The sequence below is a fragment of the Colossoma macropomum genome, unplaced genomic scaffold, assembly GCF_904425465.1.
Source record: "Colossoma macropomum unplaced genomic scaffold, Colossoma_macropomum, whole genome shotgun sequence".
Classification (NCBI taxonomy): Eukaryota; Metazoa; Chordata; class Actinopteri; order Characiformes; family Serrasalmidae; genus Colossoma; species Colossoma macropomum.
The window spans coordinates 9196141-9340319 of record NW_023494797.1 but is presented as its reverse complement, the minus strand read 5'-3'; the positions used below and the strand labels follow the sequence as shown (position 1 = coordinate 9340319).

At 39.3% G+C, this 144179-nt stretch overlaps 2 protein-coding genes across 6 annotated transcripts; both read right to left on the bottom strand.

Moving 5' to 3' along the window:
- Nucleotides 1-36190: 36190 nt before the first annotated feature.
- On the bottom strand, nt 36191-51630 carry paqr5b (progestin and adipoQ receptor family member Vb). 3 transcript variants are annotated; one of them, XM_036584510.1, is made up of 10 exons: nt 51354-51630; nt 49240-49275; nt 48746-48834; nt 47787-47914; nt 42321-42526; nt 41677-41803; nt 40693-40737; nt 38888-38984; nt 37671-37815; nt 36191-37056 (listed from the first exon to the last, which is right to left on the bottom strand). In XM_036584510.1, the coding sequence occupies exons 3-10, from the start codon at nt 48797-48799 to the stop codon at nt 36797-36799; spliced, it is 1062 nt and encodes a 353-aa protein (XP_036440403.1). In that variant the 5' UTR covers nt 48800-48834; nt 49240-49275; nt 51354-51630; the 3' UTR covers nt 36191-36796. The 3 variants fall into 3 exon arrangements, with proteins under 3 accessions (XP_036440403.1, XP_036440401.1, XP_036440404.1); XM_036584508.1 differs by lacking the exon at nt 49240-49275; XM_036584511.1 differs by lacking the exons at nt 40693-40737; nt 49240-49275.
- Nucleotides 51631-66244: 14614 nt separating this feature from the next.
- Nucleotides 66245-142068, bottom strand: glceb (glucuronic acid epimerase b). Of its 3 annotated transcripts, XM_036584227.1 has the most exons (6): nt 141890-142068; nt 114921-114990; nt 99930-100040; nt 87875-88380; nt 72567-72806; nt 66245-70812 (listed from the first exon to the last, which is right to left on the bottom strand). In XM_036584227.1, exons 4-6 carry the CDS (start codon nt 88365-88367, stop codon nt 69788-69790), a joined length of 1758 nt encoding a protein of 585 aa, XP_036440120.1. In that variant the 5' UTR covers nt 88368-88380; nt 99930-100040; nt 114921-114990; nt 141890-142068; the 3' UTR covers nt 66245-69787. The 3 variants fall into 3 exon arrangements, with proteins under 3 accessions (XP_036440120.1, XP_036440119.1, XP_036440121.1); XM_036584226.1 differs by lacking the exon at nt 114921-114990; XM_036584228.1 differs by lacking the exons at nt 99930-100040; nt 114921-114990.
- Between the last annotated feature and the right edge of the window lie 2111 nt (nt 142069-144179).

Genomic DNA, 144179 nt, shown 5'->3' with positions numbered 1-144179 from the left:
GGACAAATAACTTATGAAATACTTGTTTAGACCCTTTAAACTAACCCTAACCTTCACTTCATAAAACCAGAATTTTGCATTTTTCTTCATGGCGAGCAGACAGTGTCCATGTCTTTTTGAGCATCTGGGGAACATTTGGTCCCCACAAAAAGCTAAATATAGCAACATACAGATCACACAACCCTCCATCCATGCACACTCCTTTGTATTAGAGCAGGGGCTCAATACCACAATAATACAAAAGCCACTTTTGTTTCACATTGTACCATGTTATCTGTCCCCTTTAACTTGCTTTTCATGTGTACTTCATCCGAGGGTCCTCCAGGAGAGCACATATCCACAGATTTCTCAGCACAGCGACTCCCATTGGCCTCAGCCCTTGAAGCATTGCTTTTAGTTTTTCTCTGAGCTGCGGAGGCCGGCTGAGTGGAGGCTGAAATTACTGCTTTCATTTCCAGCTGTATTAAGAGAAGAGAGAAACAAAGGGCTCTCTGTCTCTGAACACTGTGTTCAGCCGAGGTTGAGGGGCTTGAGCTCTGAGAGCTCTCCAAGAACTCTGAGACCTCTGGATGTCAGAGGTTTGCTAATGCATTCTAATCCCTCAGCCTTACCTTATTGTGCGTATGCACGTGTGTATCCTGGCAATTGTGGACAATGACTCTTTTTCTGGACTCATTAAGCTGGGTGGCTTTGAGATGTAGGCCTGTTCGGTGTTTTATTTCGTATGTGTGCATGTGTGTGTTTGTATACGTAGTGGCAAAGCCAGAGGGGTGACCATGGTGGCACTAGCTGCCCTTGAAATCCGGTTGGCCACCCTGGGTGCCATCCCAAATGCTTCTGGGAGAAGGCAGTCAGACACTAGCAGAGCAAAGCAAGAGTACGTTTTGCAAAACTGCAACTTAGTTAGCTAGTAATGTTTTCTCCAGGTCCTCTCTATACCAGCTCTTTCGTGTGCATTCATCTCTAGGAATCCTGACATGAATGCAGCTAAGTAAATGAGAGTGAGTATATTGTTTTTCTCCCAGTAACGTTATTCAAATTTCTCTCGCTATTATCAACTGCTCTATTCACACTCAGAGACTGTGCTGAGGCTGAATCTGGTTTCTTATATGATGAATGATTTGCGCTACAATTTTTCTGACCTATACTGTGACTGCAATTTAAATAGTTATTTTCTATAAAATGAGGCCTGTTTTTGGCCAAGACGATTAGCATATTGTAACTGTCCAAAGAAAACCATGTATTTCCATTTTTGTCAATTTTTATTTTTCTACATTTCAACACACCAACTGTCCTTTATGTTGTGTAAAATTTCATGATGAATGGACCAATAGAAATGCTCTAAAATCACTTGGAGCAAAATCTCTTCACATTAACTTACACTGAAAGCTAAGAGTGTGTTTGCCTTCTCCTGTAAAGTTACTATTTTGGAGATGCTACTCCTTGTGCTCCCCTTGTGCCACCCTTTGCCCCCCATGCCACCCCCTGTGTCCCTGTGCCCCCTTCATATCATTCATAATAATAATTATTTAATAATAATATTTTTTACTATTTCTTATTTAAATTTTCAGTTACACCTTAAATAGTGGAACACTTACATTGCTTCTTATTGGTATTACTGTGCTGGCATCACAACGTAACCGCTACACCATTTAAAGTGGAACTGAAATTTGAACAAAATGTAAAAGAATTTTCAGCTTTATAGTCATCAAAATTCATCAAAACAATGCCCTCCAATATTTTCACTACACATATTATTTGTGGAAAAAATATGTTTCTGTTGAACGGGCTTAAAATTACCATGGCCACCCAATGGCTACCCCATTTGTATGATCCTACAATCACCACTGTTTGTATGTGTGTGGCTGTGTATTTACATATGCTTGCATTGTTTTATTGGTTGTTCACTAGACCTTGCCTCTTGAACTGATATGTTACTCAGGGTCATAGTAGATGTTTCTTGTACAAGCTGACAATTCCTCTGTAATCAAATGGCTATTAACGTTATCACGTCTGCACTAAAGATTACCAGCAGCCAAGGGCTTTACCTTGAGTAAATTATGTGTTGCTTGCTTGAGGGCCATGGTGATAGTCTCTCTCTCTCTCTCTCTGCCCTCTGACACATACTCTTATCACCCGCTCACACGCTCTATCTCAAACACAAGCAGGTTGTAAATCAGCCTTTAAAGCAGCCCCACTCTTAAAACCGGCTCAAGTTGCTTTGTGTGCGAGAGCTTTTTTTATCAGCCACTCAGGCCACAATAACAGATGAAATGTGATGATTTCCTCTTTTCACACGATAAATGAGTCACTTATTCACTGATTATGGTGCGCACAGCTCTGAGCATTCAGTGGGGGATTTCTCAACACTCCTTAATCCATACACTAAAGAGCCTCCTGGATCAGCACTCGGTGCCTGTGCCAACATTCGTTCCCCGAACGCTCTAGGAGCTCTCGAGGTACGCCGCTGCCCGAACGTTCGGCTACAGCCTCAGAAACGTCGGCCAAACTTCGGGGGGAAGCGTCAGATCCAGGGTTTAAAGCAGTAAAGCTGGAGATGGCGCAGCCAGGCTTCTCCCTGTCAGAACAATTAGCATGGCAGCAGCTGGAGGAGCTTCAAAGCAGCGGCGGCCGTAAATCGCATTAGGTGTTTCGCTCGCAAGCAGCCAGGGCCACTGCAGAGCTCTACGCCTGCTTAAATGCTCCAGCGAAGCGCCCTGCCACAGCCAGGCCCAAACACGCCGCTCAATCAGGCCTTAAATGGGCCGAGAAACAGAAGAGGGCCCTGACGGTGGCATTTGTTAACCATTCTCTGTTTATCCTTCCTGTGATTGTTATGATTATTGTTAGCATTTTTTTTTGTATGTGCTATGAATAATGGAGACACTGTTTTGACGTTGTTCATGATAGAGGAGACATTGTCTTCAGTAATTATTCTTGTTTTGGAAAGAGGGAGGGAGAGAAAAAGACAATAAGAAGAGAGAGGGAGGCAAAGAGAGAGAGGTAATTAATACAAGGTAATAACTTGTAGTACTGTGCAAAAGTCAGAGACCCTTCATTTATTACAATTTTCAGTCACAATGGCCATTAAGTTTGATCGTGAGAAGCAGAAGATGCAACCAACTTCTAAGACTGAACTTGGGGTGTAGATGAATATCCCTGAAGATTTCTTTGAAAACCTGAAAGCAAGTCTCCTGAAAAGAATGGAAGACATAATAAGGACAAACATTTTGATATTATGCTTATTCCTTGAAAATTATATGTTAATTTGTTATTTCTGATTTATTTACTGGCACTAAAAATGAAGACCTTTTACTTAATAACTGTTTTGGCTGGAAATTAAAGAAATAGGGGGTGGTCCCTGGCTTTGTTTATGTATATTTATTGGCATTTGTGTGACTCTTAGTCTACAATATATGCACACACATGTACATGTTTTATTTTTTACAAAAACAATAATTTTGTTCATTCTTTATCAGTATTATCAATATTAAAATAAATCGTTCAGTTCCACTGGCTTAAAATTACAATGGTCAAAAAAGCTATTTAAATTTTAATTTGAGTGAGAGAAAAACAGAAGGAGAGAAAGAAAAAAACAGAGATTGAGAGAGAAAAAGGGATAGAAAGAGAGAAAGAAAGAGAGGTAGAAAAGGACCCCATATCTGTTCATGGTGTCATCGCAGAAGGATCACTGCCAGTAAAAGCGGGGCAGAGAGAGAGAGAGAGATAGAGAGAGAGACCGAGTGAGAGAACCCGTAGGCCCACTTTGGCTGTAATGATTATCCCCTAACAATGCCTTCCTTCACTTGCTGAAAACATCTCATAGCTTTCATTGTTTTTGGCACCATTGCCCCAAGTAATCCTAGTCTCGGCCTTGACGACGGGGGAGCTAGCTTAACAACAATCACCATAATTGTCTTTGTCTTTTATGGTGGCGGCGGCTGAAACCGTCTCGCGCCAGAGCTGGTGTCCCGATCAGCGAGCGTGAAGCCATTAGTCCGCAGCACAGGGAATTACTACAAGCCTCTGAACACAGAGTTGTTTGCCAGTGCGTATAAGTGAAGGCGTGATGCCAGCCCAGGCACAATAGTTTGTTTCATGGCTCTCTGTGTTGATGGTGAGACAGCTCAGGAAACAAGGACAGATGAACGTGTTTTAGGGCCGTAGAGGAAACTGGGCCTGTAGCTAATCTCTCCACAGTCAGGGGTTTAGCTGAGGCTGCTTCTGCTCAAAACAAGACCACATCAATCTCAGCACCCTCTTACAGCCAGCCTTGTGTCTGCTCAGAGGTAAAGGCTGATCCTGTATATGAAGAAGAACATAATAGTTGCCATCTAAAATGGCTGTTGTTCCTACAGTGTAAAATGTTTTTCTGTTGGCATAATTTCCACACTGGTATTTAGCTCGGAGTTTAAATACGAGGAAAGAGAGGAAACACTAAATAAAACCTGAGCTACATAACTAGCTATCAAACTGATCATTTAGCTAGGCACAATCATTTATGCTAGCTGTTGTCTGTGCTAGCTGCTTTTTAAAGTAATAGCTTAGAAAAAAATAAACTATGCACAGTTTCTCCCATATCTATTTAATCAGCCAGAACATGTTTGGTGTCTGAAGTTGGCTTCTTTATTCCTTTGTGATGGAGCTATGAGGCCAGTGTAGCTAACAAATAAGGGAAACTTACACTGGACCAGTTAGCATTGTGCAATGTTCATAAATCATCATGCATTTGCCTCAAACCATCTGAAGGTGTTTAGTAATCTCAAATAGAATTGTTTATATGGTTTCTGACACTGTATAGCAATGTTGTTTATAAAAGTAGACAAAAGGACTGACAAAATTCAAGCTTTAAGGTGGCACTACTACTGTTTTAGCTACAGTCTGAGGCAATGTGTAAAGGCTTACAATTAGCACAATGCTACTTGGGGGACATTTACACTTACTTGTTTTTTGACATTTTATTCCAAGCAATTTTAGAGCATTTCTGTTGATCCCTTCATTGTGGAATCTTCACCAAAAAAACTAAGAAACTAGAAAACTAAAATAGCAAAAAAATTGAGATTCTTGGGTTTTTTTAGACAGCAATAATGAATGATGTTTTGGATGCTGGCATGCTGGTCAACCAGTACGATCATGGTGGGTGACTAGCTAAACCAGCACCAGACTAGCATAAACCAGCTTAGACCTGAATGGATTCTATGATAGTCTGTGCTGTTTTTTCTGCAGGGTCATCCCTCCAAACAATTAAAAAAATTATTTCAGGCAGGTTTTAAACAAGTATCCTTCTGGGGTGTGTATAATCCAATCTTTATGGCTTCAGTGTACTCACAGTCCAGTTGAGGACTGTTAACCACGTCCAGTATTTACAACTCAACATCCTGTAGTGAATGTTGACTGTCTTGTATGTAACACTATGTTGATGTTGCGTGAAAGACCCATAACCAATGAGAGCCAAGCTAAACAGAGAGCATAGCCAACATTTACAGTGCTTTGAAAAAAGTATTTGCCCCCTTCCCAGTTTGTTCTATTTTTGCATATTTGTCACGTCTGAATGTTTCAGATCATCAAACTACTTTTAATATTAGACAAAGATAACCCAAGTGAACACAAAATGTTGTTTTTAGATGATAATTTTGTTTATTAAAGAAAAAATGCTGTTCAGCCCTACTTGGTCCTTTGTGAAAAAGTAATTACCCCCTTAGCTACTAAATCAACCAATGAACCAAATTCAATTTACTATTGAGTTCAGTTCCACTAGCCCCACCCAGGCATGATTACTGCCAGACCTGTTGAATCTAAACATCACTTAAATAGAACCTGTCTGGCAATGTGAAGCAGCTAGAAGGTCTCAAAAAGCAGTACATCATGCCACGTTCTAAAGAGATTCAAATACAGATGCGAAACAAAGTGATTGAAATCTACCAGTGTGGAAAGGGTTACAGAGCCATTGCTAAGGCTCTGAGACTCCAGCGAACCACAATAAGAGCCATTATCCCTAAATGGAGAAAACTTGAAACATTGGTTAACCTCCCCAGCAGTGGCTGGCTGACCAAAATTTCACCAACACATCAATGACTCATCAAGGAGGTCTCAAAAAAACCCAGATAAACATTTAAGTGCAGGCCTCTTTTACCTCAGTTAAGGTCAGTGTACACAATTCCACAATAAGAAAGACACTGAGCAAAAATGGCATCTATGGAAGAGTTGAAAGGCACAAACCACTGTTGACCAGAAAGAACACAAAGCTCGACTTGCATTTGCCAAAAAACATCTAGTTGACCCCCAAGACTTTTGGGACCATATTTGGTGAACTGATGAGTCAAAGGTGGAACATTCTGGAAGACATGGGTCCCATTACATCTGGTGTAAAGCTGACACCATAAGAACATCATACCAACAGTAAAACATGGTGGTGGTAGTGTGATGGTCTGGGGCTGCTTTGCTTGTGCAGGACTTGGACAAATTAGCAAAAATAGAAGAAAGCCGGTGAGGGGGTAAATACTTTGTCACAGTATTGTACATTTTCACACCTTATTAAAAATTAGGATAAAATTAAGGATGTACAATGATATTGGAATCATATCAGTATCAGCAGATAATTGCTTTTAAAAGCTGTGGGCATCAGAGATGTTTAGATTTGACTGATATTTCAAAAAGCATCAGCCTACAATTCCCATATCAGGGAATCCCTAAATATTTTTAAAATTCTTATCAGCTTTGTGAAAACAAAAACAAACAAACAAAAAACGAAAAAAGAATATTTTCTTTTGCTTTTCAGTTGCAAAATGCACAAATAGGCACTAATCTGTGCAACAGTGCTGTTCACCTTTTTTGTTTTGATTACATTTGTTCATGAGAAATCCTGAGAGATCTCAGTTGGTCAGGAGTATGGTTATGAGCATGATATGGAATTGTGGTATTTATTCTGGGCAAATCTAGCCACATGGGGACTGTGATGACTAAAGGATGACTAAGGATCAAAAACTGTAATATAACCTGTAGTGTGGGCCAGACATTAGCTGCATTAGTCTTGTAGGTCCAGTGCAAAGCTACAGCATGCTTTGGCTGATTGCATTAGAAGAAGGATGTAAAAATGACTTTTCCCAACCTATTTCTGTAATAAATGTCCTTCACTTTTAATAGGATATACACTTCTTTGATGCTACACCAGATGGTAGAGGTGATGGGCAGTGTTTCACCTGAAAAAGTTCAAGCGAAACAGTGCACCCACAGAGGAACTCGATGTAGACAGCACTTAACACCTAGGACACATAGAGCCCTCCTCTGCTGTATTGTGTTGCCTTTAAACTTGCCCTCTGCTCAGTAAATGAATCCTATAGTGGTGTAATGTAGTCCAGTAGATGCGTGCTTAGACTGCTGCACGCATAAGATTACAGCGATAGGAACCTGAGCCTGGGGTGAGAAAAGGCAGCGAGCTAATGATCCGTTAGCATGCACCTGGACAGAGAGAGAGAGAGAGACATCACCTCACTGAATGACAATTACTTAATGGAGAGAGCTCATCTGTATTGCTCTCTCTCTCTCTCTCTCTCTCTCTCTCTCTCTCTCTCTCTCCCTCTCTCTCTCTTTCTCTCTCTGGGGATTGGCACCTCTCTCTTTCTTCCTCACGCACATGGACAGAGACAGAAATGAAGTGACATCACCTCACATCACCGCACTGAATGACAATTCCTTAATAAAGAAAGCTCATCTGTATTTCATCTCTCTTTCTCTCTCTCTCTCTCTCTCTCTCTCTCTCTCTTCTTTCACTTTCTCTCTCCTTCTCAGTCTGTCTCTCATCTCCTTTTTCACCCTCTTTCTCTCTCTCTCTCTCTATTCTTTCACTTTCTCTCTCCTTTTCAGTCTTTCTCTCTTATGTGCTTTTTCATTCTCTCTCTCTCTCTCTCTCTCTCTCTCTTTCTTATTCCTGCTTCTTTCTTCTTCCCTCCCCCTCTCTCTACTTCTCTCTATCTCATTCTTTCTTTCACACACACTACTTCTCTCTCTCTCTAACTCACTCTCTCTATTTCATTCTCTCTCTTTCACTTTTCTCAATCTCTTTCTTTCATTCTTTTTCCCCTCCCCTCCCTTTCTCTCTCTCATTTACGTTCTTTCTCTTCCTGCCTCGCCCTTCTCTCTCCTCTCTGCCTCATCTCTTATTCAGTTTCTCTCCTTCTCATTCTCTCTTTCCATCTCACTCACACTCATTCCCTCTATTCTCTCTCTCTCTCTGCGCCCCCCTCTCTCGCTGTCTCTCTGTCTCTCTCGCTGTCTCTCTCCCCCTCTCTCTCTCTCTTTCTCTCCTCTCTCTTTCTCTCTGTCTCTGTCTCTCTCTCTCTCTCTCTCTCTCTCTCTCTCTCTCTCTCTCTCTCCCCGGTGCAGTTGTAGCTCCTGACATATTGAGATGTAGTGCAGTAGTCAGGCTGTGGGCGCGGGCTGTGTGGGTAATGCACTTTCCTGCTGTATTATTTAGAGAGTGGGCTGCTAATTGAGTTTTAATGTCAGTGACTGCTCTCCTGCGAGTGTTTGAGCACGGAGAGAAAGTTAAGATCTTGATAGATGATAGCTGGCTGTTTGCGGCCGCTGGAAAGGTCAACTCTGACAGCGGGCGACCTGCCGTGAACCCACGAGACATGCATGCACCCACGCGTGTGTGCACATGCCACTGCATACACACTCACACTCACTCACGCATGTTGCTCACTCACACACATACTTTGCTCTTCAAGGAATTGCTCAGGCATGCTAATGTTGCTGACAGTGAATGGAAGTTAGTAGCCGCGGCGAGGATGATGTCATTTTCATAATGCTAATTGGCAGCTATTTATTTTCAGTCATTGTTAGGAGCATTAGCAGTATTGATCAAACCATTTCTTCAAAGCCAATCACCAGTTTGCCAGCATGTTCTCTGTGCATATGTCAGCAGCCGTGCCACAAAATGCACTTAAATGACTCAAAGTATTTTTTTTTGTCATCCACAACAAAGGGATATATGGAGATATAATGGGATATTGGCAATGATGGATATGTAAGCTAAATAATATTAACTAATATATGATGTAATGTTTCATTTCCTTGTACTGTTAAAACAATGGATTATTATGGGGTTTTAAGCTAAGTAGCATACATTTCCACTGTCTTTGCTGCAGGTTTCCCAGAACACCATCTGAAGAATATTGTAAGTATTTTCTTCGCAGCTTAATTGCCCTAGTGGTTCAGATGAGCTGTAAAATTTGGAAAATATAATAATTTGTGATTTCTATAAGTATCTATCGCTATACATATTTCATTCTTATTATTAAGCTAATCATTTTTCATTGATATTTTATGACAAAGTGCCATTGATGGCTCACAGACCTCTTCAATATTGGCCCGAGGACCCAGTTGTGGTCTTTGGCTCAGTAGTTGAGAAAACCTGATATAAAAAGAGGAGAAGCAGTGATGAACCCACACCAGCAGGATCGCAAATGAGTGTTCAGAGCAGCAACTTTCAAAATGAGAGGTGAGTTGTTATTATGAAAAAGTGTTGAGCTACTCAGAATTATATGGTTTAATATAGGATTTTTATCAAAAGTTTTCATTAAATCAGTTACAATTGGTTAAAAATGCATATAAGCGAAACACAACAAAGGGTCAAAGCTGCATCATGTGTATGTGCGTATATGGAGGGAGGTGCAATATAATTGAATGCTGATTATTTTTAGATATCACCCAGGTATACAACAGATATGTTGTTTTCTAGTTAATATGCTATTATTTAAAGTCAGTCTGATGTGTGCTCTCTGGTTCTTTCTTCCAACAGCTTAACAAAGCTACCTCATTTTCAATTTAAATGGCTGGGTATTACTGTGTGAAGCCCATTAGTATCATGCTAACTCTGTTATCATTCACCAAGTCCATGCTTTCCTTTGCATGAATCACACACAGCTTAGGCCCAGCTCCCATCCCATAATACTCACTCAGCCACAGTACTGATAAGGCATAGCAATAATTCATTTTTAAAAACCCAGACACTGGCTAATTAACACTGTGAATTCAAGCAGAAAGGTGGTGTTTCCCCAGGAAGTTTAATTGCGTTGTGCACATAGCAATTTAATGGCTCAAATTGAGAAGCGTTTGAACTCCAATAACAGTCTGAATACATCTGGTCTCTAAGACTTTTGACCATGTCTGTTTTTCCCTCTCTCCAGCCTAATCAAGTTTAGTTTTACCTGAGTTCTTTTAATCACTTACATAATGGACTTCAGTAGGTTTTTCTCCCAAGGTTAATTATGTGGCACAAAATTCAATTTTGTCACGCGCTGATTGGGAATACTTGGAAGTGTCTGTGCATTTATGCAACGGCTGGCTATCCTATCAGGGTTTTCACTAAACACAACCTAGGGGCCAAGCTAACATTCAGTTTAGTGAGAGAATGTGATGCCATGTAGCTCCAGTTGAGGCTGCCATCTAAGCATATAGATCATATAGCTGAACTTAAATTCACAAATTGCCAGCTGTGGAAAAGATACAATAAATGTGTGCATGGATCACGTATTTACGGCTAAGTGTGTTTACTTCAAAAGTGTACTTTGCAGTGGTATCAGGTGAGCTGCTAATTCATCAGACTTTACTAAGCTGGACAGGTTACTATTGTGCTAAAGTTAATTATCAGTAACTCTCCAGAAAAGGTATTCACTACAATAGATATTTTCCAAAATACAGCATTATAGTTCAGTGGTGATCCCTGCCTGAACCAAGGTTTTCAGATTGGGACATAAAAGTCAAAACTTCGTCAAAAAAGGGGGAAAAATTTACACCTTTACCTCTAATGCTAATTTCTGCTATCATCCCTATTGGATTCCAGTGGTATGTTTAGCGCTAAACTAATGTCATTGACATTTTTTGTCAGTTCTAGATTAAATGTTAGACATTTGAAGCTTGACATTCCATGTTTTATTTTAATCTTGTAACATACATTAACATTTATTTCACCTTGTAGCAGTTTTATAGTGACTCCTTCAGTAAAGAGCTCTGACAAGGATCTGCTTACTGCAACATCAGACTTCATCGCATTGGACAGGCTACCACTCATATTTACGGTCAGTGATGTATCTAGGACTGCTAGAAGTTTTAGATTGACTTTTTTTCATAAAATAGGCCCCAGTCACTGGAAATCCAAACATGATTGGTTGATTCCATTGTCAGCTCTTAATTATACAGGGAGATTCACTCAAAAGAGGCCCCAAATATTCTGTTGTAACTCCCGTTAAGATGAAGCAACCTGAACCAAAAAAAATACGCTACATACCTTGACGTATGTGTAATTGTTTGCATTACATGCGATGCTGGAAGTGATCTCCATTTTCTGCCAGACACATGAAGGGGTACGGGGGTATGCACCCTGGAAGTTGCAAGCAGAGGTTAAATGTCGTGATGGCTATCTGGCGCCTACCTCATCGCTCCGACACAGGGGCATCCCAGCTTGTTCAAAGCTCTATATACTGAGGAGCACATTGCACATTGTTTCGTTCAGATTGCTTCGTCCTAGCGAGAGTTATTACAGAATATTCAGGGCCTCTTTTGAGTGAATCTCCCTGTATTAGTGGTTAGTCTAACAAGTTATGCCTTCAGTTCAGCTCCTGAAGTCCTTACCCATTGGAGAGCTTGCTTGGCTGTATCTACATAGATACCACAGAGAAAAAATTGATTTGATCAATGTATTCCTTTTGTTTCTAACCAAAACTTAACAATAAAATAGCTTTATAAATAGCTTTATAAATAAATTTACTAGAGTAATTGCAAAGTTTGAACACAACAAGCATAATGATTGTATTAAATGAACTACAAATTCTCAACATGTATTTCTCTTTCAAAGAAATGATTGAGCTTTCTCCAAGCTCTGAATAGCTTGGCTACAAAAGAGATCTGGAGTCTTAAGTAGATTTTTATAAACACAGAGCTAAATAGCTTTGTTACTGTGTCAATACTAATTTGCCCATTAGTAGCTGGGAAGCAATAATTGGCAGAATTATATTATAAGCCTTTCAATAAGACATAAGAAGTTCCACCCAGGGTCAATAATTGCTAGTGAGATTACACAGAACAATGATTGTCCTAACAAAAGGACTACAACGTATTAACCTTTTAAAATACAGGCTTATTATTTGGTAATACATCTTAAGACTCTATTCAGTAGCTTGTGATTCATTTGATGACTACTAAGATTTTAATATGCAATTTATTTAGTTAGGTGAGTCATGATTTGAAGTGTGGGCCTACATACAGATGCTTCTAGCTTTATGGCTTAAACCAAAGGTTCATTTTCATCCTGATGTGAGCTTTGAAGAAATTTTAAAGAATAGTTGTAATCTGCATCTGTTTTTAAAGCAAGTATTGTGTGTATATATATATATAAAGGGCCCATGTTAAACTTTAAAAATGTACCATTATCCCTCAGTCCATGCATCAGAATATGGAAATGGTATATGGAATTCTCAATTTATTGCCACAAAAAACATCATATTTACCTGTTTCTCCCTTTAAGCCCCACCCACTCATATTAAAGTGGTTTGTGAACAAGGATCTGGACCCCCTTGTAATGTAACACAAACTTTTAGTCGGTCTTCTTCTAAAGTCAAATGAGAGACTAACAGGGCAAAGAAACACTTAAGCCCACCTATCCACACTACATTTTTAGGGGTGAGTGGTTGATTGAAGGTTTGGCTGGTTGATTAAAATGTTCATTAACAGCCATAATCACAAGGACAGACCAACCTCTATCACCCCCTACCACCCCGGCCCCCCAAACACACAGATATTACACATCCTGAACTTCTGTAGATGGCCATTAGTGTAATTGACTGTGCTAGGCCCTTTAACATCACCTTCTCTCTGTGTTCGGATTAATTCCTGTGATGGGGAAAGTGTTTAGCCTTTCATCACTCTCTCTGTTGTGTGTTCACAGGTGAGGAGAAATCCTGAATGTGTAATCATCGCATTTTTAGGTGATAGTTATTCATTTTACAGCATCAGGAAAAAAGCAGAAATCATTTAACAGAAAATTACACAGATGCGTCAACCACTAATTATAACTTCAGTTTCAATTTTTTTCAGTATTTAGTGTGTCTGTGTTACTGCTTTCATCTTTTTTGGAGGACTTGCTTTCAGCTTTTCAAAGAAATCTTTAGGGGTACTTTTCCACACCTCCAAAGTTCAGTCTTAGAAGTTGCATTTTCTGCTTCTTATTCTCTTCAAGTAATCCCAAATACATTCAGTGTAGTTGAGGTCTGGACTCCGGGATGACCAGTCTATTGTTCTGAGAACACCAGCAGCTTCTGCAAATAGATTATCTTATGTCTGTATGTCTAATCTAATCAGAAACATCTCCTAAAAAATGAACAGCTTGTACTTAATGATTGTCTTGACTGGGAATTCAATAAATGAAGAGTGGTCTCTGACTTTTGCACAGTACCGTGCACATTGTATTCATCATTTATATTCATTTATGCCAAATAATAATATGTATTATAATAATAACAGTTCAGCTTGGGGTAATTGCATACATAGCCTGCAGTTAAGTTAGCATTTCAATGCAAATTCTACTTTACAGTTGGATAGTTCTGAAAAAAGGAAGGGGACATTAGGGATTAGGGATGTTCACAAAGAGTCTGCTTATTAGCAAAGCATTTCCCCCAAAACCACATGTATTTACAATACCCATTTAATAGCCTGTTTAATGATCTGCTATAAGAGATGTTTGCCCTTTTGTACCTCATGCTGTAACAGTGTCTATCTGTGTCCATTCCCACCAGTCTGCTCAGCTGCCGGGACTGTGGTGGGTCTCTGGGGTCATGTGAGTCGAGTGTGTGGTCCTCTTGTACTCCAGCCCAAAGATCATGCCATGAATAACTGGGGTCTTAGACATGCTGGACTGATGTGTTTCACATCCTTACAGAGCCTGTATAAAAGCTCACCTCACAAACACCATGTTAACCACAGAGGTTACATGGGTTGGTATGTGTACATTTACAATCACTTCAATTCCTCACTCCCATAGCTTATAGTGCTTAGTACATTCATAGTAGTTACTGAATAATTTATATTGTATGCTGAATGATAAGAAGTTGCCAAAGTGACTGCAAATGTTAAAGTATCTCAGTGATGCTAAATAAATATTGTTAATTCACGATGTACTACTGTGCAAAAGTATTTGACCATCTTTCTTTTTCTAAACAAGGCATTAACCTTCAGTGTCCATTGATCAAATGATTTGGAGTGGAGTTTCTGACCCTTAGCCATGCCAACTCGATGAAATGTAAACAGTCCCTAACTTTGCAGAATGTGTGGCATGTCTGATGTTTTCATCTTGATGTTTAGATCTAAAGCTCTGTTCTTTTGTATTCTGGATTCTTCTAATGTACAGATTCATAACTCAAATATTCATTTGTATTTTGTCTAATGTTTTTTTGTGTTTTGCAGGCTCTGCCTGATGAGGACTTTGTGGGCTTTGTGAACCTTATGGTGATTTGACAGAGGTGTAGTCATGACAACAAAAACAATCAACAAGTCATGCAATAACTATTAGTGTTTGCTAAATTATAGAACCATAGGTTATGTCTTTAACAGGGGACAAATCATTCAGTGTTAGCAGTTGTTGGCTAAATTAGATTAAAAGAAATGGAATGCCTTCATCGTTTTCAGTGCTAGATGTACATCCAGGAGCACCACAAGAAAGGTGACAGTATGCTGAAATGAAAAATAAAGGAAAGATGTAATTAAAAAATCTAATGAATTCTCAACCATATCAAGCCTAATCTACCACTCAAAGGCCAGATAACCAAATTGAAGCTCTCCTACTTTGGACTTATTATAAAAAAAACAATGAATTAGAAGACAATTATGCTTGAAAGTAATGATCAGCAACAAGCTAGATGGCAATGTTTTTTGGCTATTAAGTCATTAAGTCATTAAGAAGCTAGCTAGCTTGCTTATTAGTACAGGGGGTCAGCCTATAGCAGATGAAATATCTTACCCTAAAGATAGATACTGTTTCTTCCAATATAATTTTCCTCACTTTTTTTAAATAAAAGAGTTAGAGCCGTATGGACTGGGGAGTGAATGGTATGTTTTGAAACTTTAGCAGTGCTTTCATGTTAAAGCAAACTCTTTTATTTAAAAAAGTGAGGAAAATTCAGTTTTCCGTGATGTGGACCCTTTAATTTGACACTCAGCAGTAAATTCAGTAAAGTGCAGGACCCTACAGCTAATAGCTAAAACATGGATTAAGGAAATAAGATGACAGCCCTTTAAAGATTAGTAACTCAATAAACAGCCTGTAGTTTAAAGGCTAGCTTAGATTCAGTGGTAATTCTATTGGCTCTGTAAAAACAAAACAACTTTCATGGTGTCTCTTAAAATCAAACCCAAATGCTCTGGATCTCAATCATTGGTTATTACATGGCAGAATAATGTATCATAGCTCTTAGAGCTAGTTTTTAATGAACAGTGATAGTACATGGAGCTCTTGCTCTATAAAAACCCCAGAAAGGATCACAGAGAGTCTTTAAAACATTCTTCAGATATTAGTGTAGTATTGCATTTTTCAGATATCAGCGCTGTGTTAAATCTCCTCACTTTTGTTTGCCTCAGAAGTGAAATACAGCTTTCAGTCCCGTCTGATCCTGAGAGGAATGTCATGGATTCCTTCCCTTATTACGGCCGGCTAAGGCAGGTCCCAGATCAGCCTGGGCCCTGACTCAGGAAAGGAGCGTCATTCTGACGAGTGCACTCACCAGCCTGTTTGGATTAAAAACAAATATGGTAGTATATTATTACTTGGCTCAGACCAGCCTGAAGCTTTGGAAGAGGTTGTATTGGACTGCAGAGCCTCCTGGGCACTTAGTATATGTATTTTTCATGCGGTATTACACCGGGTTTATTAGAAGCATGCAATACCTGCTGGGCGAAAACAAGTCTGAATCGTCTGTGCCATTACCAGGCAAACAAACAGGCACTCGGCCTGTACAGCCCAGCCAGAGCCTCGCAGGAATCCACTGTTTGTTTTCCATGTGGTATTAGAGGTCAGCTTCTCAATCCTCAGGTAAATTTTACTTGGCAGCGAGGAAAAGATGGATAAATATTTTCACGGAAGCTGGCTCTAGTTGAAAAAAAAAAGTATGTTCGCCCTCTTTCTCCTTTTCCCTTGCCAGACGTGGAGTGCTTGGACGGATCTCTCTTTTTTCTTCCTTTTCACTTTTCAGAGAAGTGCCGGTCCCTGGTTTGCAGGACTGACCGACACGCTTGTTTATTTTTCCCATGCCTACTGCAAATTCCAACATTTCCCCTCGCTGAAAGGATCCATGTGTGCCCGGGCCAGCATGGCCCAAGGAGAGAGTGAGGGAGGGGGAAGAAAAGAGGAAAAGAGAGCGGGTAGGAAAAATATCAACAAGTCGTCATTTACATCAGAACAAAAACAAATAAGCCCTGGAGAAAGGAGCTGCTAAGGTTTTTTTTTTTTCATTTTAACATAAGGAATCTATCTCATGTGGCTTCGGGCCGGCCGCCAGCCAAATCTAATATGGATTTATATACAAAGAAAGTGCCTAGTTTAACATAATGAATATTCAATCATGCGTGGACCCTGTAAAGCAATTTCACAGGAGTAATTGAAAGCAGACTTTGTTTATAACAAGATAGGGGAGCGGGAAAAAAAATGAAAATAAAGAGCTAAACTGTTGACCCAAAGGGGCCCGAAAAATCTCACGCTGGATTAAGTGTTTACATTGCTGGCATGGATTCCACTAAATGAGGCTGAATTCCAGCAGTGGATCAGTGCATTCTAACCCCAGTGATCCAGTTACTGAGCGATGTCAGAGCGCACGGCCCCTACGTTCTCTGGGGGCCTGCAGCCCTCAATACTGCGCTTATGGGGGCGAGGTGTGAGAGCCAGGCCATGCACAGGTCCTTCATTCATCAGTCTGAGGCTTTGATTAAGCTCAGAGGTCCCACCTCATATCACTGTGCTTATGTTCTGTATGTGCTAATGCACCGAAACGTTCCTCTGACAGTACAACTTTTGTTTAATGTGTCAGAGAAAACAGCGCAAGTACATATTAGAAGCATGAGATTGCACTACAGTATATGGATCATTCTACCAAATTGGTGCAAAGTCAGAGAAAACACTTTGGACTTTTAACTGACTTGGACTTTAGACTAAAATCATTTTTATTTGATTTACTCTATAACTTAACTATGTTTTATTTTATTAAAACAAATAATTGAATATTCAACTTTGTCACTAACAAAACAATCACAACACTACAAAACTTTACCAAATGTCTCAGCAGTGACTCTTTCATTTCTCAAAAATGCTTGCCAGTGAATGACTAGCAAACACAGCTTTGAACAGCTGTGCACATGTAAAAGCACACCATCTTTCATTAAAACACAAAAAAGTTTACTTAATTGCAGAAAATGTGTTTCGGGACACATTTACTTCAAAACAATGGGCTCTAATTGCTCACCATGTGGCCATGAGGGACAGGGATGCAGTGTCACTTCCTGCTCTAAAATACAGGGGTGTGTCTAAAATAAGGCTCCGCCTATGGACTAAAACGCTTTGAGTTTTGACAGTGACGTAAAAAAGTTTGGAAAGCATTTTAAATAAAGTTTTTTGTTCATTTAAAAGTGCAACTCATGATCAATCTAAATCTTTCAACTTTTTTAAACATTTTAAAAGAAATCAAAACAATCTTTTAAAAACAATATTGAACATTTTTTTTTTTTTAATTTAAGTATTTATTTTTTATTAAATTTAAGTATATATTTTCACAAGTTGAAATTCAGGGGATAGGGTTTGGGACAGCCACCTCCTAATAGAAAGTACCCTATTAATGATGATTTTGCACTTGGTATGACCCTTAGGATGTACATGCATGTTTTTTCTGCCTTGCCCTCTGATTCTGATTGGCTGCAGCAGGGGGCGCTCCAGCTATAAAAGGGCCTGGAAAAGCAAAATGGTGGTTGGCTGCTTTGGTTGTTACGTCTGTGCCATCTGCTCTCCCACCAACCAGATCAAACCCAGCACCTTGGTTCAGCTTGTTTTATTCAGCTTTGATGTTTCTTGTAATGAATCATGTAACTCTTGTGCTCTTAAGTAGGGTGTGAGTGCCCTGTTTTGTTTGCTACTGTATTCTCCTGGTTTGGTTCAGGGTAGTTGTTTGTATTGTTCTTTTCATCTTAGCTAAGTTTGATTTAGTTTCTAGCTTGTTTTGGGCATTGGTTCAACCCTGAAGTCATTTATCTCCTTTTACTATATCTTACTATATTGCATCTAGTAGATGGCTAGCTTAATATGTTGCCTTTAAAGAATGGCAATTCAGGTCTGATTGACAAAAGAAATAAATGTTAACATTTTGCCATCTCATCTGGATTCATGGGGTTTTGGTCTGGCAGTTGGGTCAGCGTTTGGCCTTTTTATTTATGTACAACCTCTCTTAAAATCCCCTAGACCTGTGAGGTCATAACAGCACTAAATAAATAAAAGGTTCTTTAGGGAACCAAAAGGGGTTCTTCAATAGCTTATTTTATCACCTTTATTTTTAAGGGTGTACACTACTCTTAAAATGTTGGGGACCTATTTCCTGTGACTTGTTAGCATAAACAGATACAGTATGTATTAATACTTTAGTATATTTTGCTAAGTGTCATGATCTTCAAAGTGTCCTGAAAGAGGGATTGATTTTACCTAAATAATGATTAGATTGTTGCTTTTCTTTTCTAAATCTTTGATGAAAACAAGTGGATGCATTCAAGTGATCTTGTTTTCCTTGAAATAAACCTGGTTAGGTTTCACTTTATTAGGCTTCTGCAAACCAACAAAGAAAACATGCTCATTTGTAGTTGAAAAGACTGGTGTCTCCAAACTTTTGATGGACAGCATATCAATGGATAGTAATGGGTGAGAGAATTAGGCTAAAAGTGAAAGGGAGTGATATTGAGGAATGACCTCAATCACATGAATATTTCACATCAGCGGCTTTCCACTCTGAAGATAACACACCAGTTAGCATACAAGGCTTGCTCTTTCCGCCCATGAATAAATAATTCTTGCTGAATGTTATCTAGATAGAGCAATGACCATTCAACAAAGACTTTACAATTCGTAATGACGGCAAGCTTTTTGAGTCCGCTGAATGAGATGGAAATTGACTTGGATCAACTGCCCTCTTTCTCTAATTTGTTCCACAATTTTTGTGCAAAGGAGAAAAAAAAAGGTTATACACTGTCAAAAGCTGACAAAAAAGGGTAGATTCTAAGCAGCTTTCACAAGCAGCAAGTGTTCACTTTAATTCTGCAAAATAAAACAGGTTATCAGGTTTATTTTGCGATTCCAGGCAACCTTAATAAATCGGCTTAGCCACAGCCTAACAGCTTCATTCGCCGCAAATCTGTCCTCGGCAATAACATGCACCACTAAGCACAGATTAATTTAATAACTCTTTAATATTCTCGGCAGACTGGGGTACCATGCAGTCCATAGCATATGGGTCTCTTCGCAGAATAGAATATTGCTGTGGCTGCAGATTGAAAATTACGTAATCATGTCATTTATATTCTATTCACTCACTTCAAAGCTGCACTAAAAAGTCCAAAGCGCTCACCCACCGCTGGGAAGATTGTAAAATCTCCTTGAGGTATCAAGTTGGAATAGATTAAGCAGTCGGTCACTTCTCGCAGTATTCATAGGTTTAGTTTATGAATTTCATAATTGATGACACAGTTCCTAAAAAACTCTTCATAGTGGTTCATGTCGTGGATCATATTAATTCTATACACTCTCAGAAAAAAAAGGCACAAAACTGTCACTGGGGCAGTACCTCTCTTGTCACTGGGGTGGTACCCTCAAGGGTACATCTCAGTACCTTTAGTCAGGGAACATAATTGTACCATAATCCATTGAAATGATATTTTGAAAGTTGTATTGACTACACACCCCGTCTCGTCTCCAGGCTTTTAATTTTTTTGTTCTGTTTTAAAACATTAGATTATGAAAAGATACAAATACATACTTTTCACCTGGGAAAAACTTATTTAAGGTACACAATTGGACCATAAAATCACTGTTGTACCTTTGACAGTACATTTACATTGTTTGTACCTTGATGAACGCAAAATGTACCTACACAGAACCTTTATTTCCTAACCATGACAACTCAAAAAACATGTCAGTGCTTAAATTGTCTTTTGCAGTTCAGAAAATGCTTCTTATGTTCTAATTATTCTGTTTCCTACACAAGATCATGATGCAACACTTATGTGTATATACAGATGGGTGACAAATTAAAGGGAAAACTCGAACAAATGAGCGGAGAAACATGATAAGTGCAGATATGTCCAGACAGGTCAATTACGTAATTAACATCCCTCTTTATATATGCTTTGTGGCATGTATAAAAATGCTGAAAAGGCCCTGTTGACTTCAGTCTGAACAGTGACATGTGCATTTGAAATACAGTTGAAAACTGTATTCGAAAGTGCACATTTACCATGATGCTCATGCATTAGTGCAGTATGTAAAAAACAGAAGCACAACTGTTCCTCACATGGCTAAGAACTCGATGCAGGACGTGATCAGACCATTTCAGCAAGCACAGTCCGTCCACAGCTGCATACAGAGAGAGATTATAGAAGGGTAGCAGTGCATGAACTCCTCATTACAATGACCAATGCACATTTCAGAGTTCAGTGGTGCAAAAAAACGTCTACAGAAATGTGAATGTTCAGATGGAGCATCCTTCACTGTATTCTCACTAGTGGGCAAGTGGCCAATGCACACCAATAAAACAGTAAAGGGCAGAACATTTGACACCTACAATGAGGATGTTTGGAGGCTCTGTTGTGTTGTGGGGGGTTGAGGGTTGGGGCGGGGGGGGGGTACTCCCCTTAGAAGGAAGGGTCAATGCAAAGCTATTCTGACTGATCACCACTCCTATGATGTGTGCAGTACTTTTTATTAAGGTTTTAAAAAGGTTACATATGGCACCAAGAATGATTCATACAACATTTTTTTTCATAATTTCTGCTTCTAGACTTCCCAAACATGTTTTTCACCTGACACTGATTTCCATGTGAAAAGGCTTACTGCTGTTTTTCTCTGTACTGTCAGTTTTTCTAGTTTCTTAGAACTTCTCCCCAATCCCAGTCTTCACTGACAGTAGCATGACTGCTTAATTGACTTACTTGGTGGTTTGCCCTGTTTTGGTTTCCCTCTAAAACCCCAAAGTTTTCAAGCTTCTCCCTCTTGTTTAAAACAAGTCTTTCAAAGGCAGTAAAAAAGAGTTGTGGCTGGCCTTGCTAGAGAGAGAAGGAGAGAGAGAGAAGGAGAGAGAGAGAGAGAGAGAGAGAGAGAGACGCTATTACTTTGGTGATATCCTATCCAGCAATCAGCATAGATGACGGAGCATAACAACTTATCATAGCCTACTCTTACTGGGCAAGCTACTGTTGGCTGGCGTTATTAAAACAGTAAATAAATAAACCAAGTGAAGTAGTAGTTGGAGATGGAAAATGATCTGAATTGGGTGTTTCCTGCCCACAGGAAAACAGCCTGGCCGTGTGTGATTCATGGTAGGATAAACAGGAGCGTACAGAGTGCTCAGATTGCTCTGGAGCAAAGCATGGATTACAGGAGAGTCATTGTGTACTGCCCTCCCTGCACTTAAGATCAGAGTGAACTCTGAGCGAATCTCTCAGTGTGCTGTGTTGTAGTGAAGGAGAGGTTAAAGTGATAATTGGGTGAAAAATCTAATGTACACAGTTTCCCCCCTCACCCCAAATGTAGTCAAGTAGTTTGCTCCTTTAGTTTGGCGATGAAGCCAGGAGTCTAATGTAGCTAAATAATAATAGAAATGTATACCCAATTAGCACTGTGTAAACTACATGCCTAAATGGTCACATGCTTCAAACTGCAGTGAGTTTTTAAATAATCTAAAATAGACTAGTAGAATAGTGGTTTCTGACACTGAATCACTGCTGTTATCTATAAAAATGGACAAAAGTAGAGACAAAGTTTAGGCTTTGGTATGACTGCTACTAGTGTCATTAATTGTGTATGTATTTTTCTCTATTTATGTAGATAACAGAAATCACATATGCAAGACTACTTGAGGACACGTAACTTGACAAGGTTTGAGGCATCTAAAAAAAAGCACGTATTGGTTGATAGGCTGTATTTGGAGCAAGGGAAATTGTATACAGTAGATTTTCAAGAGAAGATATTCAAACTCCTATATTAGAAGAAAGCAGCACTGCACAGTTAGTGCTTTCCATCCTCTGGATACAGCCCCTTTCAGTTTAACCCAAGTGGGAGAGCAGGGAAAACACTGCTGCTCTCCTCCTGAATTCCTGAATCCTTTACTGAGTGCTTAGCAGTAAGGGCACTTACTGTTTAACACTGTTTAACACACCTCATTAAAGACAGATAATGAATGGTCTGACTAAGTGAATCCACAGAGTTAGAAGAGAGACTGTAAACTCAGTAACACTTTATTTGAAGGGTGTCTATATAACACATTCATATCACCTTACATAAACGCTTCATAAAATGTTCATGAATGCTTAAATCAACATTCGTAAACTATACATGTTTTACATGATATTAATATGGACTACAGTGTCATTTTACCAAAAGATGTTTTTCAAAATAAAAGTCCTCATTTTTTATTTTCAGTGAAACTCCTTATTTATGGACTGCCAGCATAAAAATGACCTGGCTTTATCCCTTTGGACAGAAAGTGCTTTTTTTCTAAAGCATTTGTATTTTGCACTATGCTATTCTTTCTCCTTTTTACCCTAATTCTTCTTTAAAAATGTACTATTAATTCAACAGTCTATAAATAGTTGTGAAAATGTTATTTAAACTAAGTTTAACTTTCTTGGGGTAAATGCTAACACTGTTATCCCAATTACCTTGGAAGTTTTTTTTAGTGATGTTCTTCCTCACTTACAGTTTTGGAGAAGGCACCAGTATAACTGTGCATTGGTTATCCTGTGTAACTGACACTTTGAGGTTAAATGTGACATGCACTGACATCCCAAGGAATGGTTCCTTTTTTGCATTACTTCAAAGTACAATCAAGTGGTGACTCTTTGACTTTCCTCACTCAGGGTGCTGATAATTTTGTAAGAAATTTTTTTGTAATTCCTTTATAAATTTGCCTTGTTTTGCCTTTACCACAAAAGTGATGGAAGCCACGTTATCCTGACTAAAGTGCATGTTACATGCATGGATAGATATTGAATGGAATGGATATGCATTATGGACCTGTCCCACCACCACACAAAGTTTGAGACTTTAAGTTGATCGACTGTTCATAGCATATTTATGAGTAACTCACTGTCCATATAGTAAAGTGACATGCAAGACAACATTTATAAGCGATTCATAGCATTTTAAGGAGCTGTTAATATACCATATAGTAAAGTGACATGCAAAGCAGCATTCATAAGTAATTCATAGCATTTTTAAGAGTGTATAAATAGTGATAGTGATTTACAATTAAACATCTACGAGTATTTTCCCTACCTTGGCAGCAAGACCCAATGACTGTGAAAAGGAGTCAATAAACACCACAAGTAGTAGGTAGGTCCTTTTTTATTGGCAAGACCACTGTTCAGAACAGGCACTTAAACATGCTGCTCAAATTCAAATCAGGAAACTACAAACTCTTCTGAACATGGAACTGCAAAATACAGATGTGTTTGCTAAAATCTTCAATTCTTTTCTAAAACAAAAATATAAACACACCACGTGGCCATTACTTAAAGGGTATTGCCTTCACTTTGTCCCTTTTCTTCTTAGACTGAAATTGTTTTAAATTCTCTGAAAAGCAAAACAAAAATATGAAAAAATAAACAAAATGGCACAAGTCACTGCAACTTCTTGAGGAGCATAACAGTATCAATCTGAGTCTGAAGATATCATGATACTGGCACTGCTGCTGGATGTCTGTCCTCTTGGTATATATATGGTATATTAACAGCTCCTAAAAATACTATGAATCACCTACGAATGTTGCTTTGCATGTCACTTTACTATATGGTATATTAACAGCTCCTAAAAATGCTATGAATCACCTATGAATGTTGCTTTGCATGTCACTTTACTATATGGTATATTAACAGCTCCTTAAAATGCCGTGAATCACTTATAAATGTTGTCTTGCATGTCACTTTACTATATGGACAGTGAGTTACTCATAAATATGCTATGAACAGTCAATCAACTTAAAGTCTCAAACTTTGTGTGGTGGTGGGACAGGTCCATAATGCATATCCATTCCATTCAATATCTATCCATGCATGTAACATGCACTTTAGTCAGGATAACGTGGCTTCCATCACTTTTGTGGTAAAGACAAAGCAAGGCAAATTTATAAAGGAATTACAAAAAAAATTCTTACAAAATTATCAGCACCCTGAGTGAGGAAAGTCAAAGAGTCACCACTTGATTGTACTTTGAAGTAATGCAAAAAAGGAACCATTCCTTGGGATGTCAGTGCATGTCACATTTAACCTCAAAGTGTCAGTTACACAGGATAACCAATGCACAGTTATACTGGTGCCTTTTCCAAAACTGTAAGTGAGGAAGAACATCACTAAAAAAAAAACTTCCAAGGTAATTGGGATAACAGTGTTAGCATTTACCCCCAGTTAAACTTAGCTTAAATAACATTTTTACAACTATGTATAGCCTTTTGAATTAACAGTACATTTTTAAAGAAGAATTAGAGTAAAAAGGAGAAAGAATAGCATAGTGCAAAATACAAATGCTTTAGAAAAAAAAATAATTAAAAAAAGTTGAAAATCTAGGCAAAAAGTGTCAAAGCACTTTCTGTCCAAAGGGATAAAGCCAGGTCATTTTTATGCTGGCAGTCCAGAAATGATGAGTTTCACTGAAAATAATAAAGTTACTCAAAATAAAAAATGAGGACTTTTATTTTGAAAAACATCTTTCGGTAAAATGACACTGTAGTAATATCATGTAAAACATGTATAGTTTACGAATGTTGATTTAAGCATTCATGAACATTTTATGAAGCGTTTATGTAAGGTGATATAAATGTATGTAGATACCCTTCAAATAAAGTGTTACCAAACTCATTGTCTGTCATGAACTTTGTTATAAGAAGTTTTTTCAAGGGGTCCTGTAGCTTTTCTACAAATGCTGAAATTGTTACCTATCTGGTGAAACTTGTTTCATTATCAACAGCATTAGGGTCAGGGTTTAGGTTTAGGTTGTGGGTTGAGGTTAGAGTAGTTCATAGCCACCAGTGTAGCATCATGCATGTGGAGTCATGCTAATTGTCTGTTAATTGCTACTAGCTTTCATTCATTTTGAGCCATATTAGCTTGTTTGGTCAACCTGTTCCTTTAAGGTCAGGGTTATGAGTGTTAGGTGTGAGGTTGGGGAAAATTAAGTTGAAACATATTTAAGAAAACATTTGTCAGCTAATCCATTAAACTCTTTGGGCCTGTACGTGGGCCCACATTTCTCTCTGCTCTTCGCTACTAGAGATGTAAAAATCCTGTATTTTGATATTCAGTTTAACAAACAGTGCACACCAAAAAAGCATGGCAAATTGTTTTTGTGGTGTTTGACATTTCATGATGGATTCAGTCATTTCCTAGAGAACTATAATTAAAGAGATTGAGATTTACACCTGTAATAACTTCATAGCTTACATATCAGTTTCATAGTAGTCAATAAATCATTTAAAGTAGTGAGAGAATAACAGGTCTCATGATTAACAGTGGAACAATAAGCTTGCAGTTTAAAGTCAAAGTGAATCAGAAATCATAACATATTGTTCTTCTTCACTGAGATGCAGTTCTTATTGAAACATGGTAGGGAGGGTCTCTGAACTAGCTGTTTTCACTTGATTGATAGGGGCGGTGGGAAGGAGAGATGATATTGTCAGTGATGTAATCAAAACAAGACATTGCCAAGTCAGGCACAATCCTATTAATATTAGCACATTTCACCATGAACTGCACTACAGTTCCCATCATGCACTGCAACGTAATATATATGCTCCCACCTCCTCCCTAACAACAGTCTATGGGACCACAAAACAAAACAAAAAAAAAGATGCCAGGTGTCCAGTTCAAGCAAATGGGTAGTCTTAAAAAACCTATGTACACTGGGGACATTTGTAGAGGTTTAACAGTGATTTGCAGCTAATGTGGTCTATTGTTTTGTATGGAAATAATTTATTTTATATAAAATGTTTTTCGAATCGTTTAAGTATTCAGTGCCTATTTTTTGCTGTTGTACTTTTGGCATATTTTGAACAAACAATGGCCAGTTGGGGTCATGGCAAAATGTTAAGTAAAAATAAAATAAAAAACACAGCTGGCCCACAGGTTTGTTGAGAATTTTTTATATGGCAGTTGAATTTGACACCCCTGTCCTAAACAAAACACATGGAATGATAAATCTTGCTTAACATGACCGGGAAGATAATCCAACAAGGTAAATAAATAATAAATAAATCATCAAAGGGTTAAAGACAACATGCATCTGTGTATAGAAGATATACAGTGGACCATCAAAATACACTGCTACCATTCATGATAATGTAAAATATCCAAAATTGATGTTTACTCAGCTGCTCATATACAGTGATAGACCAGCACCTATGTAGAAGAGAATCACCAGGTATTAAAATTGGAAAAATTAATAATTAAATCCAAGGTATCCATGGTCCTCCTCTAGGTGGAATCTCATTGTATATCTCAACTTTCTCTTTCATTTTTCACCTCTTTCCACAAGCACCCAACATTAAGCTGTGTTTGCAATGTATTATTTACCTCTGTGAAGTGTCTGTGTGGGTTTTACCTCCACTAAATACTCTCTCAAAATCCTGCGAGATTGATTGTTTTTGGAATAAGCTGCATTGTAATTTTCATAATCAGTGTTTTTCACTCTCTCTCTCTCTCTCTCTCTCTCTCTCTCTCTCTCTCTCTCTCTCTCTCTCTCTGAGCTGAGGGAGTAAATCATTGCTGCTGTCGCTTGTGGGATGCGTTGGATTTAACAGGTGAATGCCATGTCTGAATGAAGGCGCAGGAAACGAGGGAGGCCAACAAAAGCCTCAGAACCTGTTTGTGTGCTTTGAACACACACGGCGCCGGCTGTCTAAACACACTGTGTTTAATTAGAGGAGATAGAGGTGGGAATGGAGAGAGGGAAGGAGCGAGAGGGAGCGAGGGAGGGAGGACAGGAGGCCCTCATGTATTTTCCATTAATGCTGAGGATAGCACATGAGGAGTGGGCTGAGGGTTAGGCAAACACAGCCTGTTTGAATCTATCACACTGTGTGCGCACACGCAGGCGTACACTAGGCAGGTTTAAAAGGCTAGCGTGCTGGAACAGTGTCAGCAGGCGTACAGTGGAATGCAATTACACTAACTTACCATACAAATCTGCCAGGAGCAAAGCAAGGCATTTTTTGGGTTATTGTTGGGCACAGAGTTAAGTAATATGGTTCAATTCTTTTATAATCTGCAGGTCAACTAAAAGTCATTACTTTTAGAGAATTGTGACAAATAAATACATATTGAATGATAAGCACTGATGCAGTGATAAAACAAACTTTGGTCTAGTTTAAAAATAACTTGAAAAATTCAGGATCCCTCAGAGTCTTTTAGGCCTTCAGAAAAAGCCTAATGATTTCTGTGAAATTGAAGCATGTTAGTTTTAATTCATTTTTATCTAATACTTTCATTATACTCCTTGCATATACACTTTACATGTGCTGCAATAATACTCTTATTTCATTGTTAAATTTTGATTGGAAACAAAAGGGTTAAGATCTCAAAATACTTAAACAGGAAACTGCCCAATCAGAATCATTTTCTCCATAGTATCTAGGTAGATACAGCCAGGATTGCTATCCTATTGGTTAGGACTTCAGGAGCCAAGGAGAAGGCCTAATGTGTCAGATTAACCATGAAAATAATTAGGAATTGTTTGGATAAACAGTGATCAGGACCAATTTGAAAAAATTATTTAAGGTTTTCTAAAGACCTTTTTAGATGTCCTAGAGATGTCTAGAGATGTCCTAGATATGTCTCTGACTGCAAATTTGAGTGGTAGCCTGCCCAATGCATTTCAGTCAGTTGTTATAAATAGAAAAAAAAATTATCTGAAGGAGTCACTGTAAAACTGCTACAAGGTAAAATATGTTAATATGTTTGTTACAAGCTTCAAAGAAATCATGGAATGTCTATTACAAGCTGCAAACATCATTTAATCTGCAACACCCAAGAAATGTGATTTACTGTTACCTTAGTGCTAGTATACTACTAGCATCCCATAGGAGTGCTTGCAGAAATTTGTATTATCATAGAAGTGTTTTTTTGATCAACTTTGGACATGTATGGCCCAAACTGAAGGCTTAGCTCTAACCGTGATAGTTTTCCACTGGAAAAATGCCACACTTTTCTAGAGGTCATGCAAGAGTTAATGGTTACATTTATCAGAATGCCTCAGTGCATGTTTAATTGCCCAAACATTTGTGTGCCATGTTCCAACACTAACAGGCAGGACAGAGAGATAACAGGGTATTTAGGCAGTAATTAGTGTGTGTGTGTGTGTGCGTGTGTGTATGTGTGAGGGTGTGTGTGTGTGTTTGAAACAGCGCTGTGAAGAGCAGCAGGCCTGGCTGATATTTGCTGGAGCTCTGTTTAAAGGCACTGCTGGGTAAACAGACTGGGGAAGGTCAATATTATCATAGGCTGCTCTGAGAACAGTCGGCCGGTGGGGCTCGCGGTGGAACTGACAGCTGTTTCCTCCCTTTTCACTTGCACTACAAAACTGATCAAACATGACAGAACTACAAAGTCCCCTCACGTTTTACATATAGCATATACACTACTCGTAGGGTGGTAATTACTTGGGATGTCAAACAAGGCATTGTTGATTTTTCTATACCTGGACATGTCAGACACGATAACACTTTTTTTGATAGAGCTTGAGCACACATAAATATTTTGGCTGAATATTTAGTAGTCTGTAGACACTTCTGCATATTTATACTTTCACTGATCCACATTCAAGACTCACTGCATTGTAGAGTAACCTGAAATCTTCCAGATCTGACTGAATTTGAACTTCAAGAGCAGCTGCATACAATATTAATGCAGTCTTGTGCTGCTATCTGCTGGTCAGGATTTGTACTACAGCAGGTTCTCAGATCAGCAATACTTTGTATTATTATTATTGTTTATTTGTTTTTTTTAATTTTATTATGTTTAAATCTTGACAGTTGCATATCAAGGACAGGTAAGCAGGCATAAAATAGTACAATTGCGCAGATACAAATAGATGAATATTATTCAGATCATGGTCCTTGAATAACAATGCATTGCACAGAAAAGTGTTCCCCCTGCTCTAACATGGCAGTGAACCAAATTAAATGTAGGGTTTATTTAGGCTGATAGTTCAACATCAGAAACTGCTGTTGGCCCATCAACACAAATATTTTCAGTTTGTTTATAATAACAGCTAAATACAGCCATAAAATTATAAACATATGCAAGTCCATACAAGAAAGTCTGTTCACTTGCCTGCCATCTTGGCATCACCCCCAGTTATTTCCACTCATACTTGCTTTCTAAGACCAGGTTTCTATCTTTCTGAATGGAGAGAGACCTACAAACCTCAAATTGAAAACCACATTCATGTTTGAAAGACATATTTGAAATCATGAGTAAAATCTGGCCAAAATTATGTACATAGTTTGTAGCATTTGGCTCAAATAATGTAAAAAAATGACATTTTTAGGTTGCACATATCCACAAGAGGGGAGAGCTTTTCCCGCTTGTGGCTTAGGCTTTTTGACAACACTGCTCTCCAGTGGGTCTGAACAGAATATGAAGGCCAACCTTGATGATATACTTAAATGCACTGTGGTTGATGTTCCACAGTAAAAATGTTTCTTTGTGACTTGTTCAAATATTATGCTGTTTTGATCCAAGACACCCACTTTCCATTTACTGCGACTTCCAGGTTGCAGGTTTCAGACCCCAGTTATTCTTACAAACAGGTCAAAGTTTTTCATTTATACCACACAGCAATTAAATTACTGAACCTAAGTATGTATGAGGTACCCTCACCTTTTTCCCCTTGTTATATACAGTTTTTGTGTTGAGTGTCAGGTATATTAGAGCAAAGAAAACACTAAAATGTCCACAGCACAGTGACACAAAGATTAGGACGGTTGATATAATTTTCCTTTACCTTAGCCTTCTTCTGTTAATGTTACCATAGCTTATTGTACTCATATATTGATTCTTTTATGAAAAGAAAACACCCATTTCATACATGATCGGGGAAGCAATCAGTTTCTGTGTTTGCCTTTCCATCAAGAGCTTATTCCGTCAAAATAGGCAGCATGATTCAAAGACAAGGACATAATTCTGCTTTTGATCTCAGAATGTTTATGTTCATCTGACTGTACAGTTTGGATCTATAGCCCTCTCTGTGTTTAAATAAAGTGACAGGCACAAACATTGTCTTAAATGGATCCACCGCCACTTTTTCATGTGTCACAGTGGACAGGAAAGAGCAGTTAATCTAAGCCAATAAGACTTTCTCAGCAGGCCGTTAAAACACACAGACATGCTAGCTGTGTGCGCCTGTGTTTGAGCGTCTCCGCTTGCCACGACATTTCTCATCATCTGTCAACAGAGGACAGAATACTGAGCAAACAGCATCAGCCAGCGTGTGTGCACAGAGAGAGAGAGAGAGAGAGAGAGAGAGAGAGAGAGAGAGAGAATATCACTGGCCATTATTCTTCTCCGGCCTACATTTGCATTTCAGCATACAGTAGCTGGGAAAGATTTTGATAACCAGGGGCTGGATTCACAAAAGTGTCTTAAGAAAGAAAATCTTCCTAAATGTGTGTTTTTTCTTAACCTCATGCTTAAGAAAAAAGGTATGAGAAAGTGTTATTCTTAAATAACTTCTTAAGAATCATCTCATTTTCTTTTTACTATTTTTACTATCTAACTATTTTTTCTTAAGAATAATTCTAAGAACAAGTGGTGTTCTCGAAAATGTTTTCTTCACCTTACAATAAGCTCACACTTTTCTTAGGCAGTAAGAGTTGACAAGGTCAGCGTCTAAGTTCGTCACGAACACTGACTGTCCTCGTCCGTCACCCCACAGTTATCATATTTTCCAGTCACCTCTAGTTTGTGTTTGCTAATTTTTTTAACACTTGGTTACAATTAATAGTTACAGTTAATAAAAAAATTCAAAACGTATCTCGCATCATTTATGGTACGGGGTAAAATGCAACGTAGCCTACATAATAAAACAATGATTTTTTAAAGAAAATATTTATAATTCTCTTAAATTCTTAAATATTCTCTTAAGTTTTTTTCAAGAATTATATTTAAGAACATTGGGCCTCATTTACCAACCGTTCCTAATAAGAAATTTCTTCTTAAAACCCACTTACGCAGTTTTGACGAAGATTCTGACATTCACCAATGTTTTCTTATTTGGGATTCATTCTTAGGCAAGAACAGAATTTACACACACTCAAGAGCACAAAGGTGAGAACAGTTCTGCAGCTTAAGAACACGTCATGAATCTGACGTAGACTTTTTCTTAGGATCTTTTTTAAGAACACATTTAAGAACAAACAAAGAAGATAATGAGGACCATTCTTATTAACTTCTTAGTATTTGTCTTAACAACCTTCAACAAGTTTTTTCTTAAGAAAGCTTTTGTGAATCAGACCCCTGATCCAAGACACTCTAATATGATAAAGAAGGGGTGTCATTAAAATATCAAAATCAAATAAAACTGTATAAAATTTTTCTGACATTTGGTTACAATTTAAGAAACTTCTGTTTATTAAAAAAATATATAAAAAAAGTAAATTTAGCTAATTACAGTAAAATAATGGCTTTGTTATTAAGAGCCCATGACTCCACCATATTTAGTGAACTATCCTGTAGGTCTGTTCACACGTTTGGGGAGCAGGAGACGCTGTGACGAGTGCTCGAGCACCTGCCTTTTTGCCCCATGATGTCCATAGTTCCCTTTTACAGTGGCCTGCCTGAGGCCCCTATCAAGAGAAAGAGTTTAAATTGATCATTTTGAATTGAATCGCAGTCAAATGGTGTCCATTAAAAGTCAGTGACTTTATCACAGAAATGGGGACTCGAGTTAATGACTTGTTGACTGACTCACATCTCAACTTGCCCTTCACTGACTCTCAACTTGACTTGGCTGGAACTCAAGGCTGAATATTCTTAGCCTGAGGAAAAAACACAAACAACAACTGATAAATTAAGGACCGCCAATCTTAATGCTTTAAATGAACAGAAGCTTTAGTTTTTGACCTTACATGTGTGACTTTGCCTTTGAGTTTTGCGCAGTCGTTACCCAAATGGCATTGTCCCGCAGCTCACAGAGGCATCAGGTTTGATAGAGCTTCAAAAAATGAGCAATTCAATATAGAAAAACCTTCGGTTTCTACATCCAGTAAATGCAGCAAAATATGACTCTGACTAGCATGTGGTAAACAACTTTGCTAGCTAGTGCAATAGCTAATTTAGCTGAAGTTTTAGAAAACACTGAACTAAAGTTTCACATGGTCATTTTTATGGAACACAGGTCAGAGACAGTGGAAGCTGCTATGCTGATCACCGACAAAACATATGCTGTTTTTTGCATGCTGGTATGTTGGTCATCCAGCCATCTGAACAGATAAACCAGCATCAATCCAGCTTAGACCGTCATTGAATTCAACTGGTCAGTGCAGTTCTTTTCAACCAAAAAAGTTGTTTACCTCTTTCCTTTAAACATTTCTTTTACTAAAGGTAGCACTTCAGTTCTTTCCTTCAGACTGAAGGTTTTTTGTGAATGAAAAGCTTGTTATTTGAAGCTGTGTTGAACTTTTCAGCAGGGTTTACTTTTGTGCAATGCCATGCTTGCAGCTAACAAACATCCACTACTAAAGACTCCAGACTTGAACATTCTTGCGAACATTCATCAGTGATATTTCCTGGATATTAATTAACCTTTTTCTTTGACAAGCCAATCTTAAGCCCCATCATGTTTTGCTAGCCCTCCAGTCACTGCTTAACAGCTGTTGCTGTCCACCACTGCACCTTTTTAAAATTGAGCACCTGCCCCTCTAAGACTCTCTGCACACCTCTGTTTCTTTTGTACTTCTGTTAATAGCTTCACATACTTGCTTAGTCCACATATATAATACATACACTGTATTGATCCAAAAGTATTGGGACACCTATACATTACTCCCACAGGAGCTTTTATGACATCCCATTCTAAATCCATAGGCATTAATATGGAGTTGGTCCCCCCTTTGCAGCTGTAACAGCTTCTACTCTTCTTGGAAGCTTTCTACAAGATTTTGGAGTGTGTCTGTGGGAATGTTTGCCCATTCATCCAGAAGAGCATTTGTAAGGTCAGACACTAATGTTGGACGAGAGGGCCTGGCTCGCAATCTCCATTCTAGCCCATCCCATAGGTGTTCGATGGGGTTGGGTTCAGGGCTCTGTGCCGGTCAGTCAAGTTCTCACTCACTAAACTCACCCAACCATGCCTTTATGGAGCTTGCTTTGTGCACTGGGGAATGTACTGGAACAGAAACGGGCCTTCCCCAAACTGTTCCTTCCAAGTTGGAAGCGTTCAGTTGTCCAAAATGTCTTGCTATGCTGAAGCATTAAGATTTCCCTTCACTGGAACTGAGGGGCCTAGATCAACCCCTGAAAAACAAACCCATAGCATTATCCCTTCTCCACCAAACTTTACAGTTGGCACAATGCAGTCAGGCAAGTAATATTCTCCTGGCATTCACCTATCAGACTTGTCCATCAGACTGCCAGATAGAGAAGCGTGATTCATCACTCCACAGAATGCGTTTCCTCTGCTCTAGACTCCAGTGACAGCCCCGCTCTGTGAGTTTGTGTTGTCTACCGTTTCGTGGCTGTTGTTGCTCTAGACGCTTCCATTTTTACAATAATAGCACTTACAGTTGACAGGAGCAGATCTAGCATATAGAAATGTCACAAACCAGCAGAGGTGGTATCTTATTAGTGCCATATTTAAAGTCACTACGCTCATCAGTATTCTACTGCCAGTGTTTGTCTTTGGAGACTGCAAAGCTATGTGCTTAAATTCCACCTGTTAGCAATGGGTGTGGCTGAAACACGTAAACTCAATAATTAAGAGGTGTGTCCCAATACTTTTGTCTATATAGTGTAAATGGTGAAATAAAACTAATACTGAATCTCATTCTCAGAGCATTTATGTTGGTAAAACTCTCATTCAACTTAATGAGACGTTTTTGTCAAAATATCTGTATTTAGAGTATGTTATTAATTTTAAATGATAATTATTTTGTATGACGTGATTGAGCTAATGTTAGCGAGGTGGCAAATTCATTGCTATTTGAAATATGCCTAGTTTATTCAGCTAAAACTTACAATTTAGATTAAAATGTAGTTCAGCTCACTAGTGTAGCATTGTAAACTGGAAACTCAAAATTATGTAGCGACACTAAACAAACAGCATGGCCGTTTTTCATTATGTTTATGGCATTTTAACAACCAGTCTGTGAAGTGTCTAACAGTTGCTACAATATTATGTATTTGTGGGTGGAGCTGGACAGGTCAGTTCTCCCAGTACAGTCCATTATAATGTCCATTATAATCTTACAGCAAAAATGGGGTAATAGTTTCAAAACACCACAGTCTGTCTAAGATGGACATCACAGTTATTCAGTAGTCAAATACTCAGCAGAATGCAACATGAACTACAGTCAGCCTCTAGATGTCACCAGAGGACAACCAGGTATCATACATTCTTTGGAAAAGCATCTTTAGTCATTGTATCAATACAGTTTATTATAAAGATATTTACAAGTTATAAATAACATAGGACAGAAAACATGTGTCCAGGAAAACATGATTACAAAAAAAATTGATCATGATATACAACAAATGTTTCTTTTTACTTTGTGCACCGCATCAAAATATTTAACGGAAACAGTAGATGTGTGGACTACAGTGGACTCCCTGCTTCGATTCAGCTTTTTGGCTTGTTGACTGCTGTATTGTGGTCTTTGGCTGTTCAACCAGGTTTGAGGTCTGTTATGGTCTATATGCTTCATAAGAAGGGACCAGTGTGTGAGGCACCATTCCCTTGGCTCTGAACACCCTGAGATCATCAGCACCATCTACATTCATATATTTGTGTGTACACAGTCACACATGGATCCACACAATCTATAAATACATATGCACAATCACTCACATACACCTCCTGAGGTCTAAATGTATGTGGCACTGCATAGTTCTAACAATTCAAGCAATTTACAGTATTGGGCAAAAATCCAGACTGCTCTATCTGTATTGAATTTCCTGCCAAAGCCATCATTAAGCACAAACTATTCATTTTTCAGTGGATATGTAATAGCTGAAATAAACAGGTGTTTCAAAACTGGAGTTAAAAAACGTGTTAAAAAAGTGTTTCTGTCCAAGACAGCTCAATACTATGGGTCTGAAAGGATGTGTAGCTGCCAAGAAGCTCATATTTCGAAAAGGAAATAGACAAAAAAGAAGAAAACTTGCAAATCAAACAAAGAAGCTGCTGGTGTTAAGAACAATGGACAGAACACCCCAGAGTCCAGACCTCAACATCAATGAATGTGTTTGGGATTATTTGTCTCATGAAAAGCGGAAAGTGCAACCAACTTCTAAGACTGAACTTTGCAGGTTTGGTAAAATATCTCTATAAAAGATTTCTTTGAAAACCCAAAAGCACACACACACACTTTCTAAGCTGCTTATCCTTCTGGGTCACAGGGGGAGCTGGAGCCTATCCCAGCAGTCATTGGGTGGAAGGCAGGATACACCCAGTCACCAGTCCACCACAGGGCGGGCAGACAGACAGACATATACATTCACATACACACCCACACCTAAGGGCAATTTAGCATGTCCAATTGGCCTGACTGCATGTCTTTAGAGTGTGGGAGGAAACCCACACAGACACAGGGAGAACATGCAAACTCGACACAGAAATGACCCTGGTCACTCGGCCTGGAATTGAACCCAGGCCCTTCTTGCTGTGAGGCAACAACGCTACCCACTGCGCCACTGTGCTGCCCACCTGAAAGCAAGTCTCCCGAAAAAAAATGGCAGCTATAATAAAGGCTTCTGTGTAAATTTCTGTTAAATATATGTTTCTGCTTTTTTCCTTATGCTGAAAAAAGAATGATTATTTTGGTCTTTGACGTTTGCCCAGTACTGTAGATACAGAGTTGCCAGTTAGGTACACTTATTGGCCATTTTATCAGAAACACCTTCACAGAAATGAGTTATCAGTCCCCTTAACCTCACAGAAAAGGTCTATAACTATAACCAGATATTATTTAGGGAGGGGGCCATTCTCAGCACAGCACATTATGTGATATTAACATGCTAGTGTGTGTTGCACTGATACGAGTGAGAATAGTCCATCCACCAAAAATATGGACCTTGTCAAAAACTGACCACTGAATACATACAGGAGTAACAATATAGTAGGTGTATCTGATAAAGTGACCAGTAGGTGTTTAATACTACCTGATTAACTCTCAGTAACTCCTCAAAGCCCTGGAGAATTATGTTAGTGAATGGAACATTTTGAACTAAAACCACTGAACACTATTCTCCTCTCGGCTCTCTGTAGGACCTGGTCTGAGTCTTAAGGAGCCCCACACAATTGTTAGTGCCTGCAGTTCTTGCTTGCCGGGCTGGAAGCTTTGCTGGGGATAGGGCTGTGGAGGAGAGGACGGCTGAAGAGGTAGATGATCCCCAGGCTGAAGACAAGGCAGAGCAATGCGGCCCCCAGAGTACTGCCGAAGGTCACGGCTGGAGCATGGGCCTGCAGCCATGGCCGTCTCAGAGCCATGTCCATCTCTATTGCCTTCATTTGGAAGTGCGTGCCAATGATCCCACACACGTGGAACAGCTGGTGGCTGTGGCCTGCAGGGGACAGACAAGTGAACAATGGACAGGAAGTTAGAGGTGTGAACATTTCAAAGAGATGTCTAAAGACATTTCAGCATAGATATCACATTAAACATGCATTAAAGCAGTGGCTCAATCAAAAATCAGGTTTAGACAAATATCCTAAAAATGTAGTTGATCAGCCAAGACATGCTTGGTGTCGAAAGGTTGCTTCTTTAGTTTTGTTCCTGGAGCTACAAGGCTACAAGCTAACAAGCACAGTTGTATGGCAAAGTTTGAGAACAGACTTCTGCACATTTCAATGCAAAATGACTGTTTATTTGCAGAATTTAACATATACATTTATAACATGATGTGTATATATATATATATATATATATATATATATATATATATATATATGTATGTATATCAAGTTTTCCTATGATAGCAACAAAATGCTGCATTGGTCAGTGATGGACAATGTGAAATTGCAGCGTTCTGCCTTATCACAGCAGCCTTTGAAAGACGACCACATGCAAGTCCATATTTTCAGTACAAACCATGCTGTAGTAAACCCACACAGTGCACACCCTGATGCCTTACTGTTATGCAAACACAGACAGCAGGGCTGATAAGTCCTGCCTTACCAATGTAGTCGAATCGTCCAGGTGCGAGCCTCTCAGGGAGGTGTGTGGCGAACAGGAAGCCCGTCAGGAATGCCAGCAGTGTGTGGTAAATGTGGAGAGAGTTCGCTTCATTCACAGTGCAGCCTTCTCCCACACACAGAAATATCTAGAAAAAAAGAATGGTTATTCTTGTATCACTCCAAAGCTTTTTACAAATAAACATCTTACTAAAGTGGTAATTCTGAATGCTTTTAGTTTTCTTGTATCTCAATGTGAAATGAAGTATAAAATACTGAGAATTAATATATTTATGTCCCTGTATTCATGTAAAAGTAACTCTATTTATGTAAATGGTAACTCCATCTCGTTCACAGTACTGTACAAAAGACTAGATCACCCTTCATTCATTTAATTTCCAGTCAAAATGGCCATTAAGTACAAGTATTTCAGTATTTAGTGTGTCTTCTCACAAGATTTGCTCTAAGTTTTTTAGGAAATCTGCAGGGGACATTTGCAAATGTTCCTTTTTTGTCTCTTTTCTCAGTAACAGCTTCTTTGATGTGGAAGGTGGACAGAAACACCTGTGGATTTTTTCAAATGTGAAGCAAAAGTGGATCCTCTCTCTCATAGATGAAAGCTTTTAATACTGTTTATCTGATGGTGACAGTTTTGGTGGTCTACCAGGTCTTGCATGCATGGAGTCCCATTTTCTCTATATCTTTTAATCATCTTTTGAACTGCAGTTTTGGAGTTTTTTTATTTTCCTTATGTAAGCAGATTAATTTATCTAATCTCTTAGGAAATACCTTTGGAAAAATGAATTACTTGAACTTTTGTCCGGTACTGTACATTAAAGATACCTTTTCCTTCTCTTTTATCTTATGACAGTGAGAGAATGTTCATTGGCAGAAGGAGCCACAGCATAGGTCCAGAAATAATATACATAAATAAAGAAGACAAACTGAACCTCTACATCCTCCTGCAACTTGCATTTGAGCTCAGGCCAACAAGACTCTTAGAGATGTTCTCGCATAGTCTTTAATGTTGCAATTACCATTTGTAGCTTCTCTTGCCAGACTCAACCGCCAGAAAGTGAAGGTATGAGATCATAGCTTTTTCTCTCTTTTGTCTTAGATTTCTCTTTATTCTCTCTCCTCTAGATTTAGCTGTCTAGGACAAGGAACATTTTAGACCATTCTCTGCCCTGTCTGTGAGTGCATATATGGTATGAAACTCACTCTGTAGAAGAGAGGAATGTTGTCGAACAGGTAAGGGTAGGTGAAGGCTGAAATGCGCAACACCTTGCCCAGCTTGGGCTTCTGGCTCTCAGGAAATCTGCGAGAGAAAAAACAAGATTATCAAGGTTGAATAATCACAGAGGCACTCCCAAGAAAAGAGTTTTATAACTGACCATATTAAAGGTGTGGTGAAGCAAGTGTCAGCATTAAATCTGCTTCACAAAGTACATGACAAAGGAGCAGTATCCATACAATTTTGCTGATGGTTCAGTGAACCAAACTGAGTAAAACTTTTATTTTAATATTGATTTAAGCCACACTATGTATGTTTTAGGGATTTGGGGACCTCTCTGGTGGAAATATGCAATTACACTTGTGAAAGAACATTTTGTAATGTTGGTTATGCTTCGGACCCTTTCCCCAAGGGGATGAATCTGATGATTGTGCGCTCATTGAAAGAGAATTCAAAGACAACTCAAAACTTGGTGAACGTGTGTTCCGAGGATGTGAGTGAATTAACTACTATTGTCATCATATCTTCATCAGTGTAATGCTCAGTTTTACAACTGAGACCTAAACATTGAGCCGGACCTTCTTTTTAAGCCTGTGCATGCTATGTTAATATGTAAAGACATATGATGTGGTCTGAAAAGCTCCTGCAAAATCTGACATGATGCCTCAGACTTTTAAATGACTATTTCAGGCTTTACAGGGCAACTCACAGACCATATTTTAATATGTTTTTTTCCTCCTAACTGAGTAGTGCTACTTCTTTCAATTTTAACAAAAAATCGTACACAGTGCAGCTTTAAATTGAAATAAATTCAATGCGCAAAAGTTTGTACTTCTGGTTCTATTGATTTACAAGCAAGATAAGTTTAAGCATTTTAAGTATTCAGGAAAGCCCTAAAGTGAGGTAAAATGCATCAGATATTTCAAGTATTTAAACGGGTTTGAGTAAAACGTGCTTCTGGTCACTTTTCCTTTTTCCCATAGCATCATCATCTGTGAATTATTCACAGCTATCTGACAGATGTTTCATAATATTCACACCAAAGACTGTTTTTTTAAAAAAGGTATTTTTCAAATACTACATCACAAATTTCACATCTATCCTATTTTAAATCACCCTCTTGGTATTTGTAACATAGAGCATATAACCAACTCACAGGGAGAGCTAGTCAGTGTCCACACTGAGAGGTAAGTTGTCACATGGTAAACAATCACTGCAGTTCATTTCTCCTTCATAAACTCAAAAGAGCTCACTTTTAAAACATTTAATTCACAGAATTAGAATTAGATTAATTGGGCAATTCAGAAGTCATGTTAATAAAGTTTAAAAGGCTGATATTTGTTATTCTATTTTGTGGTCAGAAATAAACATGTCAGTCTTTGAAACATTCTATCGTTACAAATTTTATAGATTTATTTTGATGCATTTAGGTTGGAAATCACATTTGATTCAAAGAATTGTACTGAAATAATTGTGTTTATATCAACTCACTGGGCTTAGTGGTTCTAGTGGTTGTTATAACTAACCCCTTAGCCTTTTACAGTTAGCCTCACCTAATGGATAAGCTGTAACATTTGCATTTGCCACTTTAGTCTGAATTAAAACAAATTAACCACAGTCAAATATTTCAAAAATTATTTAGCAAAAAAACGAATTGTGTTAGGTTGTGCCCCACGCTCCCCCAATCCAAATATGAGAAGGCAAAAGTGAGAGGAAAAATGAAGTGGGTTAATCAGCTGCTCAAGCCATAAGGTGCACACAGTGGCCAAAGTAGTGTAAATGAAGAATTTACCTTTCTGTGATGTCATGGTTATAGTGGAGAAATGGTAAGCCAAGCCTTAGCAGAGGAAAGGGAAGGAAGAGAAGCATTGAGATACTAGCAGTTAGCATAGTCCCACTGTAGTACAGCAACTGCAGACTTAATACAGAATAAGTGTAACCCCGAGAGCACTACATTTAGAGTTAAAAATAATGTATCATGTTACTTTATTTCAATGTTATTACAGTGCTATTACTTTATTCCAAATCTAACACATTTAACTGTCACATTACTGGTATGATTAAAAAACAAAACAGAATAAAAAGTTACTGAAACCTGAAAGAAGCCAACTGCCTCAGATCTAAAAATTCCACTAATATGTTGTGGCTGTATGTATGTAAATACGCCTAATGGAAATTTAGCAGTACCACAGTTTCCACCTTTCCTTGAAATGAGTTGTAAACACACTACAGTTGACTGTATTCTGTTTTCCAAATGTTTCTGAGATCCTTCATTTGCTAAATGAAATGTGTAGCCCTATGTTTCCTCACGGAAATTGGGGCCCCATGTTTCAGTCCTGTTATTTCTCAAACCTGTTTCTTTATTCTGTATTTTTCATTTATGATTTTACAACATTGAAAAATATTACTAGCCAGTACTAATTAGGTCCTTATGTGTTTTAAATTAGAAAAAATATTATCACCGTCAGAACAAAACATTGTATCCCCAAAATATTAATTTCCCAGAAGAAGGAAAAATGGATTAGAATTTTGGAGCATTTCTGTTGGTAATTTTACATTATGTCAAAAATGACCTTAGGTTGCCTTAATTTATCATATGATGTATTAGTTAAAGACATGAGAGAATATAGTGCCCCTGGGAACATAAGGCCCTGGCAATATAGAAATGCTCTCTTATTATTGCCTAGATATCCATAATCTGTCCATGAGCATGATACATGGCTTTCTTTTAAGACAGTACTTGGGACGATTATGCTCTTTGCTGCTGTGATAATACCTGGAATAGCAGGCCATGGCGGTGCAGATGATAGTGTTGAATACAGCGATGGGGACATAACATGCGTGAAACATGCCGTTCAACCAGGCATCCGGCATAACGTACGCAGAGTAGGTGATAGCTGAACCTGAACACACAGGGATATCATTTAGATACACATCAGTTCCATTCACAAGATGTTTCTTTGATGGAATGGACAGAAGGTAGCAGTAGTAGCAGGAGTATGTTTGTAAAAGTAAATCGTATTCAAAGAGAACAAGCGCAGCTAAACTGTTGGCTTAATTGGCAAATATATAGAAATATGTTGGTTTGAATTCAAAACAGGAAGCTTAGTTTTATGGATCGCATGGACTAAAGAGTATGTTTTCAAACTTTAACAATGTTTTCATACCACAACAATTTTTTTTTTAATAAATTAGAAAAATTCAGTTTTCCATGATATAGGCCCTTGTAGCAATAGTTTGTTTGATCAGATTGTCTCTAAACAGAAAACAACATTATTTATCCAGAGGATGATTCTGATCTGTAGGCTGCCTGTAAGGATAAATATGAATTCCACTGGACTCTGACTGTAAAATGTATGGATTATATATTGAATGTGTAAAAAGTGTGTGGAATGTGTGCTTAAATGAGTGGAGCCCTACCCAGGCTGTAAAAACTGAGAGCTCCATAGTCAAAGAAGAAGCAGATGTGGCGGGCGCGAGTGGACATGGTGCTGAATGTATGAGCACAGCTGGATGCCAGCGGATACACACAGCAGGACAGCAGGAAGACCAGCAGCGGCCACGTATATGTATCGTTCCACACATCCTGCATAAAAACCACTGTCATCAAGTTCCACAGAAAATACCTGAGAGAGAGAGAGAGAGAGAGAGAGAGAGAGAGAGAGAGAGAGAGAGAGAAAGCACATTTGCTGTTATCTATATGCACAAAATATTCGCCTGTATGTAAAAACTTCTGTATTCGAAGAGATGTATGAAAAATAACTGCAATCATGTTTGATAGTCAGAGAAAGAGGTAGAAATGGTTTTGGTTCCCTAAAGGACCTTTCACTGTTGGCTAATACAATACGAGACAATATGTGATACACTTTCTATTGTCAAATTCCTCTGAAATTTGTCTTACATCACAGTGGCTCCATTACATAAACACCCACATCCACAAGAAACAAACAAACACAACACTTTCACAGATTGATGGAGAATGCACTCAAGATGGTTCTAAATAGGATTCTTCTATTGTTACAAGCTTAACAATAGAAGAACCCTTTTGGGTGCTATATAGAACACACACACAAACACACTTTTTCTAAGCCGCTTATCCTTCTGGGTCACAGGGGGCACTGGAGCCTATCCCAGCGGTCATTGGTAGAAGGCAGGATACACCCTGGACAGGTCACCAGCCCATCGCAGGTCAGAAAGACAGACATATACAATCACACACACACACACACACACACACACCTAGGGGCAATTCAGTATCTCCAACTGGCCTGACTGCATGTCTTTGGACTGTGGGAGGAAACTCACACAGACACAGGGAGAACATACTCCACACAGAAAGGACCTGGTCGCCCGACCGAGAATCAAACCCAGGCCCTTCTTGTTGTGAGGCGACAGTGCTGTCCACTGCACCACCATGCCAGCCATGCTACATAGAACCTTTTTCAAAAAGGTTCTATGTAGAGCCATCTACAGCACATGCAGCAAAGAACGCTTTAATCATACAGAGAGTTATTTGAGTGTTCATGGTTCTTTATAAAACCATTTTCTTTGATAAAGAACCCTAAAGAACCATCACAATAGGGGACACTATTCAAATGTTCAAAGAAGAAATGCCTTCTAAAGCAAAAGGAAGGCAGAAGTTATCACTGGAAGGAGAAAGGAATTTGAGCTGATATAGGAACCATGGCAGTGGACAGGGATACAGCGTTAATGACCTGCTATAGAGAAAGCCTTAGCAATTGTGAGCATATGTTCTTTAAAACCCGTTGTCCTGTCTGGACTTGTTGAAGTTCATGTGAGGTTCGTTACAAGAGACGTTTCTACCACATAGACACCTGTCTAATTAGCATGCATGCTTCCTTTTACACTGCTATTATTTGCACTAGGTTGCTATGTTGCTGTATGTTAAGTCTGGATTAAAATTACGGAACACATTTGACACCATAGCATTGTGTGCAGGCAATGTTGCTAGGCAAGGGCAAGCTTAATCAGCCAGGAGCGAACCAACATTTCACAATCACTCCTGCGCACTGTGTGTCATTGAGCAATTGGCCTAAAACTGCTCTCTCTGGGCAGATTGGAAGCTGCTAGGCACAAACCTTTCTGCATGTTTGAAGGTTAAACAAACATTTATTTGGAGAAAACAACTCTATTCTACCCCACTGCTTAACCCATTAATGTACATATCTGAACATTTTAATATTTAAATATGATTCCTATGTTTTCTGAGCATGACTGAGCACAAATCTGAAGAAATTTTTCAAATCAAATGAAACATATGGCTAAAAAGTGAGTTAGTATTACTTAATTTGTCATCTTTTGGTCACATGGAGTTACTGACTTTTAACAAAACAATAGAAAATCCAAACTAGATAAATGAAAGTATGAAAATTAAATATAATCAACAAATGTGCTGCTAGATGTTTATCCAAACTATCCAAAACCATGCAAAATTGTATAATTTTAAACCAATCAGAACCTGTTTTGTGCTTCCCTCATCATACTAAATGTAGTTCTTGGACATACTGTCATGCAAGGGTTGGAGGTCCCTCCGCAGAGAACAAACTTCTGCTCATTTTAATATGCATTTACTGTTTATTTGCTGAAAGTACCACAGTGGGGAGGGGGGCGGTGGGGGGAGTAAACAATAACATGTCGCCTGTGCAAAATCTATGGCACTTAATATAATATAATATGCATTTATATTTTGTTTTTTTTTTTTCAATATGTTAAATTCAGCAAATAAATAGAAATTGTGAACTCAAATTTGTCATATATAAACAGCATATTTATGCATAGAGAAAATATACTTTTGCATGAGACTGTAACTGTAAATGAGTTCTCTAAAATGCTGTGCATGCTAACATATGGGCTAAATAATGATATTAATTTCTCCACAACATAATGTTACTACAATCCTTAATTTTTTTGGACTCTGAAAATAAAAGAAATCTTTGACAATAATACTGATGGCACTCTTTTGCTGGCAGGTGGAGCCCTACAAGACTACAAATATTATAAAACCTTTATAGAACCCATGTACACACTCCAAAAGATCCTGTAAACCTTTTTACTGGCATATATTTTAAGCGACTGAGTGGAATGCTTTGTATGAAACAAAATAGCTGATCATATTTCACCTCTGTTGCCTAACCTGCCAGTTAAAAATCTAAGGCAAAAGTTAATATGTATGAGACATTGCCAAGAAAAGGCTCATTTGTTGTTGCTATAATATGTTCCTGCTCACTGGAAAGCAACAGTCTACGTGCCACTGAAACCATCTAACAAAACATATTTCATTGCTGTCAAAAGCTTCTTTATTTATTTTTATTTGTTTAAGATATTTTACATTGTGTGAATATTTTATGAAGAATAGACTGAGAGAAGTGGTTCTAAATCATTACAACAATGACAATATGTTCTCGTGGACGGATTAATATAAATGGCCCAGTCTTGGAATAAAAATTTCTTGCATTAATGTACATTAAAGTTAATAACTTCCATAAAGTTACTATTTTAGGGATGCAAGGTTTGCTTACACAATCAATAATATGCTAAGGGCCAAGATACTGTATACAGAACTATATAAGCCATTTCTTGGGTTCATTATTAACTGAGGCCTAAAGAATAAGATGTGAACAAAGCCAGTGTCACTCCGGCATGTTTACTGGTGGTGGAAGGCTCAGAGGAATGCTGTGCTGGGAGCTCATTAGCAGTAATGGGAGAGCTACTGCAAGCCTCCACGAAAGACAAGTCTCCAAAGAGCAGTCTAGCCAGCATAAAACCTCAGTGGGGGAAATGAGCTCCAGGACTGGGTGCTGCTCTATTCAAACTCCAACACTCAGCAGCAGCAAACAAACAAGCTAAAAGCAGTTTCCATGGAATCCAGTATGTGCTATTATGAAGATAGTGCGTGCAATGGTGGTACTGTACTGCGAGTGTGTTGCATGTGTATACACAGAGTTAGAAACAGCAGAAGGACACAGCACTGATCACAGTAGGAATTGTCTGTTGCTTGTATGCCCTCCAAGTTTGGTTATTAAGTGAAGAAAAATGTAAGAATTATTTGTGTTTTCATACATATTTTCATCACAAACATGTTCTGACTTTGCAAGACAACCTGGAGGTGGGTGATGTTTGTGAATCTCATGTAAGTAAATGAACTCTATGCTAAAAATTTGTCCTACAAAACTGAATTAGATTGTTTTTGAATGGACTGTTTTGCTTCAGTTAATCTTTTAAAGTTACACCAAAGTGAACTTTACACAGTATGGTAAACGTTAACCAGACAGAATGCACATTTCCACAAAGAAAATTTGTTTATCTCATTTTCATGTTCTTCCAAAACAATCTAAAACAGCCAGTAAATGACCCATTGCAGTTAACTGTCACTGGGTTTCATGAGTAAACACTGAAAACCATGAAAAAAAAAACCCCACTAAAACAAACCGCTTGGCAATGCTTGGAACGTCGCTACTTTCTGTGAATCATGTGAAAAATCCTTGTTTCTCCAAAGTGAAGGAAAAAAAAAAACATTCTTAACATTCAATATAAGTTAATGTGAAAATATTTTACTCCAAGCAATTTTGGAGCATGTCTGTTGGTACATTAATTGTGAAATTTTCACACAAAGTAAAAGGCAGCTAACAGCAATATTGCTAAAATATATTGCTGAACAGAATAGCAAGACCATATGTCACTATCATGGTATAGCAGTAAAGATGATATATCAACCAAGCTTAGATAAACCAGAGAAAAAAACAGGATTAACCTGTAACATCAGGATCAATAAAATGGTCCTGAACTTTATAAAGGTTTTTATAAAAGCTCCACATTTCAGCTATAAAAACTGAAAGGATAAAACATTTTCCTTTACTGAGGCTAAACTTAGGCTTATAGAATTCTTACCTACACATAGTTAAAAATCATTATCATATCAAAATCTCACAGATATTTTTAAACATTTGCAAACAGCAGCATGTGACAATTTCATAATAAATGGACCAATAGAAATGCTTCAAAATAGTTGGCATAGAATCTTGTTGTATCAACTTACAATAGCAGTTCAGAAAGTTTTTCCTTCTCCTGGAAAATTACAGAGAAGGTTTTATACAACAGTGATGATACAGTACTGTGCAAAAGCAATGAAAACTGTTTAAAATTATCTCAGTTGCCAGTGAAAACACTATAATATGGAAGTCCAGAGAGGCCATAAGGTAGTTATAATTTTCTGGATTGTTATCTTGAGATAATGAGTTAATTATCTTGTTATCTCAAGATAACAAACTTTATTTCGAGAAAATTAGTTCATTATCTTGTGATCTCAAGATAACAAAGTTGTTATCTTGACATCACAAGGTAATTAACACATTATCTCAAGAAAATAATCCATAAAATTATAGCAACAGCTCATGTATTGGATTATAACTAAATACTGGACTTCTTTTAATAGAGCTTTGAAAACGATTAAGCTAACACACCTTCAGACATAAAATCACATTATTTTATATTTGCATTTGTATTTATTCTAATATGAGTGCATTGTTCAATAAATAACTTCATGTATCATTTTATCAGATGCCTCTTGCTCAGTACTGTATATAGAATGGTAGCACTTGACATGTAGCGTGCATGAACTGACAGCAATTAAGACCTTCTCTCAGACTAAGAAAGTAATCAGTCCTCATCCAGCAAGCAGGAAGTCATACATTAACCATTGTTACTGCTTTTGAGCTCCTTAATAAATGCCTTAATTGCTATCATGTAATTAAGTATCGTCGTGCACTCCTACTGTAAAGTGTCACCAGACTAAAACTCATGGAACACATGTATGACCCCGAGGCCTGATATTGCATAAAAACAAAGAGAGTGTTTGTTTAGTCTTACCAGGTTGGTAGGAAGTGTGTCCAAACATTAAGAGTTTCATTGGTGAGCTGGAAAAGGCTTAGGACACAGTCGATGGCTGAGCTGCGAGGGTGACGATAGCCAGAGATAATACTGTCCTCCTGGAAGGCCTAAAAGACACATGCGTGCATGGTTTTCAGCCTCAGGCAAACCTTACAAAGCACAGTGCTAGGCCATGACACACTACTGACCCTGACTTTGACTCTGGGTCAAAAGGATCATCTGTGAGGAAACTCCACTTACTTTACACCAGTGGTCCATTTTACCTGAACAAGACAAATTCTCACAAGCCACCAAATCGCAAAGTCAAAGGAAGTAGTGCAAAAGTTATTTAGGTTCAAAATTAATTATTAGGCCTCCATCAGATTGTGACACAAGTGTGTTATTTTGTTGGTCAAGCTTTACAGAGCACGAGGGAGATTTCTATTCAATCTAATGAATTCAGGTCACAGTTTAGAGTTGCTAAATAACTTTGATTGCATTAAAAAAATAAATAAATGAATGAATAAATAAATGCACCAGGTCAGTTCTAACAACACCTTTCACATGGATGCATAAGGAATGAATGACACACTATGCTCATGAATAGGCTAGTTCCTCCTTTATTCTTCCGCAGGTGGGCGTCACTTCCAAAACTTCCTGATCTTGATCACACAAGTGATTTGTACCACCTTCTACAACGACCCTTCAGAAGTTAATCATTCTTGAAACTATACTCATACAGATATGCTTATATCTGTTCCACTGGTGTTTCAGTCTAGACACATATTAATGCATTTGACACTACTACATTACTGCATGTAGATTATGTAATACAGTGTAACTGTTATGAGGAATCATCTGCTAATGTCCCCAGACACCATTCAGCATGCAACCAGCAACAAGCAGCGCTCTATGTTTTTGTGTGTGTAGCTGTTGTGTAAATACGTGAATCAACTTACTTTGGGAACTTGGTGGACGTTGAAGACGCGGGGCAGTTTGATCAGGCTGAGCATGTTCCTCAGGTTCCAGCTCTGGCTTCCACAGATGACTGAGGAGAAATGCAGGGAGGCAGGGAGGTTGTGACATTTTACCTGAACTCAGACCAGTTCAGCTAGCCCAGCCTCTGCCCCGCCCATGCAGAAAAAAAACACACCCCGCACATGCTCTCTGTTTCCTTTGAGACATGCAGTCTAAATTAAAACTGACTAATTAGTGCAGTGGAGGTGGAGACACACCCACACACACGCGCACACACGCGCACACACACACACACACACACACACACACACATACACATCATCCGTATTCCTAAACACCACTGTACCTACATCTAACCTAATGCTAAGTGTGGGAATCAAAGGGAAATCTTTGTGGTATTTCACATTTTCAAATAAAGGCATTATAAATCAATCAATAAATAAGTGGCTTAATTATTCAATAAATGAATACAAACCTCAGTTCTAAAGTAGTTGCAATAGTACGTGAAATGCTAATAAAAACAGAAAGCAGTAATTAGTCAATTCTGTTTTACCTGTATTAAATTGAAAACAGCACAAAAAAACAATTTTTGAGGTCAATGGATGGCCAGGGTCACCCTAGCATTAAGTATGGCCACCCTTCTGGCCACCCTTGTTATGGAAAGTGAGACCATCAGCCATCATCAGTGAAGCAGTCAATTTGCTGTGATAGGCTAAGTTTACTGAGCAAACAAGTGAATGTGTGTTACATTATGAAGTAGGCTATATAAAGGTAAGATAAGTATAAAAAATTAGTCGTCTATAATCATTCATCATGGTAACTAGTTCCTTTTTACCACTGAATACACGTATGTGCTGTAGGCTAGATTCCATCTGTGCAATAAGTCTGTGCTAATGCTAGGTCAGCCTTTTCTCTCATTAAGTTCCTTAAAAAAATGCAGTCTGACTATTTTTAGAGTCATGTATAACCTGAAGAGAGGGCAGCCTAAATGAATAACTTCTATGGTCGGTTTATATGTAAATTAACATTGTGCACTGAAAAAAGTGTTGGATTAATTTACTTGATTCAAATGCATCTTTTCCTTCTGAAAAAAACAAAATTTGTTGCATTAGCAGAGTTTTGTCTTTCTATTTCATGTATTTTTTTTTCCTTGCAGTGTGTCGCCCCAGTAAAATCTCTGGGTCTGATCCCATTCTAAAGGTTCTAGCTATGCCCCTGTTACTTTATGATCACATTCCAGAAGAAAAGTTGGACACTTTACCATTGTGTTACATCACATTTCCTTTTAACAACACTTAATAATTGTTTACCAATCTAGTTTTGACAGTGGAGTTTTACCATTTTTCTGTTACACAAGTTCTCAGCTGCACAACCATACGGGGCCTTCATTGTCATTCTTTGTGCTGCATTGTGCACCACAAATTTTCAGTGGCAGACAGGTCTAGAATGCCGGCAGCCCAGTTTATTATGTAATCTGACTTATCTGATTATGCAGACATGCTGTTGTAACTCACACAGAATGTTGCTTGGCTTCTTCATGTTGAAATAAGCGTAGGTGTCCCCGAAAAAGACATGCAAATTAAGCATGCCGTGAGCACTTTTACCATGCCACACCTTAGCTTTTGAACTTTGTGCTGGTAACAAGCTGAATGGTCATTTTAGTTCTTTGGCATGCATTAGTTCTATAAACAATCTGAAAGATTGACTTGTCGGACCACCATATATTTCCACTGTCATCATCATCAGGCAACGTCAGATGAGCTTGAGCCCAGAGATCTCGGCAGCGTTTCTGGACATTGATGACATTCCAGCTTCCACTATGCACAGTTTGTATTGTGTTTATCGACGGTTCCCTGTCACATTTGGTGATGTCCATGGTGATGCCCATCACAGAAATATGATGGTTTTTAATGCAGACATAGAGATGCAGAGATTTTTTTGATGATATTATGCACTGTAGAGGGTGAAATACCTCAAAAAATCCTTACAGTCACTTGTTGAGGAATGTTGTTCTTAAAGTGTTAGTGCTGAGCTTGGATCAATCATTCCTTATAACGAACTAGGCCTTTCCTGGATGGACCTTTTATTCCCAAGCAGGATTGCACCATCTGTTAAGACATTTTTGAACATTTCACAACATCCCTAGTCTCAAACTACCTCTGTCCCAACTTTTTGGGAAAGTGTTGCAGGCATCAATTTCAGAATGAGTATATGTTCGCATAAAATAATGACATTGATAGGGTAAAATATTAAATGTCTCTGCCTTCGTATAAATACAAGCCAACGTATACTTACAAATCACTGCTTTCTTTTTTTTTTTTTTGCGTTTCACATACTGTCCCAATGTTTGTGAACAAATAAATAGTAAAATCAGCCAAATGTCTTCACATTGTCCATATGTTTGTATTTTCTGAGTACATTTAGTCCCCATAAAGAGATAAAAACAAAACAAGACCTCAGAATTTCCAGCTTTTGCACATCTAAACCTTAAAACTTTAAAATGACCTAACAAAAAGAAAAAAAAAAAGAAATAAAGTCTTAAATCTGTTAGTCTCACAAACTAATGCATTAGTATATTATTGGTCATACCTTTAGTGGGTTGAACAGGTTGGTGGAGTTAAGCAGAAAGGCTTAGTGTTCGGCAGAACAGTCCTGCAGAAACAGATGTCACTGACATGAGCAGAAAAAATGCCCTGAAAAGCTGCTGCTGGTCAGCATGAGTGGACATATCAGTCAGTTTTTCTGTCACTCTCTCTATTTCCTGGGCCTTCTCGGTACAGGACAAACCTGGCCAGTCAGGCAGAGGGCTGTTTCCTTATCGGTTTCACCCAGCCCAGGTACTGTTGACGAATGAATGGAGGGTGTGTGTGTGTGAGAGAGAGAGGTTAACGGCAGCCGAAAAGTAAACAAATCTTTTTCTCACTGTCTCACACACACACACACTGTCTATTCCAGAGATCGCGTGCTCGTGTGTCTGTTTCACACAAAGAGAATGCAGCACACTGTATGTATCATGTTGCTATAGAGATGTGTTATCTTGTGCAAACTCTAAAACCTCGAAAGCAAACACCTACGGCTCATGACACGACACATACACAGCCTTGAACATTTCTTTCTCAGCTTTCATTTACTTTAATAAACTGAGACTGAGCTGTTACTTACTCTGTATTCCTCAGGATGAAGTTATACAGGAGCAGAGAATGAATTAATGTTACTGAGCACTCAAGATGTTGTGTTACATGACAGAAGAGTTCATTTCCATGAGTAAGGTTGCAATCATTAAAAGAAAGTGGTGCCATACGTGGCTCAAAACTAGAGTAAATGTCTAGGAAAAACACCTGACTACCACAAGCTGACTAAACTGTATGAATTTATAACTTGCTAACTGTGCATTGCTGATGATTGGATGCTCATTTTAGGTTCTAATAACCTTCTCAGCATGATCAGTCCAGGGTTTTGTCTCACAATGCATGACTTCTTGTTTACCAGTCTTGCTTTTTCCGTTATAAATGCTTTATTTGCTCCATATTTAAGTAGCATTTCTTTATCCTTCTACGGTGACTCCTCTTCAGGTTTCTCTATGACGTCAAGCTTTTTACCCTGAGTATCTAAACCTGGATTAACAGAGAGTGTTGTTAACCACTGTTGTAAAACGAGTTAAACATGTCTGTCTTTGTTTTGTGAAGCTGAAACTCATTAAAAATCGTTGAACCTGCAGACTGCAGATCAGATGCTTCTTATTGTCCAACTACAATGTCAAAATAAATGGCATAATCACAAAATATACCTTTAATATACCAAAATGAACCTTTAATATATAAACTGTATATAATATAAACAATATCTTTAAGCTTTTTCTCCTCATCTTCTCTCTTTTCCGTTTTTGGCTCCAGATGTGTGAACATTCTTTTTTGAAACATGACTGACCAGTTGTTTTTTTCCCCTCACTTAAGCATCTTAGCCAACATAATGGTAAAGTAGAAAGCCATAAATTGTTGGGGGAGGGGGGGGTGCAATGGTTTATTCAGTAGAGCCTGTACTGCTACTATTATGCATTACGATGTGGGTACTACCTGTGTAATTAAGAAGTACACTACTTACACACTTAGTGAGTTACCACATATCTATTCAAGTGGTTAACATTTCAGAAATCACTATGAACATATTGAAAGTTCAAGATTTGTCTATTGTCCTAAGTATTCATACAATGAAACTTTTTTACTACAGCAGTTTGATCCTACATGTAAAAATAGTAGCAGCCCGTAGCATGTTGCCATAAGACAGCAGCAGCTTGAATCTCTATGACATAAATATTAACGTTCCATTTATAGCAACCAATTATGCATCTTTTGGTGTCTAAGTAGCTTACAGACAGTTCTACTTTTTTCTCCACTAGCACTATATTACTGTTAAATTTAGGCCTGTAAACATACTTCATCTTTCATACCTCTAAACCAAGGCTGCCTAAAATATGGCTTAAATTAACACACATTCCAGAGAACAAACTTAAACTTGACATTTTTTTTTGCCAATTTTAGGGCACAATTTCTATTTATTTGTTGAGTTTATTATAAAGAGAAAATGTGCCATAACTTTTGCACAGGCCACATTCTATGCTTTATTGTTTTTTCCCCAATATTTAGAATTCAGCAAACAAGCAGTAGTTGTGTATTAAAATGCTCACAAGTGTGTTCTCTGTAGAAGATGTGTTAACTTATTTTTACTTTAAAAATGAACATAACATGCAATTGGACCAGGGGCACACAAACTTTTGCATACATTTGCATGTTTTAACTCAAAATCTATTTTCTTTATCATGTACTGCCTTGGCTTTTTAGAACTCGTCCCACCACAGACATTACATTTTGGCTCCCCAAGACAAATAGTTTGGGCACCACTGCTCCAGACAGAGCTGTTATCTGATCTGTTTTCTTCTTCTCAAACTACAGCACTGCTGTTAACTCTAGTCCTATACATGTAATGTTGTACATTCATATTAATGCATAATATACTGTTGATATTTTACATTCTCTCATTTCTTCTGCTGGTGTTCCATGTTGTAGAATAAATACCTGAGTCTCAATGTACAAATGTACAAATGTACAAATGTCCCTGGCATACACTATATGTCCAAAAGTTTCTGGAAACCTGGTCATCCACATGCCCTCTCAAATCAGGGGTATTAACAGGGAATGTGTCCTTTGCTGCAGCAACAGCCTCTACTGTTCTGGGTAGAATTTATACTAGATGTTGGAACATTATTGTAAGGATTTGACTGCATTCAGCCTCAAGAGCATTAGATGAGGTCAGGTACTGATGTTGGATAGTTAGTTCTGGATCACAAACGGCACTCCAGCTCATTATGCTGGATGGCACAGCTTCACTGCAGAGAATGCAGTTCCACTGCTCCACAGACTAATGATGATTCTAGCCGATGCTTGGCACTGAGCATGGTGACCTTAGGCTCAAACCTTCCCACCTCATCCACACTCTCAATTAGAAAGACTTTGTCTGAATACTGTCAAACTGCTTTTCAGCCAAAAAACTCTACATCACACAACTGCTGGCTGATAACTGGATACTGACTTCATTACAAACAGACCAAAACAGGTTCAAGTACAACAGGTGCAATAACAGGAACGGGGCCAGTTTATAATGTAATTACTAAGCCAACCACACGGTGGCAGTGTTTTTAAACAACGCTGTCTCAAAGGAGCACACTGGCCAACCTTGCCTCAAACTGACAGACAAAACATGATGTAATCACCAAACCAACCACTTGGTGGCAGTGTTTTCAAACCCAACAGAGGCTTAAAGAAGCACAGCATCCTTGTCTCCAACTGACCGGCAGGAAAGCCAGATTCCTTTTGCATGCTTGGTCCGTGGTAACACTTCAAAGGGAAGTGCAAACAAAACCCCAACAAAAAGCCAAAATTTTGTTCCTTACTCAACTCACTTGACCTTTCTAGCTCTCCTGCAGGAGCAGAATGTGGAAAGGGTGGCAGTGTGTTTGATCACATCCCACCTCAATGAAAAAGGTTACAATGGCCTAAAAACAGCTCACCAAGCAAGTCTTTCAGTGAAATACTGAAAAGGCTGGCCTCACTGTGAATCTCTAGAGTCGCTTCACAGCCTTAACAAAGAGAGATCGGAGGCAGAAACCTTCTCAAACAGAACGGAAACAAAGCAGGGTGTAGTTGGCAAGTAAGCCAAAAAATAGTTTAATGGAATTCAGGGATTGATTCCTTCCACCCACAGATTCATTCTGAACTCCACTTCACCACTTACACCCATCTCCACTTCCTCGCTCAGTCCTGTCCTGCTCTCTACACTACATAGAAGAGTCCGGTTCACTCCCAACATAGAAACCTTAATGGAGACCAAAATGAAAAATTGAACCAGTGCTACATTTGTTGTAAAGATACCTGCTCACTCCCTGCAGTGTTGCCACAATAGCCCTGAGAGTGAGATTTTCTGGTTTAAAAAAAATCTTTTCTGATGATCTTTAAGGTGGGAGGATCTTTTGGAAATGTAAAAGCTGTCTGAGGCAGATTCATGAGGGCGGGACTTTTAGGGAGCGAAATATCACATCTGAATTTATTAGCCCCTTTGTGAGTGTTACATCAGTGGGTTCTTTTACCACTGTAGGGGAATTCACAATGATTATAAGATGTATTTATATAATGCATGCTGGGTACTGCAGTGAGAGTGGACAAAAACACAAAAAGGATATAAAATCATGAACTCTAACAAATCACTGAGGCTGAAGGGAGCAATGCTGCACTACAGAGTATTACATAACATGACAAATAACATATTAAATTCTAGTTTTGGGCTGGAAAGCACCTTTAAAGGGATAGTAAAGCTAAAATCAGTGTATAAAATTAGCCCACTTACCCTTTAGTGTTTAGTTCTTGGAGCTACAAGGCTAATGTAACTATTAAGCTTGGGCGATAATGTGAATTTAGACATTAAATCCTCATGTACAGAATTATTGCAATAAGCAATATCATTGTGAATTCAGTTACACAGTATACCTGAAGTTACAGACCCTTACCCTACAGATTGTAGTATAGAAATGAAACAAGCTGCACTCTTAAAGAAGATGGTTCTTCAAGGGTTCTTTTGTAAAGACAATAGTTCTATATGGAACCATGAACACTCAAAGAACCATCTGCATGCTTAAATTGTTCTTCGCATGGTGAACTGTTCTTCAGATTGATGGAGAATGTGTTGTAAATGGTTCTATATATAACTTTTTTGAAAATGGTTCTATATAGCATCTATATAGCAAAAGGGTTCTTCTACTGCTACAGGCTCGATATCGTTGCCAAACATTGCCAAAGAGACACACTAGCACTCATCTTCTGGTCAAGCTCATTCATTTTACTCTCTACCAGGCAGTAGGTCTCATGTACCTGGAGTTTCTTGGTTTCAAGCCTAGCAGACTGAATATCTTTGTTGTTACATTGTGGCATTCAAAGCATTCATAGCATTCAAAGTATGTATGTTTTGGATAATGAGTTAGTGATGTTCTGCTTGTATAGCCTATAATTAAGTGCAATCTTTTCCATTGTATACATTTTATTTTTTTTAACCGACCATAGTTTAGAATGAATGTAAACCGGAATGGTTCAATAAAACCAAAGCAATAAGAAAATCACGTGGCACATGAAAGAGAAGAACAGAATGACAATATGCATATTGTAGTGTGTTCAAGAAATGTTTACATGTTAGTTTCAGGCTATTTGTCCTTCAGCATTTATTCACAGGGTTATTCCGCTAAGGACTATTATTGTGAAGGGTGGGGCTAGGTGCGCCCGAGGGATGTGTGTGTGTGAGCACAAAAAAAATCTGAGAGAGTCAGATGTGAGCTAAGTAGTGAACAAGCTGTTAGTAAAGAGAAACCTCTGCATATGTACAGCGTAGCTGTGGCCAACAGCAGCTGCAATCTTATCAGCACTTTAAAATATCTCTTTATTTAGGCACATCAGTGATCAGCCCAGGGCTAGTATCTAAGAAGTAAAGAAAGTGCAAGTAATAGTAAACAAACTGCGTGCCTAAATCACTGAACACCTGCCTTAAATCAACTTGGGTTGTTTAGTAATCTTATGTGCATATGTGGGTTTATAAAAATGGATAAAATGCAGCTAAAAACAGTAATAGCAGCATCTTTTATGGAGTTTGAGGAAAGACTGTGAAGAGCATGTATTTTCCATGATACTGAACTGCTGGCTGTAAGCTTCCATTATTTGTTAGCTACATCAGCCTCGTGGCTCCAGGACAAAAGAAAATAAGTAAGCTTTGGACATCAGATGTACTGGCTAACTGACCACATTAGGGATAAGAGGAATCTGATTTGATTTTTGGCTGAAATGTTGTTTTTAAAAGATCAAAAATAGAAAATGGTCTATAAAATTAATGATAGCTCTAGAGTCTAGTTAACACTAAACTATTATGCCCAAATGTACCTATTTGTCTCATCAATAATGACTAGATAAGTGTTTTTATGCTTTTTTTCATACATATAACACAACAAGTATCTACACAGGCAATCCTGACATAAAATAATCAATCCAAACTATCAAACGGACCCCAAGCTATTGCAGAAAATAATAGGCTTGTCCGAGAAGGTCACTTCAAGCTGAAGGCAAAAAGGCTGTAAAACTTGTAATCTGCAGGCTGCAGTCCACTGACTTGGAGTTACAGCCTCACAGTCTTTCTCCTGTATATACACGCAAACCTCTGAGTAGCCAGTTTATTAAGTCCACCTGCCTTGTATCTACATTTACTCGCAATTTTATCTACCATACAGGTGAACTTTGCAGGTTTACAGTTATGACTATAGTCCACTTGTTGCTGCACAATCTATTAGCCACCCTCTACCCTACCTATCAATGAAAAGGGACCATCATAGGACCACTACTGACCAGATATTATTTAGGAGGTGGACCATTCTCAGCACAGCAAAGATACCAACATGGTAATGTTTATTACACTGGTATAAATGTACAAGGTATGGGTCGCTGAGGTCCTACAAACCTCAGTGGCACTGCTGGGTTGACAATAGTCTACCAACAAAAAATGTCCGTCCAACAGTAGTCCTGGTCAGACACTGACCACTGATGAATGACTGACTAATACAAACTGTGCATGGAAAAAGTTGAGCTATAATTTCTAACTGTATGCCCACAAGATATACAAGTTAGGTGTTTCTAATAAAGTGGCCAGTGGTTAAAATCCCCAGCAACACACTAATATGCTGGTACTGCTGCTGTGCTGAGAATGGTAGAATGATGTGTAAACATACAAAATGCCCCATTATGGTGGGTGTATTTGATAAAATGACCACTTAGAGTAACAAGGTAAGTGTATCTAATAAATTCAGTGTAGATTGTAACAGAAAATTTACAGTGTAATTGTAACAAAAATAACTGCTGTTCAGAACTTTGGAATCACTTTCAACATTAACATTTTTTGTTATATACAATGATAACTTACACAATGTGGATTTAAATATTACAAATTTCCCAAAAGGCATTTTTAGATGTTTGATTCAATATTTTGTCTCTGATGGAGAGGCCAGATATTTAAGTACTTGATTCAATATTTCAACTCTGTAAGCAAGAAGTTATCAAATTATAAAGAATGTACTTTAATTACATGCTTATTTTTTTGTCAAGTTACCTGCCTTAAGATTTGATCTCCACTTTTGACCTTGAATTCTGGATGTGAATTTTATTATGATTAATTCTGAATGTTCTACACTTTTCTCAGTCAGATTAGAATCTGCAGCTCTGTTCATCGTTCTGGACGCATCCAAAACTTCCCAGTGCCAGTAAGTTTTTGAAATCAGTTAAATTGCATCAAACTCACAAATTAGAATAATCTTATACACCTATCTGTAACCAAACTGATTTTTATTATTGAAAACATTGATTCCAAACTTTGAATAGTCGTGCAAATTTGTTACTGGGATTTTACTTTATAATGGGAGTGAATGAAGTCTTTATCTTTATCTTCTTGCTGTATTTCATTCTTCTATTCTCAGCTCACCAAACGCTGGAGCTCATCATTGCCTGCTGTGTTTAGTCTACTCTCCTGAGTGTGTGTGCTGCTCATGCTGCAGGCCAGGCACACCCAGGCTGATTTTGTGTGTGTGTGTGTGTGTGTGTGTGGCCTAGTCTGCCCTCAGCTCGATGCATAATTAAGCAGCAGCAGTTTGGAAGGCAGAAACAGGCGGGTACTAGGGCCAGAGTGCCGCAGAGGGCACACACACACACACACACACAAACACACACACACACACACACACACACACACAGCACCCACTGCCAGCACAATCTCTCAGACACAATATGGCCCCCTCAAGCATCAGTGGATCATTGCCCACTTCAGCCTGTCCCAAGATGTCTAAACAGCATAGTTTATGACCCTGAGAGAGGCCAGAGACAATAAGGGGTGGAGTTACATGAATAAAAACCATCAGGAAGTGTGACTGAATCAAAGCGGCTTAACTCTGCTCTGAGGCCCTGATAGGGTTCACAGAGAGGAAGGGGGTGAAATCAGTGAGCAAGAGGCTAATGGGGAAAAAAAATCCTGGTTCAGCAGGACAGCCACAGCGCTGAGCGTGTTTGTCCTGAGATCGTGTGAGCCCACTAAAGTAACTAGCAGCAGTGCAGGTGAGGCAATGGGGCCCATAGGAACCAGGTCCCCTCACATCTTTATTGGAGTCTTTCTATCTCAACTAATACAATTTTACCCCCGTGACTCACGGGTAGCTCCAATAACTTAATATACTTTAAACATTTTTGTTTTTACAAATTACAGCACTTATGTGCTTTTATAGATCAAAAAGTCATAATTCATTTTACACGACCATTTTCAACCTCTCTTTATCCCTGAGAATTAAACAGGCCATTTTTGTTACTGTCTTTAGGGCAGATGTATGTAAATGACCTCTGTGACTGGTTGTCTGTATTTTGGCCTTATTCAAAAAGCAGCCCAGGCTGAAACCCTCCTTTTACCTTCAATATGAATGGGACGGGTTAACCTGCTGAAGGTTGAATAGGTGGATAAATGTAAACACATTGGGTTTTAGTGACATCACAAAAACAAAGAATTCAAAATGGGCTGTTTTTGCAGCTTAGTTGCCATATATGCAGTACATTTTGAAACTTTAACTGTTCACATACAAAAAAGCGAAGAAACTGTTTTTACATGTTATGGGCCCTGTGAGACCGACATATGCAAATTAGCTCTGTTCTGATTGGCTGCCCTGCATTGCGCCTTATTCAAAAAGCAGCCCGTGCTGAAACATGCCTTATCACTTCAGCCTGAATAGGCGGATGTATGTAATTGTGTTGGTTTTTAAGACCTCACAAAAACAATGAATTGAAAGCTGGCTGTTTTGCAGCATAGCATCCATATATGGACTGAATCTACTGGGAAGTGAAGGGGAAAAAAAAGGTTTCCACTATGTGGGCTTCTTAATCTATTTAGCACTGACGGCTTAGTTATGCCACTGATGCAGTGAGAAAGTTCACTGGATGCAGCAGACTGGCACAGAGAGCAATGAGACAAGCAAAGCTTAAATAAAATAAAGTCTGTTTGTGGTTTTCCAGGCAGACAAGACGTCTTCAAAAGGCAAGGGCTGGCCTTTACGTGCTCATCTGGGAGCGTCTCGTCTGAGCGCTGCGTGCGTGCGGGTACATTCCTCAGAAGAAGCAAGATAAACACACTCAGCCGCCTCACTTTGATCTACCCATGTTTTACAAAATCTTTAAGCAATGATTTGAACAGAAGTCATATTTACACATTTTAGAAATTCTTTTACCCCAAATGTAGTCGAGCAGCCAGAACATGTTCAATGTCCAAATTTTCTTTCACTAGTTTGGCACTAGAAGCTAATGTAGGTAACAAGTAACCGAAGTTCAGAGATATAGGTTGCCTCAAACCAGGTTGAGCTGTTTATGAACTTAGACTTATGTTGCTCCTAACATTGCGTAACAAACTGGACATAAACAAAATAATATTGCATAGCTAAAAGCACTAATAGGAGCCACCCTGAATCCTTACACACTCACACACTCACTCAAGTGCAAAGTTTTGAACATACCTAGTTGAATTACATTTTGTTGATAATCTAAGTGAGAAGTTAAAGCATTATACAACAAATTATGTAATAATTTTACCTTAAAAAAAACAGCTTCAAAACCATTTTGATGGTACACTGACTTATAATAGGGAGAATAGCATCTCTGTCATTGCCACTCCGAGCCCAGAACACCTGCTATAGCACTATGTAACCTTGGTGGAGGGGGTCTGAGACCTCTTGCGAGAACTGCATAATGCTTTACTGCACCACGTCACACACCAGTGACTAGGGGTCTTCAGCTATAAGAAGAGTATTCAGTATTCTCAGCATGGACATCATTGCAGAGGCTGTGAGAGGCCGAAGAAGATGCTGTTGGAGGAAGCATAGAAGAGAGTGACAGAGCAAGAGACCGGACAAAAATAAATCTTGGCCTGGCTTTTACTTGTTGGTAAGCTAAAAGGATACGAGACCGATGCTGAACTGGCCTTGTTCCTGTTGCATTTGTAAGTAATAACATATTAGCTGTCTTACCTGTCAGACAACATGGTTCTTTCATTTCTGATGATGTCTTTGCTGGTTCTGTGCCTTTCAGCTAGTCAACAAATGCATGTGTAGCTGTCAATGAGAGGGGCTCAAATTTGTATTTACCATAGTGGTGGCAGTCTGATTCTGAGCATGTCTTGTTTGAACTGCTGTAGTCTGAAGCTTAGATTCCATATATGAGTGAGGAATGAACAGTACATTTTGAAACTTGAACGAAAAAGAAAAAGAATGTTTACACACTACATCTTTTTTGTCAATTTCAAAAAAAGTGAGGAGAAACGGTTTTTACTTGTTAGGTCAGTTAGTCATTAGGATGAGTCTCTCAAGGTCAGCTCAGCTCCAGTCAACAGCTGACTAAGGCCATGAACTCCACCAATGTCATCAGAGATATCAGGACAAGGAGGAAGAAGAGCGAGGAGTGAGAGAGTAACTGATGAAAAACAGATGAAAGGAGAAGACAATGTCAGGACAAACTGTGTTCAGCAATTAGGGAAATGAAATGGGGTAAAGGAGGGAAGGAGAGAAAGCGGGAGAGACAGTTGGGAAGAGAAAGAGAGAGAGAGGGAAAGGAGAGAACAAAGAGAAATGGACAGAAACTAGAAAGGAAGAAAGAATAGAGGGGTATAGAAAGAAAAAGACAGTAAGAAAAAGAAAAAGGAGAGGGAGAGAAACAAAGAATAGACAGAAAGGGAGAAAGAAAAAGAAAAAGGGAGAGAGAAGAAAAAAGGAAAAAAGGTAGACGGAGGGAAAGAGAAAGGAATAGAGGGAGAGAACAGAAAGGAGAAAAAAGAAAAGAAAGAAAAAAGTCAGAGCTCTAGAAAGCTACAGTTGTAAGGGGTGCAGTGAATAGGCAGAACTGGAGTCTATAAACGCTTTTGGAGGGCGGTGAAGGGGTCGGCCAGCCCTAACGAAGTTTATAGCCTATTGTGTTACAGCCCACTCCACTCGGCCATTTAAAGTGAGAGCGGTGAGTGTGTGTGTGTTAGAGGGTGCATTCAAGGAGGAGTAGAATGGGATGTTTAATCGAACCCATCTAGAACGGTTAACAGCATAAGAAAGAAACCACACTATTCACTCCTCTTACCCACAGAACAAAGCACGCAGTCAGAAAACACACAAAGCACTGAGGAGAGAATCACTAGAGGCCCCACGATACAATATCACAATACTTCAGCCACGATACGATTCTATGGTGATTTTTAAGACTAGCGCTATTGTGACAGTATAACATTGCCAAATATTGCACTATTTATCACTGACTTCTCAGCAGAAATTGTCAATTAAACTTCTTAGTAGGCAGGCAGGCAGACAGGCTGCTAATTCATTTGAATTGCCTAGACATGGAAACTACATTTATTAAAGGAATGGGAGCTAATATAAACAAACAGGCAGCATAGACTATATTCATTTACTACTTGAGAGAAAAACTTTTAATGATAAGGTAAAAAAAAATCAAAATAATGACTCCGTAGAATGAATAATAAACTCAGCATTTTTAAAATGGGTTTCTTCCCTTGACACCCTCCAACCAAGAAATCCTCACCATTAGTTGGCTTAACTCTCAGTCTCATTTTGTTCACCCCCTCATCTAACCAAATTATATAAACTTGAAAATTATATATGTTTCATTATTAATGCACGGAGGAAAACAGTCTTTAGCCCACAGCTATGATTCAAATGTCCAAGTCATTGTCATCACAGAAATTAAAACACTTTGTTTCGTGCCATTTTTTTTTTTGAGTAGACCCAAACACTGCAATGCTCATCTCTTCTTCCATTTTCACGTAAAAGGAACAGGTCTTCAGGAGGAATCAAAGCACCACGTGACACACAGGTGTGAAAGCGATGTGTAACACGGGCGTTAACTGAACGTGAGAACCATGTGTTACACGTTGGTACACAGACATGAGAACAATGCGTTACACGGACGTTATATGGATGTTACAGGAACGAGAGAACTGAGTTACAAGGACGTTATGCAAACATGAGAATGATGATTTACATGGACGTTACACAGACGTTGCACTAAAATGAGACAATGTGTTACATGGACAGTACACGAATGAGAGAACAATGTTACGTGGACATTAAATGAACGTGAGAACCATATGTTACACAGTCGCTACAAAGATTGAGAACAATGTGGTACATGGTCGTTACACAGACGTGAGAACAATGTGGTACACAGACGTTACATTGACATTACACTTACATGGAGTACACCCATGTGAAAACTGTTATAGTGACGTTCCACAGACGTGAGAACAATGTGTAACAAGGATGTTACAGAAACGTGAGAACAATGCGTTACATCAATATTCCACAATTGTTACACGGACATGTGAACGGGGTTACATATTGTTCTCATGTCTGTATAACATCTGTGTCACACATAAGAACAATGTGTTAACACCGTTGTTACATGGATGTAAGGACAATGTTACATGGACATAACATAGATGCTATGCCCACATTACACAGCCAGCAGCACTATGCTGCCTGTTTTTTATGCTTTCGTCACCAGTGGTGTGTACAAACAACAGATTTTGGTATTCTATTAGTATACCAATGGACCTCACAATAGAACATTAGGTATTAATTAATAAAATTAATCATCAATACTATCTCTATCAATACTAATTTTCAATCCTATGTTGTACTGATATTTCTCTTCCACCCCTAGAAGGCACATTTATCATGCTGGAGCCAAATAATTACAAGGGAACACAACTTTAAGAAAAATGCCTTTATTTTACAACTTTAAAAAGCAATTTAAAGCACAAAGATTGAACTCTTATATAAACTTTTTTTCCTGCATAAAAATGGTGGCATGTGCACATTGTGCTTGCATTGCAAACTCTGTCCAGCCTGTCGGGGCTCTAGCGTTCTCGGCCGTCCAGCTCAGCGGTTTATTGCATACGTCACACGTGTGACGCCGCACGTGTCTGCTTCCAGGACCGTGCAGAGGAGGAGGAGAAGGAAGAGTTGAAGAAATGGAAAAAACACACACACAAAAAGAACCCAGAACAAATCAAAAATTACACAGTGAACCACAGTAGCAGCTCTCAAAAAGAAGGCGTTGCACGTCGTCCAGAGAAAAATTAAAATAATTACAAAATAAAAGAAAGTACGATTAGAATAAATTAACAGAGGACACTACAGTTGTGCTTTAATGCTGTTTGACAAACAGCTTACCCTAACGCAAACAATAACCCCCTTTCAATACAACTCAGTCTTATATGAAATATAGCTTCCCATGACAGATACGCTGCCCTAAGCTTCTGTGTTTCCCTTTGAAATACGTAGTATTGAGCGCTAACCAAACAGTTGCACACATCCCCATAGACAGCTGTGATTACAATATTCTCCTCTGTTTCCCTCTCTACTCTATAGAAATCTAAGCATATAAAACTAAAGAGCATTACAAGGCATTTTCCCCTGTGACGGAAGGCAAGTTCATCCTTGTACACACATTCCTATTTATGTCATAGCATCTCTCCATTTAAAAAGAGAAAACTATACTCTCTGTGGATTTCAGCACACATCACTTCAAAAAGGAAAACTAACAAAACTAAAACTTTGAAGACTTTGGTATGAACAAAACAAGCAATACAGTCCCTCATGGTAACTTCATCATTACTTCCCTTTTAAGAACATACTGCCTTTTTCCTCTCTTTTATGTTGTCCCGTTAAGTGACAAGTATGAAATGTGCATAGAAGTATTCATGAGATAAATGGTTATGCTAGAACTCTGCTAGCAAAACATGATCGAAGGAAAAAAGAACCTTCATATAGAAAAAAAAGGCTCTAGACAACACCTGAACTGCCCGGCAAACAGCAAGCAACAAACTCCTAGGTCTGCTGAGAAGTGTCCGTGTTTCTTGTACAATCCTTCCTCAGCTTGTCAGTGTGTCTTTTTTTTTTAAAGCCAACGCAGCTGTTAGTGTCTGCTGGGTAAAGCGGCCACTGGGCAGTATGTTGTGAAAGAATACTGCATCTCTGCATGCTGGCAGACCATGGCACTGGGCAGAGCTCACCAGGGTAAAGGTTCTGCTACTGAGGTCAAGAGGCCAGCGCCTCTGAAGACCATGAGATGAAGAGATCAAATGCTTACACACGAACACACACACTCTGGAAAACATTGCAGTTTCAGCTAGTGTAGGCTAGGCTAGACAGGGCTAACTCAGGAATATTGGATTCATTTATCTATTATCAGACCAGTTTGCAATACCTGTTTAAAAGAATGTCCCAATGTTTTTAAACCTGTCCATTTGCCACATCTGCAGTGTACATTATATTTCCTTGGCCGGTAATTCTGTTGTGTGTCCCTATTCTTAGAAAAGACCAGTAAACTCGACTTAAGCCACACTTCTAACAGAGGTCAGTGGGAAGCTGCTGAATTATGTGAACAAACCTTTGAAATAAGTGACTATATTGTGACTATAAAAAAAAAAACCCAAAAATACAAATCGACACTAACAATACAGGTCCTAAGATGATACAGAATTGAGTGTCCCCCAGCAAGTTTACTTTAATTTTACCTAAGATTTTCAGGCATTTATGGCGCTCAGTAAGGAACTGAACCACATATATATATTGGGAATAGATCCACCTAATTATAAATTTCTGTAGGTTTACTGAAACAACATCATAGCCCAGCATTACCTAAACCTTCTGCTCTTCAGATGTCCAATATATATACAATTAAATTGCTGCTGTCGGAACAAAACTTTGTATCTCTATTTTTCAGTTTTTGACATAATTGGAAAATGCCTGTCGCCCTTTATATTATATTATACTTACAATAAAAGTAAGTGGTTTTGTTTCCGACAGCGAGGTTTTGTTCCGACAGCAGCGATGTACTGGTCAAATCTAAACATCTGTCCAATGCTGATGAGTTTCAAATTTTTCTTTCTTCTTCTTCTTCTTTTTTTTCTATAGCAAACATCTGCCGATTCGTATATGATTCTGATATCATCGGGCATCACTAAAATATGTATTTTGCATACACGTTTATTTCTAGAATTAAGCAACTGCCCACTGACTAATGTTTTAAGTGTGATTTTGTAAAAACAGGCTTTCTGTTCGTTTTTAAGTATTGGAAACCATAGAAACTTGTTGTCTGGTAATCAACCATATAATACGCTGGAATTGCTATTTCCATATTTCCATATGCTGAAAATGTATCTAATTTTGAAAACAGGAGGAGAAATCAAGCTTTCCAACACAAAGACATTAATTCAATTTTTAAGCTTATTTGATAGTGGTTATAAGCACTAAATAGTAATTGTTTTGACAGGTTATTGGAAACAATTACATTTCTCATAAAATAAGGGAAACACTTTTAGCCCTTGCAGGCCATTTCACAAAGAAAATATATTTTTCTTTGCTCTGAACAACGTCTGGGTGGTCTGTAGTGTACTGTACGAACCATATACTTCAGTTCAAGAAGCTGTTTTACAGATGTTTTAAAAATGCCCTCCTGAGAACATGAACTCAGTTTATGATGTAAACTGATGAGTTAACATATAGATGAAAAAAAGGAAATGGCCCGTGCTACAACATCGCAATCATTACACAATAAAATTCCCTTACATACGACTAATTAAGTCTGGTCACTGCAAGAAGGCTGAGTAAAGAGAAAAAAAAAATAAAAAAAATAAGTAAACCATCCAATAACCCCAGTAAACTATCATAACTGCATTTGTAAAAGCATTCTCACCACACACATGCTATGCAAGTAAAGTGCATGACCAGTTTACACACAGAATCCAAATGAGGTTTGAAGTCATTGATAGGAAGTTAACTCTCACTCCTCAAATCAGCATGAAGCTGCTCTAGCACTCCATGCCATTCTGACTGTTGTCCTCAGTGTTTTATGAGGACACCTATGAGTTTCCTCTGGCAGCCTGCTGCTCTTACTATGTGGTTAAGGTTTACGGTTCTTGACGTTGGGGAATGACAGCAAATGGTCAGTTATGCTACTAAGATTTTTCCATACAGCCCCAGACTCTGCAGTAAGTTATTCTGAATTAGAGGACCAATGTAAAATTCACTGACTCACACTGTCGCTACTGCAGTTTACAACCCTAAATAAACTTGTGGATTTAAGACTCAATCACAGACCAGTTCAGAAAATTCAGCTTTGGTGGGATCCTAGAAACACTGTTTTGATTTCTTTTCATAAATGGAGTTCTCTTCATAGTATTTCACATCCCTTGGTACTAGAAGGCCAACGGACAAGAATTTAACCCTGGTGTGATCCCTCTATACTTTCTTCAGTAAAGTCCAGTTTTTGTTCTTCTGTGCTTTTGTAATTCAATCCATTCAAATGAGAATAAGGAATCTGCCAAGTTGAATAAGCAAATTATGACCTTAGTGAGTAAGGATAACTGCATGAGAAAACTGTTCAGCATCATTTTAAATTCTTACCATTACACACTTGGTGACCATCCATAACTCAGCACAAACACACATTAATGGTTTGGCACAAAATCATATTTACACAATTTTCCACTTCCCCTAGATGTACTGGATCAAAGACATGTTTGGTGTCCAAATTTGAGGCTAATGTTGCTAACAAACACTAGAAGTCAATAGTCACCCAAAGCTTTTCTGTAAATACACCCCCAAAACTTCTCTCAACCTCCTTACACTACATCCAGATCTCATCAATGTGGTTTAGGACACAGTACGACTTGGTGTAAACTATGAAACTGAACAAAAACTGCAGACAGCATATGCTGCAGTCAGCCTATTCAGACAACAGGTGTTCACCAAATTCCGACTCCCTCCGTGCCACGGACCCCTCCCCGGTTGCACACATCACTCTGGCAATATGGATGCTAGATTACATTTGTGATTTCTGGTGTTTCTATTTATAAGCATATCTTCTGTTAGAAAATTCAAGATGAACGGTTAGTTATAAATAAAAACAGCAGAAATTGTGAATGTACTCTGTAGCATCGATATGCCTGCATGACGAGTGCGCATTAAGGGGTGACGGAATTCAGCACAACACTTCTCGTCTAAAATGGCTGTCCGCTACGGTTAGCTTCATGGCGAAGTCTTGTTTGTTTTTATAGTAAGTCATACTCTGTTGTAAACTACATCAGCAAGTCTGCACCACCTCAGTGAAGACCTGGTTTGAGAGGGTGTTTTGGGCATTTATTTATACAAAATATTTGGGTGACTACTGAGCTACCAACACTGGCCTCGTGCTCCAGCGCTGAGGTAACGAAGCCAAATTGGGACACCAAATATGTCTTGGCTTATCAAAAACATCTGGGATAAGTAAAAAAAAAAAAACATGAATTTGGTTTTTACCAATCCATTCCTTTAAAATCCAGTTCAGACAGCAAGCAGTGGATATTATACTTCAAGACTGTACCTTTTGAACAGGACCTGTTTCTCACAGCTCAGTGCACTCAGAAGGTCCAGCTGGACCTGGCCCAAGCAGGGCTGGGAGGACACAATTTAATTGTGATGCCTGAGGTTTGTTACTGAGGTGAGGACCTATGAGATCCCAGTGCATGGTACTGGGATATTTTTGGCTAGAAATGAATTGGAGGGTTTCCTTCCCAAGAGGTCAGCCATAGCCTCGAAAGAATAAAGACTGAAAGCATCTCAAAACTTGTTCTTTTAAAGATGCTGGATCAACTTTATGATGGGTAAATGGGTGAGGCCACTCTTAATAAATGCATCTGTATCTTCTTAATGTCATCAAACCAAATTGGGTTTAAAGTTATTTTTAGGAAGTAAGCTTTCAGTCCTCAAATGTAGTGAAAAATGTCATTACGGCTGTTTTTTTGTATCTTGCTTCTGTCCATTTCTGGCCAAATTATTATTACATTTTGTGGAGGTCTAATTATTGAACAGTGCTTATTTGCTTATCCCACCATGCTGCCACAAGAAGAAAGAGAAAAATTTGGAAGAAAGTTGTGAGAGTCATTGTGTTATCCTTAATCCTGACTGAAGTGTGTCCAAACATAGCTAATCTTACTGGGCACATCTCTCTCTCTCAAACCTGGAGATTAAAGAATCCCCCGCTCCATTCCATCACACACAAACAAACAAACACACACACACACACACACACACACACACACACACACACACACCCTGCAAGCAGTCACATTTGTACTTAATTAGAACCTCTAGCACAGAAATGACAAGCACTGCAATTACAGTTTTAAACCCCCCAAAAACCCAAGAGGTCAGCCATAGCCTGTGGCTGGAAACTGCAGCAGGCTCTAGCTAGCTGGCTGAGGACTTTAACCCCAGTGCCAACTGCTCAAGCTAACTCTGCTCCCCCACATGGAGCCAAACTGTTCTGGCTGAGTCCTGGGGTTCTGTTTTCTGACCATTGCTCATCGCACTGGCACTAGTTGTGCTTGGCTCGGCCGCCTTTCAGGTAGCTCTTCCAGCGCTTGACAAAGTCCCTGAAGATGGGTGAGTTGTCTATGGAGGCAAGCAGCTGCAGCTGGTTGATGTGTGTGGTGTGGTAGTCCCAGCGGGCTAGGTTGGGCGCAATGCCCAGCATGAAGTGGCGCAGGTCATAGATGGTGCCCGAACCTGTGTCGTACAGGGGCACCATGGCTTTGAGGGACTCCATGCCTTTGCTGTACAGCTGGGCTGCCTCTCGCCCGTCCTTGTCCCCTGCCGTCTGGGCCAGGTCGTACAAGCCAATAAGCGAGTAGATGAAGCCGTTGAGGACGAAAGAGCTAGGCGTGGTGGGATATTCCTCATACCAATCGTACTTGTTCATAAAAACTGCTTTTACCCCATGCTGTTCTGAGGGCAGCTTGTACGGGCCCGTGGCTTTTAGGGCTGACTTCAAGTAAGTTTCATCCTTAGTTAGCAAGTAGGCCCGCACTAGAGTGGACATGGCTTGACCCTGCGCCATGGCCGAGTACCAGCCTGGCTCCAGGGGCCGGAAGCCCTCGCCTAGCTTGCGGGTCACCATGATAGGCCACCCGCCCCGCTCATCCTGGTTGCGCACCAACCAATCGCTGGCGGCAAAAAAAGCGGCCATGTGAGAAGTGGTGGAGATGGTGATGTTGTCAATAGCTCCTCGACCTCGGAGTACAAGCTTGACCACACGCCGCGGCATGGTCTTGGTGGCTTTGACTGCTTTGGTGTTGGACAGGCCAATACCCTTGCGGAGGTCGGTGAGGAGGTCACGGGTGACCGTTGTCCACGTTGTCCGAGGGCCGATGCCATAGGTGATGTCTCTCTCTTTAAAGGCGATGAGCTGAGTGGAGGTGACGTAATGGATCACGAACGGAGGCCCTTTCTCTGTCGTTTCCAAGACAACAGACACGCTTCCATTGAATGTGAATTTTATGTCGAAGGAGATGATGAAGTCCTTTGTGTTGCCGAGAGGAAGAGAGATGCCCTCTGTGTTCTCTGTTAAAGAAATTTAAAGAATTCTGCTGTTAAAACACTTTAGCTAACAATTTCTCACTTGCTTCTTTAACAAAGCACAAACACATATTTCTTCATTGTCTAATTGCATCAGAATTAAGTCTTCAGGGTGCTGGGTTCACATGTGTCACCGTTCCCAGCAGTTAATTAGACTGAGAGGAAGAACTAGGAGAGAAAAGACACATTTGGCAGAGATCCTAATATGAGAGAGGAAAAAAAATGCTTTTCAAGTGTGCAGAAGTGGTGGCTCATCATTTCTTCATAACAGACACGGCACTGCAGTTCACATTACCAGCTTCTAGTTGGGCAAGCCTCAAACAGCCTATCATCTCTCTCTCAATCTAGGCCTGCTGAAATGCACACTCGATGTCTTACCCAAAATTCAGCTCTCACTATTAAGCTTGATTTATACTTAAGCATCTGTTCTTGCCTGCTGTTCCCTTATTCTCTGGTAACTTCTAGTCCAGACTCAAAAGGAAAAACAAAGAGGCTTTAGAGCTTTTCTCAGATAGATAGGGGAGAAAACAGAAAAAAGAGCTTGGAAGAGGCAAAAAGAAATAGTCAGGGAGAAAGATAAGGGATAATTTCAAGAATGTGGTGAAGCATAGTCTGGCTTATATATATATTGGTACTACTGTTTAATACTCGTAATACTTATAAATCCATTACTTAAGGCAATGCAGAGAGTAAGTGGATTTGTACCGCATTCCTCTGATTAACCCCAGTCAATAAAGGATCAGTGGAGAACAAAATGAGAAGAAAAGAGTGAAAAGAAAGGAAAGAGTGGTGAGAGAAACAGGAAGAAGGGGAATATGAGAGAGAGAGAGAGAGAGAGAGAGAGAGAGAGAGAGAGAGAGAGAGAGCGCGACAGAGAGAGAGAGAGAGTGACAGAAAGAGAAAGAGAGAGACTGAGAAAGAGAGAGAATGAGAAAGAGAGAGAATGAGAAAGAGAGAGAGCGAGAGAATGAGCATTAGAGAGACTGGAGCGCTGGATCCAGTGTGTCCCAGCTGGCCTTGCTCAAATCAATGCTCTAGGTGATGACACCAATTACTGCTGGACAGCACAATAGCCCAGCTAATTCTAATGGCTATTGATTAGATCAGTGCTAAAAAGCCACACTGTATTATTAACAACAAAATACATATTGGTGGCCAACAGGGGAAGCAGAGAGCTGGCGCTTCCAGCAGAGCGGTAGAGGTCCTGGCTGGTGTCTGGCTGGTGTGTGTGTTGGCTTTAACAGGGTGTAGATATTGATTTTGTGGGAGAAACTATAAGATGCAATGCAAAGCTGCTGATTGGGGAAATAAATGAGGACAATAACCAGAGGGGAAATTACAAGGAGAAGCAGAGGGACCTGATGAAACATGCGGTTCAGGGAGGAGCTGAGGTGACAGAAAAAGTGGAGAATAAAGAAAGAAGGAGCAGAACAAGATCTCATATTGTAATTCTAATTGAATATAATACATTCTAAGATGATTATAATACATTTCTGACACAAAATTAGAGTAGATTTTCAGTAGAGGAATCAGAATGGAATGCTGAAAGACAGATACCAAACCTTGGTCTTGTAGTCTTGCACATTTTAGTGTATTCCCTGCTCTAAAATAGCATCAAACACAACAGAATAGAATAGAATAGAATAGAAAAAGACAAAAATACAGATGAATACAAAAAGAATATAACAAGAAAAACAGAAAGGGAAAGAGGGTGCTACAAGGCCTCCCTCCGCTGGTACCTGTGGTGCTGAATTGGCGGACAGATGATAAGCGGGTCTTGTCATAGCTCCTGGTCAATGAGCAGCCTCTGGGCACGCTCCATGCGCTAGGCCTGCTGTCCCGCTCCTCAGCCGTATCATACACCTCGACATGGGGTGCCCGCTCTGTCAGGTTCTTGCTGTAGTGGCTCAGGCCGTACTGCGCTATCTGAATGGCATAGAAATAACCCTGAGGGCCCCACTGGGTGGACAGGGGCACTCCTAAAGAGGAGAGAGAGAGAGAGGGAGGGTGATATAGAGAAAAGGGTGAAAGACATTTGTCTTCTGGCATGAAGTCATCAACCTGAACCATATCAAATAGCTACACATCCTGTTGTGACTGTGTACCGAAGCACAATAAAACATGAAAACTAAAAAACTGTTTTATCTCAACAGTCACCAGGAAAAGAGCTGATCCAGTCAGCTACAACTTTAGTCTTACCACCTTAACCTAAAGTGCCCATATCCTGTTGAATGAAACTTAGAAAAAAATAGCTGGTTTTGAGCATTGGGAATGGTAAGGTAGAAGGCAGGGTCCAACTGATACGAAAATTTGTGGCCAATACCAATTTTAGAGCATGAAAAATTCTAATAACCGATAATATCAGCCGATTTATAATTCATATTTTTTTAGATTTTAATGTTATACCCTAATAGTTTTAATTAAACAATGCTTTACTGACAGATATGACTGGCAGTTCACAGTTGTCACAGTTCTTAAACTCAAATAAACAGAAACTCACAGTCTCAAATAATAGTATTGTGGCGCTGGGTGTGAAGCTAAAATTCTTTGCTGTTTCTGCTTCAGTTTAGTACTTCTTATTTTTTCTCACTTTTCATTAGTTCTTTATTTACCTGCTTGGGACAAGGTTGGGTTTGGTTGCATTTTTACGTTTGTTATTCTAACCATGATGGCGTTTTGTGATCAGATTTACCAGTTAAGCCTGTAATGCTGTCATATAGTTATAGAGCAGGTCTCAAACTGAGTGCACTCAATAATACAATCATAATGCAAACAGCAAACTCTGATTTCTTAGAACCAAGTAAGGTCTAAAAATATGATTAAGAAATCAGATATGAAGAGAGCTGGATTATAGCTCAGTAATCAGATTTCTCAGTGCATGTAAACTCTTACTCTGATTTCATTCAGATTTCTCAGTCTGCACATGCGTGCAACAGACCGCAGTACTGGAAATAGGAAAGCAGCGTTGCCCAAGGCAGCAAAACATTTTTTGGAACAGCACTGAAACCAAAAACATACTTGACAAAATGAAGGATTTAAAAATTCTTCATCTTATAGATGATGTATGTTCATAGTGTCAGGTAAAGTGGTGCAGTGTTGAAATCCGATTACTGCCTGAGTCATGTAGACCCGGAGTTTCCCCATTATCTAATTACTCAAGTGCATATAAACGCACTGATCGGATTACTGACAAAATCTGATTTTCTGCAGTTATCGGATTATTAAGTGCATGCAAACACACTCATTGAGTTCCCCAGTTGCACATCGGTTCAAAGTTTTGCAATGTCGTTGAGAAATCGCGAGTTCAAATGCTGGTGACATGGCGACCAAGTAAGTCACTAATTATATGTGCATTATCAGCAATATTTTCATTGATATGATAAAACGGACAATATCGGCTGAAATTATAATATTAAAATATTTTAAAAGCAGCTGAAGAGCCTCAGTTTGTTATGAGGACCAAGCCCCAAAGCCGTGTCCGATGCAGCTGACCAAGGCAGGCGCCACAGCCAATGCGAGAGGAAACGGAAGTGCAGCAGGCCAGTTGGTGTTGCTAGGCTAACGGGCTATCTCAGAGGAACGGACTTGTTTCTTACATGTTTCTCCACAATTTCTCATATTTGTCTGCTCCCTTAAGAACAAACAGGACTTCAGACTATAACTAACTATAAAGCAGGAGATGAGTTTTCATTTTCACTGAAACATGGCTGAACATCCCTAAGCCATTCAGCTTAAGCAGATAACCCTAGAATGTTTTGCACTGCCTCTGTGTTACATTATCTGCACTAATAAGTGCCACACCAGTATAAAAGTTGTGACATAACTAATAACATAAATAGAATTTTAACCGTTATACAGGACGAAGCAGTATATCGCCCACTACTACTTGACTGCCAGAACCAATCAATCAATCAAAAACCAATCAAGTTACATGACGGCAGAGGAGACTGTGCAGTGATGTAACTCACTCAGAAGAATCCTCATGAGTTTGACCGCTACCAGTTACTCCGGACTTTGTGAGAGATGGAGGCTGACAGTGATGAGAAAGCTGAGGGTGAAAGATCACCTCATCTCATTCACTCTCACTCACTCTCAGCAGAGGAAGAGCTCCACTTCCAGCTTTAGAGCTCTGTTCTACAGCACAGGCTGCCAAGGCACACGGCTCAATACCGAACCAAGGGCAAGACACAGCTATACTGCAGCTTTATAACTTGGTTTGAAGTATTAGGCACACACACACACACAGAGCGAAAGAGAGAGAGAGAGAGAGAGAGAGAGAGAGCGAGAGAGAGAGAGAGAGAGAGAGAGAGCGAGAGAGAGAGAGAGAGAGAGAAAGAGAAAGCGAGAGCGAGAGAGAGAGAGATAAACACATACAGCAGAGGGGAGACACAGATAAATGGACCAAACAGCAAGCAAACACACACACTCTAATGAGAACCACTGCATTCCTCAAGGCCATTTTTGTGCACACATACAGGCTGTAAGTGGGACCCACATGAGGAGTTAAATGGAGGCCGAAGTCTGGCCTAGATTCTATTCAGAGCTCTCCATTTGTCCACTACAGGAGAGTTATCACTCAGTCTAGGAGAATCTCTCTTTCTTCCTCACGCTTCTTTAGTCATCCTGAATTTTCTCCTTCTTTTCCCCATTTCTCTCATTATCCACCTCTTTCTCTCTGTCTTTCTCTCTCTCTCCTCATTTAGCGACACAGCCTGGAGTACGTGTATGTGTGTGTGTCTTCTCTCACTCTCCAGCTCTGATAATAGGCTATCTCCTTGAGCTCCCTGCTCAGGGCTCTAATGTCTTATTACCTCTACATGAAGTGCTGCTTTTGTGTCTGAAACGCAGCTTGCGTTGAAAATAAGGAACAGAACCCCATTATTTCACAGCTGGGGCCTCTCCTTGTATGATTGGGCAAACGTTGCAGAGACTCTTGACACACATACTCTTTCCATCCTTTTCTGTTTCTCTCTGTGTCTCCGATTTCATAGGAATAACATGTATGAAACCCACTCTGTACGACTGCTCCCTACTTAGCACTGGGGCTGTCACTAGTGATCACGATAGTAATAAAGTAATTTACCAGTTATTTAGATTCATTAATTAATGTTTAAAAATCAGAGTTTTGAAAAATGCCAAATGATAAAAATTACTGCAGTAAGTGTACTTAATGCAAATACTGTAGAGATCTTCTAATTAGTGAATTCAACTACTTTAACGTGCATCAGACACAGATGTTCAATTGCCTACATACAGCTTGTACAGGGAGATTCACTCGAAAGAGGCCCCAAATATTGTGTTGTAACTCCCGTTAGGATGAAGCAATCTGAATTCAAAAAATACGCTACATACCTTGACGTATGTGTAATCGACTGCATGACATGCAATGCTGGAAGTGATCTCCGTGATCATCGCTCCGACGCAGGTGCATCCCGGCTTCTTGGAAGCTCCATATACTGAGGAGCACATTGCATGTTGTTTCGTTTAGACTGATTCGTCCTAGCGAGAGTTATTACAGAATATTCAGGGCCTCTTTCGAGTGAATCTCCCTGTATAATCTCCATAGAAAAGCACTGCAAACAGAATAAGATGCCTTGCAGCAGCTGCACATGAACCTTAGGTCAACCTTTCCAATGACAAGTGTCAGTTAGACTCCATAGTACTGGGCTGTGAAGAAGTTGAACTGCATTCTTCGAACTGATGAAGCTTAATCCAGTACGTCCAATCCAGCTGAGCTCCCTTCACACACGCTCTCTTCACCTGGGTATTTACTGGTAATTAAATGGGAAGAGGGTAGATGTGTATGAGAGCCGGAGTGGTAAAGTGAACCAGGGAATATATCTGCACGATTACATTGCCCTATTGCCCTGACCTAATCAGTACCTCAGTACCTCTGATGCCTGCAACACACACAAAAAACATTGGGACAGAGGTACGCTTACCACTCTGTTACATCACTTTTCCTTTTAATTACACCTTTTAATCATTTGGCAACTGAGGATACTAATTGTTGCAGTTCTGCAACTAGAATTTTTTCCCCATTTTTGCGTGATGCACCATACATTTTTCATTAGGAGACAGATCTGGACTACAGGCAGGCCAGTCAAGCACATGTGCTCTGCATCTACAAAGCCACGCTGCATGTGCAGAATGAGGCCTTGTCTTGCTGAAAAAAGCAGGGACGTCCCAGGAAAAGACATTGTCTTGCAGGCAGCATGTGTCTCTCTAAAATTCCAATATATGCCTCCGCATCAATAGTATCTTCACACATATGCAAGTCACCCATGCCGTGGGCACTGATGCACCCAGATACCATGATAGATGTTGGCTTTTGCACCTTTCGCTGATAAAAGTCTGGATAGTCCCATTCACCTTTGGCACAGAAAGTTCAATGTCCATTTTTCACAAAAACAAGCCGAAACACAGACTCATCTGACCACAGCACACACTTCCACTGTCTTCCAGACCATTTGAGATGAGCTCGGCCCCAGAGAACGTTTCTGCAACATTTCCGCCATGTTCTGCCGTTTCTGCATAGAATTGATGTTTGGCTTTCTCCTTGCATAACAGTTTCAAGTTGCATTTCCAAACTCACCCAGCCATGCTTTTATGGAGCTTGCTTTGTGCACTGGGGAACAGTCAAGCAAGAACAGAAAAGGGCCTTCCCTAATCTATTCCCACAAAGTTGGAAGCATAGAATTGTCCAAAATGTCTTGCTATGCTGAAGCATTATGATTTCCCTTCACTGGATCTAAGGGGTCTAGGCCAACCCCTGAAAAACAACCCTATAGCATTATCCCTCCTCCACCAAACTTTACAGTTGGCACAATGCAGTCAGGCAGGTAATATTCTCCTGGCATTTGCCAAACCCAGACTCATCCATCAGACTGCCAGATAGAGAAATGTGATTCATCACTCCACAGAATGCGTTTCCTCTGCTTCAGAGTCCAGTAGTGATGTGCTCTGCACCACTAAATTCTTATATAAGAATTTTCAATATGCACCGTCATCATGTAAACTGCTAAATAAATACAGCTGATTGAAAAGGCCATTTCAATTGATTTTGTTTAATCGAGTTTAATAGATTAATCATTATGGCGCTACTTAGTACAGTTACGAAGAAAACAGACAGACAAAAGAAGTGCTTCTAATCCTCATTTGCATTTAAAATGTTATGTAAAACAATTTTCTTAGAACAATAATGAACATCAACTCAGAACAGGCAATGAATACAGCTAAAGGTGTGGTGTATCACACACGCATGCACACTTGAGAAACGGCGTCTCCTCCTCACCTTTAATGCATGTGCTTTGAGAACTTGCTTCTCAAAATAACCTTGCCACAGATACTGGAAGAGAAGCAGTAGGAAACGTTTTGCAACCTTGAACAAGCCCCTAAAGGTCTGAACACGCACACACATCCCGCTGCAGTAATTAAAACAGAAGAGCTTCTAAAAGCACACAGCAGAGTCATGAGGAGCTCACAGAGCCTACAGCTACAACCCATGAGTAATGGAGGCAAGAAAACACGGTAACATGCCTGAGCAAATCGGCCCAGGATGAAATGAGAGAGCTAAAGCAATTCACACTCTGTCGCGTTCAACCAGCCGTCGGATTTATCTCCATTTAGAGACGGCCCAAATTCTCCACGTAACACAAAGGATTACACTACAAACCTGCCCCTTCAAGATAGCACGGCAGAGAGGAGAAAGCTTGGCCATTTACCACACTCTGAACATGCCGGTGGAAATTTGCTGAAAGGAAGGTGAATGAATAATGTCACACTCTCTAAAAAAAGAAATTGCAACAAGAGGAGAAAACAGCTCAATTGCACATCCTGATGAAGGATAGTGTGGAGTGAATTGTGTCCAGCTAGCAAGGTTTCGGCTAGGAAGGTTTTCCCTCGCAGAACAAAGTATATGAATCTGCAAATTATGAAGAACTGTGTTAGTTCAGTCTCTTTCCCATCCCTACAAACACATTAAAGCTGTAGGCTACTTACAGAAAGCCAATAAAGAAGCTGTCAAAAGCAAGAGTTTAGCAAAGAACCAAATGTATACAATTTTCCCCTGACACCAAATGCAGCTGATCAGCCAAGACTCATAGTGTCTAAAGTTGGCCTCTTTAGTTTTGTGTAGCAGCTACAAAGCAATAACTACTAGGGATGCATCGATGCAGATACCGGTACCGGGTGTCGGGCCAATAGCGCGCTAATTTATAAAAATTCACCGATACCTGCTGATACTGTGTAACGTAAGCCGAGTGTACACTGCAGTACTAATGAGCAAACGCAGTGAACGAAGCTCTGCTCACACAGCAAAGTGTTACTGATTCTGAGACAGGCATACATAAAGCCGTCGGTAAACATTCCACCCTAGTATATTCCCACCAGAAGTGTGGGAATAAAATCAGTGTGATTTTAGTCTGTTTTAAACACACAATCACAACCACTTCCCCAGAATGGGTGGAGGCACGGAGGCAAAAAGTCAACATTTGCTACCAAAGTCCATATATGCGACTTTACATGGTTTAACCGAATAGATTAGCGAAGTATATTGTTAATATGGTGATTTTTTAAAAACAGGCTGTAGACAGACTGTATTGTCCTATCGTGTACCTCACCCCTGCTTTTTGCTTCAGTGTACAGTGTTAGCAGTGCTGCTCTCAGCGTTTCTGATCAGTACTCCGCGCGCAGTGTGTTTTTTTTAGGAATGAAACAACTGAAATAGCTGTCTAGAGGCTAACATTACATTGCAGGTCACATGGACAGAGCGTTTTCCCACAGTGTAAGTATATAAACTGTTGGCTTTGTCTGCACAGGATGGACTATTCAAAGTTCTATTTCTAAAATACAGTATGATTTCTAAAATCATATAATGTATGTCTGGCTTTAGAGGATATTCAACTACAGCTCTACCAGCCAAACAAAAGAAGTAAGCCCCTCGGATGTGTTAGCCTTGGATGTGATTTCTGCGTAGGTTATGGTACTATATCAGACTCCGTATTGGCAAAAACTAAATCGTACTAAAATATGTACTAAATCGTACTTTGTACTCGGTCTGAAAAAAATTGGAATTGATGCATCCCTAGTAACTAGTAAGGATGTGAAGATTTCAATACAGCACAGAAAAATGAACATCAAAAACAATATTAACATGCCCTTCTGTCTCTTCTGAAGGTCTTTCAAGGTCTCTGTTTTGTGGAAACCACTGTCTGTGATTAAAAACTAGGCATCTGGGTGCATCTCATCAAAGTAAGGTGGGATAAGAGGTGGATGAAGCCTATTAAATGCATGCACCTACACTCAACTGTCTGAGCTTTTTTCCTGAAGTCACTTATAAATTCTAGGGTTTATAAGTTTTGAGGCTTATTTCAGTATTGGCAAGTCACTCATGGTTGTATATGTGCAAACTGCATGCATAAATCCCCACAGAAACAAACCTTGTCTAATTCTACAGCTCAAACAGGTTTACTTATATTGTTTCTGATATAGTCTTAGCTATAAAATTGGTCAATAGTATGTGCTATTGATATTCACAAATCATTTTATGCAAGTCTAAGTTACGTTTCGAGTCTCTGAGGTGCAAGTCTGAGTTGAGTCTCAAGTCTTTTTTTCATGAACTTTTTTCTAAGCCTTAAATTGTTATGAGTAATCAGGGTAAACCTGCAGTATTATTCTAAGACATACACTACAATGCACACCTTGTAATTAGGCTGCAGTTATAGCCTTCTGTCTGGGACATCCCTGTATGCTTGTACACCTGACATGGACAGTCTTGCTCTGTTTTATTTTGTTTGACTTTTACTTATTCATTAAACCTTTACATGAAAACAAAGTTACATCAATTCATTGTTTCTAAGTTATCTGTAACAACAAACACATCAACAAATGACTCCCACCAATGTGCACAACACATTTTAATACTTCTAATTCAGCTAGCATTGGTTTGAAGTACAGCTGTCAGTGTTGACTGATATCAATTGATATTGGTAACCAAGTACCCATTATTTTCAATGATTATTTTTTTTAAAAAAGGCCAAACAACAAAAAATTGTTTAATTAAAACGCTGACACACCATTTTAGTGATTACAAAATGCTATTTGGAGAAAGGATAAAATACAAATCCTAGACACCCACAACTGTAGTTCTGCAACTAATCCACTACAGAGACTTCTACAGTAACTCTAGGACAAAGGCACACAAAGTATTTTGCAAAGCTGATCACAACACCTTCTGGTAATAAAATTAAGCTGATGCAATTCTGGTACATCTCACAGACATGGTGCTGACAGAATGCAGATGTTTGCATGACCTCTATGAATGAATGAATAACTCTTCAAAATCAAATATGTACTCTCGGTTATGATGGCTGGATAGGATGCTGAAAGCATTAATTCCTCGTCGTTTTCTGAACTGCAGTTACGCACAAAATAATCATACTTCACTGCCAACTCCACTCTCTGTATGATGCAATTTTAGTACACTGTGTGGAAAGTCTCTAAGAGTGGAGGATAACTGATGACTGTGATTTAGACAGCACCATTCATTTGAACCGAAACGGAAATGATTTTCAATAACCTCCTAATACATCAACAGAAAAGGTGTCTCCCAAACCCAATAAACATTAGTCCCCTTATATGCACCCCTGAATTATTCAGAGGGTATATACTGTCGCCGGAGCAGCAGCGCCTCAGGCAACCTTTACATCGGCCCCTTTTGATCTGCATGCTTACTGTAGCGCAGTGTGAGGTGTGCATTGTGACTGCTCTGTCTGCAAATGGATGATTGAAGCAAAGGGCAGGAGACTCAGAGTGAGAGGCAAGCCTGAGAGGGTGGAGGACAAAACAGGAGTACAAAAAAAAAATTAGAGAGAGTCAGTCCGAGTCATTTGGCAGCGTCTGTGTGTCTTCCGGTAAGAGAGGAGAGCAAGGGAGAGCGAGCGAGAGAGCAAGAGAGAGCGAGAGAGAGAGAGAGAGAGCGCGAGAGAGCGCGAGAGAGAGCGCGAGAGAGCGAGAGAGAGAGCGAGAGAGAGAGCGAGAACACACATAAATGAGCCAGCCAGACAGTGAGTGACCGAGAGATAAAGAGAGGAACAAAGAGAGCACGGTGCAAGGAATCAATAGGGTACGAGAGCTAAAGAGAGAGAGAGAGAGAGAAAGAGAGAGAAAGAGAAAGAGAGAGAGAGAGAGAGAAAGAGAGAGAGAGAAAGAGAGAGAAAGAAAAAGAAATAGGGCAAGAACTACAGAGAGAGAAGGACAGAGAGATAAACCTCCATGTTCCGCCATATGTGAAAAAGTAATTGCACCTTTTCTACTAATTCAACCATTTAACCAAATTCAATTAAGGGTTCAATTTTACTAGCCACACCCAGGCATAATTACTGCCAGACCTGTTGAATCTAAACATCACTTGTTTAGGCAATGTGAAGCAGCTAGAAGGTCTCAAAAAGCAGCACATGATGCCACGTTCTAAAGAGATTCAGATACAGATGTAAAACAAAGTCACTGAAATCTACCGGTCTGGAAAGGGTTACAAAGCCACTGCTAAGGTTCTGGGACTCCAGCGAACTACACTGAGAGTCCATCCACAAATGGAGAAAACTTGAAACAGTGGTGAACCTTCCCAGGAGCGGGCGGCCTACCAAAATTTCACCAAGAGCACATCGTCGACTCATCCAAGAGGTCACAAAAGAACCCAGACAAACATCTAAAGAACTGCAGGCCTGACTTGCCTCAGTTAAGGTCAATATACACGATTCCACAATAAGAAAGACACAGGGCCAAAATGTCATCCATGGGAGAGTTGCAAGGCGCAAATCACTGCTGACCAAAGAAAACACAAAGGCTTGTCTCACATTTGCCAAAGAACATCTAAATGACCCCCAAGATTTTTTGGACAATATCCTGTGGACTGATAAGTCAAAGGTGGAACTTTCTGGAAGACATGGGTCCCACTACATCTGATAACACTGCATTCCGCCAAAAGGAACATCATACCAACTGTCAAACATGGTGGTGGTAGTGTGATGGTCTGGGGCTGCTTTGCATCTGCAGGACCTGGACGATTTGTCATAATTGATGGAACCACAAATTCTGCTCTTTATCAGAAAATCCTGCAGGAGAGTTTTCACCTGTCAGTTTGAGACCTAAGGCTCAAGTGCAGTTGGGTCACGAAGCAGGACAATGATATGAACACACAAACAAGTCCACCTCTGAGCTCAAAAGAAACAAAATTAAGGTTTGAGTGAGTGAGTCAAAGTCCTGACTTGAATCCCATCTCAAGACCTTAAACGGCCAGTTTATGCCTGAATAACCTCTAACGTAGCCAAATTAAAACAATTCTGCGAAGAAGAATGATCCAAAATTCCTCCACAATGATGTAAAAGACTCATGGCAAGTTAAATATATTAAATATATTAAAACTAGTTGAATGATCTGAAACATTTAGTGTGAGAAATGAGCAAAAATAGAAGAAATCAGGTGAGGGGCAAACACTTTTTCACAGCACTGTAGATAAAGCTAGTCAGACAAGTGTAAGAGAGTGAGAGACAGCTGGGCTAGACACAGAGTGAGTGTGAGAGACATGCAGAGAGAGGGAGAAAGCAAGAGAGAGAAAAAAAGAGGCAGACAGAGACAGCGAGCGAGGTTTTAAACAGCCAGTGATAGATAAATGAAAGGGGAACTGAGAGTTCATGGACAGTGATGGAATGCTGTGAGCGCCATGCTTGGTTACTGCTCAGATGAGGACAAAGAGAAAAAAGTGTGTTCAAATGTGTCTCTTGGACAGCATGACAACGATGCCAAAGGACATGACCAAAAGAGCAGTCAGCAGACCACCCAGTGCCGCCTCTCTTTTACTCTTTCATCCAATTTCTCAATCTCCCTCCTGCTCTCTCACCTCAGTGAAATAGAAGAAGCATGTCTGTACAAGCATAAAAGGCTTCTCCATTAAGTTTGGGGTCACCACAATCAACTCCTGTAATCTAGCTGAATCAATCCCAGTTTCATTTGCTTAATGTAAGTTCATTGATGGTCCATTACTCATGAGAGGCTAGAGGTGGATTACTTAAGCCTGGCTTCCAGGAAAAGCCTTACAGTGCTATGGGGCTAAATGACTATTAATGGCCACCAGCAGCCTCTGCAAGAGTGTTCTCTTTTCCTTTTCTCTCCTCTCTCTATCTGACTCTGTCCCTGCCCCTCTCACTCACACACCAGAATTAAGTGTTATTTCAATGACACATGACTGAGAGCAGTCATGCCAACACATACACGTAGCGGTGCACAATATGACGATGTTAGCGATACTGTTATTGTGATATTATGTCATGAATGATGGCATGAGTAACCGTCATATTAGCGTGCTTGCACATAAAACGGCTTTAAAAACAGTATTTTTTGTGCTTTAATTGTAGTTTAAGTTTATTTTCATGGATTTAACGCAGTGAAACTTTCACATCAAGTTCTATGGCTTTTCTAATTTAACACAGAGTGTGTTTATGCACTTAATAATCTGATAACTGCAGAAAATCAGATTTTGTCAGTAATCTGATCAATGTGTTTACATGCTTGTGAGTAATCAGATAACGGGAAACTCAGAGTCTACATGAGTCAGACAATAATCGTTCTGCTTTGCAACCAGCCAATAAACTCACAGAAGAGGACATGACGTAAATGTAATGTTAAACTGAAACTTCATGCCGCGACGTAACTTTACCTGAAAGTATGAACATACATCATCTAGAAGACGAAAAATATTTAAATTCTTCATTTCATCAAGCATGTGGTTGATTTCAGCGTCGCTTTAGGATCAGATTTGTGTCTTATTTACGATGATCTTACTGACACAAACAGATCCAAGATCAGCACTCCTACTATGAGCTGCTTCATAAATATAGACCCAGAGCATTAAAATGAGCGAACAAACTACAAGAGTTTTTCATATCAGAGTAAGCTCTGATATGAAAAATGGCAGTGTTAATGTTTACGTTTTCAAAACTTGTTAATTTATTTACTTTCTTTTTTTTTTTGGTGGAAATTGAAAACATTTTAGTCGCCTCTGCTGGTGCAAATGGAAAGTGCCGTAGATATGCAGAAAATGTAACCGTAATTGTCCTGTTGTTCTAAATAATAATAAAAAAAAAAACTATCATTCTATCAGTGTCTAATATTTTCTAATAATTTATTGCGTCTAATGTCTAATAATTTATTGAATAGTTTAACTACTTTTGATTGATTTGTTTAAATGTTTATTGTTAGACTTTTCCAGTTTGAAATGCATACTGTACACTGAGAAACTGCCAAGGATTTCTGTTGTAAGGGTGGGAGACAAACACGAGTCACAAATCCTTTTATGCACAAAAGTACACAATTATTCACACATGCCGGTAGACACACGCCCAGGAGAAAGACTTGTCAAAAGCTGAGGAGCTGCACATCATCTGAAACAACACACTAAGCCAGAAAACAGACCGTAGTAGCTCTTTTGAGAAGGCAAATTTTATAGAATTAATAAACAACACACTAACATCTTAAAAGGAAAAATGTTTACCTTCAACTTCTGCATTCATGTATGTGGGAGACTGGAATTTTAGCCAGCTGTTTGCCACACTGATTCTCTAAAAGGCAATACTGAGTCAGATTTCTCTTGCATTGGACATCGTCAACATGATTTCTTCTGAGGCCGATGTCTCATGAGAGGAAACTGCTACTTTCAGCCAGTAGATATCATTCAGGTCAGAAATGTTCCATTTAAGAGAGATTTTAGTGATGTGTAAGACATGGTTTCACACCCACCCACATGTCAGTACACTTCACATTTTAATTTGAGAACGTGATTCTGCTTTCAAAGAATCTGTGTAGTTAAAATAAACATAATTGCATGATTCCAGTGCCTGGAGAAAAACCTTAATGCTCCCAACCAGAGTCAAAGCTTTTGAGGTACTCAGGGTCAAAACTGTTTAAAATTGTAATTATAATAATTGCTGAATATAACTGTGATCACTTGACATAAACCTGAACCATACTTAAACAAGCAAACAAACAAACAAACAAACAAAAAAACTCCTGGACTTTGCGATCACTGGAACTAAGCCACCAGACATTGTTGGGCAACTGTTATTGAACTGCGGGACTTAAAGATTTAAGTGTCTGGTATGCATTTATCACAGCTGTAGCATTTATAACCTTCAGGAGATTTGCTATATTCTTCTGAGAGAGCATTTATTTCTGAAGAGTATGGGAAATTAAACACATGCCAAATGTTCTAGCATTTCATAAGATAAGCACTATGGATACAACAATACATCGATACAAGTTTCATTAAAGTTTAATCGCATGTCAACTTGATTTTGCTGAAATTTATCGTGAACTGAAACAGAACTACATAGGGCTGACCTGAATAATTAGAATACTTACTATTTATTTCTCTTTCAAGAATTTAGAACCTTTGTCTTTCTTTTTAAAGGAACAAAAATTGGAGCCTAAACTACAATAAATTTCATCCGAAAAAGGATTATAGTTAGAACAGTGATTGTTCATATATGGAAGATGTTAGAAAATAAAACAATAGCTGGTTTAGTTGAACATATTATAAATTCATGCCAGGCATCACCTCACCTAAGAGTGCAACAAACTGCACCACTTTCATTATGGACACTTAGGCTAAAAAGCAAAGATGCCTCCAAAAGAAATCATGTTTGGGAGCACTGCAAATTATTGGACGTTAACCAAAATGCTCAGTGCAAATTTTGCAATAAGAAGACCATGAAAGCACAACAGGTTTAATAAATCATCCAAAATATGAGTATAATGATCCTTATCCAAGTACAGCTTGCATCCAGTCCACTTTGCCTCTGACTCAGCTTTGTCCCATAAATACTTCTGGTGAGAATATTATCTGCTTTCATCTGTTCTTTTCTACTTCAACAGTTTTACAACAGGTTCAAAACCTCACTGCACAAATAGCAGATCTGCAACCTTTAAGAACAATTTTCTGTATGAGAGACAAGTCTCCTCCACACAGTGTTACAGCACGGAGCTGCTCTGCAACTACCACAACAAACAGATCATCACATTATCATAAACACTACTGTATTTAAGGGTGATTTTGAGGATGTGTTTTTGAGTACTTGTTCAGACATTTCAACAAGCAGCCAAAGCCGGTAAAATGCTGTTTGAACCAGCATTAGTGAGAGGATTCATTACACTGTAGTGCAGTATCTTCTGAAATGTCACCAAATATCAAATTGTTCCCTTACAAATCAAGATCATACCATTGTCTCAGAGTCTAATGCTCCATTTACATTATGGCAAAGCAAGCCAATTTTCACTTCGCCTCCCATTTATTTCTACAGACAGGCGGCAGTTATGTGTGGAGGACCGTGGGAGTACCATGAAGCAGGTGGAGAGAACAATAAAAGGGGGTTTTCTCAACTTTATGCAAATGGGAAGCGAGTTTAGCAGGATGGCAGCTGAAATCAGTTGAGAGAAGATAAAAGAGAGTCATCTGTTCACATTTTTAAAAAACAATATTAGATTTACTTCACTTTTATTTCAGCATAGAACTAGCCTACAACAGCTAACTTTCATTTTAGTGACACGCCCACAAAGCAGCCAACAGTCAGCCAGGTAAGCACTTCACTAGAATGCAAATGCAGCGTAAGGATTACAACCCTAGTGGACATCATGAGGCAAGTTAAACTACACAGTATAGCCATAACAATTAATTGATTAAAACTGACTGCTCAGTTTAAAAAAAGGAAATAACTTTCGAATACTTTAAAAAAAAGATCAGTCCACAATTTGCAGGACGAAAATGCATATTTAAAATTCTTCTCCTGTTTTAACAGAAAAAAAACAGAGCTTGACAGGCTATAATTTATATAATTTTTTTTTACCACAGTGTTCTTCCATTTCCATTTTTATTGTTTGACCTTCTTTAAAAAACGTAATTACTTCATTAATCATCAACATTACTTTATTACTAATATAACTGATAGTGACAAACAGATGTTCTTTTCTTAATGAAAGCCTTAACAGACCAACGCACCTTCCACTCCACTGATGCACTTTACTCTGTCCCGCACCTCCACGTTGTATCCTTCGAAGGACATGAAGACTCCGCTGGGGCTGTAGGGCTCTCTCTGAGCGTACACTTTGGAGTAGCTGTGGGAGAACTCAAAGCGGTCGTAGCCGTCGTACTGCACCACCTTGCCATACACCTCAAAGTATTTCTCCATCCAGCTGAAGGGCAGGTAGACCTCGCTGCCCTCCCGCCGCCCTTTGATGGTGACATCATCATTGATCAGGCAGTCGATTTCTTCATATCGAACTCCTCCAACCACAGGCGGGGGCTCAGGGGGCTGGGGTTGCTGCTGAAGGCCATCCGCTCTGGGGCTGGGTGGGGGCAGCGGGGCCCGGGGCAGGAAGCGCAGCGCCTTCTCATTGGTGCACTTGTTCCACAGCACCACAGTGACGAGCGTGAGCAGAGCACAGATCACTATCAGGGTCTTATAGTGGACCCGGGCCGCCAGGCAACGCATCCTCACTGCTCACCTGAGTGCGAGAACACACAAACATGCATAAATCGTATCGTCTCTATAGCACTTCACGTTCAGGTGGCATTTCACGTTTTGCTGTTGACAGGCAATCAGTAATTCATTTAGGCTGAATTTGATGCATATCTACATTATATTAAGCATAGTTTAAAAGGTTCAATCAATATCATTCCTCACCGCATGAATACTCAATGAATGAGCCCTGAGAGGAGGAGAAAAAAAATTCAATATCTGTCCAGCACCTTAGCATACGATTCCCAGAGTTCACAGCAGCATACTGAGCAGCTTACCGTGACGGAGAGCAGCGGAACAGCCGCCAGCGCTAGTGAGTTATTATTCTACTTGCTAAATTTGTCTTTGAAAGAGAGCAATCTGTTGCACTAAATGCAGACTACGCCGGGGAGAAGTCTTAAACAGTGTGGGATCGTTTTTCACAAGCAACCAAATTACAGCAGCTCCTCTGACAGAGACTGGGCCAAAGTCACCCACCAGCCTCTTGCACCTCCAGCAGTTGTCACCAACAGTTCGCAGAGCAACTGCTCTAACAGGGCAAGATGAATGGTGCAATAAAGAGATTTCCAGCTCTTTTAAATTCATCTCCTTGCTGTAAAACAGCAACTCTCGGCAAACAATGCCAATCAGCAGGGGCGGCTTTCTCTCTCACATCATCTTTCCTGGCATTTCATCTGTCGGGCCTGGAATAAAAATCAATAGGCTTGAACAGCGCTGCCTCCCACCACTGCTAATTACTGAGCCGGCTGTGGCAGCGTAGACACGCCAATGACAAAGGCACGGCCCACAAAAAAAAAAAATCATTATGGCTCCGCGGCGTAGGCTAAGCCAAGCCTAAGGTCAGGAGCCAGAGAATGAGCATCAATTGCACAATGGACTTGATCCATTTAGGCAAACAAGTGGCGCTGTATGCACTAAATTAAACTGATTGACCTGGGAGGCTTAGTGAAGGCGTGACTGAGGATTAACTAAGATCTTAACAATCAGAGGCACGACAGGAGTTTGTGCTGTTTGACAGCGCAGTGGCCCCATATTAACGTGCAGTGGGAAGAGATTTAGCTACGCATGATGCAGCAATTCACATCTAAAATGCTCTCTGAAGGAGTTTGCTTTCCCCTCTGCGACAGCCCAAAGCCCTAAAATATTGCCTCATAAAAAAGGATCACTCATATTTGGTGAAATGACATCGCATATAGGAAAGATGAAAGATCAGGGCAGAAAGAGTGTTCTCTCTCCCTCTCCTTTCATCTCCTTCATTTCCAGTCCCGCTCTCCCTTTCCTGACTCTCCACCTCTTGCTTATCTCTCGCTCACCTCTGCTGAGGCTGCAGTGAGGCAGCACACAGCAACTGACTGCGCAGTGAAAGATAAGCAGCTCGTCTCCTTTCCGACAACTATAAATAATTTGATCTTTTTACAGCTTTCTCAGGAAAGGAGGCAGAGTTCAGACGCCACCATTTCCAAAAGTGGAGAGGGGGGGAGAAAGACTGCAAGTACGATCCCTCGACCACACTGTTGGCGTTAGGCTGGGCCCCCACCATACAGCACCTGAGACAGCATGGTCTAGAACAGCAAGCCCAAGCCGATAGAGCAGGGCGCATCTGCAGCTGTGTTCGAAGATCATTTGTATTCAAATCCACTAATATGCAGGAGGTATGGCTGAGCCCTGTGTAATCCTGAGATCAGACCCAACTACAGGAGTGTCACACAGATGTAATCCTACCCATTTGAACAAGATGTACCATGGACTCCATAGAAAGAGAAAAAAAAAACAAAAAAAAAAACACGAGTTTTGTGCAGAGCAGCACAGAGTGAATAGATGGGGGCTTAGCCACAGTAATGTAGGAGTAATGAATAATTACATACTCAAGAAGAAAAAATAGGCTGAAATGGGTTGAAATCCCCATAGCAGACATGAAGATTTAAATGTTAAGGCCATGTTATGGTAGCAATTTAAATTAGGGGTGGATTGACCCATTTTGGAATCAATTGGAAACCAGGTGTTAAGAGTGATTATAAAACAGTTACTACCGACAGCACACAGGCAGCATATTACACATTATAGGCCTCTGGTGTCCATGTTAGCCAAAGGCTAACCTCAAAACACCAGCAACTCCTTCATGCCCACTGCCATGAAAACAAAGTGATTCATTTTCACTTTGAAACTAACAAACATCCATAGCTCAGCCACTGACTTAAAGGACCGGATGTTAGCATGATTTACATTGTACGTTGTGTTATCTGCATGTTTCTTCCAAAACTCATACCTGAGGACTGGTTCACCACCCACTGCCAGATTTTTCTACTGTTCTTTTTTTTTCACAATAACTATTATTCAGCTGAGCACCGGCTGCTTTATGTGATAATTGATCTACTTTTCTATTTGCCTTTAGCACATTTAAAAACAGTAAATATGGTTTAACATTAGATAACTTCCATCAATATGATATTTGACCTGCAGCCTTTTTCATCAGATTCAGAAAAGTGACAGCAGGCTTGCATCAAATTCCAAATTTGCCCCTTAGGAGCCTTTTTTGGTTAGCAGCTGTGACGGCAGAACGACCAAACAAACTAGGCTCAGGTTACTCTGGCGAACACTGAAATAGCTGAGTTGAACCTGATATTGTGACAGTTTTATGACTTTACGGAAGGAACTGTCAACATTAAAGCACATTTGCTGCAATAATCAGGCCTCCTTTGCTTTATTTTGCAGAGCATGAGCTGGAGTGCATTATTGGTAATAACACCACGGCAGTGATACTGTAAATATTGGCCAATTCTAATCATGCCACTCTAGTTTTCTTGTTTTTAAATGGCCAAGTACACATATGCTGCAGTCAAACTACGTTCTACCCACCAGACAATGTGCTTTACATCACTGTATGTATTTAGTCTGAGAAACATGAGCTTCAGGTAAAGAATAGTTGCCTGCTGGAAGGGGGTGGGGGGGCGATTACCAATCATCAGTCAACTTGTCAACTTGGGAATAGGCCATAAACATTCATGATATACAGCAAAAACTGCTGCGCAGTCATCTTAAAAGAAGAACGATCGCAAAACAAGTGCATCAATCTGTGAGCAGACCACGCCTACAAGCTCTCTTATTATTCGCTCTCCTAGGCACCCTGTTGACCAGGCAGCTGCCACGCCCCCTCCGCAACCTCATCAGTATGATTCATGCCCTGTTTGCTCCTCTCTGGGTACAGAAACCTGCCTAGCTAGCAATCGATTACCTTCTAACACAATTCCTACTTGCTACTTCAAGATCTAGGACCAAGGTCCCTGCAAATGGCTAAAAAAATAAAATAAAATAACCAAGCTTTTCCTCTGCATGGCTCCATCACCCTAGGATGCAGTCCTGTGTTGGCACCCTGGGCCCTGGGAACAGTGGGAGGTATTGTGGGCTGGTAATGGCTGTCAGTAGGGGGGGAAGGATGGAGCTGGCACAGGGGAACTGGGAGCAGTGAATGTAGAGCTTTCAAGCACGGATGGCACCACCAGTCCCACAGATTCACTCCAGAGAATCCATGCTTGTTCTTTCCACTCAAGCTGGCAGGGTGCTTTCTATGCACCCAGAAATAATGCAGAGAGGGCTAGGGGCTTTGGCTATAAATGCAGGCGTATGAATGCAGAAGCTTGAGTTGACAGCTGCATTGTTTTTGAGACCCCATCATGTAAAACCAGTGCGCCACGGCAATCACAATCAATTTTGCTCAGGGGAATAAAAGATGCAGATAAGGACTCTCTAATTAGGGAAGTTTATTATGAAGTGCAAGCTCACCAGAGAGTAGAGGCTGATTGTTTATTCTAAGGCAGAAGTTTCTTTAAAGAAAATTAAGGGTGTTACAATGCTTGCCAAGGTGAAACTATATCCTGCTATTTTTAAATCCCAAATACCGCTGGGCAGATAAGTTCTAACACAATAAATAAATTCAGCACTTGTTTGTCACAATAGTAAGTCCGAGGTGAAGAGTGTGCTCTTGTGCTCGCCAAAAAGTACAAGACAACATGCTTCACCTCCCAGAAACTGGCACTATACCAGAAACTTCTGCATTTAAAAAAGAACACAATATGGGACCCAGGAGACAATGCGTCTTGTCTTGGAGTTGCAACTGTTATATCCTGTACAGTGGTCTCTTCTTTTATCACTTTGTAGCCAGAGACTGCAGACGGGCCATTGCCAACAGAATGTACGCTAGCAGCTGCACTGCATTGTTAGCATGTCGAGGATGGTTAAGAAAAGTAAGAGCTATCAGAACTCAACGCCAACTCAGCACGAGCCCATTCCAGCAAAGTGCCACAACAACTGTTGAAGGTACTGAGCATAGCAGCTTGAAAATATACTGATTTCAAGAGAAAAAGATTTCCATGGACGTCATCATGGTTTAGCACAATTAGCCACTGGATAATATACGAATACAAGCATATATAAAGGCATATAAAAGATAGAGATATCAGTATATCAAAGTATCAGTACCTTATCTCTAAGTGGAAATGGAAAATGTGCAACAATTCAGTGTTTTCTGTTGTAGTGGCACTATAGAGTTAGGCTGGCATCACAATCCTGTTTAACTGACTGTAAAGAAGACGTCTTTGGGAACCAGAAAAACACAGTGGCTCAGATTCTATGGGATGGTTTGCTGGTAACTCTAGTAAGCAAATATTAAGATTTCTTCCTGACAGACTGGCTCAGACTTCATATTGTTGCTTGTGTCATCAAACGAAGGCCCAGTCATTTCCACATGCAGATTCTGAATGGCACAAAAATGTTCTTTTAGCTGCATGTTCAGCAGTTGTTTGGTTTCATTTCATTTTCCCATTATTTGAGCCACCGTCTACACTCTCAGAAATAAAGGTAATAAACTGTCACTGGGGTAGTACCCCTCTTGTCATGGGGTGGTGCCTTCAAGGGTACATCTCAGTGCCTTTAGTCAGGGGACATAATTGTACCATAATCCATTGAAATTATATTTTCTAAGTTGTATTGACTACACACCCCGTCTCGTCTCCAGACTTTTTATTTTATTGTTCCGTTTTAAAACATTAGGTTATGAAAAGGTACAAATATGTACTTTTCACCTGGAAAAAACGTATTTAAGGTACATGATTGGACCTTAAAACCACTGTTGTACCTTTGCGGGCACATTTACATTGTTTGTACCTTGAAAAAGGAAAAATGTACCTGCATTGCACCTTTATTTCTAACAGTGTAGTAGAAAAAACATCACAAATATTTAGAATTTTGGACATCAGTTATATGATGTCAGAAATATAGAAAACAGATATTCGTACTGCCTTCACGTTTGTTTGAAAATGTAGACCATCACGTTGCATGTGATGTGAGGTCACTGAGTTACACACATACAAAACCCCAAACCATCAAAAATTTCTTGTCGTTATTGGAAAATGATCTTCCCCTTTCACTGGCTCAATGGGCTGCCAGTTAGTTTTCTGAACAAAAACTAAACTACAACTAACTCTAATTGTTTTAGAATGTTTGCTCAGTGTGCTCTGGCCTTAGTCAAGTCTGTGTGGTTTTAGTAATATAGTTAAAAAAATAAAAGATTATTTAAAGGATTTAATAAAGGATTGTGCTTAGAGGCATTTCTGCTTTTGTTGTCGTGTCAATTTAGTACCAATTGTCAGATTTCATTAGTGCTGGTATTAACTACCAGAAATTTAGTGACAACACTAATAAAAGCTAAACAAAAACTATGCGTGTCATATAAAACTATAAAAGTAGTTATGCAACAGAAAAAGTTCACATGCAATACTTAAAATGTGGAGACTGTATTTCCCGGCATGCTTGCGAGTTGTTCTGAACTGGCAATTAATTTAACTAATAATTAAGGTTTCAAACTTGGCCTAAGCTGCTCTGTCATTACGCTTGAGTCACTCTTGTGAAAATGTCACTGCATGGCCCAATGGCCAAGAGCAGGTCCTTGCAGGCTCCTCTCAGGTGTTATTTTGACTGGTCCACAGCAGCAAGAGCAGCCGAGTATGAAAGCACACTTCGGCGGTGCTGTGGTGCCCTCAGGGCGAACGGCAGTCAGACTGTCGGAGCTCAGGTGTGTCAGCCCTAACTAAACTCCTGACATTTTCACTTCTCTGACTCAGGTCAGGAGGGGGATGGAGCAGAGAAAACAGGCGTCCTCCGCTGCAGCTCTGAGGCTTGTTATTACTCAAGCCAGGCAGAGGCAGGATGAGGCAACACTCGTTAACCTAAACAAGGAAAAGCTCAACACATCACTATTTAAAGAAGGTCATCAGCAGGCCTGTTTACAGACACTGTAATCTATAATCTAGAAAATCACTCCCATCTCCTGTTTGTTGGTAACTCAAACAACATTAGCAGACTCATTTAGCGAGACAAATTTAATACCGGCAGTACTGTGCCAACAAGAAGCTATTACTGGTTTCCCTTTGTGGCACAAAGCAGCCTGCAATACCCACTGCGAACACACTGATAATGCTCTTTTGAGTGCCTGCATGTCATTTAGACTAATACTCATTAGAAAGGCAGTTCAGATGAGCTCCCTTATCAACATACTCATTTAAATTAACAGATGCACAGACACAGGCACACACTCCCACCACTCCAGAGTCTAATACGCCCTCCATGTTAAGATGCACACAGAAAACACACAATTACCAAAACAGCTGTGTAGTAGACAAAAAAGTTATGTTTAAGAAATTGAACGCTTTTTGGTGCATTTAAATTAACAGTTCTCCAAAATGTATATAATTAACTAATATTATATTAATATTATATTAATATTATTAATTTATTAAGGCTGCAACAATCAAGATAATTTGATAATACTGACCAAAGCAACCAGTTAACCAACGTGTGTGAGTTTTTATATGTAATGTTTATAACAGTGGCAAAGTGCTGAAAATAGTGGCAAATTTAAATTTAAAAACTTTTTTTCAGATACTTCTTTCCTATATAAAGAGCCAGTATGTGCATCTCTACCATGAAAAGATAAAATCTAATTTTAGGCCAAAATGTTATCAGAAAACTATTACAGAACAATGTCAAAGATAACAGGCAATACATATGTAATCATTTCATGGCTCATCCGATCACCACTACTGTGAAGAGTTCTCTGTAAGTTCTCTACAACGGAGCATTTAGCTTCAAACCACACTGAATGACTACGTCTATATTATAGCAAGCTAATTATGAAAGAACTTTGAAACATCAGTGAAACTCAACTCTAAATGATCATTTTAAGTAACCGGTTGCAAAGCGTTGCAATTAATCACTGCCAGAGGTCTGACAGACGGATATCTTTACAGGACGTGCATCATCTCTTCTGATGCTGTGCAAAGCCTGTCAAACAGCCTTTTTCAGTTGTTTGGCTTTGGTGGGTTTTGCCTTGAGTCTTTCCTTCAGTAACTGAAATGCTTGGTAAGGTTCAGTTCAGGTCAATAACTTAACCAATCAAGGGCATTCCACTTTTGCGTCAAAAAAAAACTTCACCACAATATGTTTTTAAATCATTCGTATGCTGCAAGGTGAAGTTAAACACACTCATTATGATCTTCTACGCACATCAGAACGTATCCTGTAACCTGGTTACTGTTTTTCTATTCTTGAGATTTACCAGTGTTTTACATGCTGGTGTTTTCTATCTTTTATGGTAGTGTTTGACAGATCCATGCATGAATCCTGGATAGTGGATTTGTTCAGCTTGTTTTCATGACTGAAACGTGAATGTTTGCTGCTGCTAAGCTCAACAAACCGTTTTTCCTTCTGAAATCCACAGTTCAGTGAAAAAATTACACTAATTTCCTTTCTCTTCAACATAATCAGCTAAAACATGTTTGGTGCCAGAAGTTTGCTTCTTGAGTTTTTCACTGAAGCAACAAGGTTAACGTAGTCAACAAGTAATTGAAGCCTGAACCCCCACACCACGTAATACAACACACACTGTCCATTTTTCATAGATGTAGAATGCATGTCTGGGCAAAATGATATTTGTCTTTAAAGTGATAAATGTTATATTACGTCATATTCATTAGCCGTGCTTAACTGGATTTATTACAACGCCGTGAGCAAAATGCTGGAAAAAAAAAAAAATCACTATATTCATAGTTTTGGATCTCAGAAAAACTAAATATCATGATGTATATTATGCATCATGAAAATATTGTTAGTATCTTTAGTACCTTGATATTACAGTTGTATGCAAAAGTTTAAACCCCTGGACAAACTGCATGTTTTGTTGATCTTTCTGATCGAAAATAAGATGAAAACGCATGCAGAAGAGAACACACTTCTGAACATTTTATTGCACAACTTCTGCTTATTTGCGGACTTTAAAATAGTAGGAAAAAATTAAAAATGTGCAAAAGTTTTATTTTATATATATTTTCCCCAATTTGTTAAATAAATAGAAGCTGATGACTAAAATAAACAGAGAAATTCTATAATCAATTAAACGCTCCCCGTTGAGCTCAAGTTAACTTATTAACAAATCAACAAAACATGTAGGGTTGTTCAAACTTTTGCATACAGTCATTTTATTTTTGCCATTTCACCCACCTCAAATTTAACAATGCATCAAACAGTTGATTTTGATACCTCATGTTTTGGTTGTGTTTGATTGATTCATTCTGATTTTCAGCCTCACAATGGTTTGCTTTACTGGTACTGACAAAGCTTTGGTGATCATGTTGAGAAACAAACGACAACAGACTCCAGATGCAAGGGCCTCATCTAGAATCAAATCAAGACCTTTTGTTAGCTCTTGACTAGCTAATTATGCAACAGCACACAGCTGGCCAAGAACCCACTGAGCAGCCAACTGTCCAATTACTCATGATGCTCTGAAACAGGGAGACTGCATAAAAATGGTCATGCTTTCTAGATGGTTCATCCAATATAGATGCAAATATCCTTGACTTTAATCTCATAGCCATTATTTCATTAAAAATCTAATGTGATGGAGCAAAAAACAAAACAAACAACAGCAACAAAATCTATGTCCAACTACTTCACTGCATTAGCCAAGTAAGACAACACCTGAAAATGTAGATCTGCACACGCTGAAATCAGAACAGTACTAATCTAAGCCTATATGATATCTTTAAAAACACTGAGCTGCCTGTTGACTCTTAAGCAGTTTTAAAGCCTATTATCACAAGCTTGTATAATAATGTAATGTAGACAATTAATTATCGTCCTCAGAATTATAATGATAAATGTCATCATCGTGATCCAAATTCAGTTATAAAGTATCTCATGTGAACATTACCCTATAGCTTGCATTCTTCCTGATGGTAATATACTTGCCATATAATTATGAATGGGACTAAATTCCAATATTACTTAATGTAAAATAACAATTATATTCTGCACAGATGATACACAGCACTTCACACCTGCATAGTAGTTCTCCTAATTTGTTTGACCGGAAACCAAAATATTGCCAAACTGTACCATTCTGGACAAGTATGTCCGTTTTACCCTCTACTGGAGAGTAGATGGGGGGGGAAAAGATTATTCAAAATCACATAAGTGAAAGAATGAAAATGTTAATATGCATTATATTAGCACTCACCTATCACAATATTCAATATCCATTATCTCTTCAAGGCTATTTAAAACCAGGTTAATTTAAGTCTTTTGCCAGAAGATGGCTGGGCCACATTATGCTGCACAGAATATCTGACAGGTGGGCTGAGTGCGCAACGTCCTGAGCAGACACCACACTGGCCTCATGTCGGTTATGCTGACACAATCTGTGGAACACACCTGTTCTACCAACACTTGGCCATAAAAGCTGCATAAATAGGCCAACTTCACTGGGACCTGGACACCCAAGCTGTGTACATTTTTAAGGGCAGAATTAATGTAAAAGCAAGCTACCCTAAATATAAGAATCTCATCTTGTTTTATATTATGCAATAGATCAACATTTGTCCTGGAAAGTCTTTCATCATGGACCTGCCAAATTGGCTAATTAGCTATCTTTATTTCTATCTTAGTAGCTACAAACTGACTACAGAAACAGCTCAAGCTCAAATAAACAAACATTACTCAGTGTTGCCCTCTTACAGAGGTTATTGTACCGGTCACTTTGAACTTTTGTTGATTTTGCTTTCTTTAATTTTCTTTTACTTGTCCCAGCCCAACGAATAGATACATTCCACCAGCTGTGATGTAAATAAGACTGTGAAAGCTAACTTTAGAGAGTCTTTAGAGAGTAACTACGGTCAGCTTAAATAACTGTGATCAGGCATCTCTGTAATAACAGGGACAGGCCTGGTAATAAGTCTTACCCTTAACGTTCAAGAAATACAGTATCCTCAGGATTAATAAAACCATCGCTGTTGAGCCCTTTTTGAAAGATGGTGCCCCCCTCTTCCCTGCCCCCAAGCAGATCTTACAAAGGAAACATCAGCAAAAAAAATACATTTAAAAAAAGCAGAGAATCACGGATGTTAGAAGTCTTAAAAGTTAAAACAAGACTTTCTGTTGACAAACAAGCAAAAAAGCCCAACATAACCAAATAGATCCCATTCTGCCTCACAATAAAACTCTGGAACTCAAAGCAGCTGAGTTCTAAAGCTGTATATATAAGCCTAAAGCCTTGCTTCAGTTTTACAGCAAACCAAGTGACCATGTCCCCACTTTACTGTTTTGAAATTACAGTGTGTGGGGCATCCCGCAGACATTTATAGAGTGTGTGGTTATCTTTTAATTAACCCAGTGATGCCAAAAAAACTTTCCTAAGTAAAATGGTCACAAGGCGCAAAACAAATTTTTTACAGGCCAAACAAAAAAAGTCAATTCAAATTAGTAATGCACAATGAAACAGTTTTTAATATCTCCTCAAGCAGGGGGCGGACAGAGAAAATTGCTTTGAAGCTAATGCCCCTCATCCAATTCATCAGCAGTCGGGGGATTAGAGCTGTTATTACCAAAAAGCTTACGATATTACGGCCTGGGAGGGATTAAACACATTTCTCATCAACCGAAGACGAGCGACGAGAGAGAAACAAACTGTCCGATGGAACCATTACGATCCATGCCCCATTTACCAACCCAGGAGTTCACTTCTGCCTGTATTAAGACCTGAGAGAGAAACTGAGCTTGGCCTAGGAGGGGGTACCACAACCTAAACGTTTCTTAGCCACTCAAGGCCATGCGACACGCACGAGCCTTGAGGATAAAGCTCCAGTGGTGAGAGGTGATTCATAATAGTTTCCTGCAGATGACATGTTGGACCTGCAGGGAGCATGAGGATTAGGATAGGTCCACACCATTCCAGCCACCATGGTTTTTTGCAGGAAAAACCTGACAAAGCACCGATCTGCACTAATTAACAGAGGATTTTTTTTCCCTGTCTTGGTTTTCCTTTCTTTCTTTTTCAGCTTTTTCCTTCAGGGAAATCTACCACAATCTACAAAGATTAAGAGGTTCTGGGGCTAGGCTTGAGGCTGTTTGCACAAACTATTTTTCTTTGCGGATTAGATAACTACAGGCTGGAGAACCCACAGCCCAAAGTATATGGTTTATACTTACCCTGCTCCATTCACAAGAGAATACACTTAGGAGCCCTCATCTCCTCTGATGTTGGTTTAGGCTTCTATGCTAGTCCATCTGGACAGGTGCTCCAAGGAGTCTCCTAACAACCTGCAATGAAGGAGATGGAAGTTATCACACACTGAAGGAATTAAGCCCACAAGGCAACAGCAATTAGAGTTCAAATGTGCTTTATTCATTTCCATAGGTGTCCATATTGATGAGGGTTTCTTGTACTTACATTTTTCCATTTTGTGAACAGTACCATTTGTATTTTTATTAAAAAGTATGCACCTTATACATTTTTAACTGAATTAATTCTCACAGACATTGTCCCAATTTCTTTGTCATCTCAGGCTAACTAATGTCCACCCTCCATAAAGTATGAGAGATTAGTAAGGCAGTGCTGCACGGCTGTAATTACAATTTTCTGCATTTCTCAAATACCAAAGACCACAGACATTCAGTGATGTTAAAGTCTGGATGTTACAGTCAGTCTATTGTTCTGAGAACACCAGCAGCTTCTTTGTTTGATTTAAATTTCTTCTTCTTTTTGTCTATTTCAGCTTCTTGACAGCTAAACATCCTTTCAGACCCAAAGCACTGAGGTGTCTTCTCACAGTGGAAGGATGGGCAGAAACACCTGTGGATTTTTTCAGATCTGAAGCAAGAGTGGAGCTTGACTTTCTCCTCTCTCTCTAAAAAATAGCTTTAAGTGTTGTTTGTCTGATGGTGAGAGTTGGTCTGTTAGGTCTTGCACAGGTGTTACATTTTTTTTTTTTTTAATTAACCCAGTGCTTTGACTTTTGCCTTACTTACGTAAGTAGATTATCTGTTATCCAACCTCCTAAGAAAATCTCCTGAAAATGTATAACTTACAGGGTGGTTTATGAGTTTTGCACAGGACTGTATCTAAATTGGTGTATTCAACAGGCTCAGTTTCTTACCATAAGAGAGCAGTAGGACAGTTTAAAACATGCATTACCATCATGCAATCCACCAACTATTAATTAATCGTGACAGCCCCAGACAGCTGTTTCTGAGGTTTCTATGGCTACAAAGAGTTAGTCATCAAAATATTAAATATCGCTGTTGTTGGAAGAAGCTGTTGTTTTTTCCAAGTAATTTTGGGCCGTTTCTTTTGGTCCATTCATCATGAAATTTACACACAATGTAAAGAGCAACAGGTAGTTTCAAATTATGTCAAAAACTGAAAAACAGCAAAAATGGAGATACAAGGTTTTCTTCCGACAGCAGCGATATGTTTTTGAGATCTGCTTATGTAAATAGAGATGGGGCCGATAAGATTCTATATCGGTATCGGGTCCGATAATATGACGTCATTCACTCATCGGATATCCAACTAACAGGGCCGATTCACTTATCGATCCGAATTCCAGTCCGCAGCTTGCGCTGGACCATAAACCCGCCGTAAAGTAACATATCGTAACATAGGACACATCAGTGATCCAGATTCAATTCCACATTTTACCATGAACCCGTGGCAACTTCAATGTGTAACTGAGTGAGCAAATAGCATTAGCTGTTGGTTTGACTAAAATGTTGTTTGTTTGGAGATACTTTAGTCTGGAAACGGCGAAAAGCAAGACCGCTACTTGTAATGTGGGGTGGAAGTTCGGCTGTGTCATACAAAACAACCAGTTTAATCAAGCACGATATACTTCCAGCACAAAACCCAAATGAAATTACAGAATAGTTGCTCAACTTCATTATATTCTATGACCAACCACTGTAGTGGAAAATGTTGGAATTCGAAGCCTGTTGGAGCACTTAGAGCCCAGGTATGATCTCCGATCCAGAAAACACATTTTAGAGACTGCTATTCCTGAACTCTACAACCGAGTGTCATCACCGTTAGCCGCGCAGTTAGCTGGATGTTAAAGCCATGAGCTTCGCAACTGATATTTGGAACTCTGATGTGAGCCCAGTGTCTCTCATAAGTCTCATGTACACTGGGTAAACTCAGAAACGTGCACTACAGAGTGTGGTGCATCAGGTGAAAAGGTGCAGGGGGTCACACACCGGCAGTTCAGTTTCAGCCTCCATTACAGATATGCGTAGTGAGTGGAAGATTAAACACCTTAAACACAAACTTAAACACAATACCAACAATAATGATGATAATATAAAAGTGAAAAGAGCTCTTGTATCGGAATCTGTATCGGTATCGACAGCTGTGCATTGGAATCGGATCTAACCTGAAAAAGTATGGATATGTCCACCTCTATATGTGCACTCATTAGAGTAACTAGAAACTAGACTATTTTATTTGCTCTTTCTGAGCAACAACCCTTGTTCCATACTACAACACAGACCAGCTTCACTAGGCTTCACAGGAGTAAGGTTCAGGATAATGTTCAGGGCTCTCTTACTACAGTCATAAATTAGACTACTGTTAAGTCTAGAGAGCATTTCCTCATAAATTGAATAAAAAAAACTTAAAAGAGCTTGTGACAGAGCTCAAACTGGTGTCAAATTTTGTATTTTTACATCTGGACAGACTGACTTTAGAAGCTTTAAATTAACTATAAATGACTGCAGAGAAACAAACACATATTTGTAATTGCGTCTGTGATGAAATTACGGGCTTGTCGACAGCAAGGTCATTAAGGTGCTGACGATCTATCAGTCGCAATAAGCAAGGACTGCCTGAGCCTCTTCACACCATAATTAATCTCCACCATATAACCTTCCACCAGCACATGAGGAGAGGGCTGTTAAATTAAAAAAACTGCACTAAATCATGTCGCAAAGAGTGTATCGATTTTTTTTTATAAAAACGAGCTTATTGACAAAGCACTTAGGAGAAATCAGGAAATAAACAGTTTACAACATTCAGTCATATACAAGGCAATTGATGACAGAAATGAGAATAGTGATTTATGAAACTGAACAAGTGGGAAATGGAAGAGTGCTGAGAGGAGCAGTTGGAGTCATACAATTACTGCTGAATTTACAATAAAACAGGTATTCTAAAAAAGCTAAACTGACATTAGACTAGACTGACTTACTCACTACCAAAGCAACAACCCAATAAAACTGTTCTTCAGCCATAAAATTCTTAAATCATCATCAAACACCAGCATGATTAGTGAGATGCATTCAGCTTACTGTCTCACCAATCATACTGGAGTTGTGATGCTTTAAGGTTTGTGTAATTTCTGTATTTTATCAGGGGGTACAACTACTCTTTGACATACTGAATGATCATGGCGATAGAGGATAGAAGGCATCAAGCCACTAATGTCCAAGTTTTCTCTCGTGGCCATGTTCGAGGTCACTCTTGTTGTAGCATGTAGGCATGTATACTGTCCAGCTTCTGACAAGAAAATGCACCAAATAAAATCTACTGTATATGTATAGTGGTTTTGTTTAAAATTTTAACTGTAAAAACCTTGTTGAGTAATTAGCAAAGTGTTTAATTACTTGTTAATTTCTCTTCTTGTTACTTCTTTTCCTTTTCTTGAGTGCCTTGCTATCCCCTTTGCTGCTGTAACACTGGGAACTTCCCTATTGTGGGACTAATAAAGGATTATCTTACCTAACCACACTTAAAAGTTTATAAGCTTCACTTTCATTTGTTTGCATGACACCACTGGTAACTGCGTCACATTTTGTTCGCATAGAGCTGAGAATACTGCAACTCATTTTGGCGCCTGTCGCCCCGTCACAGTGTCGCACTGCTAAATCACAGCTACAAGTCGCCTACTTTCATAGGAAATGACTGAATGCCTGTCACTCTGTCAAGTAAAAAGCACCATCACTTGGGGGACACGCTGGTATAAAAGTGAATACCAGTGGTCGTGCATTATATGGATGAATATGAATACCATAGTAAGCCCAAAATGCCAAATCAAATGGCCAAAAACAATGTTTAAATAATTCTTATGAACTGAACAAAAAGTGTAAAAAATAATACAAAAAAATAATACAAACATTTGAATAATAATAATAATAAACAACTGCTGCTGTTATTAATAATAATAATAATTTGTTTTTATTCCTAGTATATCACCATGTCATAATGTCTAGACTCTCATAATAGTCTAGATACAAAGTATGATGTGTTGAGTACAACCAATCAGCACACTTGTTGCGCATATACTTGCATTCAGATTTAAAGCATAAATAGCTTTACTGCAGTTGCATCAGACACTCACAGAACATTCTAACTACATACAGAAAAATTTCACTCATTGTAAGGTTCCCAAGCCTTCCGCTAAAGGAGCACTACGAAATACTGAAAAGTTTAGAAGCAGACGGCTAGTAAGCATCACTAAGCACAAGTAGACACCAGCAGTGAAGCATCACGTGATTCACTGAGAGCTGACAGGCGGAACCTTCTGACTGACATTTACACGTGAGAGGTGGAAGTAACAAAAATGGCTCAAAGTTAAATGATAAATGAGCAAAGTAACAAATATTACTCAACAACAAACGATAAACGAGCCAAGTAACAAAAAAACAGACCGAGTTAAATTATAACTGCTGCAAGACATCAAAATTTACTCAAAGAACAAATTCTTTTTTTATCAAAAACATTTATAAAATAGCACTTTAGTTTTCAATTTGCATACATTTTCATGATTTTTTTTTGTCAAGGAATATTTGTTATTTCTACCCTTATACAAAAACCACTTTAGTGATAATAATACAACAGGGTTAATTTTTCATCAGATCACTACTGTTTTATTCAACTTCCAAACAGCTCATTTCATCAAATAACATTTTATACCTCAAATGTCTATTGAGACAATTTTTAATTCACATGCATTTTTGTCATTCCATTTTCACCACTGTCATTATTGTTAATTCCACCCCTCATAAGCTCTGTGTAGGAATTGTCTTCTTATAGATTTCCACACTGTAAACTGGCAAATGAATGCCCCATATATTGGTTATCAGTCTACTTGTTTATTAATAATCTGTACCAGTATTGTCTCTGAAAAAAAAACATAGCAGTTGACCCTCATCACTCATCTCTTCTTTCAAATTATTTCCTGACTAAAACCATTAAAAAAAGGAGAGAATGCTGAGACAGTTTCAGAGACTCAGTCTTGCCGTGTCCTACTAACAACAGCACAGGACTAGTTAGCAGGACCTTATCTACCTGCACATGTCTGTGGTAGTGTTCCTTTCCACAGTTCCTAAAAGCACCAGGCCACCAATGAAAGCCAGGCTATTTAGACATTCCTCCAGGTCGCACTTCGCCTAGCTCTGGAGCTTCAGGCGGGATGGAGGGGACGGGGGCGGGGCAGCGCACTCAAGAAGCGTGACATTAAACAGGCTTTTCAATCGCCCCAGCTGTCTTCAGTAAATCACGCGGGCTTTAGCAAAGCTCATTTCACCATTGCGGAGGAACGCAGCAAGTCCCCTGGCTACAGCAGCGAGACAGAACCCTTAACACACACTAGATGAAGTTGAGCCACTGCTCAGAAGTGTGTAAGTAGTGCTGTATTACAAGGCAAGGCAGAAGCATCTCTCTGTATACTCGGGAATAAGGCACAAGCCTATGCTTAAAAAAAAAAAATAAAAATACCTAAGAAAAGTGATGCAATAAACTTGCATTATAGGCACTCACCTAATCTGCCACTGTGATCCTGTTCAAAGTGAGCAATTCTTCAAAAACAGTTTGTTCTTAAGCCAAATCACTTTCTACTCCAGTACTACATAACATGTGATCATGCAGTAAACACAGCCAGTGCAAATGCTAGGAAGGCCTTGCAGTGACCATCGTAACACAAGAATTAAATAGCGCAGGCAAGCATGAACAGAGAAAGAGAAAGAAAAAGGGAGAGAATGCACTCTGCATGCTAACGTGGCAGTTCCCTCAGGATAACTAGCTCTCCCTCTGGTATGTGCATCTGGACGGACACGGGGAGCTTAAAGCCTGCTGTAACAGAGCACTCGCATGTGGCCACACTAACAGGGTCTTACATGCTGCAGTAATCAAGCCCAGAGTAGAAGTGGTGGGGGACGTCTAACAAGCACTGCGGCCAGTTACAAAAAAAAATAATAAAAAAATAAAACAAAGAAAAGGAAGAAGCTGAGGGTTGGGGCTGAGCTCAAACCGTAGCAATGCAATGTACCACAGCGTTTTTTCTTTTAAGGGTCATACCATGAAAAAAAATTAATTGTCCTCACTATTTCTTTTATTAAAACGTTTGCTGTAGTACGCAAAGTATGCAAACACAGTTATTACATAGATCTGCCTATTCAGCCTACAGCAGGCTACTACAGGGTTTAGCCCCCAACTCAGGCTGAAGTTATAAAGAGTGTTTCAGTCTGGACTGTTTTTTAAATGAGACACAGTCTCACTTTATTTGGACAGTCCACTATAGTCCCCTATAGATTATCCAGATGTTCAAATTGTTAACAAACTATCTGTTGAAAATCTTGATTCTAAATAGTGGTGGGGTTAGGGTTAGGATTTGGACCAGGCTTAGGGCTAGGACCAGAATGAGGGTTGGTTTTAGGTTTTGGGTTGAGGTTAAGGTTAGGGTTAGGGTTAGGATTAGAGCCAGGTTTAAAGAAAATTAGGATCAATTTTGTAGATATTTAGTTTAATGTAACTTAAAACTAAACCAAGTGTTTAAAAAGCATCTAAAGTCGAATATCCAAATAAATTGTTACCTGAGGCACAGTGCAGGCCCAAACAGAACAGAGCTCATTTATACAATCTTAAAGGCACAGTAACAAAACAGCCTGTTTAACTCCAGTGGATGCAATTATGACATATAATGAATCAATGCACCTCTAGAAGGATGTATTACTTGTACTCCTAAATATGTTTTGGTGCCCCATAAACTCTAGGCAAATTATTCAGGTATTACTTGTGAGCGTATTAAAGCAATCATCCACAAGAGGCTATCAGTTACAGTGATTTTATCATGTGACAGTGGAGTAAAATTTTAACTGTACCTTTTAAGTACGCATGATGATATCGGAATCATTATCAGTTGATGTGTGTGGACATGTGCACATATGTGTTTTATAGCAGATTTTAACATACAACAGGTTTTAGAACGAGAACTACATGTTTCATAATATCCAGTAACTATGGATTATTCAGTAACTACTATAAAACCACTTTGTAAGGTATTTCAGTACTAGAGTAAAGCCTGGACCTGCTGACAGGTCAGTGTAAGGACAGAGAAAGAAAGAAAAAAAAACAAAAAAAAACAAAGAAACAACAGTAGGAAGTTTTCTCTGTGGAAAACACAGCAGTGTCGATTGAGCTGTTCTGAGCAGGGAGTTCCCGCCTGCAGAGGAACATCTCACTATAGCTCCCTGCTGGGCCATCTGGACTGTCTCCAAAACATACTTCTATAAAAATCACGCTCCATCCATATGCTCTCACACTTCTACCATGCTTGGATGCAAATAAAGTGGGAAAGTGAGAATTACCAGTCTGGACATATCTACACACACACACACACGCACACACACGCACACACACACACACAAACTCATCAGTGCAGAAGCCTCGCACAATGATCCCTAAATACAAAGACGATTAGGAGACAAGCACCCTTAGATTCCAACCTCCTGAGTTAAGTATGCTCAGTATTTCAGTTGTGAATCTTGAGGATATGAATAAATTCACATCAAATCACTTCACACTCCATCTTTCCATTTCTGTATTCCGGTGGACATGGGCATTAAAGATTCATGGGCGAGTTTCGACTACAGCCTAGACAACGATACCCAGAACTGTTTCCGCAGCTGAAGAGGAGACAGACAGATAGACAAGGGGGGTGGACGAGAGGGGAGAACCCCATATTGCTGTAAAAGCTGATTAGCCATGAGGCTGAGAGAAGACTTGGATAGAAAAGGGACAAAGTGATGCATTTGCATTGCTGAATCTATAAAAATGTAAAATGACTTGGGCTGGGACGAGTTTAATATTCAATAAAATTGTTAATTAAAATATTTGACTATGGGAAAAAAAATGTGAATAACCACTTTTATGAACCCACACACTTCTGTAGGGAAACCAATATTTATCAAGTTAAATGCTAGCTTGTCACCAAGGCACGCAGTTGCCAGCTCTGCACCCTGGACTCATTGGCACAGCTTGGGAGACTTTGACATCTGTCTTAACTCAAAGGACAGTCCAAATAGGTTTCTTGCTGCTCCAGAAGGTTCTGGCGAGCTAGCTGTCCAGAGCTGTAGGAAAATTGTTCAGACTGCACCAAGAGTTTTCGCCAACATTTAGGACTTGGTCCTGCACTGCTCACTGTTTTAAACAGAGCCAGCAACCTTCTCAAGGTTGCCAGGTCAGGCAGGATCCCCTGTTTTAAGTACCTTATAATTTTCATATTTCAATTAAGTCTGATTAAAAAGCAAAATGAATGAACAGAATGTAAGCAACAGTGCGTAATACATTATTCAGTTAGTAAAATATCCTGATTTGTCTTGATATTTGATAGTTGCAGCCCTAAAAACGACCACAGCAAACAACAGGTGGTGAAAATATTTGGGGTGCAAAACTAACTTGTTGATTTTAGCCAATCTGTATGCAAAAAGATGTAAATAACATGATCCAATACCAAAATGTCACAGCATTATTACACAGGACTCTGTAAAGAGTTTGCCTCTTATATTTGATGTAGCGCTTTGGTCCAGTTTGGTCCAATAAAGAGCATACATACATAGATACATACATACATACATACATACATACATACATACATCATCTAAACCGCTTATCCTTCTGGGTCGCGGTGGGGTGCTGGAGCCTATCCCAGCTGTCACTGGGCGGAAGGCAGGATACACCCTGGACAGGTCGCCAGTCCATCACAGCCAATAAAGAGCAAAAAAATGTTAATTATATTGTGACTTTGGCCAATAAAAAGTAGTGGAAATGTGCTGTGTGTGTTCATTTAGACCACATAATGTAAAAAAGGATAATAAAATCAGTTTAAAAAAAAAAAAAAAAAAACTATAAAACTATATTGTTTGGCAGTGAAGAAATCAGAATTGGGACCAAGCATAACAAATAAAAATTATTAAAAAAAAATAAATCAATCAATCAATCAAGAATGGTACATCTATACAATATATTATCTTTCAAAGAGGTACTAAATCGCTGCAAAAAAAAACATGGGGAAATACTAGGCTTACGAGAGGAAAGCAAAAACTCTGGCCTTGGACTGTCTGGGAACAAGTGGCACATGTACTCACTCACTGTGGTAACCTATAAAGTCAGAGAAGAAAGTGTCTCTTTCCCAGCTAATTTCCATTCTGCATAAAATATGGCTGCTTTAATAATAGATGTGCACTTGAAAGGGAAATGGAATCTGCCTCATCCTTGATTTATAACAGTCTGCCAGATATGGTGTCCAAGGATGGTCCAGCAAAAGAACATCTTAATGCAGATGCCATCTGATTTGGATCTCACCATATGGAAGAGTCTGGAAGGCTTACATCTCCATTCAGAAGAGTAGAAGGGGAAATAACACTGGCAAGAAAGCTCCTAGACAGCACAGAGTGGCTCTCGAAGACAACTGTAGCCTAAACCTTCAATTTCTTCATCATCTCCCTAAAAGGAACCATCAATAATGCTGAGGTAAAAGCACGAAGACATTGCAAAAATACAAACAGGAGAAAGACTTCTTTGTGTGATCCTGTATGGATGTTGCTTGGCCCCCTGAACCCTTAATGGTCCTAAAAGTGTCCCCCATGATGCGTCTGCTCCTCCCCTCCTTGGCCTCTCCGACCCTGGAAAAAGCGGCCTGCCCCGTCACAGTGGATTACGGGAACAAAAAGGGACTGAAAGGCTGAAGTGTTGCGGTCGGGGAGATGCGGCAGGCTTGTCACTGGCTCTCATGGATATGGGGCTTGGCTGGAAAATTCCTATGCTTCTCCGAGAGGCTTTGCATACATTTGGCGCTATGCTCACTCCTTCTCCCTAGCTCACTTCTCTATCTCTCCTTCTCTCCTCCTTCAACCATCCCTCTCTCTCTCGGAGTCTACATGAAGATAAGCCTCAAGTGTCCATTGTGGATTTGAGACTGCTGACTCCAGCAGCTCTTTCACTGTTGACTCTTTCTTATGCTCATGACATTCTAAATATCTCTCATTCTTCTATCAATCTGTCCATCTTCCTCTGACTTCACAGACTACACAGTTAGCATTTCCACAGCTCCATCTCCCTCTTTTCATCTTCGCTCATTTTAAACATTAACTAATGCAGCTGCAAATGTGTCACACCACACCACTGCCAAAACAGAGAAATGAGGCGTTCCATTGCATCGCGAAAAGCACAAGAAAGCAAAAGGCAGACCTTTCATTCTTTTCTCTGTATTCTTTTGCATTTTTTAGCCTATTCATACCTCAAAGCGGAGCAAAAAGGTACAAATCAATTCAAAGAAAGCGCCGCTCACATAAAGCTAAAAAGGAGACCTTTTCGGAGAGAAGCTATGACTTCAAACCCATGGAGTACTAATGAATGCTCATGCGGTGCACTAAAGTCAATGCAAATGAAGTCTTTTTAAAGGATCTCTTATCTAGGCTACCTCAGAAAGGCCACTCCAGCAAATCTCAGGACGGACTCTGGCTCTAGGGAGGCTCAGGGAGGTTTGAGCGAGAGCACCACCGTGTCAGAGTCACTCCAGCTGGGCTTAAAGCCGGCACGTAGGCCCTGGAGCTCAGAGACTTAAAAAGGGAGAGAGTTGAAAACCGGGGCTGGACTCGCCGTTGCATCTCCTGATGCATAAATAGCCTGAATCCCTGAAACATAAAACAGGCAAGAAGAGACTGAGATTTCAAAGCTCCGTGGCTGAAGAGGACAAGGCCGCCTCCCTCAACTCAAGAAACCACACAAGCTGACGCGCAGTCAAACGTCTGCCAGGGCGAAAGCTGGCGCCTGGCTCCGGGGCATGTGTGATTATTCATTGATGATGAACGCATAGTTCACATAGGCTAATACTTCAGTGATGGCACTGAGCAGACCCACGCCACATGAGGGTGTCCAGGGAGCGTGTTACTCACTCCAAACCACCCGGTGTGATAGCAGAGATACAGCAATACACCATCTCTGTCTCACTCACACCTACACATGCACTCGTGCTGGAGCATTAATCAGGCCTGACATTACAGCTAAACATGAATACAGTCAAAAAATATTCGAATTTGACCCAAAGCACCAAGTTTTGAGTCAGGAAAAATTCTGTAAAAAACTCACCCAAATCTGACCACTACACGACAGAGACAGAGTAAAACTTTGAAATCATTAAGTGACAATGTTAACTTACTAGGGTTGGCCTAAATAATTCAAATACACAAGTATTTGTTCATTATGTTGGTATTCAATTCTCCATTCACTGTTCAAAAGTTTCATCTTTTTATGCCTCAAAAATTATAGTTTAAAAAGAAATTGGTAGCAACGCCGTTTGGATAAAACAGTTATTGTTAACTTATGGAAACTCATTTTAAAAGAAATAAATTACAGCTGTGCTCAGAGTGCATGAAACCACGCTGCTTTCCCAGTGACTATTGAACATAAAAGAGCAAAGATGTCTTCAAAAAGAAGCCACATGCTTTTAATCGGATAATAAAAATGCCCAGTGCAAACTTTGTGGTAAGAGGCTGGTACACTACAGGGTAGAGTCGGGCAATATGATATTTTATCGTTATCGTGATAAATTATGTCACAATACTTTTCTGAGCATATCATGGTTATGGTCAGTACGGAACAGATGTGTGACTAACTACGTTTCATTACAATGGGAGCATATTTAGGCCTGTTTATTTGGATTCAGTGCAGTGCAGTTTGTAAAACATTGAATTAAAATCAGTGTAGCTCTACATGTTCTGTTTTATCTGTTCCAACATATTAAACCTCAGAAAAACTAAATATCATGATGCATCTCCTGCATCGTAAGAATATCTTGAACAATCCTTTATTTTTGCCGCATCACCCGGAGGCACGACAAGTTTGATAAATCATCTCAAATATGTAAGCACAATTATCTCTGTGATCCACACTGCCTTCATCACATAACCAATGCAGTTAGATAAAATGTTTACTTTTTTTTCTTTTCTAATTAAACAGTTTTAACAGGTTTAACTTGACATCACAAACAGTACATCTGTTCATTGTTATGAATCACAAGCTTTTTACTGCTGTATCAGAGAAATGTAGCCTCCATACACCATTAGATCAGCACAGGACCTGCTCTGCAACCACCACACCAACAAGGTCATCACATTTTAGTAAATTATTGGTTTAATTATAGTTTATATCACTACAGAATGTGAGAGTGTGGAGTTTACACTTCACCTTCACCTGCAAGCGAAAACAGACACACATGTAGTGCAGCCAGTGTGGACTGACACAATGATAGAGCTGGGCGATATGGCCAAAAACGTTATCACGATAAACAAAATTCATATCGTTCGATATCGATACATATCGCGATAAATGTCAAATCATGATTTCTTTCACGTTTGAAGGCTGATTTTGCTCCTGGGTGGTTAATTGTGGTTTTAAACTATCACTTATGGTCGGATCATGACAAACACTCGGCAAACATTGGAACATTTCACAAATCTGTCTTGGGAGAGTGGGAGAAAGTTTCTTAGCTGTTTTTATCAGCTGGAAAAGCACAGCTGCAATTTTTGTAATAGTCATGATTTAAGAATGAAAATAGATTATTTCTAGCTGTCTGTTGACGAGCGCTCGGCTACCCCGTTACAAATGCTAAACAAGTGGCCAACAACAGTGCTAAACTCTTTAGTTTCTCAACAACGTCAACTCGGTTCGGTAGGTCACTGCTGTCACTCCTACCACATCCATGTCAGAGCATATCACAGTATTCAGACAGCAGCTAGCGACGACTGGATTTTTCTATGCTATCGTAGTAGTTTAAGGGGTGAACCGCAGTATATCTGACGTTCGCTGTGTAAAAGCATTATCTGCAGTGTGAATCTCTCACACCAGTCACAGAGTCCTCCTTTTAGGTACGTTTAAACTGAAAGTGATTTTATGTCTTGTTTGATCTACCGTATCATCAAATCACGGTGTTGTGCCGGAGCACTGCTTCAAGTTAGCCAGCAGCTAAAAACAGCTAGCCTGGAAAGATGGCGACAGCAGAGTAGTGTCGCTTTCCTTGCAGTAGAAAATGCCACCAGGGCTTTCGCTAAAACGTGGAAGTGTGAGAACAGTGTGTTATATCGAACATTTATTGAACCTGTCTTATCGCTCTATCGAGGAAAGGTTATATCGCGATACTTATCGTTTTATCGCCCAGCCCTACACAATGATTAAAATGGAAGTGCATCTGTTTGGTTCGGAGGACTAAAAGGGTTTTAATGCACTTCTATTTTAATCATCGTAAAAGCGATTTTGAAAACGACTATTCAACTTCTTCAGAAATATGAACCAGTATTCAAAGTGTCATTCAGGCCCAACCAATTAGTTAACCTAACAATGGCAGCCATCATCACATGGTGCCCTCATGGACCTCGATCTCCCTCATCAACAACCACAATTCCAGCATACCAGGTTAAAATTTTTAGATAATAAAAGCCGAGAAGAATAATTAGGTAGGCTGAAATGAAACTAAAGCGGGGTAAACTCAGGACACAATTAATTAAAAGGTGGTACACGGCTAGGAGAAACTCAAGCGTGAACTGTGAACCCAATCCAAACCTGAGACAAACAAACAACTAAGAAATGATGTTTCACCCCAACCAAACTCGAGTCCCATCACGTTTGGAGAAATATTTAAAGCTCTAACTCACACATACAGAGGACCTTCAAGAAGAGAAAGCTGTTTTGCATGCCCCCTCCCAACACCCCCCGTTGGGTCTGAGAGTGAGAGGGCCTCAGCTAGCTGTCAGAGAATAAAAGGCCAGGCCCGCATCCTCAGCACCTTGTTGGTTTCTGAAAAGATTGCTAACTAGTCGGGAATATTAAGCAGCCAACGTGTGAAATCAAAAGCCTTTCAATGAGGAGCGCTTCAAAAGCCTCAGCGCGATATCACGCTATCTCAGTGAAGCTGTTGATAAGGCAGAGAGTTGGGGGAGGGGGGGAGAAAAGGAGGATGAGGAAGGCTTTCCAAGGAGGAGAGCAGAGGAAGAAGAGAGGGGGAGGATTATTCACCCGTATCTGAACTGCGCATATGCGCAAAATATTATTCACTAATCAAAGGCTTCCCTTTCATATCAGGATTTATGATTCATGCTCCACAAGAAGAATCCAGAGCGAAGAGAGAAGAGAGAGAGAGGGGGAGAAAGAGAGAGAGAGAGAGAGAGAGAGAGAGAGAGAGAGAGAGAGAGAGAGAGAGAGAGAGAGAGAGAGAGAGAGAAAACACAAGAGAAAGAGAACACGAGCAAGACAGACAGACAGACAGAGAAGAAAGAGTGTAAGAGAGAGAGCGAGCGCGCAAGAGATGGAGGCATGGAAGCACAGAAAGCACTGAGGCTTAGAGAGGCAGAAAGATGAGAGCATAAAAAAGAAACTAAGAAAACGAGCGAGAGAGCGAGAGCGAGAGCGAGAGAGAGAGAGAAAGAGAGACAGAGAGAGAGAGAGAGAGAGAGAGAGAGATAGAGAAAGTGGGACAGGAGGAGGCTGTTTCAGGACATCCATCACTCCTCTTGCACATCTGAAACACTGGCTGACAATGATCTGCGGCAGGCAGCCGGAACCAAGCCTTCCCATCAATCTCTCCTGCAATCTTCCTCCAGCTAACATGTCTCAAATGCATGTTAGCAGACTGAGTCGACACACTGTAAATCAGCTGCAGATTACATGTTAGAAAACGATTCTCTGCAACACTTTATTTGAAGGTTACAGACACAGGAACTAGGGTTGAGCAATATGACAACATGCATCATTAACGTGATAAATTACGTCACAATACAATATAATAAGCTTTTCTAAACATATCGTCAGTACTTGCAGAACACTGGATTTGGTGCAACAACGCATGTCAAATTTTGAATGAAAATCTTTGTACTCACAGTTTTTCCTAGTATTTATTAAAATGTACCACTACTGGTTCTTCTTTCTCAGTTCCAACTGATCAAATCTCTGAAAAGAAGTGACGTTTCGTGAAAACTTCTCAAAGCATCGCAATATTTTTTTTGCCATATTTGTTACAGTCACAATTCAAGTGAAAATGAAAATGCAGAAGTCCCAGCAGTCCCATAATCCCCTCCCACTGTCTAGTCTGTTGCGTCTGAAGTAGCTCACCTTGTTTTCTAGGCAGTGAACATGAAGGAATTGTCAGCCTTCTGAGGTTAGCTTTAGCCAAATATGGACACCAGAGTGACAAGGCCAGGCTGAGCAGCCTTGTCTGCGCAACACACCTTAGACCAGATGGTACTAATTTAGCTCTAACCTTGACAAAAAGTTCTTCTGATTCCCGGCTGGTGTTCTCGGAAAAAGGATAATAAACAATATTGAATAATTTGTATGTTTTATTTACTATGTCTGTCAAAACACTGATCTATAACGAGGCCTTCAGAAAAGGCTACAGTAGAGTAAATTCCCCAATGTGTCTGCGTTTGATTCACTGAGTAAAATGTGCACTATTTTCTGTACAGCTGACACTGTACAGCTGACACTGTAAGTGTCCCGGTTGTTAGCTGAATTATGAAAACGGTGCTATAATGACGGAAAACACCTTGTTTTTAATTTGCAAACCACTTGGGCATGGCTTTAAAAATCGCTTAGTATTATTGATAATCATAATTTTTTAAGCAGAAAATTGTGATAATTATGTTTTAGATATCTCCCAGGCCTAGTGCTAAAGGTGATTATTTCTAAAGGGAATTAGCAACAGGTAACAGCCCTGCATTAGCTGCACAAACATACTGGACTTCTTTAAAAACGCAACATTTGTGACAGAAACTGATTTTGAGCTCATGATGCTGTATCTCCTTCACACTATGAGGTTACAGAAAAAGCAGAACTGTGTTGCATTATTGAAAAAGTCATTTATGATTAAATAAGAAGGAACGAAGAAAGACGAAAGGACTTCAGGCTATTCGGTTTAACATATCACTGGATATAAAAGACATTAAACTTGAGCCATTGCTTTAATCTACACTTTCAGTGGCAAAACGATATGGTGCTTAAGAATCAGCCATGATGCGGTCCACTTTAATAACAAGCTCAATGATGTTCATGCCACTCCTCCCTCAAGGCTAAAGAAGGGGAAAAGTACCAAAGAAGTTGGCAAGACGTATCGATGTGTCTCGCACAGGTGATTTGGTAAGCTCCATTAAACGTTAAACCCCATTGTTTGAAAAATGACAAAGACAACAGGAACACGAACCACCAGACAACACCACCACCCCTAATACATCTAATCAGACAATGAATGCAGCAGAATGACTGTGACGATTCATCTTCATGTCTAAACAGATGCTGAAGCTGGGATGTGCTCACAGTAAGAACCTCAGAATAAAGCTTCAGCGTTCGATGAGAACAGCTGAACACACAGCGCCAAGTAGCAAAAGATGCCTTAACTGTCCAAATACATTCATTGTGGTTGAACAGTGAGGAAAAGACAGAGGCAGCGCACCACTTATGATGGGGAAAAAGCAACAATGTTTAACTGCAGTCACAACACAGCTGTGACAGTGGCATCACGCTGATGACTGTTTTTTTCCAAAAGTCATTCCTTGTTTCTGCGCCTAATAACATCCTGTGAAGACTGCACAGTGATTTGCCTAATAGTCCCATGCGTGGACTGACATTTGCAGTCATGTACAATTGCTCAATAGAGGATTCAAGAATTCCTCACATGTAAACAAATATCAAACACACACAAGATTCCATGGCGCATTTGGGGACATTTAATTAATACCTTAATTACACCACCATGCAAAAGTTTGGGATCACCATTGAAAAGTTTGGAATCCCTGTTTTCCATGATGTAAAACAAATGTACATAAAAATAAAACTGTCCAAGTTCATTTGTTAACAATGTGTTTTGATTACCGAATTTTCCTAGCTTGACCCTTCAATTCATCTGCAGTTCTAAAGTGTGTGTTTAGATGATGAAAATACTGTTACTGAATTACTGAAGTAAAGAAATGTAATTAGGGCTGTCACAATCATGAATTTTTAGCCGAAGATTATCATATAAATAATTGCAATTGATGATTTAACTGTCTTGTTCATTGTTTGCAACTATTAAAACAGAATCCTAAAGTGGCCAAACCGGCCGACTGGCCATCTTACTTAGTAGCTAACGCTGGTTGTACCGTCAAATCAACAAAGTTGTGCACACACACTCACACAAATATCAACAGATACACATAATGATGTGTTGAGTCAAGCAAAGCTACACGTTCTTCACCAAAGTGAAAATGTAATAAATAAAATCACTTATTCTGCCAACATACATGCTAAAAATGTTAGAATTAGCTACATAAACATTACTCAGCATGACCCATGATGGCTTAATGAATGCATTTACTGCTTATTTCCATTTATTTGCCTCAACCCCACACACAATTCACAGTTTGTTTGTTGCAGCATAATACGACTGTGAAATCAAACAAGTGTGAAAAATGACTGCAGTCAGCTTAAATAACTGTAATCATCTCAAATAACTACGATAAGACGATTATGTAATAACTGTGACAAGCCTAATTGTGATGAAGCTTATTTTGCACTCACATGGCTACAGTAAAATGCACTCTTTAGGGTCACATTTGAGCAAATAATACAACTGTGATCAATCACGACTAACTACACAAAAAATGTGATTGACTTGTGAACGTAATTATTTTAATTGTTTGTCAGCCATAACGCTAATATGATGCTCGTACTCCGCAAACCTTATAGGTTTCAACTAATTTGTAGGAAGCTGTAAAATTATAAGAAATGCTGTGTCCAGAATTATAAACAGAGCTGCAGAAGATTCCATAAATCCAGCTGCATAACTGGAACTGTATTTAGAAAAGAAGATATACTAAAATTAACATCTAGAATAGTTCTTATTTAAGAATATGGGGATTGCGGGCTGATGGCAATATCTGATATTTTTCCCATGTATGTGTCTGTACATGCCGATATACGAATATAAAATTTGCAATGATTTATCATCATGTCTAAACAGATGCTGAAGCTGGGAGTTTTAGAATAATGCTTCAGCAATTTGATAAGAAGAGCTGGACGCACAGCGACACTGACTGAAAGATGCTTTGATTGTCTTTTAATGTGGTTGCACAGAAAGGAAAAGACAGAGTCAGTGCTCCACTTATGATAGGAATATAAAAATAAAATAAAATATATCAACTAAATCTAAACATCTGCTCAAACATTTTTAAGCAATTATCTGTCGATATCAATGATTCCGATATCATACCTACTCAGATTTGAAAAGTGGTTATCAAATCTCGAGGCGGATAACTTATCAAGGAACTACTGAAAATGGATAATTACAGTACGTTTTTAATAACATGCCAAAATCTTTAAATATTGAATAAAGCATCTCAAAACAGCCTCTGCCGTCAAGTTTTCAAAGTATTTCAACCCACACTGCATAAGTTATTTCTGAATAAATTAACACCCATTATTAACATGCTAAGTGATTCCAAACTTCTGATCAGGGGTGTAAATATAAAATCATGAAACACTGTATCAAAAAGAAAGAGGAAACAAATCATCTGCAAATGAAAACATATGAAAGAGACTGTGTCTCTATAAGCCTCTGGTATGCTGTTAGATTTCAGCATATGGCAAGTTCGCACAGGCCAAATTTGAGTGGCAGCAACAGTGCGAATTCGACTGGCAGTACCGCAAATACTAACAGTGGAACGCAGGCCAAATCTGCGGTGTGCGTTCGGCTTCTACACAGCCCGGCTTCCAAATCCCTGATAAACTCCCGCCATACGCTTTCACTGCTCTGGATTACACCTAATTAATAATGAGAGATGCCCTAAAAAAACACTGCTCTCATGAATATTCATCTGAATTATGGGCTGGGTGGGGGGGAATCAAAAAGGAGAAAGAGAGGCTCAATAATAATCACCCCACAAGCTTATTTCCCAGCTGGTCTTCAGTGCAATGCTAAACTGTTTCTCTAAACCTTTCCAGCGCTCTACTCTTGCAAAGCCGCTCTTTTAATGCTCACCCAGCTCTGACCTCTCTACCTGGCACCGCTGTCGTCAGGGAGAAAATCCTCTTAAGGGGCTCGTGAATAACTCTGTTTCCCAGTCAGAGAGCACCGAGCTGGGCTTACAGTATCACAATGTTGCCTCAGACACTGGAATATTCCACAGGGAAGAGGGAAATCTGCAGGGAGCAAGTCTTAGGTGTGCGTGTGCAGCAATCACGTGTACACAGTGTCCAATTTGGGCGTTTCCACACCACACCCAGAAACGATTCTGGGCTGGTTAGATGAAGGGGCTCATTACTGAAGGTTTGTTCTCACACAGGAGAATTTCCTCTAAACTGTGGACTGACTGTGCACTTCCGTATGTTACCTTTGTACACACAGGCTTGTAGGTCTTGTAGTGCAGCAGATTATAGATAAGGGTAGATAATACTTAGTTCTGCATTCCAACTATGATAAATGAGTATCTGTTCATGAACAGATGGATTTCGGCTTAAATCAATATATCTGTTTAGGTGACAGCCTTGGTGTTGTACAAAAAAAGGAGAATCACACAGAGAAATCATGTGTAAAAAACATTTATCTTCTCAAAAATAGCCAAGGGAAATTGGTAGTTTTTTGTGCCAGATTAGTATGATAATGAAGACTGCTTCAGACTCCAGTCAAAACTGGAAGCTGGAGCTGGAGCATACTGCTTTCGCACATGTTGCAAACCACACCAAGGTTTACTTGAAGCAAACAACAGAGCGCTGTTTTCTGGAGGATCAAACTCTGGGTAACAGTAAAGGTTTGCCAAGTCATTCAGGACGAGCACTAGGAGTCATAATAACTAACCTCTTACAACAATATTCAACTCTCCAGAAAGAAAATAGCAAGGCAATTCTCTCTGATTTTCTGTGATGCAGCTCAAGCATAACAAATACGTGAACAATGACTTCAGTATTTAAATACTGGCATCTGGAACGCTTGAGCATGGACTCTAGTACCCATGCACAGCCCTAGTGCGGGGGTGGTGGTGGGGATGCATAAACGATGTGGTAAAGGCTTAATTCAACATAATAATGATTTCAAAACTTCAAAATCAATCTATCAAAATTTTATAAAAGGTACCCAACAGAGAGACATACAGCAACTGACAGGCAACAAATCATATATATTCATTGTGTAGAAAGAAAACAACTTTTCTAGACTTGCATCTGAGTCACCATAGGAAAAATCTCAGCTACTGATTTAAGGGCAGTTGGCACTGCAGCTCAAACCAGAGGCCTGCAATCCATAAAGTAAACAACCAACTACAAACATGATATTACCATCCTGATTCCATGGAGACCTTTGTTCAAAGACCTTTCGGAGCACTCTTTGATGTGAACTGCTGTAATTGAAAGGAAATCCAGCCAGCTCTCCGGTGGAAATACCGCGCACTTCAATTTGAAGTTTCTCAAAGCAGGCTCTAAATTAGCAGATAGCTAAGGTGTTGCTCTTCTTCAAAGGGGAGGGGGGGTGTGGTAGGAGGAGCTGTGTAGGCATTTTTGGCTTGTTTTGATGCTATGAGAACAAACCCCAGATTGGGAACTGACACAAGAGCAGAGGAGTGCTAATGCGCACTTGTTTGTTGTACCAAGCATGTACGTGCATATGCGTGTGGGCATATAAGCATGTGTATTTATGTGGGTGTGCACTGGTATCTGTTTTGTGTATAAACCTGGCATTATCCTCGAAATCCCAGGCGATGAAATACTGCCTGGATTCACAGAACTGCCGCCATGGTATCAGCCATTCTTCTTGAGGGACAGTGGTCATTTTTATCCCTCGTGATTCATAGCCACAAAGAGCTTAATCAAAAAAGGAGTCGAGGTAACGGTGGTAAAAGTTAAATCACCTGCCGAAAAGTGACAGGATTTTCTATGTTCATCTTTTTTTTTTTGGCTAACAGCCTACAGCACAAACCACACCTGACAGATTAAGCTTTTACTAAATCCACGTAAGTACATCCTATTTGTAAATTCTCAGTGTTTTACAGAAGTGCTGAAGCTCTTTCATTAAGTGGACTGATTCTGACAAATATCTGAAAAGACAGTCTTAAATCCATTAGTTTTAATAATCATCATAAACCTATTGAAGTAGATGTTTTTGCTTAATTGTGAATACTAAAACTAACCACTTGCAAAACAGGTTTATTTTAGTGATGTGTTATCTGGGCAGTCGTAAAGGCTTGAAAGGCAATATAAGACGAGCAATAAGAGCCATCATAATGACAGATGGCATATTGGTATTGATGAGTATCGGTATGGGGCCTGTATCAGTAGGAAAAAAATGGATCAGTTATCGCAGAGGGGGTGGGAGGTAGGGGTGGGAAACACCACAATGAAGCTGATCTAATCTAGTCTGAAACAGAACACGCTCACACAGTGTCATGTCATGCTCTATTATTATTAACATTTATATGCTCATCCTAAGTGAAGTGCTTCAAAAAGTACCAGACTGGTATTGTGAGATATTCAAGGTTTCAATATAAGTATTAGAAAAGAAAAAATGGTATTACACACTCTTCAACCACAATCTACCAGATCTGAGATGTCCTGATCCACCTTTTTGAGCCCCAAATCTACTAATAAATATTACAGTAAAAATCACTTCATTTTTTGGCTTACTCTATATGCTCGATATGCTTACTCTGGCCTACTTTTTTTTAATAGTGTGCTTAATATTGGCTTATAATCATTATTTAAATGCTGCAGAAAAATTATTTCTTCTTTGACGCTTGCATGTGGGCTTTTGTTTTGAGGACTACTTATGTGAAATAACCATTTTATAGTGTTACAAATACGCTAGGAGTTCACACTGCTCCAACACGCGTAGCAACCTGCTCCTTTTTCTCAGGTCTGAAGGCTGTGAAACCACCGGTTTTAAACCAGATGCAGCGGCAAAGCAGAACGTTTCCGTGCTACTTGTTTTTAACCAGCCGTGACTCTAAAATGAAAAAAGCAGCATGTTTTTATGTTTTCATTTTTATAGCAAAACATAAATAAAATAATTTCCTTACCAATGCTGACGCTTTTTTGATAATATCATGGGCCAGACCTGACAGATTAAGCCATAACTGTTCACTATAACTGTTGGTCGCTATATGCTCATGGTAAGTGGCAAAAAATAGACTCAAGGCATAACAGACGCTGACATTTTACATGCCAATGTGTAGCCAAAGGATATGAGATATTACAAGTTCACATTTTACACTTTTACTCAGTTAACACTGATTTGTTACCTTCTGAAAATATGCACTGCTGTAAGATGTGGATAATGGCTGATTATGGGAGCTAACACAAAGGGAACAGAGCATCGTAGCTGTGTCAGACTCACCTTGGCTTATAAGCAATCCATTAAACATGCCTGCATTGTTATCTTTAATGCCAATCCACTGGACTGGATCAGTACATCCCTAAACCAAAGTATATTCAATTTAACAATGGAAAAAAAAAATCCCACAGTGTCTGGCGCTAAGACAAATTCACAGAAGAGCATTTGTGCATTTGTGTGCTTTTGTATGTGTCTTATGTGTGTGAGAGTATCTGTACCAAAAGGAGGCAACAAAGAAAAAAACTCTGAAGACAACAGGGAACTGGAATCACTTCTCCTGATGGTTTTATTTCAAAGCTGTCAGAAAAACACTTCCTTAAATCACATTTCCTCGACAACTCTGTTTCTCACACAAAGACCGAAAAGAAAAAGGAACATGGGACCATCCCAGCTCAGTAGAATCACTTTATCTACAACATGGACCAATATATTTTACTCCCAATGTACCAGAAACAGATCTATGTAGTGCAATCCCATTCAAAATAAAAAAAAGAGGTTAAAATCTAAAATTACCCGACCTTAGCCTGTCCATGACCTTATCTTTTGAGTCCCTGATTCTGCAGAAATCTGATATAGCGCAGACAGGGTTAATATAGGCCAATCCATAAATATGCCATATGTGTGAAGGCTGTTCATGTGCGTGTGATGGAGTGTGTGTGTCTCAAAATACCCCAGCTCTTATCCCTGCCTTCTGACACTGTACATGCCACAACTTCAATAGATGCCTTCCTGAGAGCACTGCTAAAAAGAACCAAAAAAATGAAAGAACGTTTTAACAATGCCATCAAAGTGTTAAACCTTTCGCTCATGTTGTTTCCTTTATTGCGCAGTGTCTCATGTATGTATAGTTTTTGTGCACCTTACACACAATACTGCTGCTGCCAGTGTATCCAAATTTCCCTTTAGGGATCAATAAAGCATGACAGAGTTCTCACAATACTGGAATTAATAGAGCTCTCACAATACTGTATTTTCCAAATTCAATACAATGCTAGTTCAGTATAAGTATCAGTATTCCATAGCACAGTAAGGAAGGATCTCCTGTAATTATCAGCCTCATTCATAGTTTTAAAAAATGACTGACTGCATTAAATGCAATTATTTTAAACAAAAGCCAATCACAGACCACACACAAGCACCAGGGTATTAAAAATGGTGGAATTACAGTTTAGGTTAGTTTAGATTGTTAGGTTAATGTCAGAAATGCCTGCTGGCCCGTCAACATGATGTTTTTCTGTTTGTTTACAATGTAGTCATAAAATTATGAACACATGCAAGCTGTGTATATCATTACATAGTTAGGATGTAACAATTTTACTACATAAATTACACATCATAAACCAAAATATATTGAAAAATAATTTGAAAGCATACTGAAAATTACAACTGTATTGGCAAAATACACCCCGATCTTTTTTTTGTTCATATCAAGTCCAAAGTGACCAAACTGACTGTTCTTGCTTCCTCGCTTCCTTAATAACTCTCAAATAAAGACAAAAACAGGTCAAGCTCAAATAAACAAACATTACTTATCACTGCCCTCTAAATGTCTTATAGCACAGAATCAGTAAGAAATTGTGCAATTTCAATAAATGTTTTCTGCTTTCTTTTACTGACAATAATTTGCCGCAGGCCAATGAGTGAAAACAAAGCCAAATCACATTCTGATTGCTGTGACATAAAAAAAAGATTGTGAAAGTTAACAGCTGGAAAATAGTTCCAGCTGGCTCAAATAATTGCCATCAAGCAATTACATAATTGTGACAGGCCTAGTCTCATGTATCATCTTTCATAGAAACCTCATAGAAAATCAATGACAGCAAGGAATCTGAGTGCATCCTATCACAGTTGGCACTGAAAGGGGGGGTGGCTTTTGTTATACATGCACTCATACTCAAGTGACTCAAGTTTGTTATTTTTTGGGTAAACCAGTTAGGAATTTTAGGGTTTGCTATTTTATTTTGTCAGAGGGTATTGCGAACGTTTTATTGGAGGAGTGCTATTTCACTGAGCCAAAACAAATTTGTATAGTATATAATTAGAGCTCTATAGAAAGTGTGACATTTAACACAGAAAATATCAAAAATACAACTAAATCTTGACTTCAGAATTGAAAATTCTAACAAACCTAAAAATCTGTATTATGCTCCTAGTGTGCATGCATGTAAGCTGTTTAATATTAAGTTTAACATATAAACATGGCACATTTTGCTGTACTGAAAAACTTATCAAGACACCACCATATCGTGCTGAATCAGATTTTGAATTTTGTTTTGTTATACTGCTATAACCTTTTTATTCTCTGAAATGATATAACATGAACAGAATTAATAAAGTGGAAATTGCTTGACTTTATGATTTTTAAATTTTCAGAATCAACATGTATCAATCTACTATTATTCCTGACAACACTACTGTCAATCTATCCAGCTACCATGCTGCCCGCAAAAAAGAGACTCTTCTCTAAAAAAAACTCCATGTTAGCCTAAATTTAGACAGCAGCTTGGAGCTAGCAGGGAATTTTTTGTGCAGAAGTAGTGACAAATGGTGGACCTCTTGACCTCAAAGTGCTTCATCAATCTGAAGAGTTGAAGAAGCACAAAGGCCACTGGGAAGTGGGCCACTGTGCGGCTGGAGAGACGGGGAAGTGAACACAGATGATTGAGCAGCACCCTGGGAGGACACTCTTCAGCCTGCTCCTGAACCTCTCTCAGAAACCCACCTCACACTTTCACTGTTCAAAAGACAAAGCTCAAGTTTATTCTTCCAGTGGAGCAAAATGGAGAACAGATTTAACATGAGTTTGGAGTGCTGAGAGAGATCACTTGTCTACTAAGAAGTTGTGTTATTACAATGATCAAGCAAGATTTCATCACTGTAAAACAAAGCACAGAACCTAACTAATAATTAAAAGATCAGCAAATGGAAAATGGATCTACACATGGAAAAGGTCTGAACTATTGCTTTGTTTTGAACATTTTTGGTGCTTCAAGGCCAAACTGAAGGGGTCAAACAGCAAGGGTAGCCAGGCATTAAGGATGCACGGATTCAACTGTTCTCTCCCGATAATGATTACAATACATAATCTCAGAATATTGGCCAATTCCAATAATCAATCCAATATTTTTTTTTCCTTCTTTACTTTAAAAACTATACCTCATATTATCCGCTGCTAAAATAGAATAAATCATTGCAAAACACATTCTAAGCAATTTAGGTGACAAAGTATTTTTAAAATGAGGTACACACGATTTCCTATTCAACTATATTATTCTAATTTATTTTAAGGCTGAAATCTAAACAGCTTGGCTATTACATAATCTCAAAAGTACTTGATTTTCTTTTAACCCGCATTAAAATAAAGGGGCTTTTATTTTGACATGCTGAAGCGCTTTGTAGGGAAACACATGGCAAATTTAATGTTTGGGAAAGAACATTTTTATTCCCTTAAACAAACAGGTTTGCCAATAACATGATCATTCATAATTATTACTTGGATGCAGAACATACGGTTCCATCAATAAAAACAAAGTGAGAATTTGATGTGAATCGTGTTTTGGAAAGACACTCTTCCATTTTTGAGCAACTGTTTAGCAGCAACAGTATCAATAGCTTCTTAATCGTGTCTAGCTGATACATGAACCATTTGATAAGGACAATATCGGTGCCAATACTGATCCAGTGTATCTGATCAGTGTATCGCTAGTAGGCAGGCTATGTAGCAGTATAAAATTTTTAGTGCAAAATTAGACAGAAAGGAACTTTTCATAGGCTGCCATTTACTACAGTGGTCTCTTTCCAGGTTTCTACCTTTTTGAAAAACAAAGCAAGTCACAACTCTGAATGCTGGTTTCATAATACATCATGGACTTGTTAAAAAAAGGTTTTTCAAGCATTTGTTTAAGTATCCCCACTATGGGTACACCTCTCCATGCAGACCCTGCAATCTCCTGTTTCAATACACAAGCACCTATTGCCCGGCAGTCATGACTTATGCGTGTCAAATGCACTCGATCGTTTAAAAACTTCTACTTGCTTTGACCCAGTAAGCTCTCCTTTGATATGACCAAACTCAAAAGTCCACCATTCGGGCTAACAAATTGGTCACCAGGTGCTAAATTACCTGGATGGCGCTGTGGTGTTAACCTCGTTTCTGCTTCAAAGGAAAAGGTCTTTTTAGGGAAAAGAGTTCATCTGCCTTCAAAGAGCAAACTCCTTTAGCTACCATGTATCCATGCAAAAGCACGATGTCTGGCCAGCATCCACACTGCCAAGCAAAAGGATATCTTCCTTCTGGGCAACGCTGAATGCGCATCCCAAGCAAGCATTCTCTTGCAGCAACCAGGTGTGTTGCATGCCTTGAGCTGTGACATGCCCAGGCAGCATTACCCTCTCCAGACTTTTGAGCACCATCCTCATCTCTCTCCAGAGAGACACTCCAGAGCAGGCTGGGAGTCACGCTTGGGCCATCAACAAAGTTAGCTGTGGCAATCAGCTCAAAAACCTGATCCACTAGTGAAATTGGCGATCGTCTCATGGTCATGCAACAGAGTCCCATGAAAAAAACAAGACTGTGATAGTGAGAGAATCGACTACAAGGGTCAACTTTCTGATGGTGGCAACAATGTCCATCCTCATCCTTTCAGCTCAGGTCGCTCAGTCAAAGGCTCCAGGAGCTGACATCATTGCTATCTCGTAACATGAATCTGCAGGTTATGTGCGAAAAGACAGCAGAGGAGTTGGGCAGTCCCTGACCTAGTGTACTTCCAAAGACCGCCAAAACCTACTAGGTCAAGTGGCTACCCAAATGCCACTGAGCACTGAGAAAGTGCCAGCAGATCTTTCTGGAATGCAGCAGTCACAATGGGCACCATGGTGGAACGCAAGAGAGCACAATAGCCATTTCCAGGCTCTGTCATCTGCATCGGTCAGTCAGCCTCTATGATCTCTCTCTATATAGAGAGTTCAAGTTCAGGTGTGATGTCAGAATGTGTTCTGTGAAAAGGCTTCAGACTCCAGCTTGATTATCCTGCCAAGATCTTAGAAAACTACATTACCTTGTGTGTGTTACCTTTCAAGCATTTTTTCAAGCACCATTTCCCCTACAAAGTGATACATCAACTGCTTCATGATTGTGACAACTTTGTTATAAAACCACACTGAACTATTCCCACTTTCATATTTCTGATGAACAGGAAAAAAACAACAGAAGAAAGCCACAAAAGTGAAAAGAAAACTTTAATGGCAAACTGTAGTGCACAATAGACTTATCTATTTTATATGAGCTGAGGTTTGTACATTACATTTCCCGCAGTATATAACTAACAACTATAAAGCTGGACATACACTATACAATCTTTTGCCCATTTTAAGCCCAATTTGCTGTCGATCAGAAGCCGCTTATGCTGTACATTATCTGGTAGCATTAGAAGAGAAACAAGTACCTTTAGACTTCTGATCTAGCTCTGGAGTGATCAGAGGCTTTCAGATATTTTTAAACGTGTTTGATTTTCACAACTCAAAATGTTCCCGAGACCTGTACTGTGACATGGTCAGCAACGTAACTGAATGAGCGATACACACAACAGCCAATAAAAAAGCGAGGAGATCGAAAAAGGGGTGAAGAGATATGTATGCACGCCGAAAACCACAAACAAGCCCTTTTCTGTGCATAAAAACACAAACAAGACCAGTCCAGTCTCAGTATTGTCTGTCACTTGTTAGGCCTAATCTGGGATTTTGAGTGCTTGTTCATAGCTAAAACAAGCAAAGTGCAATTCCCTCTTTCTGCCTAATCATGAAGTGTGCCCCTGTGAAAAAAAGAGAAGTAATTTAGTAAAACACTGATGTTTAGTGTTAGATACTTCCATTTCCACCGTCTGTCAGAACTTTACAAGTTGTGTAAAGTATGACCGGCTTAATTTTAACAACATATAGGCCTAATGTTTGCTTGATAAAAAAGGCAAGTAGCTCTGGACTGCAGTGGAAAACTTTACATCGGACAAGTGAGCTCTAGGAGCAAGCATTCTGTCGGATCATGGATTCCAGTCTTTCTCAGGGTGAACTCTAGTTAGACGATATATCGGTGGGAAACACAATATTGTCCAAGAATGTCTAGCTGCCAAGTAACTGCTGAAGTCTTATTAGTGATCAACAATAAAACAAGTAAACCACAAGGAAGATGGGTTATAAAAAGGCTTTTTAGTCACTATTAAAATGGAACAATTAAAATTACATTACAAATTCATTGAATATTATGTGCGACTGAAACCATGAGGCCATATCTGATCATGAGGCTCAGCTGAGGCACTGGGTCAGCCATGTGACAGGCTTATTATTTTTTCCATGGTAATCTAGAGAAGCTGAGAAGGTTCTAGATAATTGTCCTTGACAACCACAGCCACAGCACAGATCAAGGCAAAGGCCAACAGCTGCAGCCAGCAATATAACAGCTTGCCATGTTCTCATCCCCAAATTCACCATAAAAAGCAAACTAGGGTCAAGCGTCGATGCAGACCTTACAGCTACAACAAGAAAAAACTCACTAAGGAAATATTGACACAACTCCTTAAAATTGCCAACTTCTTTTCATAAAAATGGAATTTGGTATCTGCTGTGGAATGTGTCTACTAGTCTAGACTTAAACACAAGCTCAGAGAATGCAAATGGGTACTGGGGGAAGGGAAAACTATTGCTTCTCAAGTCAAGATGGCCTCGAGTTATGAATGCTGTTAAGTTCAGTCAATCAGGACAGCTACTGAACTTGGAAGAATTTTTGTCATCCCTGTAGAAGACTACAAAAATGTCAACCTTTTAAGGACGACACTTAGGTTTCTTTCAGAAGAAACATCATTGACAAAGCAGTAAATAGTGCTAAAATGAAAGGTTTGGGACTGATCCAGAACCTTACAGACCTGATCTCAGCTGGACACAAGAAGAGAGCAGGTGGGGTGAGACACGTCCAACAGTCATGTCAAACGTCTGGCAGCTTACTGGACAGCAGGGAGCACAGCAGGCTTATGAAAGAAGCCCACCTCTCCCTGAGAACCAAGTCTGGGAAGTCTGATCACCAACTCCCTGGCTGCTTCACAAAGCTGGCACGCACCAAAAAAGTCTGGCCAGTCACTGGATTGCCAAATAATAACTGCAAGGTTGTGTGTGTGTGGGGGGGGGGTGGCATTGTCTTTGTTCATTCACTAGATAATAAGACTACAGGGGGAAAATATGACAATCACAATTACATGTTCTTGTCTTGCTCCTGAGCAGAGGAGACAGGATGATTTTCTAGGGGGCTGGGGGGCTTTGTGCTCTTGGGGTAGGATTAGGACAGGCAGTGCTGTTGACACGGTTGAATGTGCTGAATGTCTATGTGTGAGTGTGAGAGAACTGGGCCTTAGCCGGAGGTGCCCTTGGGGTGACACAGTGAGGGGTTCAACCACCAGGACAAACAATCCCAGACAGCCTGAGCACTGAGGACCCCCACGGACCTCATAACACTGTGTAAGCAGACCATGACACTGATTCACCCACAAGGGAACAATAGAGTGCACAGTGGATGAACTACCAAAACATGCGCTAAATGTAGTAGCTGAATAAGGTAACCAGTGTTTCTTCCAGAAAGTCAAACAATCACAGCCCTTCACTATGAAGCTTCCTCACCTTCTTTTTGCTGTTTTAATGGACAAAATTTAGTACTAAAGTAATATGCAATGAAGCAACACAACATATTCAATTACCATGCTCAAACTAAATGGGGACTTTTCTCCCCAACATTCCTGCATGATTAAATAGTTAAACTATGCAAGAATTAGAATAGCTCACAATGGTAGCAGATATCTGAAGCATTTAATGCCTCCAAAAGCTACCTCACAGGAAGTCATCGCATGAAATGGTTACAAATACGTTGCCTGGTGCCCATTTCATTGTTTGACAACAGTTCTGAGAAGGTTTTTGGCCTACTATGTATTTTTTAAATCCATTCACCACTTTTTACAGTTATTTACATTACGCATGTGGTCAATTTGGTAATTTTAGAAAACAGAATGACTACATCTGTGTTGTACACAGCGTGACCCCTGGTTCCCACCATCATTGTAATGTTTCTACAGTGCACAATTTCACATAAAAGCACTCTGAATGACTTTGTTTACATCTTAACAATTGAATTATGCAGAAATGTTTCCCTTTACAAATAAAAGAATGTGCATTTCGATTTCTGTCTGGCAAGCATAGGTAAAAACAAGCAAGATCATAGGTGTAAGGCTGTCTGAATGTTCAAGAAGAAAATTTTAAACAAACTATTGGCCTGAAACTCTACGGTAAGAAGCAGAAATCACAATCCTATAATGACTGAATTAGTGTCTAGTAAAAACTAAAGTTAACATAATGATAGAGCAGAATCTCATAGTCAAGGAAAAACATAATTTATCAAGTACAAGGAGGTTTCCAGAAGCTGTTGCTGGCAGAGACACAGTAGTTTCCAGAAAGCAGTGCTGTAACAGTGACAAAGTGGCCCCAAAGCCAAGGCACTCAACAGAAAGAGCTTTGTACAAAGAAGTGCTCAGATCAAGAGCCACCAATACATGCTTGAAAAAGGGACATTTAGGTGACATCAGTGAAGGATTGGTGCCATGTCCTATAAAAGTCCTACTGCAGAGGACAAACAGTCTATTGCAATTTAAAAGAGCCAATTAGAGTGAACTTCAAAACAATACAAAAAGCAACACTCCTCCACTTCTCATCCGAGATTAGCCTTTCAGAGTATTAGTACTTTTTTCTACATTTTGTCCAATTTTAAGACACTAAGAAACAGAGCACAAAGACCACAGAAATTCCAATGCAAGTAAAGCAAGCAATCATGAGGCTAAAACAGTCAAATTAATAATCACAAAATTAGCAATGCCAAAATTAACCACTAGTGCATTGACAGAAGGATAAAAAGCAATGGAAAAGTCTGTGACTTCAAGAAGGGTACATCAAGGAAGCCTTTTAACTGGTTGTCCAATTCTTTCAGCTCTGGAACAACACTATAACATACTGTCCCGAGAGCATTGGAATAGCAGAATAGAGACAAATACGGATGGGGAAAACTGTGTGCAGCACCATTTTTGAAACATGGCATAGGCCAAGTAGTATTATTGACCAGAAAAATGGCTGTAGCTGAAACTAACCTTTTTTGACAAGTGAGAAATTTCTAGGGCTGGTTTAGGCTCGGGGGAAAAAAACAAAAAACAAAAAACATACATTGCTTTTACACAGTGTTTCATACATGCATACATACTTTTATTTATATTATATATAATTTCTGCAAATGTTACGCAATAAAACACTAACCATCACATCTTAGTCAAAAATATTATGCTTATATCGTTGAGTTTAAGTATGAGTTTGCACATGGCAAAATACAAAAAAATGTAAATGTTACATAACATAAAATATTTAACTGATAAGCTGAACAAGTTTTAATTTAAAGCTTATAGGCCCTCTCTGCACTCTCCCTCCAGTGTCATTTTAAATGCAAAGGACTACAGGACAAAGCCAAAAGGAATTTTAAAACAAGGACACACAGAGTCACAGGTACAAAGCACCACTCCTACACACCATCTCTATCGCTTTGACAGTGCTCATCTCCTCAACCAGGGCACCATGCGGTGAGGGACAGTGATATGTCACTGCAGTGTCTGGCCTATGCAAGAACACTAGTTGAAAAGCCGGGCCCAACAGGCCTAAACGGTGAATTTTCAAACTTTCACCAACTCTTCTTTTGGAGAGCTTCTTTGCTGAACATGCTGTGCCCCCCTGGCCTAATAATAATGCATGTGATCCAAACAATCAAGAACTTCTGAAAAAGTTTATGAGCTGGCAGGCTGTGACTCAAACTACACTGTGTGGCACCAGGGCTAATGACCAGAGTTATTTATAATGTTGATATTGGTAAAATTATTTGGGTGCTATTTTTGACTTGCCACACCCTATAGGTACCTTTCTGCCACAAATGGATTTTAAAAATACAAACCCATTTTCAAAAATTGGGGCAGTACGTGAAATGCTAATAAAAACAGAAAGCAGCGATTAGGAAATTCTGTTTGTCCACTTTTAATGTGAAAACAGCACAAAAACACAACAGTTAATGTTTTCCCTTATGACCTTCATTGTTTTATGTAAATACACATTCATTCCAAATTCAAAGCCTGCAACACATTCCTAAAAAAAGTTGGGACAGCAGCATGTTTACCACTGTGTTACCTTTCCTTTCAGCAGCACTTAATAATCATTTGGGGCAGAAGACACAGATTGACCCAGTTTTGAAAGTGTTTTTCTTGTTATACAAGTCTTCAACTGTGCAACCATGACAGTCCTTCACTGTTGTATTTTATACGCATTTTCAACGGGAAACAGGTCTGGACCCCTGGTCAAGTCCAGTACCCACTTCTCTGATTTTGCAGCCATTCTATTGCAACACATACAGAACGTGGCTTGTGTCATGTTGAAATAAGCATGGAAGTTTCCTGAAAAAGACATTGCCTAAAAGGCAGCATATGTTGCTTCAAAGTGTGTTCAGCATTAATGATGCTTTTATGATGTGCAATAATACCCCCATACAATGACAGACGCTGACTTTTGAGCTTTTTTATGGCAGCAATCTGGATGGTCCTTTTCTTCTTTGGCCTACAGAACACAATGCCCATTATTTCCATAAACAATCTGAAAGGTTGACTCACCAGATCACAATACAGAAAGTTATTTTTACACTGTTGGATTTTTTTGTTGATGCCTCGACCCATCCTTACTCATAAAGGACTAGGCCTTTCCTGGATGCTCCTTTCATACTCAAGTAAGACTGCATCACCTGTTTAAGATGTTTTTTGAACATTTCACAATGTTCTTAGTCTTAACTTGCCCCATCCAAATTTTGTTGAACTATGTTGTAGGCATCAATTTATATGTTTACAAAAATTAATGAAGTTGAAAAGAGAAAACATTAATTATCTCGGCTCTGTAGTGTTTTTGTTCAAATACAGTTCAAAGTGGATTTATGAATCACTGTTTCCATTTTTATTTGATTTCTACCTATTGTCTCAGGTTTTCTGAATTAGGTTTGTATATTTTAGTCCAAAACCTTATCAAAACTACCAAAAGCAATGCCTCAGGCATCAGGCAATATAATCATAACCATTTCATGTAATAGCTTTCTGTGAGGGAGCTTTTAGGGGCATTAAACGTTTCAGACATCTGGTTCCCATCACTACTGCCGTGAACAATTCTCTCTGGAATGGAGCATTTCACATCAAACCACTCTGAATGACAGTGTTTACATCTCGATTTAATTATTCATCAATTTTGTAAAAAAAATAAATAAATAAAATAAATCATAGAAAGGTACTCGGCTACTGCACTTGAATGTTGATGGCGCCAAGCAATAAGCAAACAGTGGAAGTGGTGCATAAAAATATTCAGAAAATATTCCTTGTTAATTAGGATTATGAAGTGCATCTAAAAATAAATTAATAAATAAATAAATAATCAAATAAATAAAACCTATTAAAGTTTTTCAATTAACAAAACTTCATTGGTGGCAGGAGGGGAAACAAAGTCACACGTCTATGCAAATAAACCAGCCAGCTAAACACAAGCGAGCAGTTGAGCACATTACAACTGAGGTACATGGGACACTTGTTACTCTTGGAGTTCACGCTGTGCCGTCCATTTAATATGCCTTCCACTTGTGCACTACAATGCTATTAACTCCAGGAACTGAAGCAAAATGAGGTCACTTTTGAAAAGTCGTCCCTCCTGATAAAGTGTGGCCACAATAATATGAGAGGATATCTGTTATGCAAGATGAATTTGGTTTAATAGAGAAACACATCGGTCTGGTACAGGAAAGCACACCCTTCTCTTTCCCCCTCAAACCACCAGTCATCTGTTTCAAAAAAACACTGCAACACAGCTGGCATATTGATTACAAGGACGCCATAAACCTTTGCTGTCTCCAGGTTTTATTGATCTCGGATGCCCGAAATCCATTAGCGCCCTTTACATTCATAGTGCTTTGTGTCCCCGCTAGGATACAGCAAGTTCTCTCTCGTGTTTCCTTTAAACACAACTGTGTAGAGGCGAAAGAGCAGCAGCAGTGGATTAGCAGTGTTGGCTAAGGGCCTGCCAGCACGGCTCTTTGGCTGGCTCTTCAGTCACTGAGGGCATCCAAGTGATCCAAATTACCAGAGTGGCTTCTGTGTCCAAGGGCTCCAGGAAGTGTCCAGCTAAGGGCCAGGCGAGACGGACTTCCTGCATTTGACTATTATTAGTCCCCTCAGGAGGCCTTGGCTATGTTTGCTGTGGTGCCAGGATTGCACACAAAACCCCCTACATTGAGTCGACTCAAGCAGCTCAAGAAGTAGGGCAGAAACAGACACAAACAGGACCACTGGCAGACAGCGTACCGACGTACCTCCACTTAAATACTCGCAGCAAGCCAAATGTTGGCTGCACTCGTCTGTGGATAAAAAGGTTTCACATCTATCCTTAAAGGGCCCATATCATGGAAAACCAACTTTTGCTTACTCTTCCTTTCTTTAAATCAAACTGTTTGACATTTTTAATTCGCTGTGACTGCATTTACACATATCCACCTATATAGCCGACAGCAGTTTAGCCCCGCCCATCCATGCTGAAGTTATAAAGCGTATTTCAGCCTGGACTGCTTTTAAAATAAAAAATACAGTGCAGTTAATCAGAACAGGCTGTGACATGAACAGTCTGCTGAATTCTAATGGAAAAAAACAAGGCTGGATATTTCTGACTTTTTCTAGCCCATAAAACCAAATAAATATTGTAAGTAGACTGAAAAAAAATAATAAAATGTCAACCAAAAATTCACAGTTTTGAAACAAAATACTTCGATGTAGTCTATAAACACTCTAGTTAAAATGCCGCGGTTTGCTCCATATACGGAAACTGGGCTGCAAAAAAGCCTGACTAGAATCCACTGTTTTGTGATGCCACGAGTAAAAAACGAGTAACCAACCGAATATCCACCTATTCAGCCTACAGCACGTTCACCCATCCATTCAAGCTGAATTTAAGTGTTTAAGAGCAGACTGCTTCTTTAATGAGGTACAGTCCCTGATAGCCAATCAGAACAGAGATCTTTTACATATATCAATCTTAAGGGCACAAAAACAAAAATATATTGGGTAATTCTAAGGGATAAATAGGAGCAGGAAAACGGTCATATAAAGAAGGACACTGACCACTCTTGGTACATAAAACCACAAGTGCCTTAAGTGGTGCTGAGGCAAAAAATAAATACAAAAACAATGCAAGATATTGCCCTTTAATGGCCCTTTATGGTAGCATGTCAGCATGTTACTTTCTATTTATGTAATGATATTACAAAATAATGCTAATTTGCATTCTTTTTTTTAGAAAATAAATTTCAGACCCAATACAATGAAAAAAAAAAAAGAAAATGAAGACGACAGTAATGATGGTTTAGCTGGTGGTATTTTATTGTTATCAAAGTCTGCAGGTCTTGCCCTCACCTCACACGCCCAGCAGAAGCTCATTACAGCCTTGCTCTCCAAGTCCTGTTAAAACCCAGACCTCATCATGAGCTAACACAAGGACCAATTTAGTCTCTCTTCTCCTTACAGCCTCCAAGCTTCTACATAAAACTCCACAGACAAAATCATGATCTAAAAATTCCCAAGGACCTCTGCCCATAATTGCTGCTGCAGAATATAATACCCCTCTTAATAAAATCACTCAATTGGTAGCCTAGTCTCCAAAGCAATGATAAAGGTCAATAAAGGAAAGCGAGGTAAAAAAAAAAAAACAGCATCTTAAGATGAGAGTGCACCATTTCATCCCATTTTTAGAACGACTGGTATAACTTGAGTCATTTCTTTAGAGAAAAAATATGTTATATGTAATCCATTCAAGCTGGACTGATGAAAACTGAACGGTCCAGACTTGCTTACTTTTTTCAGTCAGTTTTCTCCATTAAGTTAAGGTCCAAACATCATCCTTTCAGCTATTATTCATTCCAAAACTCCCTAAATAACTATAAAACACATTTCCCAGAAATGACCATTAAGCAATTATGAAACAACTGTTGGCGAATACTACACACTGCAGTATGTTCTGAGACATTTAGGGCTAATTAACCCTTGGGCACCTCCATGGAGACTCTGAAGAGGAGGCAAAGAGGATTTTCTGTTATCTGTGGCTGAAGAGGAGCAGCCTGGACTGACCATCTGTTTCCCTCTGCAGACAGGAGAGTTGGCACAGCAGTAAATAGGAAATAAGGCACGATAACCGTTTATTAAAACTGAAAAAGTAATTAGACAACTTCACAAGCACAAAGCCCAGCCGTTTTAGACTGCAGCTACTGCAGGCAGGAAAGGGTTCGACAAATTCTGACAGCAGAACCTGCTAAACTGTTCTGTACCACCAGGTCTCTTTCCCAGCATTTCAGTCTCTGGAGGAAAAAAAAAAAACATTTTATGGGCAGACATCTGCTGGAATGTACACAGTTTTTTTGATAGGCTGCATTTCTCTAGTCTCTCATTAAGAGAAGAAGCTTAATGATGGCAGCCTGTAGCGCAGATTTTCAACTTTTTACCAACTTCAATCCGCAGCCCACTTAAACATCCTAGCTTTCAGGGTCCCAGACACATCTATGAATAAATAAATACATAGCAACAACTTATGGTAGTTTACTAAATGCCTGGGAGACACAATTAGGCCATTTAACCATAGGGTGCTATAGCTACACCATCAGGAATCCAGCGTGGACTTTTAAAAGCAAAAAATCAGATGACAGGAACCAATGTGCGTCATGAAAGAGAATCGCAAAAGCACACTGTCAATCAGCGACCATACTTATATCAGAGGGTAAACAGCTCTGCAGAATATTTCATTTACAACACTGATGCAGAACTCCTTTTGCCACTTTTCATATTTTGAAGAAACGTGGAAAGGTTTAAAACTGTTTTTTTTTTTGTTATAACATTATACTACATTTTGTTACTTAGTTCAAAAATACAACTGTAAAAAAAAAAACTGAATTTAAAATGAAGTTATATCATGTAATAAAGTCATCTACAGTATAAAGTACAGCACAGTATTTTTGTTCTATCACTGGATGAGAGGATGTTATTCAGCTAACTTTCTCATAGGCATGTGCCGATTTAAAAATCTGATATTACAATAATTGCCTAACCATTCATCACAAGTAGTGCACCGAATGCCATTTTCTAACTGCAATAATGGTGGTGATATGGCAAAAATATTACATTATATCACAATACTTCAAGAAATTTTCTCAATATATTACAATAGTTATTTTTTCAGATATTTGATCAATTGGATCTGATAAAAAAGAACGCTACATTAAAAAAAAATACTATTAAATACTGTGAACACCAGTGATTTTTATTAAATATTTGCGATACTGTGTTGCAAAAAATCCAGTTTAATGAGACTATTTTTGCTCTCTTTATAACCAAACATGGAGTTGGTCAGTACTGACAATATACACAATGTTCAGAAAAGCATACTGTATTGTATTGTGACATAATTTATCTCAAAAACAATATAAATTGTCATACTGACCAGGTTTAGTTGGTGGTTCTACAACTCTGGGATTGCTGTCTGTCACCGATGGCACTTTGTATAACGGCATAGCAGGCTTCCCTTTAACATTTTACAGAATGGTAATAAGTGGGTAATTATCTAGTAATATTATTGTAATAATTTGTATTAACCTAAAAATGAAATGCTTTCAAGTTATTATTGAACAATACATTAGTAATTGTAATGCTAACACGTTGGTATAAGCTAATTTTCTAGCTGTTAATGATAATTAATAATAAGTTACGGTAACAGAGAAAGATAAACATGTTGTGTAAAGATATATGTGGTGTGTTGTGAGCTTTTGCCAGATGTGTTCTTTATAAAAGAATAATAGTATTTTGTTAACAGGCAACACAAAAGGAACATGTGGTGCTGCATTTTTCAGCCCTGATTCTGTGTAATCTCAGTATATTATATCTCATCTATTACCGAGTAACAACATGTGTCTGTAGGTGGGCCGACACGTAAAAGTAACAGAACAACCGTGGGTGATTATAATGCAGTAATTTAGTCATAATCTCTGTGCAGTTATTCACATTATTTTGAGGAACTGATGTTCTCACTTGATGTGATATGCAGTAACTGAAACAAGATGAGAAGAAGTATGTTTGCATTTTACAGCTCCAGGACATTTAGGTTCACTGTAATTAAAGCCTGTAATTGTGTCTGCATATAATAATGTGCCTGACCATTTAAAGACATAATAGTTAATAAACAAAGTTGAAATGAGTGAATCAGTATTTTACAGCTCTAATTCCATGTAATTTCAGCAGAATTACTGCATTGTTTTGGGATAATAACTCTAAGATTATAAAACTATATAACGATTTAGAAGAATTGGGGTGATATGTCGATTATGCAGAAACCTTTTATAAAATCTACAGTAATAACTATAGTATTACTCACTTTTACCGTAATACCGGAAATGAACATTTTATTTTTGGGTAATTAGTTTGTTACCGATATTTTCCCTTTCAGTTTACACTACAATTACTAACTCATTATTTATTAACTATTAGGAAATTAACATGTCACTTTTAGGATAGTGTGAATTCATTATTTTACCATGTCAGTCACTCTTTGTTATCAAAACAAATAAAAAAAAACTGAATGAGTTCAGACACTCGCATAGAAAAAAGAAAAAAGAAAAAGAAAGAAGAAAGAAAGCCTTGTGCATATTTTATATAGTAATTGAAAACACTGTAGCAGACAAAAGCTCCAGTTTTACACCCTGAAAATGACAAAATGATTTTACTTTTGCCAACAGGGACATGCATCCGGCATGTGGTTCATTTCTGGAAACGTGTTTTTTGGACAGTCTAGACGGGCATCCCTAGATTTTTTTGGGCCAGGAGATAAACCCTCCAGTTACTACACTGAGTATAAAAGGATAGCACTGCAAACTTGACCATGAGCTGTGAAGGTGCTCAGACCAGTACCACCCTAAAACAGCTGTACAAACATTAAATAGAGCATAGGATCAGAACGTGACAACATAGCAGGAGCTTGCAAAACCAGAGCTACTCTGCGTATATATATTTCAAAGTGTCTGTGATAAGAATTTCATGTGTGTTGAATGTTGTGATATGTATTATTAATCATAGAAAACTGGCACATGCCTACTATTTGGCAGGGCCAAATCAAATGCCCTCATGGGCCAACCTTGGCCACATCTTGGACAGCCCTGGTTTAAAGGTTTAGTATAGCCTATTCTGCCTTTGGTTTACCGGAGTCTTGCTTTAAGTCATATCCTGGTGCTCCGTCACACTCATACACTACAATGCAAAGAGGAATTTCATTTTATGCAGCCCTGCACGCAGGTAATCTTGCTTCAAAGCCGTCTTTAAAGTGAACACAGTAATTTCCGCTACGTTCTAACATAATAGAGGCTGATTTGTACTTGATTGCTGTCTCCCAGGACTGCAGTGATGATTAGTTCATGTTAGCGTCAGCACTGTCAATGCAAAAGTTGGTTTCGCCTGTTTAATTGTTTTTAAACCAAAGGCCTCACAATATCGAGCTCTTTGAGATCTATTATCAAGAGCACAAAACCAACAATGTGCTGATGGGGCAAATGGTACTGAATGTAAACAAAACACTGTTCCAGCAACATTGAACTACCTGGTATTTCAGAAGATTATGAGGTTCTATCAGCCAGGCAGTCACTGAAGGGCCATGTTCCTGCTGCTCAAAGATGATGAATCTGCCGCCTCCTGGAAACACCTGATCCCTGCAACTGCACTAGACCCATGTATTTTAAATGTCCCTCAGATAACCAGCAGTGTCACAAAGACGGGCCAGGGGCACTCAATCTAAAATTGTTTCTAAAACTTTCATGGGCCCTTAATTGACACACCAACTCATTTTCTTCTAAAATGAAAACAGAATAGGACATTTCAGAGGAGACCTAAATGATGCCATTTGTGAAAGTCAAGATTTTTAAGTGCACTTGGAAGGCAAACATTAATCACATTCGCTGAGACGAGATCTCTGTGCCAAACTCTGACAGTGTTAAATACTTCGACCGCTACGCAGAACAGGTCGAATTCTTGGCCAAAGGACAACTGACACAAAGGGAGAGTTTATCCTTTCCTCATTCATTTGTGTGACTACTTTTAAAGTGGTTGTGGAAGCTATAGAATAGCTGCTGTGTTTTCACCCAGAGTAAAAACATAAACCAATAAAATATTTAACAAAAACGTGACAGATCGCTACATACATTCCTCCAGGCAGCCAAGACAAGACTAGAGCTATGTCCAAGATCCAGTGCACTCAAACGATCCCACAATGCACGGCAATAAGTAATGTACAACCGATGTAGCTACCCCAGTAGACAGGGGATATCCATAATGCAAAGTTGTATAACACGTATAACGTTACTGTATGAAATCATTTACAACCATCTCAAATTCTGTTAGCTATAACAGTGTCCAATATAGTGATCCAGACTTTTTAATGTACAGTATAATGATTAGGAAACCATTTCAAACACAGCATAGATGATGGTTACAGTAATAGTTCATATAAACGTCTTATTTATTCATTGTTTTTCCATATTCAAACCATAATCAATCAGACGAGATATGTTTGTTGTCTGAAGTTTGCTTCCTTAAGAGCTACTCATTAAAGGCCCACTAAAGGTGTTAAGCTCATTTTGGGGGTGACAGACTTCTTTTATTTCACCCTCATAGCTCCAGTGAAAAACTAGCTAAATAAGGAGACTGTACACCAAACATGTTTGGCAAAAGAACCACATTTTGGGTTAAGGGAACATTGTGTGAATCTGATTTTTAGGTGAACTACTCCTTTAATGCATACTAACTCAGTGACTGTTTGGAACTTGTAAACCGTCAGTGAGGAGAGGTAAACTTCATTACTAGCCTTTTTACTCAGCAAGAGTACCTTTTCACAGACAATGTCAAAGACACAGGCTTAAACACGGACTCTTCACGAATAAACAGGTAAAGTTATTCTAATGTTAGACAGTCCGTGAAGAAGAACATCTCTCTCCACACACACCATCACCGGCTGACCAGTGAGGCTGGTGCAGGTTGGAATGGACTTCATCTGAAACTGTTAAGCAAAAGCTCCGACTAGCAAGACAGCAACTTCTTCATTCTTTGCGTCGTTGGCACTGAGAAGGACGAGCTGACAACACACCCACAGTCTAACACACGCAAAGAGCCGGCGCTGAATAAGTAAAAGTCTGTTGTTATCTTAGTAGGTAGCAGTAACAGTTACAGGATAAACAACGATGCCAACTCAAAGACAGTCTGCACTGTCGACATGTTAGCACTGAGAGTACAAACAAGCGAACCCACAAAAACACCCGCGCCCGCTCTCAATACAGGCTTCACTCACCTCTGCAGCTGTTTCACCAACACTGGACGACTACGGAGCAACGCAGGAGGCCGCAAAACAGGAGGCTACACTTCGCTGGAGAGAGAAACGACGACCCTTCTTCAGCCTCAGCCAACAACGCCGGAATGAACACACACTCGCACACACCAGGGTCCTCTGTAGCGCTGCGAGACGCGGAACACACACACTCCCGAACACCGCGAGACACAACGAGACCAAATAGGATCCGAGCGACCAATCCCGAGACAAAACGCTCATCCAATGGAATGATAGGCGGCCGTTCTAGCCGTGCTCCGATTGGACGGCTTTCTATGATTGACAGGACAGAGAGCCATACATATCTTAGCAAATCTTATCGAGGTCCTCAGTTTTTCACTCCTCGTTTTGCGTTTTTCTCAACTGGAGTCCTGAATCCACCTGAAGGATACAGTTTTCCATGTCTAACACCAAAGAGGGTCGCGTAAAGTTTGTTTTTTATTTTGTTTTTGTTTTTTTTCTAATTCCATTAGGTGTGTGTAGAATATAGTTTCCCACTTTCAGTCGTACGGGTATTTTAGAAGTGATACTCATCAGTTAAAGGAAAATTCCACCCTATGTTTAAAAATTGTCTAGAAAATTCAATATCTGATTTGTAAACAATGTCATTCTGGGTGGTTTGATGTGAAATGGTGCAAACTTACATACTCCGATTTTCTTTACAATGGAAACCAGAGGTCTCAGTGTCTACAAGCAAAATATAGCCATTTTATTTACCATCCCAAATGCCCAGTTTATGCATGTTATTTATGTTAAAATAGAGGTAAATCTGGAAAAAAAAAGTGTTCATTGGGGACTATTTTACAATGCCATGCATACCCCCACGTTATGAATGGGTTAAAAAATACATATGTTTTAGGTCAAAATCTTAGCTCAACAAAATCTTAAAACAAGCTCAGAAAATCAGAAATTTTGAAAAATCAGTGGAATTTCCCTTTCCCTTAACCAGTTCACAGAGAAATCCTGCTATATGAAATAGAGCACAATTTTGTCTTTTCACATGAGTCACATCATTAGCTAAGCATTAAAACTCTCCAGAGCTGAATCAGGTGCGTTAGAGCAGGAAAGCATAAAACTGCAGTGTAAATGCCACTGGACTGATAAATGCTAGTATAGACACAATTTCTCAAAAATGTGCTGTATTTGACATCACATGAGAATCACAGCGTGGCTTGCGTTCCTTTCAAGATCTTTCAGCCTGTTTAGCTTTTAGTGGGAGCGCCCACAAAGGCTACTGGGATGAAATTGACTTCCCTCTTGCCATTTTTATTCAGTTGCACTCTATACAAAATCATGAATATAGTGAGCAAAAGGTTAGACGATTGAAGATTGGGTCTCTAGTGCGGCTCAACAGTCTAAGTTTTGGTCCTTCATCAGGAGATTGCAAGTTCGATTCCCGATGATGCCACACCTCTCCCCACATCACTAACTGATGTAACAGAACTTACAGTTAGCGTTATCCTCCTGGCAAATTAGGCTCTCTATTAATGTTGCATTAGCAGCAGTTCAAAGAGTGATGTTTCACATGTCTTAGATGAAGCACATACCGGCCTTCACCCTGGTAGCACTGTGTAAAAGGGGGAGACCTAGCTAGCAGGTGGACGTGTCCAAGGCAAAATTTAACACCTGCTCATGTGCTCTAACCCAGTCTTCTGAAAAAGTACTGAATTCAATGAGCCAGCCTTAGGACTACAACATGTTAGCTCCTGTGTTTGGTGGCTATTCAGACAGGCTTTTTGCTAATTCAATAGCTTCCCATATAATGATGTCAGTACAGACTGTCTAGCACAATCAAGCTTAACCTTGCTTGGTCAATAGAGCTGTCTACATCTCATGCAGTGAAATGAAATTCCATTAATCTTAAAATGTCAAAATGCTATGTCCAAATGAGTCAATATAATTGAAAAGTACATCTGCTTCTAAAATGAAAGTAGCACTCGCACACTGCCAGGAGGCCTTTCTAGGGCCTCATTAGCCAAAGGCAAATGAATAGAAAAGCCAGTGAAACAGCCTAGCTGATTAGGCTTGATAGTCATAGACTGCACGCATGCAACTTTCAGTGTCTCGTCTTAACATAAACATTCTAACAAGCATCCTAAATCACAGCAACTATGTGATTAAACTTCTCTAATGAGACACAATCAACAATTAGGTAATGCCTTCAACTTAGGCTATTAATGTAGCCTCCGTTATTCTCAAATGCTTAAAGTTTTGGGATCTGCCTGCGTATTTGTGAATGTGTGGTGGGTGCTGA

What these genes read in the sequence shown, in the direction of transcription:
- paqr5b (XM_036584510.1), bottom strand. Translation starts at nt 48,799, where the DNA reads ATGCTCAGCCTGATCAAACTGCCCCGCGTCTTCAACGTCCACCAAGTT. An exon ending in ACACACTTCCTACCAACCTG is followed by an intron (nt 42,527 to 47,786) that starts GTAAGACTAAAC and finishes TCTCTCTCTCAG; the next exon opens with GTATTTTCTGTGGAACTTGA. An exon ending in TGGACGATTCGACTACATTG is followed by an intron (nt 37,057 to 37,670) that starts GTAAGGCAGGAC and finishes TGTCCCCTGCAG; the next exon opens with GCCACAGCCACCAGCTGTTC.
- glceb (XM_036584227.1), bottom strand. Translation starts at nt 88,367, where the DNA reads ATGCGTTGCCTGGCGGCCCGGGTCCACTATAAGACCCTGATAGTGATC. An exon ending in GTGCATCAGTGGAGTGGAAG is followed by an intron (nt 72,807 to 87,874) that starts GTGCGTTGGTCT and finishes TCTCCTCTTTAG; the next exon opens with GAGTGCCCCTGTCCACCCAG. An exon ending in CCGCCAATTCAGCACCACAG is followed by an intron (nt 70,813 to 72,566) that starts GTACCAGCGGAG and finishes TTTCTTTAACAG; the next exon opens with AGAACACAGAGGGCATCTCT.